This window comes from Pholcus phalangioides, unplaced genomic scaffold, assembly GCF_987345545.1.
Source record: "Pholcus phalangioides strain wild (caught in Gottingen) unplaced genomic scaffold, Ppha-v1.0 ptg000032l_1, whole genome shotgun sequence".
NCBI classification, from domain to species: Eukaryota; Metazoa; Arthropoda; class Arachnida; order Araneae; family Pholcidae; genus Pholcus; species Pholcus phalangioides.
The window spans coordinates 10,528,073-10,672,251 of NW_028301622.1; the positions used below are offsets into that span (position 1 = coordinate 10,528,073).

The 144,179-nt window shown below is 37.6% G+C and overlaps 2 protein-coding genes across 4 annotated transcripts; one reads left to right on the plus strand and one right to left on the minus strand.

Annotated features, from left to right (window-relative positions):
* Window positions 1-2,945: 2,945 nt before the first annotated feature.
* Window positions 2,946-113,101, minus strand: LOC149066944 (uncharacterized). Of its 3 annotated transcripts, XM_089253166.1 has the most exons (14): window positions 113,014-113,099; window positions 111,104-111,184; window positions 75,639-75,671; window positions 56,113-56,286; window positions 45,800-45,842; window positions 45,650-45,673; window positions 40,300-40,332; window positions 35,856-35,888; window positions 32,058-32,090; window positions 29,576-29,608; window positions 28,878-28,904; window positions 26,456-26,488; window positions 24,316-24,466; window positions 2,946-3,096 (listed from the first exon to the last, which is right to left on the minus strand). In XM_089253166.1, the coding sequence occupies exons 5-14, from the start codon at window positions 45,818-45,820 to the stop codon at window positions 3,014-3,016; spliced, it is 471 nt and encodes a 156-aa protein (XP_089109292.1). In that variant the 5' UTR covers window positions 45,821-45,842; window positions 56,113-56,286; window positions 75,639-75,671; window positions 111,104-111,184; window positions 113,014-113,099; the 3' UTR covers window positions 2,946-3,013. The 3 variants fall into 3 exon arrangements, with proteins under 3 accessions (XP_089109292.1, XP_089109293.1, XP_089109294.1); XM_089253167.1 differs by lacking the exon at window positions 32,058-32,090 and having other exon boundaries at window positions 113,014-113,101; XM_089253168.1 differs by lacking the exons at window positions 45,650-45,673; window positions 45,800-45,842; window positions 56,113-56,286; ... (1 more) ...; window positions 111,104-111,184; window positions 113,014-113,099 and adding an exon at window positions 40,765-41,049.
* On the plus strand, window positions 62,941-63,450 carry LOC149066945 (uncharacterized). Its single transcript, XM_089253118.1, has one exon. It carries the CDS (start codon window positions 62,941-62,943, stop codon window positions 63,448-63,450), a length of 510 nt encoding a protein of 169 aa, XP_089109244.1.
* Window positions 113,102-144,179: the final 31,078 nt, after the last annotated feature.

Genomic DNA, 144,179 nt, shown 5'->3' on the forward strand with positions numbered 1-144,179 from the left:
GGCAGCGCCGGGTATAGTATTATGCATGATAAAATTGCAGTGAAATCTCGATATAACGATATTCTGCGGACGGAGAAATATACCATAACAGAGGTATTATCGTTAATCGAGAGACTTTGACATTGAACACTAGCCATCAGGGCCGCAACTAAATGCTTGATCAGCTGAGGTAAGCACATATTTTGACATTCCCCCCTCCCGTAACCTTGAAGAAGAGGCTATAAAAGGTGAATTTTGCGCACTCTTCTGGTCCTGGGCAAGATACCTGCTTGTCCTCCCCCCCCCCCTCAGTTGCGGCCCTGCCGACCAAGGATCACGATCACCATTGGCGTATGCAAAGGGAGTTTAGGGTGCTAACCCCCCCCCCCCCAAGAGCCGAGATTATAGGGAAAATTATTATAAAATTATTGCAAATTATTGCAGGAAAAAAGAACGTAACTCCCCACCCTCGTGAAAATGGCAATACGCCTATGGCAATCACAAGTGTTTCTATGGGAAAACCATATCGCCTAACCAATTCGTTCTCTTAACTGGCCCATAGGGGAGCTCTATTGTATTGCGTAAAATTATATACAAATCACATAATCATATCTCGAAATGTTATAATATTTATCACACACACACACAATTATATTTTATTATTTAGTTTAAATATACAGTGAAACCTCGATATAACAATATTCTAAGGACCAAAAAAAAAAAAATATTGTGGTAGAGGGATTAAAGAGGTAACATTATCCTCACGTGGGATCAAATTTATGTTATTATAATTTTTTCTATATGGGCATTGTTAATATTATCGGAAAATACGCTTTTATGTATTTATTCATTACAAAAAATTGTAATTGATTAATTTATAAAATTCACTTAGATGTGTATTGTCCCTGTACAGAAGCTTACCGCATAGCGCTTTTGTGTGTCGTACACATAGTGCAGCAATACAAATAACGTTAGCTTTCGGTGATCATTTAGTGCAAAATATTGATGTCATCAGACGTCTTCAAAAGAACGAGAACAAGTGGCGAAATTAAAATTAAATTCAAAACAATTTTGAACAAAATATAAAAAATATTGTTATAGTGATTTCAAAATTCTCCGAAAAATATCGGGTTATAGAGGCGTTTATCATAGTAGATGATGTCGATGTACTGAGTTTAACATTAAGCCAGGCAATTCCAAACAAGATTTGAAAAAAATATCATTGTAGATGTATTTATATTATTGATTATCGTTGTAGCGATGTTTTGCTGCATATACAAATGCCGTATCGTAAGCAGGATTTTCTCATGGGGGGGGGGGGGAAAGCATTCAGCATTTTTTCTTCCCGAAAGGGGTTTCTTTTTTTTTTTTTACTGAAAAAATACACCATAATCTTTTCTCAAGGAAGGTGCACAAAATTTTTCAGGGGGGGGGGTAGGGGGCCCGCGAAAAATCCTGGCCTGGGGGCCCGGCACTAGCATGTGGGGGCCATGGGTGGGGGTCTGGAACCGTAACCTACCCCCATAAAGAGAGCCTCTCACAACGGTATCGGCGCTGTCGTGAAAGAGGGACACTTCCTGTAATCTATGAGTGAATATCTGAATTCGTTGGAGGTTATTTTCGCGAGAAAAAAAAAACCTGATTGAATATTCGTCTGGGTGTGTAGGCCTATAACTACATGCAAAACTGAATGAAAAATTGTATCGGAAAAAATTCAACAAAAGGACGATATAATATATATATAGTGCAATAAAAAAAAAAAGCACGATAGTAATATTTCTTGGAAATCGCGCCAAAATGTTCTTGAGCTCGCCATGGATTTTTGATAATGGTAACCAATATTTTTCTAATTTAAAAATTTTAAACGAATATACATTGGTTCAAAACGGTATTTTTTCAGTATCTTTTTCAAAATCATAAAAAAATTTGAAATATTCTATATAAATGATCATCATAAACCTCCAATGTATGGGAACTATATTTTGCGGCGAAGGAATACACTCTCTACCTTTCTCTCCACTGCAAAGTTAACCTGAAACAAACTATAGGTAGTATGTCAGACCCCTGCAGTGTTTTGGTGCTGGCGGTATGGACATCAGACAAAAAACTGCTCTCATAGGGAAGTTTGCAGGAACTGTGATGAAGAGGGGCATAAAGATAGGGGGTGCTCTAACTCGATGTGCTGTAGCAACTGTAAGGAGTTGAATGATAAAAGAGGAACAACGCTGGTTACATCTCATAGATGTCAAGCACAAGAATGTGAAGTTCTAGCAAGAGAGGTTAGGCGATTGAGGACAAGAACAAACTATGGTTTGGAGTACGAGATAGGACTGAGATTCAAAGTTTGGGAGGCGTTGAGCAGGACAGACTTTATTTATCATTTAATAACATTTAGTATGTAAATGTGTTAAACTGTTTGATACTAATCTTTTGATCGGCATGTGATATTGTAAGAAAAATTCCATTCGTTCAAACCCTTAATTACCACTTAGTACTTGGGGAGTACAGTGGATTTAATAGCTTATTTAATTTCACTTAAGATGAAGTAGCATTTTGCTCAGCCTCCCCTGCTGGACAGGATTGCATTAGCGATGGTCCGATCATCAGATTAATACCACATATCCTTAGAAATGGGTCGGAGCATCATCTTAAGCTTATCCTGATGGTCCACTATTTTATTTAAGCTTGAAATCAATTTAAATGAGATAATCCTACAGTCATTATAAACTATTATTAAAGCAGAAGATGAATTAAGTGCAAGCAATTTTTCAGCTAGTTTTTGGTATGTGATACTATAGTTTTTAGTTATATTTTCTTCCTTCTATAAACTATAAATTATTTTTCATTATCTATTTTAGGCATTTTTATTTCCTTTTTGCCTGCCTATTTCAACCATTTTCAATGCCTAAACTTCCGTGGTCTAGAAATAAGAATATTGCAAATAAAAACAGTTGAACAAACGGTATCCAGAAAATAAATTCAGTCTTTAATCCTTTCCAGCTAACTGTCAATCAGTTTTTTCATAAATGAATGTCTACGTCACCATCTTCCTCAACAAGGATTGTCGATTATAAGCATTATATTGCTGCTTATTCACAAGGTTCTCATTCTTCGTAGCTAGAATTGAAAAATAAATATTATCAAGATTACTGAAAAATAAATTCAACTGTACAGCAAAATCAGTTCTTGATTGAAAAGGTATTTTTAAATTTACATACTCTAACAAATATCCCTTGTGAGCATTTTCTTTCATACCACAGAGCCGGTACTGGAGGGGGGAGGGGGTAAGCACTCAATATAAAAGGCATTCATAATTAAAAGACCCTATTTTAAAGTCACCTACAGGCGAAACCAGTCATCAGAAGAGGACTTCATGTGAGATGGGAATTTCTTTTGGGGAAAAATTAGTTGCACATGTCGCCACCAGGAGACATTTCATTAAGAAATGACATTTAGGCAAATGTTTACAATTGTTACTGCAACAAAACATGTTCCACATGGTGACCATCATTTTCAGATTCCATGTAAAATCGCAAGATGGCATGTTCCACATCTAACCAAACTGTGTGCAGGAAAATGTTCAGCCCGTGTAAAATGCTGCCTTTAAGGCCAGTAAAGTTCTTGGATTGTCACGACTAACCAGATGTTTCAAATGCCCCCAAAGCTAAAGAGCGCATGGGTTAAGGTCCAGGGCCTACGACGCACCAGCTACGTCCGCAACGACAATCTATACCACTCCTATAATTAATGTTTGACTTAAACTAGTAATTAATAAACTTAAAACACTAGCAAAAAATAACGTGTTCAGTCATCCCCCGTGAATACATAGCAAAGTTCACTACAGCTTACTAGACCATAGATTAGGGAAGTGCCGGCTGATGACACGTTCTTCTGTAAAATGTGTTTTAAGAACATTCTTAACACACACTGCAATGTGTGGAGGAGCTCCATCTTACCCCCAAAGCAGAATATTTTGCATTGTTCTGCAATGAGCCTTCGACTGACTGGAAATGTTCTGCAGTTTCAATAATACCCAAGCACAAAGCTATAGATCTATATCATAAAATTTCAGTTTCCAATATAGATCTATATCGGACCACGATATCGTTCTGGCTAAAAAAGGCATAGTCAGAGATAAATAGATCTATATCGTGAATGTGATATATTCAAATACTTCAAATTTCGGACAATAGATGGCGCCCTTTCAAAAGAAATAAAAAAGTGTAATTATCTGTAGGTGGGTGGGTTTGAACCCATATACACTGAACTCTTCCCATCTCTAACTCTGTATCTTACCAACCCACCACTACTGCACTGGCTACCTGTTGTTATTATAAAATTAATTTTCAAGTAATGGTTTTTTTACTTGTATTTTCAATCAAATTTATTCATTTTCATGTATGCACAAAAATTACAAAATAGAAATTTTGAGGCAGATAATTGAAAAAATTATATATACAAAAAAACACAAGAAACAAATTAATGCATTTCGTGTAGTATATTAATTATTTATTTAAAATTAATAATTTATGCTAATAAAACAAAAAATATGCAACAAAAAAAAAGTTAAAATTCTCAAAGTATGGTAAAAAATGAAAACATCAAAAGAAAAAAATAATAAATAATTTTAAGAAAAACACACACATATAAGCAAATTTTTGTAAATTAAAAAATATGTGCAATTATAAAAAGGCAATTAAAGTTACGGTGGATAAGTTCTTGCTCCTAAAATACCAACATCTACGATGTAAAACACACAGTAAGGATTTAATTATAACTGATGAAGTGATTTTGATATATCAACATAATTAATCCTATTAAAATCAAAATTTCATATGAAAAATTATTCATTCAAACGTTTTCATAATTTCCATTGAAACAAAAAATTGTACGCTCGACTTTAAATTTTCTCCAAATTTTTATTTGAAGGCAATATTTTTATTTAAAGGCAATATTTTTATTTAAAGGCAATATTTTTATTTAAAGGCAATATTTTTATTTAAAGGCAATATTTTTATTTAAAGGCAATATTTTTATTTAAAGGCAATATTTTTATTTAAAGGCACGTGATATGTTGATATATCAGCATATTGTGTATCTGATATATATCTTTGTCAGGTTCATGATATAGATATAGATGTATGTCATGTTCAGGATACAGAGCTATGTCTTCTTTGATAGATCTATATCAGGTCTATATTGAGAATATGATATAGATCTTTGTCAGGTTCATGATATAGATCTTTGTCAGGTTCATGATATAGAACATGTATGTTTTTCAAACTATATTAAAATAATTTATTGTGCCAAGTTATTGTCCTTCAAAGTAGAGATTATTCACATGGAATCAAATGCATATTCGACTGGAAAATTAAAGACTTGATCAATTGATATCATAAATAATTTGCACCATATAGGACAAGATCATTCTATATCATAGTTATGAAATATATAACAATATGGTCCAAATATTGTATTATATTGTTGTGCTAATGGGATAGTGTTTTCTACATTTTTCTTGAAATTCTTCCCGATTGTTCTGCAATAGCACTGATTGTTCTGCGACGTACATCACAGAATTCGGCATATTCTGCTTCAGGGCGTCTTACATAAAGATTGTGTCTGCAAGCCAGTGATGTGCTTGTAGAGCCCGAACAACTTTGTTCTATAACAGCAATACATATCACTTCCTGATGATCGAAAATGTCACTGGACCTGTAGAATGTAACTCCTCATAGAAGTAGGGACCAAGAATAAATGCAGTAAATTCACACCATACTGTCACTTTTGGTGAATGCAACAAAACCTCTAAGATAGCATGCAGATTTTCTGGTTCCCAAATTCGGCAATTGTGAGTATTGACTGCATCATCCAAGTGAAAATGCACTTCGTCTGTCCAGAGGTTATTTCAAGGCCATTCTGAATCTACCTCAACACTAGCTAGAAACTGCAGTGAGAACCGGAGTCGAGCATCATAATCAACCGCTGCACAAGTGAAATTTTATATGGATAATATCGTATCTGAGGATATTCTTCATGATCTTATGGACAATTGAATGCGGCATGTGTTACACACCTGACACTACGAAGATAATTTGAAGCTCTGTCCTCTTCCGCCTGAAGCGAAACCTCCTGTACTGCATCTATAGAAATGGGTTTTCTTCCTGTTCCAGGACGAACAGCCAACGATCCTTGTGGTTTCAAATTTTGTTATCATACTCTGAAGGTTTTAACATTCATTGACCTTTTTGAATCCTCTTCCAAGTCCAATATTTTTGTAGAGCAGTTACTGCAGTTACGCCTCTGATTGGAATTGTCCTTGGAGAATATAAATAGGGAATCTGATCACCACCATCTGACACTGCTGTAGTGAACATTGCTACGTATTCACGGGGGATGACTGAACACGTTATTTTTTGCTAGTGTTTTAAGTTGATTAATTACTAGTTTAAGTAAAACATTAATTAAAGGAGTGGTATAGATTGTCGTTGGTGCTAGCTGATGAGAAGTACAGAACATTGAGATCTCATCTTTGTAGTGACCCTTTTTCAATTATGTTTACCATTCTTTTTATTATTATTATTCATGTCAGTGTGGAATTGTCTATTGTGTGGCAACATATCTATTTTTATATAGTTAAAGCCAACTATTTTTTCTATTTGTTTACACACACGCTCCTGCTGTTGAGTTTATAATGGTTGTATAAATTATAAATAAAACATGTAAATAATTAAGAGGCAAGGTTTTCAACTTGTGAGCTCGCCTACCAAACGACATTGTGCCTTCAACACGTAACAGTGGTGACCTTTTTTTTTTGAACATGTGAGATGCAAGTGTTGCTGTTTCCCTTTCTCAACCATGTTGTTTGTGCTACGGACTGTGAACTTGCGTTTTCGGCTACCGCGTTTTACGGTTTCCAATGAAAACAGATGCTGTCATCTCACCTTCTGAAGATGTTATCAAGCATACAGTAGGCTCTTTTTGAACTTTTCTTCATTTGTGTCGCAAGCGCCATGATGTCAACGACTCAACCCGAATCGATGGAAATCAACCCAGTCGCGGTAAAAACGCCTCCGTTGTGGCAAAATCACACGGAATTGTGGTTCAAACAGATCAAATCATAATTTTTGCTCTCCAAAATTAGCGCTAACTAGATGAAATTCAACTATGTAGTTACTAGTTTAGATCAGCAGGAGCTCTCGGTCATTTCGAATATCTTAATGAATCCACCGGCTCAAAATAGCTATGCTATTAAAGAGCGGTTGATATCCCAGTATGCAAATCTTCTAGGTTGAAGACTCTTTTGCAAGGCCTAGTTTTGGGTGGCAAGCGCCCGGCACGTTTGCTATTGGATATGTGCGGTTTAGCTGGCAAGCATTTTGATAATAAAATGTTGAAAACTTTGTGGTTGCAACAATTGCCAGTAGCTGTTCAGCAGATATTACCCGTAAGCACTGACGACTTGCCGAAGCTTGTGGAGACGGTATATTGGTCATTACACAGTCCATGGAAGTCAGTTCAACCCAGCCGTGTCCAATCGATACCAGATTAGATGAGATCTGCACTCGCCTGTCTAGATTAGAAGCTAGACCTCATGGACAGGGTTTTCGTTATCGTTCGCTATCTAGGTCTCGCCAATCTCTCTCAGCGGGACAAACATCTCAAATATGCTGGTACCACAGGAAATTCCGGGAAAAAGCTCACAAGTGCAAAGCCCCATGCTCTTACAAGCAATCAAAAAACGAGTAGAGCATACGTTGGGGGCGCACAGCGAAAATGCTAATATTGCAAGTCGCCTATTTGTGTATGATCATAAAAACGGATTGCACTTCCTTGTTGATACTGGAGCATCGGTATCTGTGTTACCCGCTGAAAAATCTGAATTGTCAAACAAAACCAATGCCTTTCAGTTAACTGCTGCTAATGGCACTCAGATTCCTACATTTGGTACTAAGATACTGAACTTGGACTTTGGTCTGCATAAGAATTTCGTTTCAAAATTTGTTGTGGCCTCAGACAATAAGCCAATCCTAGGTGCTGATTTTCTTAATCGATACAGCTGTTTGATTGAACATGAACAAATATCGATTAGTTTTGCAAGATTTAAAGATGTCCATATCTGGATCCATGGCAGAAGTACCCTCCACTGGTGTGACATTTGCTATGCATGATACTATTGATTATCATAAGCTGTTATCCAAATTTCCAGAACGGATTAAGATAAATTTCTCGACCAAGTCCGTTAAACATAACGTTACTCATTTTATCGAGACAACAGGCCCGCCTGTGTTTGCCAAGGCCAGACGTTTGGCACAGGACAAGCTTACTATCGCTAAACACGAATTCGCTTACATGGAAAGTCAAGGTTGGTGTCTGCCCTCCAAAAGCAATTGGGCCAGCTCTTAGCATATGGTTGCGAAAGCAGATGGAGGATGGCATTGTTGTGGGGATTATCGCATGTTAAATGCCAGAACGAAACCCGAACGCTCCCCAATTCCACACTTGCATGACTTAGCTAATTTTCTCGCTGGCAAAACAATATTCAGTACCCTTGACTTGATTAAAGCATACTACCAGATTCTGGTTCAGCCAGCACACATTGAGAAGACAGTAGTCATAACTCCATTTGGACTATACAAGTTTCTTTACATGCCTTTTGGTTTGTGCAATGTCTGTCAAACACTGCAAAGGTTCATGAACTCTGTACTTAGAGAATTTGACTTTTGTTTTCCTTACTTGGATGATGTACTTATCGTTTTGACGTCTCCAGAGGAACATCTTGTTCACTTGAGATGCATTTTTGAGAAATTCTCTGAATTTGAAATTGTCTTGAATATTGATAAGTGCATTTTCGGAAAATCTGAAGTAGCATTTTTAGGACATGCTGTAAGTGAGCACGGTATCAAGCCATCGGAAAAGAAAGTTGAAACTATCAAGAACTATCCAAAACCACAGACCATTTAAGAACTGCGCCGATTTCTCGGGATGCTTAATTTTTACAGACGCTTTATCCCAAACGGCGCGAAAAAGCAAATTTTGCCCAACATGTACCTTAAATATAGCAAAACGCACGATAAACGTCTCATCCAATGGACTGAAGAATCCAAAATTGCCTTTGAACATTGCAAGACTGATTTGGCTAATATAACCCTTTTGTCATATCCACAGCAAAATTCTGTGTTGGCACTGATGGTCTCTCTCGATGGATCCAACTATGCGATTAGAGGTGCTCTACAACAACGACTTGGAAGTGACTGGCAAACCCATCACATTTTTCTCTCATAAATTGTCAAAATCTGAGTAGAACTACAGTGCTTTCGACACAGAACTATTAGCTATATATGCTGCTATAAAGCATTTTCTATACCTATTAGAAGGACAAGACTTTATAATTTTTAGTGACCATAAACCATTGTCCTATGTCTTCAATCACACACACACACACACATATCAATAAGAACAACTCAGCCAGGCAGATAAGGTATCTGGACTTTATATCGCAATACTCCACCGATATTCGTCATATATCTGGTGTTGAAAATGTTGTTGCTGACGCTTTTTCCCGTATCAGTTCAATCAAATTTCCTTCTCCTCTTGATTATGAAGAAATTACCAAAGCTCAAAGAGAAGATGAAGAGTTGAAACAACTTCACACTTCTTCTAGCTTAGAGTTCAAACTCATGCTGATCAACAATGAAATTGAAATTTTTTTGCGCCATTTCAACTGGAAAGGTTAGACCTTACATTCCTGAACCATTCAGACTTCAAGCATTCAGCACTGTACACAACTTGAATCATCCTGGCAAACGAGCTACTGAAACTTTGCTCTGCAGTCGCGTTGTTTGGAAAGATATGAAAAAAGACTGCGTAGAACGGTGCAAGGCTTGTCTTGCATGAAAAAATCTAAAATCATCAAACACACCAAAGCGCCACTTGGAAAATTCTCGTTGTGTGGTAAACGTTTTGAACATGTGCACATAGACATTGTGGGACCACTCCCATCTTCCACTCCCTGGAGGACATGACAGTAGAAACTGTTGCAAGATGTTTCTTTTCAGGTTGGATCAACCGTTTTGGTACCCCTGAGACCATCACCAGTGATTAAGGTCAACAGTTTGATAGTTCCTTGTTTCAAGCCCTTGCTACAATTTTTGGTATTAAAAGAATTTGTACGACACCCTACCATCCGGCAACAAATGGCTGTGTTGAACGTTTTCATCGTGACCTGAAGACTGCATTACGTTGCCTCGAAACTGACCACTGGACCAACATGCTTCCTAGCGTTCTTCTAAGTATACGCTCATGTGTAAAGAAGGACATCAGAGCTTCATCAGCTGAACTCGTCTATCCACTGTATACAAAAGCTTGCAGCAAAGCTGTCTCAGTATCGTAACCCGCCCACGAGAGTGGGGCCTGGACCATTCTTGTCATTTTTTGTCTTTTTTCCACACTATTAGTTCACTATAGAGGGGGTCCGCTGAAGAGCGCAGCCTACAGACCCCTGTTCCAGGATGTTGGGGGGGGGGGGTTCATGCACTTTATCGGCACCCAGAGGCAATTTCACTGTGGAATACGCCGTCTGTTTACTCCAATTTTCATTCTATCGAGACATTATGGCCTTCTACAAACTGAAACAGCAGCGGTCGCGCGGTAGCCCTGTACGTCCCTCCACAAGCTAGACGAGTAGATAAGGATTATTCTAGTGGCCTCCCTTATTCTAGTGGCTATAGCCCTGAGCACACACAAAATGCTGGTGTCCTTGACGTCTCAGCAGCCATGCCCATCACGATGTCTTTTCTTCCTTCCTAGGAGAACGACTGCCATGAGAGCCGGGGGGAGGCCCTTGTACAATGTTCTTTTCTTCGTTTCCGGCTTTTTTTTCTTTTCTTTTTTTCGTTTACTTGTACATGTATATAGTTGAAAAAACTTTCAATGAGATCTAAGGTACATAGTTCAAGATATCCGTCCATACTAGTACAAATTGATATAATTGATATTGAAGAGTCCTGTCTATTTTCCTATGGGATATATCTGAAAGAAAAAAAATCAAAAAGTTCTTTCTACGGGCCCCTCTGACTCCCGGGCCCTGTCAGCCCCCCTCCCCATGTGGGGGCCATGAACTTGATGATGATCCAGAATCGTGTTTTGTTATCAGACTTTGGCCAGGGGGATCACCAGCCACGATACAATTATTCACTCATTACACTTCACTCATAGTTAGAAAAAACTGGTCACAAATGGCAGCACTACACATATATATATATATAACAAGCATTACGCAGAACAAACAAACTGGCTGGTGTAACGTGCCGATGATCCCCCGGCGTAAAAGTCCGTAGTCACCGTCACGTGATCTGTTGTCATAAATGTTACTAGTCTTCAGCTGTGATCGTATGGCGACGATCAAGGCCGATCGTGATGTCCGCCTGCGATCGCATGCAAATGAGGTGACCTTGAAGCCGATTGGCTTGATCAGACACGTGCGGTCGGATGTTTTTCCTTTAAATACCGGCCGTACGTTGTAACAGGTCTGATTCTGCGTTCATCTAATCTTGTTCTATTCAACTGAAGCCCTCTAGTAGGACGGTTCACCGTCTTGCTACCGTATCCATTGGCCTTAAGCTGAATTGTTAAAATGCAATAATTTACATTGTTTGAATCCGCTTTCCGGAATCAAAAATATTAAATAATCTTCACAGTCAAAGTTCTTCATTGCTGATCCGGCCCTCAACCGAGAGGCCCCCTGGAACTGATCAAGGTGTTCCGGCTCTCAACCGAGAAAACTTCTCTGATATTTGCGGGGAAAGGCTAACAACATCGGATGTCCGATCACTATACAAGTTGACTGTTGATGATCATCAATTGGTGAGCCAGTATCTTTACTGTTAACGTCAAATAGAGGGCTTCACGTTATACTAATCTATTGTTAAAATTGACTAACCCTATAATTAATTTGAATAAATAATATTTCATGCGAAAGTTTATTTGCAATCATTTTCCACTTGTCGTTTGCCACTTTATTACTGAATATTTCGAACCGGGCAAGCAACTCCCATAAGGGACGTTGCACTGGACCCATCGCGAATTTTGGGATTTGACAATAACACATAATTTTCTAAGTGTTAATGTATGACAGGATCTTAATGAATGGAATAATGAATCTCTCTTCAGCCAACACTTCGAGATTGCAAAACAAGAAGTAATTCGACAGACAAACAGATTTATTTACAGAACAGCAATTTACATATATTTACAAGCTAATCAGAGAGCGAACAACTTTCTCGCAAAGTTCAATCACAACTGACTTTTCATTGAGTCTCTCTCTTCTCATCCTGTTGTCTAAGAAGGCCCATCATTTAGGGGGGGGCATAGGGGGCAACGACCCCCCCCTACTTTTGAAAATACACCAGAAATGGTATATATCTATATACATACATTGAGTACATGTGCTTCGCCTCCCCCCCCCCCCCCGGAAAAAGTTGAAATGACGGCCCAGCATCCAAGTAACGCTTTTTATAGGCTCAGAGAAATTTCTCGTAATTCCTGGAAAATGGCGCCACTGTCTGGGGGGGGGGGAGGAGGCGGGGAATCTTCTGAAATGTTCTCCGCCAATCGCACTTCCTTGTGATGAATAGAAACCGGTATCAACTGCTGTTGCCAACAGAAGATTGCAATATTTTTTTGAGAGACCATCTAAAAAAACAATCGTGTTATCTATTATCTATAGGTCATGACATTGGGCTGTTGTGGCTTTCAGGGGCAGCTCAAGCATACCTGCCGCCTTTAAACACGATCCTGGTGGGAGGCCGACAGGCCATTGGCCTATTTTACCCTGTGACTAACCTGATTTTTTAGCACAAAGTCACAGATACCATTATTTACCAAAAAAAATGTCCCTGACCACATTGTCTTAAATTGCAATCCAGGATGATTTGACCATTCTTAATTGTCCAGATAACTTGAACCACATTACAGCTCTTATTGGTGAGTCATCATTACCATCTTTCCCCCACATACAACCTCTTAAGCTAGGAATTGTGGTGGTTCCATGTAACACTTTCAGACATCAGTGCCACCAATGTGTAGGTTGATTTTCACATAGTAGAATTTTTTCTTTTGACCTCAAGGACTCAAGTCCTAACTTAAAGGATTGTGTGAGTTGCAGGGGTCAGCACGGATCATGGCCTCAAAAATAGTGAAAATAGTGACCAAATTGTTTAAAAAAGTGAGCAAATAGTGACCAAAATGTTTAAAAAGTGACCCAATAGTGACCAAAATAATTTTAGAAAGAGACCAAATGGACAATGAATTTTGATTATTACCAAATTGAATGAATTGAAATTGAATTTAGTTTTCACTAAACTTTGTATTTCAATGGAGCTCATCGAAATTGCTTTTTTTACATAATAGTGTGAAATAAATCAAACTCGAATGCATTCTGCTAACCAGAAAAGTTTTGAATAACTTATCAAATTTATCAACAACTATGTGTGAGAGAGTAACATTACATCCTTTCTAAGTAACAGTAGCAATGCCTTTCCCCTCCCCATAGGAGCCGTTAAAGTATTACGTCATCATAGATGGGGGGGAGGGGGTTTCCGATTTGCTGACTTTTGATGACAAGGGGGGAGGTTGAATAACGCTTACGTCATCAACCACCCTTTATGAAAATATGAGTTAGGATTCAGGGGGGGGGCAGAGCTGATGACGAAATTTTGCTGACAGGGGGGGGGGGGAGAGGGGTCAGCGTTTTGCTGACGGGAGGGGGGGGGTCAAAAATGGCTAAAAATTTGCTTATGTAATACTTGAATGGCCCCCATATTGCTATCCACAACCCATCTTAAAATCAATTTAAGCCGGAAAAACTTCAAAACGAGAAAACATTTTCACATTCAAAGAAGAAAAAAAAAATGAAATAACACAAAATTTGATGAGAGAATTTGTCCCATCTACATTCTAGTGGATTTTTCATTCATGTTATGCTATGAATGACAGTATACAAAATGTACTTTTTTTAACTAGTACAAATTGATTTACATAATTAGGTTTGTATAATATCTTCCAACAAATTTTAAGAAATTTACTATAATGATTGATTTTAAAAAAAACTAAAATTACATTTTAAACAATATTTTAAATTATTAAATTAAAATATTACTTAAACTACTGAATTAAATAAATTATTTAAATTATTAAATTAACTAAATTATTTTAATTGTTAGGGGCCGTTCAAGTATTACCTCATCATCGATGGGGGGGGGGGTTGGTTTCGACGATAATGCTTACGTCATCAACCACCCTTTATGAAAATATGAGTTAGGATTCAGAGGGGCAGAGCTGATGAAGAAATTTTGCTGCCAAGGGGGGGGGGTCAAAAATGGCTAAAAATTTGCTTACGTAATACTTGAACGGCCCCTTATACGTTGAGGGAGGGCAATCCATCCTCCCCCCAACGTCAATGGCAGAGCCTACTGATGTATACATGATGTATATCAATTGTCATCTGCCGCACCTCTAAGACCTTCAAGTCTATCTGCACCTATGGCTGGACTGGGAAGGGTGGGTGGGTCTACTCTTTTACAGGCAGAGGGGGCTCCAAAATAATACCCTCCCTTGGGCGAGGGAGAAAATAAATCAGTTTTGAAATTGGTTTTTGAGAGAAAAATTTGTAAATACATATTTTTCTTTTTTTTTACACACAACATACACCCCTAGCAAAAAAAACATTTACTACTTTACCCAGAAACAATATAATTTTGCCCCCCCCCCCCCGTAATTTTTAACAGAAAAAGACTCCGCGGTCTTCCCCGGTAAATTTCCCATGAACCTTGTAAGCACCAACGTGGCGACTTTTTTCCGCGCCAACCAATCGCCGTTTTGCGGCGGTCAATTCAAGATGGCTGACAAAGGCCACATAAAATTACAAAAAAATATATAATTTATAACATGAATCAACCAAATATGCGAAAATCGATAGAAATATATCGGGAAATACGGAAAATTAGGATAAAATGAACACAAAATTCGAATCAACGACATACGGGGTTTATAAATGCGGTTGATACAGTTTATGGATGCCGCTGTCAGGGCTACCTATTTTAATGCGAAAAAAAGTCGCCACGTTAGCTCTGACTCCTCCCGTAATTTTCAACGAACAAAAACAGTGAATTCACCCCCACCCGGGGCACCCGATTTACCATGGCCGTAATACGATATTTTTTCTGGAGGGGAAACGTAATTTTACTGCCCCTTGACTGTGAAATTCGATAATTTTGCAAAGGAATTTATTTCCTTTTCTTAAATATACCATTCCATCAAAAATTCCATTCGAGGCATTGCCCCCCCCCCCCCCGTGTTTTGGATTTGATCACGGTATGTAGCAACCCGCACCGCAAGTACGAACGAAAATTTACTATCGCCCGGGGCCGGTATCCATTTTTTTAACGGAAAAAGAGTAAACTCGGCACCCTTCCTCGTTCAACACCCGTGGAACCAGACCCCGCCCTCTCCTATTGCGGTCATAACAGCGACTCGAGACAAAAACGTTGTAATAACTTCCGAGGTCTAAAAAGGCTTTTTTTACACAACACCGAGAATGGAGCGCAATATGTCGATATTAAGTCAACAATCAGCATCGTGAAGATGCTCTAAATTAAGTTACGACCAGAGGCGGATAAAGGTCAGTTGTTGACGGCCCCGGGCATAAAAAAAAATTAATATTACGCCCCTTAAATTAGGAAAAAAGTATAAAGTAGGGGCCAAAGGCGCGGTCGCTGTGCCCACCGTTAAATCCACCTCTATGTACGGCTCGCATGCACATTAACTGAGTTTTCATCAGCCTGATGACCAATTTTCATCTTATTTGGTTAAACTAAACGTTGAATCCGAAGGTTTTAACAACTGGCTGTTGCGAAGATATATTTTGGAAAGAGAAAATTCAACTGCCCCTGCGGGGAATCGAACCCACTAGACTACAGAGGCAACGAATCTCTCAATCTTTCCTTGGAGCTCGTGTACACTGAAAAGGACCGTACATGGACGGCCAGACCAGACTCAGGCCAAGCTCACAACTGCTGACGCTGCCACCAGATGGCGACTTATGGAAGGATGACGTCACTTTCCGCTACCACACGAAGGTTTTTAACAACTGGCTGTTGCGAAGATATATTTTGGAAAGAGAAAATTCGACCGGAAAGTGAAAGGACGTGGGTTCGATTCCCAGCAGGGGCAGTTGAATTTTCTCTTTCCAAAATATATCTTCGCAACAGCCAGTTGTTAAAAACCTTCGTATGGTAGCGGAGAGTGACGTCATCCTTCCATAAACGTTGAATTGCAGGATTCTGTGATCTTTTCATAAATAGTTCTCCTTTCGATCATATCTGGGGCTACGGTTTCTTGCTGAGATTTAAATCCAGTTAGAAAAATAGTACGAATTTTATTTCTAGATAGATCGCGTTTTTCAGTCGGATGATTTTTTTTTTATTGTAAGTAAATTCAAAATACTTGCGAGCTTCTTTAACGTTGGCCAGCTACAAGTGAAATTCAATTCTCCAAAGCGTACTAATAATACGCTTAATACGTATTAATAGTACGCATCTTTAATAGGCGCGCTTTGGTATTCTCCCGCTGCGCGTAAGTTAGTTTCTGCACGGGCTCTCTTTATAAACTCGCTCAATGTAAATGAGCCTTTAAATCGTCATTTCAAATATTAAAAAAAATTAATAAAAGTAACGATAGAACAAACGACAAATGTAACTTGCTCGATGCTCCAAGAAAGGAATTCGGCCCTTAGGACTAAAACTTTTTAAAACAAATAAAATAAAGGATCAATTTTAAAATAAGATGAAAATGAAAGAATGAGTGGGGAAATAAGAAAGAATGGTAGTAGAGGAGGGGAAAAAATTCTTTGTTGTAAATAAGCCTTTTACGCTATTTTTTTCCGACCGGCTTTTCCATAAAATGACGACTCTTTAACTACAAGTATAAGGAGCTTTCTTTCCAAGCGCCTTGAAATCAAGTTATGCTGACGTCACACGGTATGCTCCCGGGAAGATAAAGACGCCTTCATATATATATAGGGGTTCCTTGTACGATCGTAGTTCAATGAAGGGAGGGAGAAAATTAGCGACCTTGAACCGGTAAAGTTCCTCCTTGAAGAAAAGAAAAACACTGACAGCGGAAAAGAGCGCGAGACTTAGGTTTTCTTGCTAAAAAAAGTGGAAAAAGTGACCTGGGCCCGAAAATAGGTAATAAAAGTGACCAGCTTCTAAAAAAGTGACTTTTAGGGAAAAAAGTGACCCGTGCCGAGCCCTGGAGTTGTGAGTTAGAACTATCGTGACTGAATATGAATTTTGGGGGACATTCATCAGACAGCAGCACTTAAACTTGAACTTCCAGGGAGGTTTAAAGATGGCTTCCTGGTTTTCCCTCAAATTCTTCGAACATTTTTGTCGCCAAGTTATGGCTTAAAAGTGCGATATCATGTGAATTTTCAGTACTGGAAATTTTTTTTTTTAAATTTGTGTCTGACTAAAGCCTGAATTGTCTGCCACCAAACTGGTGGCAGGTTGTAAGGGGCGACGCACCGCTTTGCTACGCACCCCTTGCACCCTCGCTTAAGTCACCCCTGGTGGCCTTGGTATTGGCATTTGTATTCTATTTTATTTCAGTTAGAGGTATTTGTTATTTGGGATCTTATTTTATTGTATATGTTTGTTCAAATGATTAACAAAATGCTACTATTGTATACTCTTCCCCAAGTGAAATTCCATAATTCATAGCTGAATATATCCATGTATAAAATACATCTGTGGATTTTTTTATTGACAATATATCTAAGTTTATACATAACAATTGTAAAAATTCTCTTTTAATAATTTTTTCGCAATGCAATTTTCATTTCAAATCATCTTGTATTATTATGCCCAAATAATCATATTCGGACATTCAATTTATTTCTTGACAGTTACACTGGTTAATTATTAGTCAATGGCAGTGATTAAGTATTTTAATGCAGATGTCTATGTGTTCTAGCCTTTATATTTCTGCTTTTTAAACACATGTATTTAGTTTTTTTACATGTTTAATTTTAGTTAATGTTTTATTAGCCATAAATTGATTTTAATTAGGTCCTCTTCTACTTCTTTATGAGACTTTCCATTTCAATATTCCAACATATAGCACAGTATCATCAGCGAAAGTTCCATTCAGCTTCAATTTACAAAAATTATTGATATATATTTAAAACATACAATGGTCAATCCTGAAATAGATTCTTGTGGTATGCCTTTTTTGACTTAATGAAATGTGCTTATTTTTTCAGTAATTTCAACAGCCTGCTGTCTAATATAGTAATAGCTTACAAACCATTTTATCATATTATTTCTTATTCCTGCTACTAATAATTTTCTAATCAGAAAATATCAAAGTCCACAAAAGGCTCTATCGAAGGCTTGTTTCACATTTGGGAAGACTGTTATAGAATATTTATTGTTGTTGAATCCTTTATATAAGAAATCATTCAATTTAATTATGTCCACTTTTAGCCATTCTTAAATTTTTATTATCTATATTTTATTTTCATTTACAATTTTTACTCATGATAGTCATTTTCTTTATTTTATTTATAGTTATAGTTTTTATAATTATATTTTTATAGTTTATAACTCATTTATAATTATAGTTCATTGCTCGTACAGTAGATGAGATAACAACATGAGACTCATTCGTCAGAAATTCCATGGAGGAATATGAACGCAGTGCATGTGTGGTTTAGTCAGGACCGCAACTGGATGCTTGGTCAGCAAAGCTAGACTTAGGCAGGTGCGAACGCACTAGGCTGCAAAATATTAGGGGGCCGTAAAACTGGATTTTATTACATTATGTACAATATTTTGAATAACTGCTTTTATAAATCCAGAATTTGAAATTCCATTGATCTGTTGATAAAAAACATTGATTTATTGACAGACACACATACAGTAATGAATCTGTACCCCACACCCTCGAATTTTACCTCTATCATCTTTTCGCAATTATTAATAGTTTTTACACTTATTTAGTGGCAATGTGCATGGAACATCAATGCACCTTCCTGTGTACATGGATTTTTGTTCAGGTTACATTAAATGGTTAGGTCTCCTGGAGGCAGCAGAGTCCCCCAGGACAATATGCTTACACTTAGAATTATTTAAAACTTAATCAAAATTTTTAAATAATTGTTGTTTTTTAATTTAAAATTCACTTTTAGACCGATCGTCGCCACATTTTGTATATATACCAAACAGGATTGGATTGAACCGTAGGCAACTTTAAAAGTTCGTCAGAGCTGGACAAATGCCTGAAATGGGCGAAAAACTGTCGGGCAACAACGGTTTTGGGGCCTCAACAATTACTTTCGGAACGTTTACTTTGGTTACCGTGGTTTCCAAAAATGTGTTTCAGATGTTTATATATGCCTTTATAACGGTTTGTCACTCTTTTCCAATTCTCCCAGTAATTGAAGAAAACCCGGGAAGAGCGTCGGGTATTTGTGCTAGCCTATATACAGGGTGTCCTGCAAGTGCTAATGCATTCTTTATCTCATCAACCGCCCATCGTAGAGATGTAGTTTGAATTTAAAAAATACTTAAAAGGTGTTTAAATAAAAATGACTAAGCACTGCTATCATTTTCGCATCAGTTGATCAAACTTGGCAATGGAAGAATTCCCGTAGACCGAAGCACTGGACTGATTACGTTCCCAAATGGATTTTGCCAGTTGTCAAATTCAGTTCAAGAACTTGCAGACAAAGTCTTTCGAAACATTCAACAAAATCACCGAAACCATATGTGGCTTTGTGAGAGAATGATTCTGGCACCGAAAAATGACAGTGTGAATAAGATCAACCAAAAAAAATAATTCCAGGAGACTCCACATCTTAAAATCGGTTGACACAGACTCAGCGCAAACAGTTCTGTATCCTGCAGAATTTCTGAACTCTTTTGATATTCCGGGTATGTCACCATACAACTTGACCCTCAAAGTCGAAGCACCTATAATGCTTTTAAGAAATTTGGAGACACAGAGACTCTGCAATGGCAGCAGACTCTGCATGAAGAAATTACAATTACATCATCGAAGCACCGATTCTAACTGGATGTGCCAAAGGAGAAGACGTTTTCATTCCACGTATCCCAATTATCACTGAAGAAATGCCATTCACTTTAAAACGATTACAGTTCCCAATTTGTTTAACTTTTGCCATGACAATCAACAAAGGCCAGTCGTTAGCAGTGGCAGGTATCAACCTACTTGAGCCCTGTATTTCTCACGGACAGCTTTTCGTCGCATGTTGGTAATCCCAAAAATTTGTACATCTACACACCAGATGGAAAAACTAAAAACATTGTGTATCCACAAGTGATTGCCTCAAGTTTTTAATTAAAATATTTAAAAATAAAAGTAATTTTTTCTTACTTGATGCAGAAATGTTTTTGATTAAAAATTAATTAATAAGTTTTTAAATTTTTTACAGGGCGGGCAACGTCGCCGGGTATCAGCTAGCGTATAATATTTATAAACATTGCAAAGAATTCTGATGTATACATTACCAGCTAAAAATGTTTTTTATTAACAGTACCATGTGCAATTATACAAATGAATGAAAACTTTGCAGAATATGAAAAGCATACAAAGAATTATTATTTTTTAAAATGTTCCTACTTCTAAATGAATCCTACTTCTTCCTCCTTCGCTTGATAAAAATTAAGGCTCACAGTTAATCGGTCAAAACAAAATGTGCACAAATAAAAATTCTTCTGGATGTATTCAGTGTTTTTTCCAGCTTTTCAAGTCAAAGTAGGTAGATACTTTCTGTATAAATTTAACTTTTTTGGTCCCTGTGGAAGTATAACGTTTCTCTTTGTGACGTTTTGATAATAATTAGGCAAAATAATGTGATTAATAAGTATCTCGATCAACCAGAAGAAATGAATTCTGAGCTAACTCGGATACCAGAAACCTCATTTAATATAGACGATCCTTGAATATTTGAAGAAAAAATTACCTAAAGCCCTGACTATGACCTCCGCACCCTAGAGCGGGGCCCCAAGGCTGAAGCCTCTGGTGATTCCCAGATCAGACTTTTCACAGGCCGCTTTATTATAGCTTGAAAAAACAAACAATGATAAGAATCGTCCCCAGGGCTAGAGCCCTGTCCTTGGGGGTGGGGCATGACCTTAACGTACAAAAACAAAACAGTTATCAAATAAAGATGTACTACACGTACGCAATGACAGCCCCTTACCCATAAAAGGTCGCACTGAGCTTATGAAAAATGTACGTGTCCGCTCAAACTTTAAATGACCACATGCTACCAGGAAAAAAAATTTAACCTATGCGTCGCAGCTTTTGTCCTCTCAAATGTAGGGTCCATGATAAGGCAGTTTCGGTTTTAGTACAGCACAAGGTGGATGGTTTCCCCTAGTCAGACTTTGCACGCCAGTGCTGGGATCAGCCAAATACGTTTTGTTTACATCAGTGACCCCAGGTGAGCCCTGTGGTCTTTGTTTGTGTGACTTACAGCGTGAGTAAGAATGTGAATGACCAAACTAGTGACCTAAAGAGCGAGGGACCAGTTCAGTGAGTGGCTTAGAGTCAACTGTCTGAAGCGTATACTGGGCCCTCGGATAAAGTAATTTTTCTGAGACCCCCTATCTGGTGAGTCACGTTTACTTTCAAAAATTTAAGCCTGATATAGTTTTCAAGAGGCTCCCCTCTGCATTTGAGGCCCCATCCACAGGGAATGTGTTAAGGCGGCACTACCTAGAGAGCGTGTAAGTAACCAAACAGTGACCAAAACCAGCGTCAAACATGTGAGTGTCCAAAACAGGGTGCAAGCATGTAAATGACTAAAAGAGGTTACTTTAACATAGGTGTACTTGTTGCATGGGGGGGGGGGGTAAGCGGGCTATAACATAGGATGGAGAATTTGTGAAAAGATTAGTCCAGAAAATTAGACTAGAGTGAAAAAGGCGGCAAAAAAAATTCTCGTAACCTACAAGTGGCAAAACCATAAATGTGCTTCTGACTGAACATCAAAATTAGTCTCGATCTTCATGCCTGAATCATTCGGTTTCAAATAAACAACTCATAAAGAATGAAAACTTTAACTTAGGACCACCTTAACATGAGTTTTGAAGAATTGATAATCAGGAAATATAAAATCTTGGAAACACAAATACACAAAATACTGAATGGTAAATCTTGCTTAATTGAATAGGAAGTCAAGACAAAATATGAAAATGTTTTTTAAATAGGAATGTATAACATTGAAAAGTTATTGAAGCAAGTATAGACTGTTTTTGATAACAAGAAATAATTGACACATATTTCAATAAAATATGAGGGGCAATAAGTTGTGTGCATAATTAAGAAAAATTTAACAGCAAAAAAACTTCCCACTGAAATTCTAATTGTTCAATTTAAAATAATAAATTTATTTTTCAATTTTGTGCAGACTATGGCTGTCACAATTCTATTCAAAAACATGTTTTTCCGCCACAGATACAGAAGCTTACTTTCACTAATAATTAATTATGATTATCAAGTGCACAACATTAATTTTCAGAATTTTTTGTCTAAAAAGATTCTTCTTGAGGTTAAATTTAATTCCCGCAGAATATCAGACACCACATAATCAATCAATTTTATGTAGTGGATTCCGCTTATAACGTTCCTCAGGGTGAAACTTGGGGGGGGGGAGGAGGAGGGTTTGGGGTCTCAGGCACTGGACTGGGGAGGGGGTGAATTTCAGCCTTTTACTTATCTGCCCTTTAACATTACAAAGGACACCAAGAACCTTTTCCCGCTCAGTACGATTCATTTTCGTGGTCCCCACTTCAACTAATACTCAGACTAAAGATGTTGTAAGCGGAAAACCGCTTTAAACAGGAAATAATAACATTTCCCGTATAAAGCGTTTTTCCTGCTTACAACAACTTTTATGACTGTTTTTTGGAAAAAAATTATAAGTGGGATCCCACTTATCCTCCCGCTATGTTAAAGGGGGGGGGGGCTTTTCTGAGATTTTTCATGCTTTTAAGCCCCACTATAGTGAAATTTGTAGAGTGAAAAATCAAAAAATGATGAGAATCGTCCTGAGACCTGTTAGCCTCACCCTGTGGGGAGTCCCGTGTTAATGTCATTATCAGTGAATCCGTAAGCGAATGCAGATTCATTCTTTGGGAAAACCCCCAGGGGTGCTACAGAAGTAATAGAATTAATTTTCCTAACCCATTTATTTTAAAACTTTAACATTTTCACTGACCGAAAATAGCTTTTTTTTCACAAAGATATGATCATTTTTTGGTCCACGCCAAGCTTGCATGTTTCAGGACTGAAGTAAAAAAAGAGATAACAAGGGCTAGAAAACGATGATTCATCTCATTCAATGGCTTGTGCTTTATTGTGTGTTACCAAGAAAACTGAAGAGTGTACATTTCCCCTCTCCCTCGCAAAAAATTACACATGTGCCCTTAGGCACTAGAGGTATGTTGCAGCGAAAAGGCAGTGTGATGGCCAAATCGCATGGAATCCCTACAGAACCTTGGAGGGAATACAATTGATCCCCCTCTCTGGCTATGGCTTCTTTATTCTTTCAATCTACAAGTCGAAAATTCTCATTTTGAGATAATCAAGTTTTAAGTTTCAAAACTGGCACTTTTCTTGTACTAATTCAAATTTTAAAACAATGTCTCGAACCAATGAAAATCAAGGCTGGCATAGCACTGCTCTTACATTCAATGTATAGATAATTTCCCAAACCTTTTGTTCCATTGCCCCCCTTCTTCAAAAACTTTTTTTCTCATCGCCCCCAATTGAAGTGTGCCCATTGTATCTTATACTATGCCCATAGCTCCTATCACAGCCCTGGACAATCCCATTGCCCACCACAGGACCATATTGCTCAATTTGGGAAACACTGACATAGATCTACATTTATCGAACTGATTTATATGTAAAAAAACATGATTTGGACTTGTACTGTTGTTCTTCGCACCGATTCAATTATTTTGTTCTAAGGGTACTCATCTACCAGTATTCGAGCTAACTCCTGTCCTACTAAAAAAAAAATTGCAGCAATAGCATAGACCTTGCAATTGACTTGGAGGCTCAACACCACAGCCCTGTCATCACAGTACCCTACCCGTCAATGCAAAATTACATGTAGGTCAATGTAGCACTAAAAGAAATCAGCCTTTACTATCTATATATTTGTTAGACACAGCATTTTGTTTTCTATTTTTTCATATCAACCGAAAAATTTCAAAAAAATTATAAAAGAGCTATATTCACCAGGTTGACTGTATGGGTCCATCTTCTTGGGTACCAAGTACTGCTCATGAAACTGAGGTAAATTCTGAACAGGCTGGGGAACAAATGCGTGTACATTAGCATTATCATGATTCAATTCCTTCTGTGATTGCATAGTGACTTTATTGACTGCCTGAAAGTTGAAAATTGAAAAAAAGTTAATGCACACAAACATTTAAACATTAATATTTAATTAATGCAAACATTTAAACATTAATATTTATCTAATGCAAACATTTGAACATTGATATTTATTTAATGCAAACATTGATATTTAGTTAACACAAACATTGATATTTAGTTAACACAAACATTGATATTTAGTTAACACAAACATTGATATTTAGTTAACACAAACATTGATATTTAGTTAACACAAACATTGATATTTAGTTAACACAAACATTGATATTTAGTTAACACAAACATTGATATTTAGTTAACACAAACATTAATATTTAAAGAAAAAATGAAAATTCCCATGGAAATAAGGATATTAATTCTTTCAAGTCCAAGAGATGGCCCGGATAGGGAGTATGGGCATGCTTTGGATTTGTGAAAAGTGGGAAGAAAATGAAAGATCTTGTCAGAGGCAGGAACCTGAAAAAACAAATCTATCCAGGCGAAGTCGGTGTAGTGTGTTTCAGTCTTTAGGGGCATAGAAGGGTGAGGAGGGAAAAAAAGATTAGTCAAAACTTGGACAAGTCAACTTTGAAGAAAGAAAACCGGCTGTAAAAAATTTAAATTAAGTAATATTGTAAACAGTTAAATAATATCAAAAATTTCTAATGGAAATTTTATAAATTTCAATGTTCTTTGAAATAGAAATTTGTAATCGTTTTCATCATACACTGGGCTTTTTTACACATACAGTAAAAAAGTTGCATTTAATTTTGGTCCATGGTGAATTAAGTATGCACACTCAATAGAGCACTGCTGAATTACTTTTTGATGATTTGTGGTACAGGAAGGGAAAACTTCTTTTTCTTGCGCATAAACAGAAAAGTGTATTGCCGACTGGAATTTGAGAATTAAAGGTTGGTGTAAAAGTTATTGAAGCATTTAGCAAGAAGCTTGGAGTCATGAGGATTGTTGAATAATACAGCATGTGATTATTTAAGGATTTCTTATAAACTATTAACTATGTAACAAACAGAAAAAAGTACAGTAATTAAATAAAAAACAAGTTTGCAGCAAAGAAAGGGACTTTCTAGATATGATCATTTGATCATTTTTGTTGCGCCACGGTCATTTTCTACACACGAGGGCTAATTAGACCAGGACCTACAATTCATTGCCGATTCTGAACGGCAGGCTTGTTTTGTACTCATCGAGAAGTTGGTCCGCTAACCTCTCGATGGGGGAGACTTTAGATATTGGTGCTAAGATGAACTTTGAAAAAAAAAAGTTGTTTGGCTCTACCAGGGATCAAACATGGGTCCTCTTTCAGTCCAGACAAGCATGTTACCCAATACACCAAAGACACAACTTTTCTAACCTTACAAACAAGAATATTAGCGACATTGCAGCCTCCCTTAACTTCAGCGAATATGCTCCAGAGGGTGACAGTAAAGAAACATGTTATTTTTCCGGCCTACAACATATCAAAGAAAGAGGCACTTTATTTTTTATAAATACAGAAAAAAGCCTTTTTTGATCTTCTGTAGGCTGGAAAAATAACATCTTTTTCCAGAAGTTTACGTAGGAGTGTCTTCACATGCTGATTATTTGCCACTGCTAAATATGAAATGATATTTTTTTTCGTAGTGAAATTGGCATCAGTGGATGTCATTAAATTATATACAGGAGAGAAGTTACGGTTACATATTTGCCAAGTTGCACAAAAGCAGCATTTTAATTTGTCTGCATTCTAGTTTGAGAGAGGGAGAAATGGCTAGATGCTGGAATTACAGATGTGAAGGCACATTTTGTCACAAACATTTCTGTTGTGCCTTTTCTATTGTTTAAACAGTAACATGAGCAGGATAGGGCAATTGCCCCAGGTGGAAAAATTTAGGGGGCCGGCAAGTTTTAGGAGGGAACAAAGAACACTGTTACAAGTTGATGTATACTTTTTATGAAGATATCTGAGAGATGTTATGCAATACAATTTGATACTAACCGTATCTATCAAGTTCTTCCACAGTTTCTCTCCCTGAAAAAAACAACATTCATCAGAGCTGATATCCACACCATTAATTCCTTCAAATTAAATTTTTTGACAAGTTGGAGAAACTCAAATAAAACAATATACAAAATAGATGCACAACTTTGCTACTAGTATCAAAAATAATTCTTCCTCACACACCTGTACCTAAGAGAAGAGCAGGTAGGTCTGCAAGGCAATTAGCCAGGGGAAAGATCTACGAGTCCTGTTCTCCTTCCCCAAAATGTAAGAGAGTTATTTACATGGAATAATTAAGTTTACTGTACAATCAATTTCGCCCCAGGCACTAAACCAAAATGGACACTGAATTAATCCTTTGCTTATCTTTTACTTCTGGTTGAACATTAAGTGGAAGAGCAACAAAATTCATGCTTGTCCCATCTCAAATCAAATTCATTCATTTCCAACATACAGAGATTTAGATTAGTTTAAAAAAAAACATATTTATCATCCAGAGGCTGTGATGCCTGTACGGATGATTGAAAATTTACATGATAATTAATGAATAAAATATATAAAGCATACGACATGAACAGAAACATAAAAAAAAGACACATATACAACATAAAAGAGACAAAATTATCACTGTCAAATAAAAAAATACGTTAAGATAAAAAATCTCACTAAGTAATTTTTTTTTTGCATCCAGAGGAAAAGGATCTGACCTGCCGAAAATTGGGTCAGTTATCAAGACCCTTCATAAAATTCTGTGTGTGGGTGCGAGACAGTATTTTAGAACTTTTTGAAAACTTTAAGAAAACTATTTAGATTGATTGTGAGAAGATACCAATATGATAAACCAAAGATAAAAAACATTTTCATAAATGCAGAGACTGTCAAAAAAATCTGAACACGGTAGCGTCTGCCCAACAACAAAACCCCATCATTCCTGAGCTTCATGGTGATGTCGTCGGCTTGAAAAGAAAAACACTGATCAATGGAAGACAAAACTCTATCAAAAAGATTGTAATAATTGTGAACATCATCAAAAACAACCCAGATGAGATTAGAACCCAACCCAGAGACCTGATCTTGGATGCAGGCCAAGACTTATAAAAAGAAATCCAGCGAAAATCAGGAAGGAAAGAAACCACCAAGACAAAAAAGAATCACTGAACCTCACCAGGTATTGGAAAACTTCACCGCATCAGGAGACTAGAGACTGCTAGTAGTTATATATTAAAAATGAAACATTACTGCAGCTTGATAATACAACCAAGAAATATGATGAAAAATGATCAAAAATTCCCTCTGGCTACCTAATGCCAGGAGAAAACATTTTTATATGTTTAGCAACATTGATCAAAAACTAAGCATGTTGAAAACATGCTTTTCAGAAATAATATATATCTCTGAACAGCTTTTAACTCAGTTAAGTGAAAACTGAAACATGTGGTAAAGTGAAAATAATTTTCAAATATATATTTGTCGCAAAAAAAAAAGTAGCCAGGAAAAGGACATTTAATAAAAACACTCATCTTTTTTTCTTGAATAAACCTAGTTTGAAAATTAGTTTACAATTGATTTAAAAGGAGGTTCAAGTGATGACTATATTTATTCTTCTTAACCTTTTCAACACAAAATTTGACTGGCAACTGGTGTTGTAGGACTTGAACTAATGTTTCCCAAATGTCACAACAACAAAAAAGTTGGGAGAAATTTTAATTTAGCTATGAACTATTGATAAAAAACAATTTAAAATTGTAAAAAAAGATAAAATGTGAAGGTATACTGACCCTAAAAATGCATATTATTAAAAGGAAGAATATATTTTTGTTTTAAGATAGAAAGTTGTCATTTTAAAATTTGAAAAATGCGCTGGGGGCAGCCAAGAGAAGGACATTTCTTAGACATATGAAAATTTCAAGACGACACCAATGAATAAGGCAAATACACGAAAATAAAAAATCCTAATGCATTTCAACACCTATGGGTGCCGTCTTAAGAGGAAAATTTAACCACTAGTCAAGCTTGGGTTGAATACCAAATCTTAACGCTCGGTTGCTCAGCGGAAGAAGTACGTCTGAGTGGTTAAATTTTCCTTTGAATACGTCACCCATTGGTGTTAAAATGCATTAGGACTTTTTCTTTTCATGTATTTGCCTTATTCGTTGGTGTCTTCTTAATATTCTTGGGCAAAGTTGATCAACTCTTCTAAATGGAAATTTGTTCAAGCAAATTTAAAAAAAAAATCTATTATTGAAAAAAATTAAAAGCAGAGTGGCGACTTTTTAGAAACTGGAATATAAATAAAGCATGATGAAAAAAAAAGTTCTGTGTCAAATATATTTAATACTTTAATACAAACTGCCAGGGACACAATTTGGGCCAATTTGTGAGAATCCCCCATATAGAAAAAACTAAGCAAACAACTTGCCTTAACATCAGTGATCAATTTCTTTTCCTAAAAGAAAAAATTTAAGAATTAAAAATAATGTTTGACATAAAGAATGTTTATGTTGTATATGAGGAAATTTCATCAATAAATTCAGCATGGATTGGTATAGAGAGATATAGATGGCTTTTTTCTCAGCCCAAAGATATCAAGGAAACATATCTTCTGGATATCATACCAGGGTGAACTCACAAAGAGAAGTCATCTGGCCTCCACCTGAACATAAACCCATGCCCTCTTGCAAACTGGCTAGCATCTACACCACTAAAATTAAAAGAGGCGACTAATGCCTCTACTTTAGTGTATCATGCCACAGTACGTAAAATAAGGAAGGTAGGGTCATGTCTCCAGTGGTGTAGATGGTAAAATACTTGCCTGGTTTGAAAGTGGGCCTGGGTTCGAGTTCCAATGAATGCCAGGTGACTTCATACCATTTCACTTGAAAATTCATAAAACTGACAAAATAAAAAATTTACAAATTTTAACAAATTTAAAATAATCTCTCAGTACATAAAAACAAAATACAGTCTACAATTGTTATAATAACCCAATGTTACAGCGACCATTCCATTACAACAACCATTAAGATAAGTTTGAAACATTTTCATATAGCAACTATCACGATGAGGGTCATTACAATGAGTGTTAACTGTGACATTAAAAAATACCTCTCAACATACTTGATTTTTGAACACCTGGATTAACCTTTCGAACTGTGAAAATAAAAATACGAAAATATTTTATATCTGTAATTTCTTGCAAGAAAAATTAATATATAATATTAACTTGGGACAATGTTAATTATTTTTTCTTTTGTAGTATAACTTTAACAATACTTTAGCACATATATAAGGAACCACACCTGGAAGATATTTTCACTTATAAATCACTATTGAATGACTCAAGCGTTTATCTTCAAAGTAATTATCAATTTACTTATCTTAAAGCCAAAATTTCTGATTTTAAGCACAGTGAAACAACTGTATAATGGCACTTCAGAAACCAGAGAAATCCATCATTACAAAAAGGAGTTATCGTTATATACATGGATGGTATCAACACTATGAAAAGTCATCAGTACCAAAGAGTGATATCAAAATATAGCTGATTATGATTATAGAAAGGTATCATTATATAGAATTTTCACTGCATATCTGTATGAAAAGATATTCTATCTGTTCATTCACTATGGAATGCTATTAACAGGTTTCTGGATGCCTTTTATCTCATATCAACACAATAAATCCTTAGGTGTATGATACAAAAATTAACGATATTATTAGACATCCTTGGAAGAACAAAAATATGACACGTTAAAAAATATATTGAAAGTTATTTCAAGCAAAATCTAAAAAAATATTGTTGTACAGTTTCAAAATCTAAAAAAATATTGTTATAGAGTTGTTTATCGTACTAAAGAATATTGTTATATTCAGAGGAGTTCAACTTTACATTTCAATGCTTCAACAAGTTCAACTTATTCCAAACAGACTTTCAAAGAAAACTAGAGCAATTTATAATTATATTGAGTATCATTGTAGTGAGGTTTTACTGTAATAAGTCTCTGAACAATGAAGAAATATTGGTGTCAGTCTACAATTTGACCCTTTCAGCGGCAATCCAGAGATACTTCATCAAACTTTATCTGCTTTATTTAAGCCACCCCGAAATATTTCATCTTCTAAAAAATCATTGAAGTTGTTTTTACTGTAAAATATCTTTTCCATCTCTCCCCCCACCCAAATCAATCAATCAATTGCCAGAGGGCAGAGTCGGCTCTTGTTCAAGGTGAGATAAGTGAAAGAGAGAGGAAAAGAGAGAAAGAAATATACGCCCAGTATAAATAATACAAAGATTTTTTTTCCAAAAACAAAATTATTTTCTCTTCCTAGAAAGCCACACGCATCATGGAAAATGTTTTTGTATAATAGGGAAGATAATAAAAGCGATGGGCGAGTAAATTTTCTTGTGGGGGAAGAGAAGCAATTATCAGTTCGCAATTAAAAATAATAATAATTCTTCAAAATAGATGGCAATTCGTGAAGGTTTTGCAATTTCCAATGTGGCAGTTATAATGTAGATCAGGAAAATTTGAAAAACCGCTTAAATGGTTAAAGCTTCTCAAGAATTTTTTCTCTATTCTTTAATGAGCAGCAAGACACTTATAAAAATAAATTAGAAGCCTTACCATCACTATATAACCATTTTACATTTGAGCTGTGTCAGTCACTGGGGGCCATTCAAGTATTACGTCATCATCGATGGGGGGATGGGGTTTCCGATTTGATGACGGGGGAGGGGGGTTTGGAGAATGCTTACGCCATCCAACACCCTTTATGTAAATATGAAATATTTTTAATGGCCTCTTACTCGGTGCACCAAAAACGAGAAAAACCTTTCGATAGTTTGTGGGCACTTGAAGTAACACCCCCCCACTATTGATGGCTATAATGTCAAAAATGGCTAAAAATTTGCTTACATAATACTTGAACAGCCCCACCCCTGGTATTAAAAATTCAAATAGCTAAGTATCAAGTATTTAGAGACCTTGTTTAGTTAAGCAATTCTCTTGCTTGTAGTAAAATTTATTTTTACAAATAAAACAAATCAGTGTGTCTTGGACTTATTTGACCAAACAACTCGTTATATTTACAGAAGAAAATTTCCTGTCTTATGCAGCTACATCATCTGGCTTGTGGAATTTAATGCCACATATTACTACCACTAAACCGCACATGCAACTAGTGAACATTCTACTGAGGAATTTCTAACAAATTGCTGCATGCTATAAACGTGTGTGTGCCTCAACATATTTATGATGAATGAGATGCGTGCGCCACATGTTTGAGAAATGTTGCTATTTTTTCTCCAAGTGTCAAACAAGCAGATGGTAGAATTTTCAAGTTTTTAATTGCCGGACTGCCTGCTCTCTGTGAGTAGGCTATTTTAAATGAGAAACCAGCTCACATTTGTGTCTTGAACTTGTAAAAATGTAGAAAACTCTCCAGCTGATCATTACTGTGGGGATTAAACACACATTATTATGGATATTTATCAGAGTTGTTCGGCCATTTCTTGTCCAAGACATGCTGTGATAAGAAAATATTTCAATCAATCATTACTTTAACTTTTTAATAACCAATAAACATTTTTCATACTTACAATTATCTTCAATGGAGTGAAAAATGCATCACTCTGGAAATGAAAAATGAGTTGATTTTTTAATGAAATGCAAGGAAATTTTGCAAAAACCAATTCTAACACAAATGTCTTTGATAATCAATCTATCATTGTCAAGTAATTAGTAGGGTAATTTCCTGCATATAATCCATGACTATGTACAGTCTGCATATGAAAATTTCATCCACTAGATTTTTTTTAAATAATGGAAGGTTGTGGTTACATTTTTTGTGGGAAAAAAAAAATCTTTCTATTCAAATCTGTGTGTGTAAGCCATTCATAAATCACCTTATTTTCAAAAATTATTTGTTTCTATACCAGTCTCCAAAACACCGTAACTGCAATCTTGATAAGCATGCATGCATGCTCAAATTTTTTGTACAAGTATACTAGAGCACCTGTATGAAAATTTGGCACAAGCATTTCGATAGCACAAGCGAGTTGGAGAATGAATAAATTTTGATCACGCACAAGCATGGGCTGGAAACTTCACAGACAACAATTTGGCATGAGCAAGAGATCAAATGAGGCAGTGAAGAAGCAAGACAGTGACCAAGTGAGCAAATGGGTAGGTAAATGAACCGTTTATGAGCAAGAACAAATGAGCAAGTGAATGAGCAATTGAGAGAATTAGTGATTAGCAATTTGGCAACCAAGTGAGCAAATGAGTGAGTGAATGAACAAATGATTGAGAAAGTCATAAACCAAGTGAGCTAGAACAATGGAAAAACAAACTTATCATTGCTAGAGTAAGGGAGCTGAAAGTTTCATAGCGACTGCTTAATTTGTTGGATGCAAAATTTTAAAATAAGACAGTTATCTGTTATTGCAGGATAGTTTTACTATCTCACATACTTGCTTACACTTTCAATAATTGGCTCACTCCCACTTACTAGGTCACAGTGCCATCTTAAAAGCATTATGGGCCCCCGGGCCAAGCTATTTTTCAGAGGTCCTACCTGGCCAATTCTAAAAAATTTCAACAAGTTTGTTTTTGTGAGATCCTGTTTCTCTTGATACCCCCATGCCACACCCGGGTGGGCCCATGCATTAAGACGGCACTGCTAGGTCACCCACTTTTCATTTACTCACTCATTTGCTCATCATCTTGCACATTCATTTGCTCACTTGGTCACTAACTCACTCACTTACTTGTGTCGATTTGTTTGTTGTGAATTTATTGTAAATTGCTTCAGTTTAAAAAATTTCACTTGTACTTGCATAAAAGAAATGTTGTGGCAAAAGGGAAACTGTGCATGCTTGAACAAAAAGATCGAACATTCATGCTTGCCAAGTTTACAGTTACATGATTGTGTAGTTACCTTAAAAAAATTCAAAAACTGCAGATAATACAACGAGGTATATAGTCTGCAGTAAAAAAAATTATATTTTTTACCATATAATCTATGGATTATGCACAGAAAATTATGGTAATTGAAATTTATTAAGTCTTAATGGGTCAAGAGCAGTGATGTGCAAACAGGGGGGGGGGGAGGGTCTCATCAATGAACCAGAGAGATTTGCAAGAGATTCTCGCAAAAACTAAAAAAGGCCTTTATCCACCAGCTAATTACCATGTATCTTACAATGTGATTTTATCAATTTTACTTGTGCAATAATCAATATATCTGCTCATGAGTCACGAATGTGCAATGTCCTTGCCAAAAAAAAAGGCAAGAGGGGAAATCACATGATTTTAAAATTGTACATTTCTTAAAAATTAAAAACACAGAATAGAATGATAAGTAATATGTATCTACATTTTATGAATATATTTTGTTAATGGTCGATTTCAAGTGTAGAATCATTTTGAAATCGGATGATTCTTTCTTAATCACCCTGTATATGAAAATCAAGTACCATACACCTTGATACATTTCCCTCTTGCATAAGAGACACCAAGTAAATCAAAAAACAAAGAAATTAGTTATGGTATTTAAAAAACTGAATATCTTTGGAAATCAATATCGCCTAATTAAAATCAAAATAAGCATTCCATAAAGGGCTTTCGGGACAGCACATTTGTTGGCAAAACAATCAGAATGTCCCGATAAACCGAGACACATGGTCAGCCTATGTAGGGGTCGCCGATAAATTTTTTGGTCAAGGGGGGGGGGGGGTCGCACTTAAAAAAATTCACGCAACACTGATCTAGAGTAGTATTCCACATTTTTACATTTTCTGTTTTTTTCTCAACCAATATTCAATTTTTTTTACGCTGGAGAAAATAATGGAACATTTCCACCGACTAATAGAAATAAGAGAAATTATTTGTGAACCAGCAAAAACTAAATGTTTGAAAATTCCTTACAGCAAAAATAAATAAATAGGAAAAATAATTTGTAGACCATTTGGTAGCAGAAACAGAAATGAGGGCAAATTTAGAATTTTTTTTAAAAATTTTGCATTATGTGGCTGCTACATTGAGCAAAATGTTTTGCAGATGTTTATTACATCCGAGCAGATGTAACCAATGGGCTTATTGGGTCGGCTGAAATTGGTTTTCTGTGGTTAACAACTTTGAGGCGTGAATCTGAGCCGATCTCGCCATACAGAGCAACAGACCTACAAATGGTACAAATGTAATTCATAATTCAATCATTACACTTCACTTCTGAAATATAGATGAAAGCACTGAAGAATCAGACAACACTAGAAGCATACTCAGACTGTTAGGTACACACACTTACTCTTCCATAGTAAATTGCCCATAGATGACGATAGACCTGAGTTGTGCTCGGTATTAAAGAAAGAAAAGAAAGAATAGGCGTATTGGGTTTTCCCCCCAATAAGCATTTTGTAAAAGATTTCTTATCAAACTCATATGGTGTAATCACGGCGTAAAATAACATTTACCAGCAAAACTAAACGAAAAAAATATATATAACACTATATATCGCCACAGTGATGGTCGGCTGCAGCTGGTGTCCTGTGATTCCCAACTTTGAGAACCAAACACGAGCCAATCTCCCAGTTAAAAATTTTTGCCAAAGGAAGCAACAGTACGAATATTCAAACACTACACATCACTCCGTAATTGTAATATAGATGGCACCTGTAAAAATTCACACACAACATTATATACGCACTCAGACTGTTAGGTAAACATACTGCCACTTCTTGCACAACTCAATCAGTAGTAAATTGCCCATGCGATAGATCAGAGTTGTGGTCGGTTTGGAAAAAAAGAAAGAAAACCATACAAAGGCTTCCAATGCCAGGTGAGGATCATGGGAAGATCTACATTAGACATATGTAGATCAACATATAAATATACATACAAGAAGAGAAATAAATAAATAAATCATACTGAGAAGACGCAAAATGAAGGTATGAAAGTAAAAAACATAAATAGAATAAAAGAACATTTAAAAAATAAAAAAACATGCAAAAGAACATTTTGACAGAAATAGGATGGACGCATTGCAAAAAGATGGAACAACAAATGGATTGCGAGTATTTAGAATAAGATGAACCTCCTAAAGAGGGCAGGGATTAATAGCCAGGGCTATCTTAAGAGCATCGTGGGCCCGCCCCCCCCCCCCCTGGCCAAGTGATTTTTCTGAGGCGCTGCCAGACAATTCTCCACAAAATTTCAACTAACTCTTATTTTTGTGAAGCCCTTCTTTTCCTGAGACCCGGGTGTGCCCATGCATTAAGACAACACTGTTAATAGCCTAGGAAAAGAAATCCAACTGAAGAAAATAGGAAAAACTTGGAGACCTATATACAGCATTAGATAGAAAATGGTTGTGGATGACGTATTGTATGATAACTTACAGCTCTATTTGGATCATGTGCAAGTGTAATTGCCTGAAAAGAAAAGAATACCATATTGTGATTTAATAATTTTTGTTTGTGTATCATGGTAATGAAAATTTGTTTTAATTAAGCATAACTCAAAGCAGTCAAAATAAATGTTAACTTTTCTACATTACATGGCTGTAGTGCCTTAAAAGTTCAAGAAAGATTTCTTTTCTATTTTTACATTGTAATTCTATTTTTTTTTTTTCCAAGAACAGGACTTGTTTCATGTTTCCTTATGAATGCAATATAATTTTTTTTTATTTCATCTTCAAATTTTTGTACCATAACTGGCTACGAACATAATAAAACACTTCTGTCAGTGATGTTATGAATGTTTCATTGTTAAGAAATGGCTTTCATACTTGTGACACTGCTCTGGATTACATGCGATTTAATTCAATGGCTCTCAACCTTTGCATAGCTGCCAACTTTGGAGAATAAGAATTCGGGCCGTTTTCATGTGGATCCAAATTCCGTACAAAAATGTAAAAGGGAAATTTGTAGGGATATTTTCCCATTGCGAAAACAGTGACACCGTGCAAACTATCGCTAATCATGGCTAATCAGGTTAAAATCCTTGGGTTAAATTACCTCTCCAAATCAAATCTCTGAGGACCTGAAACCGGACATATGGACAAAACAGATTGTGACAATTTTGAATTTTGAAAGGCTGGATCGAGATTGCTGATTGGCAAATCTTGTGTTTTCTCCCCAAAAGTGCAATATTTTTGTGTTATGGCAACAATTTACACAATGCTTACGAAGCAGCAGCGGTTTTTTTTTTGGGGTAAATTCTTGGGGAATACTTTTTTCCCTTAATGTAAAGATTTTTTACAATCACGGGCAAAATTCTGGAAATAAAAGAATTTTTCTGGAATCCGGGAGATAGAGCAGAAATTCTGGAGCCTCCTGGAAAATCCGGGAGATAGAGCAGAAATTCTGGAGCCTCCTGGAAAATCCGGGAGATAGAGCAGAAATTCTGGAGCCTCCTGGAAAATCTGGGAGAGTTGGCAGCTATGCCTTTGTGAACTTGTAGAACCCTTTTAAGTAATTGATATACATGGCAAAGCCCTGTATAGGTTCCTTTTTTTTAGTTTATCAAATTTAATGATTTATTTTATCTTATTTTAGTGGCTGTAGAGCCCCTGGGAAGTGCACACTGGGGCCCCAAGGGCTCCGTTTAGTACCAGTTAAGAACCACTGATTTAATTCATGCCTCATCTAAAATTTTTACAAAATGACCATATGACCTGTCCAGCTTTCAAACTTATTGAAAATATGATATTCAATGCACACTAAAGTTTTGTGCGTTATGAAAATTTATGTAAGGTGAAACTCATATAAGAGTATTCAGAGAACTGAAGAAATTGTATCCTTATAAAAGATTTATAGTCAAAGATGGAATATATTAACACTGTGAAAGTGGATTGAGATCAGATATTCATTTGTAAGGATTTTCACTCTATATATTTCCATGTTTCTGATGAATGTGAGTTATATATTTTTTTTAACATCTTCAAATTTGTGTAATATAACTGGCTACAAATACGAGAAAACATTTGTGACAGTAGCCTTATGAATGCCAGAAGGAAGAAGTGGCAAGATGCTCGTCTTCCACTATGAAGGTCACAATGAAATGTCCACGGGTTCAAATCGGGGCAAGAACATCAGAAACAAGTTCTTTACACATCAAGCCTGTTAAAAGCCAGTGTAATCGCTTCTGACAAATGAAGCACTTTCATTTCTAGCTCATTTCTGAGCATTGTAAATATTGTTTATGCCTCTTCATGCCTTAAAATTAAAGAAGACAACTGAATGCTATGGAGTACCATCAGAATCAGCAAACCTAGAATAGTCCTATGTATCCAACTGTTTTGTAATGCAAACTGTTGTTTCCCCTACTTGCACTTTAATTTTGAATGATGAATGTTAGTTACTATCCAGGACCATGAAGTAATAAATACAAAATTATTTTTTCCATCCAGACAGAAGTTTTTAATGACTACTATACTTGTTGAACCTTCAAACTAAGCAAATGAAAAATTAATAAACCAAATAGTCCATATACACCCCCCCTCCCCCAAATAACCTTAAAAATTATATGACATGAATGTCGCTCTCCACTTGTTAATACAAGATATACAGAAGACTGGATGTTGTGAAGATATTTATTATTTGAGATGTTAATTTTTTAAGGAAGGAAAAGTGGTTCGTCGTCCATGAGCTATTAGCTGATCGGTTTCACCGTCCATTGCACGGTTCCGTTCAGCATATATACGCTCCAGCGAAGGAAAATCTCTATCTCCTCTGTAGCTCAGTGGTCAGAGCACTCATCCGGCAATCGAGGGACCCGGGTTTGACTCCCGGTAGAGGCAGAGATGAGTTTTTTCCTTCCTTAAAAAATTAACATCTCAAATAATAAATATCTTCACAACATCCAGTCTTCTGTATATCTTTTACTTAAAAATTATACAAGTTCTGCTTTGGCAAAATCATTAATTGCAATCTCCAACATTTGTAATATTTAGCAATACATCAATGATTCCCTGCTCAATGAAAATCAATTACACAAATTTTGTTGATAAGATTTGGTAAAAGAGTAGGAAAAGTAATACAAATGGGAGCCCTGCATCTTCTACTAATTAAACTCATTTATTCTCACCAAAAAATATATTGGCTCAGGTTGTGTAAATCTGGAGTTTTGAAGAGCATTTTCAATCAAAGAACAGCTGGCAAGACGATAAACCCAAAGCATTGTTTTGCACGTTTACATACAGCTTTGATTGAAAAACCGAAGCATTATAAATGCTAGGAAAGGTATACCATTTCATATTCAAACTTAGTTATACTTACTTTTGCACTAAGAATAAGTTACAGGAGTTTCTTAAGCATCATATACAGGCCAGCATTAGCCAAATTAAAGGACATTCTACTCCTACAATTTAGTATTTTTATTGCTAATGTTTATGCATAATAATGGTATTGTTTTGAGTATCAGTGAATATCTGAATGATTTAATAACAGAAATCAGCGTAGCATAATATGCTGATTACACCGTATCTTATATGGGTTAAAATAACTTTTCAAACATTTATCTGTTATAAAAAGAGTGCAGCAGATGTTTATATCTATGCACATATATAAGCAGTTACAGAAATTTTTTAAGGTCAAGAAACATCTTGAACTGAAGAATATCAAATCATTCCCTAGTTTTTCCTTCAGCGTTTATGCTATGTTTTACTCAAATTGTATATTTTACAAGAAAAAAATTATATATATTGTCCAAAATAATTCTGCAGAGAGTAGAAAAATTATTTTACAATCATATTAAGTATTTATTCTTTGTACAATGTATTCATTTTAAACATTACATGGAATTAATGCATGTATTTCCAATGGGAATTTCTTTATTGAAAAACAATATTTGAGGATTTTGAAGTGACAGTTTAAACCATCAAAAACCTGCCAATCCTGTCACTGATAGATGGTGCCTTCATTTCCCACCCAATTCCACTGGTTGGAAATTGCTGTATAGGGATATATGACCAGAGTTGGTGTGCAGTAAAGTAGTAGCCTTATAAACTTTTCATTGCATATGGCTCGTCCTGCTTACAAACTTATTGAAAATATTTTTGATGCACAGAAAAGTTTCTTGCTCTATTAGACATTTATATACAGTTAAGCTCTTGTATAAAGTATTAAGAAAACCGGAGTATCGTTATAAACAATTTATCATAGACAGAATATATTAACGTGGTGAAAGTGCATTGGAACCAGAGATTGTTTGTTAGGATTCTCACTCTGTTATATTGTTCAATGCTCTCACCTGTATCAATAATCATACAAGTTTTATAATGCACTGTAATATTTTCATGTGTGGAAATAAAATTGAAATATATATTTGCACGTTTCTCATTTTATTTATTCTTTGATTCATCCCTCATTCAAAATTTAACAAAATGACCCATCCTGCTTGAAATCTTATTGAAAACATGATTTTTGATGAACACAAAAGTTTTTTTTTTCATTGTCAGGCATTTATGAAACTCAAACTCTCACAAAAAAGTATTCAAAAGACCAGAGAAACATATCACTATAAAGTACTAGTCATCATAAATAGAATATATTAATACAGTGAAAAGTGCTTTCAGACCATTGATAAATATTGCTTGTCAGGATTTTTAGTCCCTACACTTGTCTGTCAGATTTTCATTAAATTTTTTTTCTGTACATTTCCTCTATTGTACTAGCAGTCCTTATATTGCATGAATATTTTACAATGAAGTTCTGAGCAGTGTACAATGTATAGTACTCTAGTTTGTGAATGACAAAAAATTATCGAAAACTTCCTATATTTCATCTATGCAAAATGCAAAAAACTTAATTGAAATTATTTGGTTTCTATATGTTCTCTTACCAAGTGCAGTATCTTGTCCATAACATGCTTCGCCTGAAAAAAAATCCCAATAACATTTTTGTAAAATCAAATAGAGAAGTTAAAAGTGTAATGAAATTCAAATGAACAAACATAAGATAAAATGGTTTCCTCCTATAAACAGTTTCACAATAAATCAACAACGTCACAGGAAATCATAAACTTTCTTGCCAAAAGATCTGACAAAATTAAAGCAGTACAATGATAAAAAAAAACTGGTTACTGTTGTTGATGACATATGATCAGCCTCCTATTATTTCTTATATTTATAACTGCCTGCAAAAGTAGTGATTGAAAGAAATGTGTTTGTTTGCAACAACAATTGATTGGTTAACATTTTCGCTGAAGTTGTTGTAAATCCCAATAACGTTCAATGAAAGTTTCATAAACTATTGAACAGAAAAATGCAAACACAAAAAAATAATTAAAGTTTGGTTTACATCTTACCTGATTTATTAGTGGACTTGAGGTATCTGTAACATGAATGTAAAATCAAAGCAGTTTATTAAAGATAAAAGAAATTCTAATTATCCATAAACCTAAATAATTAAGACTGTTCTGATCTTATAGAACTTTCTATTGCTGATATTACACATCTAAGGATGATTCACTGAATGGCCTACTTTTGTCCTAATGAAATATGGTCAACTATATATGGTATCTTTACATCATGAAATTTAAATCTGATCACGTAAAAATATTTATGTGAGCTTTGAATTAACAATACAGAGTAGGCAAAAATTCCAGGACAAATTTTAAAAATTAAAAAGTCAACTAATTGATACAAAAAAAAAAAAAAATGGTTTCCACTATTACTGTGGCTTAAGAGTTTTTTTTTTGGATAGAGAAAATAAAAAGTAATGGACCCCTCTACCCGATTTATAGCAGCATAAACTACAGCCATCTATTCATGAGCATGTTCTTGAACAATGCTGGACATTTTATCCAGTAAATGTCATGCGATAGAATTGCCGTCTACTGGTCTACTAAAGAGAAATAAAACAATGCTTCATACCGAAATGAATTAACTTTTGGGTAAGTAATACAGCAATATACTAGGGAAAAAACATATGTAGACCCAAAGTTGGAAAAAAGAACCAGAGCTAGACACATTTCAGAACTGTATGAAGTTCCTTCATCAGTAGCAAAGAAACGAATTGGAAGAAAGTGACAATACTCCTTATAGCAGGAGTTACTCACTGTTTCAGACAAAGAGCAGAAATTGAAATGACCGGCAACAAGAGAAAAACAAGGAAAGAAAAGAAAAATGGCAAAGCCAATCACAAACGAGAACATGATAGTAATGCTGATGGCCACAAAATAATCACAGTGAAACTTCAATTAACTGCTACTCGTTTAAACATCAGTTTCTGTTATCTGTCATCGTATAAAAAATACAGAAAAAACAGCCACAGGTTTTAAGATCCAAAAAGATTGGATAGCTGCTATGGTCAGTGCAAATGCCACCGACAATCACAGATTACCCCTGCTTGAAATTGGTAAATACAAAAAAACATGTGTTTTCAAAAATTTAAATACGAATGTGTTGCCTGTGGAACTATTATGCCAAAAAAAGTGATGCCAAACAATTTTTTCAGAATGGTTATACAGCGTTTTCATGCCTCAAGTTAGAGCTCAAATGGCAGAGAAGCAGTTGCCACAAGCACTGCTGTTAATGGAGAATGCCCCGACACAACTCTTTTGTTAACTCAAAAGTGATGATGGCAAAATAACATGGCTCTTTCTCCCAGCCAATACAGCACCACTTATCCAGCCTAAGGACCAGGAAAGAATTGAAAATATAAAGCGGCGTTGCAGAAAAGCTTTTATCAAAGGCTTGCTTTCATCTGACGATGTCAAAGAATTTTGGAAGTAATACAACATAAAGAATGCTATTTTCAATGTTGCCACTGCCTGGGCTGACCTTATATTGATCGTTTTGTGTAAAATTAAATACAATATGTATGTATCATTCACTTTTAAAGAATTTTATTTTTCTTTTTGTCCCAAGCCCGAAATGAAATCACATTACTGTACATGTTTTAAGAGACTTCTGTTATCTGTCTATTCGGTTATCCGTCACAGCCCTGGTTCGGACGGTGACATTTAATCAAATCTGTATAGTAATAAATCAAATAAATCTGTATTGTAGAAACTGTTGCCAGATTTTTGAGAAGGGTGGTGTGCTAGTTAGGTCATTGACCAACTGGTTTGAGTTTTTGTTGATGTGGAATGATTCGAAGAAGTCCAATTCAGACTGTGAGGAGCATTTTTGAATAATTTTGGCAGAAGAAAAGTTGAATTCATGGTCAAAGGACCAGCAGTGTTGGGCTATGGATGAGCGGTTAAAGTCTTGGTTAGTTATGTATCTTCTATGCTCATTTAAACAGTATTTTAGGGCATGTTTAGTTTGATCTATATAATGATAATCTGCATTGGCATGAAATGCTGTAGATGCCCCAGTTGTTGAGTGGGTTAATGGGGTCTTTTAGTTTATAGAAGCCGAGTTTATTGATGGGGTGAAAAAATCACAGAAAAATTATATTTTCGAAGATTTTTGCAATACTTTAGCTGGTTTTTGGGTAGAAAGGGAAAATAATCAAGTTTTTTGTGTTCAGGTTTAGGCTTGGTTGCAGAAGTATTTTTAATGAGTTTGCTGTGTAGATTGTCAATAAGAGAGCTGCGTTATCGACGACTGACTGCTATTGCTTTTAGGATATAGAGTTCAGCTAGAAGTAGCATCGGTGAGGAGCGGATCTTAATGGCTCGCTTCAGGTATGTACAGAATCAGGCATATTTTTGTGCCAGAGGATGCACAGAGAGGTTGTATGTGTGTGTGGATTATACTCGGCAAGAAAATTAGAAGGGAGGGAATAAAGAAGTAGCAAACGGTTTACAAAAAACAGTGGTAGAGAAATTTTGTTCATGACGAGTGACCAATACATCCAGGAATGAAAGTTGGCTATTGTTTTCTTCCTCTATAGTGAATTGGATGCAAGGGTCAATAGAGTTGAGGATGTTTCATACTCCTATCGAGAGATGTTGCAACAACTACATTTTTTGTCAAAACAACAATATTTCTACAGCAGTCTACCAATATTGTAATGACACTTTTGCATCCTAATTTAATTGAAAGTTTACTTTTTAATTTCTTTCACAAACTTTTCTTTTTTTATATAATTCTACAATTGGGCTGTAGACCCCCCCCCCCAGTAAGAAGCCCTAGGGAGTCCAGGCAACCCCATTTGAGAACTACTAAACCATGCCATTCAAAATCTTTACATTATTTTATCACCATCAAGTGTATGGGAGAGCAATAATTTAATAATGCAAATAAAAATAGATCTTGATAGTTATCAAAGATTGAGAACACTTTTTTGCAACAGATGATCACAATGTTCATTTTGTGAAATAAACATTATAGAGCACACTGATTCCTTTTCCAGAAAAGTGGAATATTGCAGCAGCTGGTATCACTTATGAATCTTATGTGGATATTGAGAATTAAAGTTTTGATGATTTTTGATTGACTTGTGGATACTGTATTGATGTGAATTTGTATAACTGAAACATATTTTTAAAGTCTTGTTCGACTATGAATCACCAACTTTGAAGTTCAGCTGTAGCCAAAAAGAAAACCAGAATACAAGAAATACAAATGTTAATGTAAGTGTGATAAATCTGGTTATTACGTATAATTGTCGAGAATTTTAGTAAGTTTGATAAATTTACCTAAATTTAGCACTTTTACTAGCAATTATGCACACTACCCAAGCATCTTTGGTAAATTTGATAAATTTCTCTAAATTAATCATATTTACCGGTGATTATGCATAATAGTAATCAAGCGTACTCAGAAGTAAATTTAATAAGTACTGAAAAAATAATCGCTTTTACCACGATTATACCAAGTGCCACGTCATTGGTGAACATGATAAATCACACTATATGATGCAGGCCTACTATATATTATAATTCATACATGTAGTGTATCATTATATCGGTAAAAGTGATAAATTTATCAAACTTACCAAGGCAATTGGTAAGTATGCATTTAAAGTAAATAAGAAGTTCGGTTAACCTAAGTTTCAGAACCAACTGAGGCGATGTGTTCATTCAATCCTCAGCGTAGAACTATAGCAGTTGTTTACTTCTGATAACTGTATTCATTGAGTAGCCAAAATACATCATGTTTTTTTTTAATTTTATTTATTGTTAGAAACGCTGTGGCAGTAAATCAATGTTTGCAAGCGAAGATCAGGAAGAATTTGTAATCTAATGAAGCCCTGAAGAAATTTTAAGGATCTTCATCAACAGCGCCCAAGATTGAATTAGACTGGATGCTTTGAAACAAAGCACTTCGGGGTGTTCTGACCTCCTGTCATATAATCCTTGATCAATCAAACTTCTGATTGTGCCTTTGGTGATGTGATTTTATACAACTTTCTATAATTATCTATTATAGTTATATATCATCTTTCTATAATTATCTATTGGTGCCCATTGCACACACACTTTCACTTGATTCTTTGATTAACATAATTTTAATTAAGATGCACTACACACAATCTTTGCCATATCAATTATTTCTGGTGTTGCCGGAGTAGCCAGTTCCCCCCCACTGGGAGCTGAAGTGCTTACATTGTTTATTCCGACAGATCCTGGGTGACTTGCAGTTTCTTCAGTTCGCCAGTAATTTTCTTCATTTTCCTTTGATAAAAGTCAAAGTCTCAAATTTATCTGTATACGTAGGCGTTCACCTCTCATTCAAAGATGACTGATTGGGTAGTAACAAAAATTTAATTATAGTTTATATTATAATTTATTTCAAGTACAGTAAAACCCCTCTTGACGGACACGTCTTAGATTAGGTCACTCTTCTTTTATGGCCAAATAATAATTTCCCCTGTATAATAAAAGCATGCATTTCAAACCCCTGATTAAGTCACCACTATTTCATGGACTAACTTTTTTGTCCCGCGGGTGTCTGCAAAAGAGTCAAAAGAGGTCTTACTGTATTAATTTTGAATGAAATCGTTCATTTATATTTTTGTTTGATAATAAATAATAATAAAATCATTATTTTATATAGCTCAATACATTCATAGTGTGTTGCAATGATAAACTAAATGCGTCTGATTGATGATTTTAACTTGGGCTTATATTATAGGAGCATCCTGAAAAATCATGCTGGGGCTTATTTTTGGTAAGACACGGCACATCAGTATAATAACCGATTTATCACATTTACCACAACACATACAATTGATTAAAAATTCTTTTCTGGATTATTAGAAGGAAAAAGTATTTTAAAAATGTAAAAAGAACATACCAAAGTATACACTTCTTTTTTTACCTGAGAATGAAAGGAGAAAATTAAATTACTCTGTGTAGTTCTACACTATAAAAACTGTATCCTTGAAATTTTCCAAACAACATCACCTTTGGAACTATAACATGAAAAAGAGAAGGGAATACTCACCCAATCTGCTATCATTACCATTGTTTTTTATGTAATTTTTGACCTGAGAATGAAATAGTAAATTAATACTTTTGTACAAATATTGTGAAGTTATACTGGGTGAAAAAACAATTAACTCATTGTTTTTAAATTGCTATATACTGAATACTATTTTGTAGAGGATCCTTCATTTTAATTACAGGGAGAGTCTGTGGAACAAAAAAGGTTAAGAATATGATTTAATAAGGGAAAATATATTGCTCTTGGATGGAGGGCCATGGTCAAACAACTTTTTTTTGTAAAAATATACAAATTGAATTCAATTAATTAATTATTGTTTGCACATTATAACATTACAAAAAATACCAAGAAGACCAAAATAGTAAAAAGTTTGATTAAAAAATTTAAATACACACTGCATTTTACTGCATATTCAAGAGGCTTTTGTATGAAAGCTTCCATTTTTCAAAAGCACATAATTTCATTTCTTTGCATTGCATGAATCATTATTGAACACACCCATCAATATCAGATAAGTAGTTTTAAAATTTCCTTGCCAACTAGCACATAGGTGCAACAAAAATCTGCCTATACCTTGATTGAATAAACTTATTTATCCCTAGTTAACATGGCTTTCAATCAACTTTATCAGTAAATACCCAATTAGCTCTTTTCATACATGATTTATCAAACAGTATCTAGAAAAACATCTAAACCGATATAATTTTCAAGGATTTCATCCTCCACCTCCATTACTGAACTTTAAGTGCCACACACAACTCAATTATCCAACCACTTTCCACCTGTAGACATCTCTTGATTAACTTTCCTTTTTAAAATCCTTCATGGCTCTTTACAAATTGACACTTCAAATTTACTAACTCAGCTTCACACTTTTCCGTTATTCCATTTGGGATTTAACTATTCCAAAAAATTGAAACCAATCTTTGCATCCACAGATTGTTTCAAATTTAGTTTCTTTCCTCGAACAATAACCGATGGAAAAAACCTCTGTCAAGGTGGAAAAGTTGTGGGACACTTTTCCCCCTTTTTTGACATGACTAAGGCCCTCCTCACACGGGGAAACTAAAATCGAGCTCGAGTTGCTTCAACTTGAGAGTTGAGTTGACTAGAACGAGTCAAGTTGCCCGTTCTCCCTCACACGGCGCTACTAAAAAAATATTCAAAGCCCGGGAAACTGAGTAAAAACAGCACAATCTATAGTTTTCCTTCTTATCTTCCGGTATTATCTTGTTAACCGGGTTAGGAAAAATCGAAACAAATAAATAAGAAAAATAATTTCTACAGAATTTCAGCTCACAGGTAAATACAAAATTTCATTATTTAAATTGATATCATTTTGAAATGACAATAAAATGGTAAAAATTAGATAATTTTTTAGTATAATTTCATGTTTCATTCGGAAAAAAATTCGCAATAAAATGTCTGTTTTTCCTCTATAAATGTGCCTTTCAGTACCTATATATGTTGGATTTAATATATTTTTATTGTTTATTAGTTAAAATATTGTCACGCAGAATTTTAAGTAGTTTCATGAGATGGAACGACGAAAGCTGGTTCCCAGAGGCAAAAAATAAACTATAGGCAAAACTAGAGACAAACAACACATGAATTGTTGTTTATGTTTCAGGGAATGATTTTCCGTGAATACTCCCACACACAGATGTCTATGTAGGTGACCTAGATTACAGACATTCCAAGCAAGGGGGAAAATCAGGGACCATCCCTATGGAACACGTGCTTGTTTAGGTACATGTAAAAGTAGATAGTATTTTCTGCAGGTTCTTATCCAGGGCCGTCTTAAGAGCAACATGGGGGCTCCCAGCCATGTATTTTTTTTTTCTAAGATCCTACTTGGCAAATTAATTTGGTTATTCCTGAAATTTTTTACCAGATATAATTTTTGTGATGCTCCATCTTCTTTTGAAATCTCCCCCGCGGGGGAGTGCCCGGGTTACCACGGACCTGTCATCTAGGGGATCAGGGGACTATTGCCCCCCGGCTTTCAAAAATACACTATAAATAGTATATATACGTACATACAGTGAGTATATGTTCTTTGCCCCCCCCCCCGCGAAAAAAGTTGAAATGACAGTCCTGGTTTACCATTTCATTCAGTGGCGTCAGAGCCAAGGGTGCAAACTCAAGCACCCACGGTAATTTGTGGCATGGATCCGAGCACCCCAGAATTGATCAAGAAATTAAACTTTCCGATATAAAACTAAAGACGAGCACCCACAGTTTCAAAACAATTCCGACGCCCCTGATTTCATTATAATTTCAAAATAATATCAGTTTAAATAAAGAAATCGTGTATTTACCTGTGAACTGAAATTCTGAAGAAATTTCATTATATCCTTTCAACTGATAATTTATTATATACAGTATATACTCTGGATTGTTTTTCAATATGAGTCCAAACTCGCATAACGAAAATATGAAGGAATGCCAAAGGCAGTTTCTCTAGTTTCTTCAACAAAAGTTGGCGGCGACTAGCATGTCAGTCGCCAAGTGACCGAGTTGCGTTCGATATTTCGTCGCCAAGACGCTAATTTCCTCGTGTGAGGGCGTCTAGAGCGATATACGTACTGGTCTTCGGGAGACGGTTTCTCTTATCAGTTGCCGAACTTTAGTTTCCCCGTGTGAGGAGGGCCTAACTCTTGATGATCACAAAAATTTTTGTCATGTCTTGTACGTGTGATTTTTTTGTCAAATCATAGATATGCGTATTTTGTCTCAAGAAAATTTGTTTATTGCCCTTGTTTGGTGGTAGTATGCAGGTCTAAATCCTGTGATTGTCTAGTTTCTTTTCTCTCTCGTAGAATCCATTCAGAATTTTTTTTGGGAAAAAGTCCTAGCTTGAGTTGTCATTTGGGAAAACGAGTAATTTGCTCACATATTTTTGATACACACTATTTGTTTTTTCAAAATTTTGGATACAATCCCAATATGTACGAGTTTAGCTGATTTCCCTGAATTAATCCTCAATTTTTTCCCCCACTTTATGCCAAGTTTTGAGCCGAATTGAAGCATTTTTGTAGGAGAAATTGATGGTTTAATGAATGTGAATTCATCCGGTTAAATGGAAAGGCAAGAGAGAGCCATTTTTCAGAGGTTTTGTTTCCAATCTTGAAGGTTATGTGGAGAGAGAATTTTTTTTAATTTGTGTATTTTTTTGTTCTTGAAACACACAATGACCACATTTCGTGTCTGAGTTCTTTAATTTTGTCATCAGAATTTAACTAGAGAATGAGTTATTCATACTGAACTAAATTTTGGCCACAATTAAAAGTCATTTGTTAAAAAATTTTAATTTTTGGAAAAAAAGTTTCACACGCGCCTTTGGAAAATGTCAACGGTGAATATTAATTGTAATTTCAATTGAAAAACATGCAGATATTTCAGGAAAGTATTTTCTATGTATCGTTGTGAAATTAAGATTGAGTGTTAATTAATTTAATTTTCTTTGTCATGTAACGAAATTAATTTCCTGTACTTTTATTTATGTAGCAAAGTAGGCGGTGTGACCTATTGTTTTGAAGCTGAATTAATTTCCCACATGATGGTAAAATTTGATTTTGGTATGTTGTGCGAGTGTAATCAAGCATTTTTGTATTTTCATTAATGTGTCAGTGCATAGTCCTCGATGTTTTCAGATGAAGCTCCCATAGTAGTAGTTCTTGTTCAGGGAATGCTCTCGTCCAGGTTTAAGACATGCCCCTTTCGTCTTAATTGGTCACAAGTTGGGTCATAAAAACTGATGCTATGAATCAAAGGGTATACATTCCTAGTCACGCCCACTTTTCATTTTATTAACACTCTGGGAATGTTGGAGGGTCGGTCAATCTCTCAGTTGGTGTGTCACAAAAACCTCAGCTCGTCCGAGTTAAGTTCCCCCCCCCTCTTTTCCCCGTAAATTCGTGAAAGTTGAAGTTTTCCCACGCTATGAATAACCCTCCATTTGCCTAAGTCTCACTACAAGTAGGATGCCCCTGGAAAATTAATCTGGAAAGTTAAACGCTACAATGCCAAAATGGAAAAAATGCGTCGAGACTACGTCTGCCAAACAAGTGAGCCAGCTCAAGATGAGTGCGAGATTCCAGAATTGGAGAACGTCCCATGTCTTGTTTCCAGTTGTCTGCTGCCCAGTACCCAACGGACCTGACTGTTTGAGATGCTAGAGAACTGTACGTGTTCGGAGCGAGGTTGCCGCATCTGCCGAGAGGTTGTTTCCCCTGAGGACATGGAATACAAGCCTTCGGATCTAGATGGCATGCGAGTAAATTTATTTTCCTAGTTCCTCTCATTTTTGGAAGATTATGGCATGTCTGAGTTTGAAAATTTGGTAGTACCCAATACTTTTACTGACTGCTCCATTTGAAAAATTTTTAGTCTCATTCAAGTTTTGAAAAAAAAAAAATCTTTGAAGGAAAAAAATTCTAAAACATTAGTGGGACATGCATTAATTTTGGGATTTTGCAAAGTGTAGTAAAATTCTGTGCGAAGAGACTGTTTTTGTGTTTTTGAAAAATTTATTCTACTTTGGTGAAATAAATTAAGAGAATTTGCATATTTTATCGAATTTCATGAACTGAACTGAATGTAAAACCATTGCTCCTAGACAAAAATGCAAATCTTGTACGTCAAATACATAAGTGTACACGTGTGTTGTAGGCGGAGCCAGTAGAGAAACAGGCTTTATAAGAGCGCGTAAGTTAAGACGCATTTCGTTCGCTAGCATACCTCTGCGAATATCTTGGTGTTATTTTGCAGCAATCGGTTAAATTCAAATTGTAACAGTAAAAATGAGTAACCACCAACGTTTAGATGAAGGAATGAGGTGGCGAATTGTGGGGAGGCTAGAAGCAATCCAATCTCAAGTCCAGATTTGTAGAGAGTTCAATTTAACGCCCAGCGTCGTGTGTAACTTATGGAAACAGTTCCAGGATACCGGATCCATCGAGAGAAAGCTTGGGCAACGTCGTCCAAGAGCCACAACGGCCAGAGAAGATAGCCATTTGTCAATTATAGCGAGGCGTAACAGGAGTGCTACAGCTTCTCAGCTCTCTCGTGACTTGTATGTAGCCACAGGAACCCGTGTATCAAGGGTGACTGTTTCCAAAAGACTTCATGAGAGAGGGTTGTTTGCAAGAAGACCTGCTGTCTGCATCCCGCTCACTTCTATGGACAGGAGAATCTGATTATCATGGTGCAGAGAGCATAGAGATTGGAGTATGGATCAATGGGCGTTGCATTGTGGAAACAAATTTGTTTTGTTCAAGTAAATTTTCTTTATGTGGTGATGGTCAAGCATCACATAGTGATGGCATGGTTTATTTTTCATTCTGTTAAATCCTTTTGAATACCACATTTGGCGTCGTAAGATCTATCTACAACACCTCCCATCAAACATTATTGATTGTACAACAGTTTCCGATTTCTTTTGTAACATTTACTGTCCCCTCAGTCAAACTTCACCACTGCATTCCCATAATAGGCCTGGGCCAAGCAATACCAAATAAATAAATACCTTTTCTCACTTCTATATCTTCATGTTTCTGATGATATATCTGTTTCTGGTTATATTTGAAATGGTATTGCAAAAACGTGAAACTTTGATGCAACTTCACTTTTCCTCAGGATAGAATTCTAAAATTTTTCAAAATCTTTTTTCTATGAAAAGCAGCTGAAGCATCTTTCAGCTACTCTTCTATGCTTCTTGACTTGAAGCAAATGAAAAGCTCATCAATACAATTGACACATGGATGTGAATTCTATTTCGTCTCCAGGTAGAATGAAAATTCTCAAACTCTTCTTATGTTAATTCAATTCAATATTAAAAATCTCTAATATGCTTCTTACCCTCTCTATTTGATCAGTTTCACATATCTATGAGTCACAATCGGGGCCGGACTCAGAAATTTTATGGGCCCGGTGAATGAAAATTTCTTCGATCCGTCCAAAAAAAGTTGCTCCCCAACTTATAAACTTTTCGCGTTACAAACATAAATCTTGAAGGGAAAAAATTGTTCAGAAAGAACTAATTTTATCACACTCATTTTTTCATTATTTTAAGAATGCATTGATAGTTGGGATCGTAATCAATAGAGCCCGGAAGTTTGGGCACTAAAACTGGTCAAAATAGGCAATAAAAAAAGGCTTATATAATTTATAGAAGAAAGGAAAAATAACTAAAAATGGTAAATAAACGGTAGTATTAAAGGTCCAAAAAACTAGCTAAAAAATAGGTAGCAATGAAGAGGTCTACTGTATCAATTAGAGTTTATAATAATTGCATTATTATCTGAATTAAATTGATTTCAAGCCCAAAATAAAGTATTTAAGGCCCTTAGGTCAATTTCAGGGCCACCATTAACAGACACGGAGCCCGAAGAGAAAATGATCTGTGGGGCTCCTTTGAGTTACGAATAATTCTTGTTCATTTGATATATTATTTTCAATAATTACTATCATTTATATAGTTAAAACATAGCTACCTTGTTCTATTATCGTAAAAAAATTTACTTTTTTAAAATATTCCCTCATATGCGGGACCCTTAAGCGCAGGACAGTGTGTTGCATCTGTCTCACAGCCCTGAGGGCGACTCTGGTCAATTTAATCGAATACCAAAAAAATATGTAAGTAAAATGAATAGCCATGGTTGTTTGCAGTGCATTTATGATGCAAAAACACAACATCAAAACAACATGGGGGCCACTCCCAGAGCTCTGTCTACTTCGCCTTGGCTAAGTCATGACATCAACTGATGAGAACTTGGAAGAGTCATGAGTCATCGATCAGCCATAAACATAGAATGCAGTGTAATGTCTGAGAGAGACATGTGAAGCATGCGGAGAAACAAGAATTTCTAATTTTCCTCTGCTTTTCTAGTATGGGCTGTGTTCATCTGAAACTCACATCCTGAAACATCTAACAAGGAGGCCCACCAAAGATCCCAGCTTGGAGGCCCTGCTGCAGGATGAGGGGAGCCATATGCTAATACCATCCAGTCAAAGTTTACTCATTTTTCAACACCAAATTCTCAATCTCACAGATTACTTTCAAGTTTAAGTAGAGCTGGGAGGGACAGAGAGAACTTTCTGATAAAATTAATACTGAGAGGTGTAGATTTAAAAAAAAAAATCATTTCTTTTGTTCTCAATGCTCAAAATATCTAAGTTTTACATATTATGGCCTTTGAAATGTAACAATTAACTTAAAACTGTGTTAAAATAGGAATTTATGGCAGAAAAAGTTCAAAAAAGACTTTTTTACAGAAAAGCTTGAAAACAGGCAAAAAAGGCATTTAAACCTCTGCGCTCTAGTAATCAAACACAATATATTGAGAAGAAATCGCATATTAATTAATTTGAAAAAAATTATAAATGATTAATAATAATTAGTGTGGTCCACCTGCTTACACTTCATCTTCATGGCTCGAATCCCATTGAACAGACATACATTTCTGACTTACATTTAAAGCGTTTTATCATCTTTATCAAATATATGTTGCTATTCGATAACTTTGATCATTTTTGGAATATTTTATTCCTGTTTAGATGTCCAAACACCACTTTTGTAATTTTCAACAATGGAATAACACAATGATAAAAAATCATTTCTATTGACTATTGAAGACACCTTGCAGCTACTCAATACATCTGACTCCAAAGATGAGACTCACAGTTGTAACATAACAACTTAGGTTTAATTAACAACAGAACATTATTAGTATAATGTAATAACACGTAAATATTAGCAAAGCAACGGCAGCGTGCGTACAGGTAAGTGACAAGTTATAAGCAAGCAAGTAGTCGATCACCGCTTGCAACTTATATACAGTGAAGGTTGAATGATGTCACGCTCCTTGGCTACATCTGCATGATGCTGTCATAGCTGTTTTTGTTTAATTAATGCAAATTAATAGAAGTAAAGAAATCAAGTACTGGTATTCACAAAAACAAAGAAAAACATTCTGAAACACGTTAGAAATGTATTTGAAAACGCACATTAATTTTAAATTACTACAGCATAATCCGTTTAACGTTCCCACTTAGAAAGTTTTCTCGTTTAGTACAACTTATTTTTGTAATCCTAACTTTTACTAATAGTTATCGAAATTTCCCATGTTTAAAGTGTTTTCCCGTCTACAACATTTTCATGATGAGTTTATGGAAAACGCTATAAGTGAGATTCACTGTATATGAACTCTTTGACATTATTATTACTTGTTTAAAACCAAGTGTTTCTTGCCACAAATAAAATCCAAGATTGTAGTCTCAATATTTGAATATTCAAATTCGAAATTAAAAAAGACAACCTGCTATAGGTTGTCAAATATTAAAATTACTAGCTGCAATTATCCTAAACCCACAGGTGAAGATACAGGGGAAGGGAGGGGGTAATACCCCCAGCGCCAATGATGGAGCCGACTGATCTAATGTATATGTATATGAATTGGTATCATCATCATGTCCCCAGTCATTCATGTCCATCTCCGAGTATGCCTAAACCTCAGATATAATTTATTGAATGGTAGGCAAAGACATTGTCTTATCAGAAAATGAACTACCAGGACTGCATAAAAAACATAGTTTACATCTTAATTTTCAGACATTTGTGCTCTTAAATGTTTTTATTCATGAACTCTGTATTCATGAAACAAAATATCTTTAATGTTGTACTGTAATAGGTGAATAATTATATGGAGAAAAAAAATTGGAGAGAAATGCCTTACCTTTTTTTTTGTGAAGTTCAGTAGTAAAAATTGTCAAAATTTTGAATTTGTACATTGTATACCCATCTTCCAGAATATATGAGAGAATGTTTCAAATGGTGGTGTTTATGACTGAGAAGTTCTCAAGCCTCCCTAGGGAAACGTGACAGTTCAGAGTTCCCAGGAAGGCATGCAATTAACACTTCGGAGGAAAGTCGAAGTTGCCTTGCTCCGGGGCAGTCATCATCTATAGATTCCTATGTTTTAGGCTACTATAGATCATCAATAGGGGAAGCACCACCGGATGAAAGTACATTGCTCATCCGAGCCAACCAGTCAGTGGCGGCATAGAAGTGGCCCAGCACCTGGACTGGCCACGAAGAAACATGGGCTCACCAGAGCCATCCCGGTTAACTATGCTGAAATTTCGTATTGAAAAAAAACTTGCGAACTCGAACTTTACAAATAGAAGAAACGAACCGTTCCCCAATACGGGAATCTGTTGCGTGGCCGAGTAATGTAAATAGGAATGTAAATATATTACATAGAGAAAAACATACTGAGCCAAAACCTGTAAACCGGATTTCTGAAAATCCAACCCACAAGGAATCATGATAGTTTGAAATGTTTTATGGAGGAATCATTGCCGAGTAAGTTTCAGATTACCAAATGCATGTGAGCGAAGATGCGGGTAACAGCTAGTAAATGCATATGGTAGCAGATAATGTAACTAAAATTATTATTTCTAATTTACATACTATTTACTCATTATCCATAGATTAAAATATATTCTTTATTCTTCAAACATCTTTTGTAGTCATTGCTCAGATTTGGAAAAAAAAAGTTTTTCTTTCTTCCTCAAGATCGTAAATGGTAGATTTTCCAATTTCATGTTTTCTTCCACAATATTCCTACTGGTGCTTAGCATTCTGACTTTTAAAAAGTGCATCTTTCTCATGTATACATAAAGCATCAGGTTTCTGTTTGTAACTTGTACTTGCCACATCATTGGCATTTTGGCACATTCATAAATTCACTCAAAAAGAAATAGAAAATTGGACAAGTTCTAAAACACTAAGGTTAACTGTATAGCACAGGGAAATGAAATGAAGAAGGAAAAGTTTTCTTTTGATCAAAGCTGATTTTCTGACTGATCACATGCATTAAGAAACACAGTTGCCATTACTGTTTCCCAGAAGCAAATTGCAGTGAAACTTGCAGTGGACACCAACAATAAGTGGTACAAAACTGAAATGGCTGATGGATTAGAAAAAGCCAAAACAGAATTTGGGTAAAAAATAAACATCAAAAGTCTCCCGGTAGAAGAAAAAAAATTCAGCTGAAGTGTTCAGATTATCGATCCATCCAGATTATGGGTATCTGGATTTTGGAAGTCCTACAGTATTAGATCAGGAGAAAGGCCTCATACACTGGAGTCCCACAGGTCAACCCCTGGTGTGTTACTTATGCTATAAGACAACTTTTCTTAGTTCCATTACCACAAATTTTGAGACATAGAAAACCAAATGTTCTGTTTCTCTAAGTTTTATACCAGCAGGGTTTGCCTGTATACACAAAGACTGAAAAATAGCTCACCCATTCCAGGAATCCAACATAAGTTTCTGTAATCTGGAAATATAATCATAGAGAAATCTTCAGAATGGCAGTCAAAAACTTTTTCTTTCAGATTTCTAGCTCCAAAAATTGAGAAGATAATTGAAGGCTAATAACACTCACAAGCTGGAAATAAAACTCCATGTATTTTTTCAACTAAAATACAGAAAAAATTGTGTTAAAAACTCTCTTGAAACTTATTTAAAATTCATATGAACATGCTACCATTATAATTAATATCTGTATATGTAAATGTGATAAAATGAAAAATCCAATTTCAAATAGCATGGTTTCTGGAAAAAAATACATCAAATAACTATGGAAAATGGCATTGAATTAATGCCTAAAATGCTCAAGGGGGGAGGGGAATTAGAGAGAGAGAGAAATTATTCGACTGCATTTGCCACAAAGTTGAAAAAAAATTAATCTCATCAGCTTCAAAACAATTAATTTGGTTGTCTCATTCAAACAGTGAATTTTATTTTCTGATGATTCTTAATGCAAGACTTACCTTCGGAGATTTGGTCATTAAATAAAAAATCTGAAAAAGAAAAAGAACTTATGTGAATGATTTGAATAGAACAAATTACCTCTGTAGTATGAATAATTATGAGTAAAATTTTTGTTTTATGCCAAATTCAAATACGGTAGTATCTTGATTATCCAAGCCTTGATTAACAGAGTTCCAGGTTATCGAAAGTACTTTTCATAAGTTGATTTAAAAATTCAATATTGTCATGCCCCACCTTACATCAGCAATTTGTTGCAAGACTAATGACGTGATTTGAAAAAGACACAAGTTGTGGTAAAAAAACACATTACCAAACGTGTAAAAAATTACCAGTAATGGCTTAAATTGCTAATAAATTGCTTTTGACAGTAAATAAAGGGCTACTGCATATAACAAAAATGTTAAAGATAACAAATATTTGACACCATATCTATAGGCGTAAAGTTAATGGAAATATTGGGAGGGATCGGGGGTAAACTATCTCTGCAGTCCTTAGTAACTACTGGTCGGAGGACCGAAGTTAAGGACCGCTGTAACTACTATTAGTTGAGAGGAACCATGAAGAACCGTGAACTACCGGTCCTTAAGATCACGTGACGTGAAATAGTAGTTAGACGGGGAGAAAATTTTTGGTCACGAGAGTAACAGATGTCTAACCAATCGGGATGCCGTTTGAATCCTACAACTACTAGTAATTATTTAATCATAGTTTTTTCGCAGTGGTGATAGCAGCGATTTCATGTTCACAACTGATTGTAAACAAACTTTTTCCCAAGGTATTTTTTTTCTCGCCATAAATTTTTGTCACACATGCTTTGAAACATTTTTTTTCTTATATCACCAGCTAGTTTAGTTATTTTGTAAACGTATGAGGACGTGACATTTTTCATATATTTTTTGGACGTTTTTAAATAAAATAAGATTCAGTACATAATAGCAAAAATATTTTTCTTGTCCGAGCTCATCGACCCCACACTTGAAATCTTGAGAATTACACTGCTCAAAACAATTAGGGGAGCAAGCAAACAAGTGAAGAAAACCGTGCGAGACAGCCAAGTATTGGCATGCAATGGATAGTACACGCGTACAGGGGCGTCGGAAGTGTTTCGAACCTGTGGGTGCCCGTCTTGAGATTTATGTAGGAAATTTCGATTTTTGAATCAATTCTGTGGGTGCTCGGACCCGTTCTATAAACTTCCGTGGGTGCTCGAGCACCCACAGCACCCCCTGCTCCGACGCCACTGCACGCGTATCAATGCGCAATACAGAAAAAAGACGTAAATAAATTTGGAATTAAGCTTTAATTCTTTGAAAATATGGAAAAAACATGAAAAGATGATTTAGGGCAACAATTTGGTTACATGTAAACGATAAAAAAAAGTACTGTTTGACATGATGCATGAGTTTTAATAGGGCGTGTGGTCTCCTCGAACAGCTAAGACTGCTGCACACCTGTTTGCCATGGATGCGATGAGGTTACCGATCAGACTTTGGGGAATACTGTTCCACTCCTCAAGAAGTGCAATCTGCAAGTCTCGGACAGTAACAGGCGGCCTTGGTCGCGCAGCAATGCGTCGTCAGGAGAGCACGCTGGCCATTCCATACGCTGTATTGTTTCAGCTTCAAGCATGTTCTCCACCAGACGAGCTCTATGCGGTCGGGCATTATCATCCTGGAAAACAAAGGAATCTCCAATGGCTCCAGCGTAAGGGATGACATGAGGTCGCAGTATCTCGTCTGCATACCTTCGGGCCGTCAAAGTGCCATTCCGAATGATATGCAGGTCCGTACGTCCGCCTATGCTGATTCCACCCCATACCATCCAACCAGCTCGTCTGTATTGTGACCTTTCACGAACGAATGCGGGGTTATTTCGAGTGCCCCTGTCACTCCATACCAGAACACGTCGGGTGTCACACTCCAGACTGAATCGGGACTCGTCTGTAAACAGCACTTGGCTCCAATCATGTTGCTCCCAATCTCGATGTTCAGCAGCCCATCTTCTTCGGGCCGCACGGTGGCGTGGGGTCAACCGAATGCAGACCATTGGCCTACGTGCATAGAGACCTCCCTCATGAAGCCGATTACGTACTGTTTGGCTGGACAACCTTCGTCCTAACCGTCTTTGCAGCTGCGTAGCATTCTCTGTTCTGTTTCGACGGGCTGTTAACCGTATATACCGGTCATCAGTTGCTGTAGTGGCGCGTGGCCGACCTTGCCCTGGTCGACGTCTAACATTTCCTGTTTCTTGGAATCGATTCCACAGCCTTGCAACAACACTTCTGGCGACTCCAACAGCGTCCGCGACACTACGTTGTGTTTGCCCGGATTCCAGTCTGCCTATAACACGCCATGCCATGGATTCCGGTAAATCACGTTGTTGAGACTTCCTCAAGTCACCGTGTCTCAAAAAAAAATACTGCGCAATCGAATTTCACAGTAAAACAGACGTTTCTGCAACATCCCGATTTCTGCCCTTATCTCCTTTTTCTGATTTTTGACGTCATGAACTTTGATTTGCATATGAAGTTTTCTTCTTCCGTTTCCTGCTAGGCTTTAAATTATGGATGATTCATTTTATGTTACTTATCGGTATACATCTTTGCGTAATTTTGTTAAAACCATGTGCTCCCCTAATTGTTTTGAGCAGTGTATTTTGGGGGAGGGTGCTGGATACAAGTTTACGCCTATGACCATATCTGTATTCAGTCATAATTATCGTAATTTTATTTTTGCGACTAAATTATTTTTATATGAAATGTCAGTAAGAATTAACAATTTAAATAAGCTTTGTTGAGTATACAAAATAATTGGAATGTTTCATAAAATATGGGTGGAGAATTTTGATACTATTTTCTTTTATGTATTCATCTCTTTGATGCTGAGAAACATTTCTTTTCCAAGAATGTGCAGTCAAAACCTTTCGAGCTTTGATCACAGTATGTCCAATTGAAAAAAAATCATTTTTAAAATGAGATGACATAGATGCAGGGTGACGTAAGTCAGGAAATAACATGACTTGCACAACGCTTTGAGTTGTGACCAATTTGCTTATATGTCTACTCTAGTGTTTCAAAAGTGAGTAATATAATTTTTATGGAAAACCACCACTCCAGAGAAGACAAAGTTTATAATTTTATTTCTAAATTAAAAAAATTAATTTGAATCTATTGTTGAACCTGGGGAAAACACACTATATTTCAATGAACATCTATTCATGCAATGAAACTATATAATTAAATCAAAGATATCAAGGTTTGACTGTACAAACATATTTAAAACAGAATTATGCATGACCAAAAAAATTAAATTTCATGCAAGTAGGTAAATCTAATTCATTGTATAAGAATTGTGTCAAATCAATCATTAAGTGTCAAATATATTTTGCAGATGAGAAATATCATTTTCACCTGCATATTCATGGATGGCATTTGTCCATTCATTTGTATTTGCGTGCATGAGATTAAAGTGAGTACAGGAGTATGGATTATAAATAGAGTTACCAGATACCCTTCTTCAAAAAGACACATCCTCCTTTTTGATGTAATTTCAAGCATTGTAATAGTTTTTAAAAAATTTGTCCCTTCCTCCCTCCATTTCAGGTTTCCACCATTAGTTTTATTTTTTTCCAAGGGAAAAAAATTGTAACTCTGAAACATATATCTCTTCATTGGTGATAGTGTTTGTTTTTTCCCCACTCATGTTCTCAACTCAAACACGCTTTGACCAATTTCTATCAAAATTCCCAAAATATGTCTGAAAATTAAAACTCAAGTTCCTCCAAACAGAGCAGATGCCATTCTAACCATGACCCAGCTTGATTCAGGATAATATGAAAAAGATAATCTGAAAAACAGCATTGGAAGAACAAAATTGCTACATTATTTTCAAAAACACCATTGTTTGCTCACAAACAGTTAATGCTGTGTACTGAAGTGGGGAGGGAAGGGGTGTTACTAACACCAACCTATACCTGCTAGCTATAGATGGTATTACCTCTTCCCATGGCCCCCACATAGGGGGGGGGCTGACAGGGCTCTAGCCCTGGGGCCCGGGACGGTTATCATCATTTTTTTGCTTTTTCACGCTATAAATTAACAGCAGAAGGGGCCCGTTAAAAGTCTGACCGAGGGGCCCGCAAAAGATCCCAGCCTAGGGGCCCCGCTACAGGATGTGAGGGCCATGCCTCTTCCATTCAGAAATAAAAGAAATTGAATGCAAAAAACACTTTATGCCAATTCCTATGGTGAAATCGCTTCTGGTAAAGAAGCAATGTTTCCCAAAAGAAAAAAAACCCAACCTTTTAAAGGTAGAGAAAGAAATCTTGCATTGCTTTAGACAAAATAATAAAACTGATCAGACTGTGTGAAAGCAAGGGATGCGGATCATTTTTTTTTTCAGTGTTTCTGTTTTAGTTGGGTAAAATTGTTGTAGGGATGTCATCTGTTTTGAAAATTGAGAAAAGTGATGTTTCCAAGGATGTACCTTGTCTCTGTATTCAGTCTATTCATAATCGATGATCATAAACTGTTTCTATAAATCAGGCTTTGAGCATGGTCAAGAAATTCTGCAGTGATGCTGATTCAACAGCAAAATATTGTAGCAGCTTAGACCAAAATTATTATAATTATAAATTATTAAAATTTTAGAAAAAGATTTGTAATCAATAAAATTTTAATAATTGATAACCATCGACCTTTGAATGTTGATGATTAATTTACAGTTTGTAGCCATTTTACAGATTCAGAATAGATAAATTGGATAAGTGAAACTTTTTTCCAGTAAATTTACAGAATTAACCAAGTTCAACTGTATCATTATGTAGTGAGAGCTACAACAACTATGAATTGAACAGAACCTTGGCCAACGTCGTCTCATCCTGTGTTGTATACATTTGTATTTCCCGGCCATGATGCACTGCTGCTGCTCATCTGACTTCTTTTCCTTCTATTTCATTATAGTGTTTTGTTGCAATAAATGTATGTTATTTTTTACATAATGTCTGCTACTCGAAATCTAGAGTACTGCTCCACCTCTTCAAAACAGGGTTGGCAGGTTTTTGACAGTTTAAACTGCCACGTCCAAAACCCTCTGTCAAAAACCTCAAATATTGCTTTTCAATATAAAAATTTCCATTGGAAATACACATGTCAATTGCATGTAATGTTTTGTGGTGTCATCTCTCGCCCCCTTACGGGCACCTCCTGATGTGTGGGTGGCAGAGGCGAAAAAAGGGGACAAGCGAACTGTTTTCCCTTGCGTGACCTACTTCTTCCTAAGTGTGTTGCTCTCGCGCAAGTGTATAGTTCCTCCTTTTTTATAATGTGAAACTAATATTGTTAACCGATGTAAATAGTTTTCTAAAATTAAATGAACTTAAATATTATCAACCGTTTCATCAATTGGAGTCAGAATACATTTCGTCCACAATGTGTGCCATCTCTAAAGTGGTGACCCGGACGTGATTTGAACACACAACCTTCTGATTTTTTACAATTTTTACAGATCATCGTCCGTTGACCATTGCTATGCAGCAAAAGCATGATAAAAATTCTCCTCGTCAACAGCGACAATTAGACTTCATCAGTCAATTCACTACCGATATCCGTTTCATTTTTGGTGACAAGAACTGTGTGGCTGATGCATTTTCACGCTTAGAGCAAATAGAAATGCCCAGTGACATAGATTATGCAGAACTCGCTGAGGCACAGAAACTTGATGAACAACTTCAGCACTTGCAAAATGATTCTTCATTGACTTTCAAACCAATAATTCTGACCTTTGGAACTCCACCATTGCATTGCGACGTCTTAACTGGACATGTACGCCCGTACGTTCCCAGAGACTTTCGGAAATCAGTGTTCCAGACCATTCACAATCTAGCTCACTCTGGTCCCCGACCAACTACTGCCGCAGTAAAGTAACGCTACATATGGAAGTCTTTGAAAAAGGACTGTTCACAGTGGTGTAAAGAATACATGGAGTGCCAACGATCTAAAATCAGCCGTCACACTAAATCTCCAATGGGATCTTTTCCCTTACCTACTGATAGATGTAGCCATGTGCATCTCGATATCGTTGGACCTCTACCTCCATCACAAGGATATTGCTACCTTCTCACCTGCATTGATCGTTTCACTCGCTGACCAGAGGCTATTCCGCTGAAAGATCAATCAGCGCAAACAGTGGCCGAAAATTTCTTTTCAGGTTGGGTAGCCAGATTTGGTGTACCAAATGTCATCACGACAGATCAAGGTCGAAATTTCGAAAGTGATCTTTTCTCAGCTTTGGCCAAATTCATGGGAACGAAAAAGAATAGAACTACTGCCTACCATCCTTCAGCCAATGGAATGATCAAATGCTTCCATAGACAGCTGAAAGAAGCTCTAAAATGCAGTTTGACTTTTACCGACAGATGGACTGAGAAATTACCAGTGGTCATGCTCGGCATTCGAACTGCACTCAAAGATTTAAATACTTCCCTAGCTGAACTAGTATATGGTACTAATCTCCGCTTGACTGGAGAGTTTTTTCTTTCTTTCTCAGGTCCGAAATCGCAGAAGCAGACCCTACATAACCTGAGGGAGCACTTCCAACAGATTCGACCGAAACCTACTTTGGATCACAGCTCGAAGTCAGTCTTCGTCCATGATGACCTACCCAAAGCTTCGCACGTTTTCGTCTGCCAGGATATGATTCGGCGCCCACTGCAACAGCCATACGCTGGTCCATTGGCAGTTATTGGGAGGAAGCCAAAATTTTTCCAGCTTCAGATGGGATCAAGCAAAAAGTGGATCAATCTCCATTGATCGATTGAAACCGGCCCATATGCTTCAAGAATCGCCTGCGACTCCAGAGAAGTCTGAACCAGTGAAGGCACTCCGATCTGCCATTAAATCGTCCACAACTACAAGATCCGGTAGACGCGTATGTTTTCGCTTTCCACTACCATGAAGTTGTGGACTGGTGTGGGAGTCCTGTGGCGTCATCTCTCGCCCCCTTACGCGCACCTCCTGATGTGTGGGTGGCAGAGGCGAAAAAAGGGGACAAGCGAACTGTTTTCCCTTGCGTGACCTACTTCTTCCTAAGTGTGTTGCTCTCGCGCAAGTGTATAGTTTCTTCTTTTTTATAATGTGAAACTAATATTGTTAACCGATGTAAATAGTTTTCTAAAATTAAATGAACTTAAATATTATCAACCGTTTCATCAATTGGAGTCAGAATACATTTCGTCCACAATGCGTGCCATCTCTAAAGTTTAAAGTGACTATGAATAAAGTGACTGACAAAGAATAAATATTTAATGTGATTGTAAAATAGTTTTTTGCTCTCTACAGAATTATTTTGGACAATATATATAGTTTTTTTTCTTGTAAAATATACAATTTTAATAAAACATAGCATAAACACTGAAGGGAAAACTATTCTCTGATTCAAGATGATTTTTGACCTTCCAAAATTTCTTCAAATGCTTATATATTTGCATTTATATAAACCATCTGCTGTACTCTTTTTATAAAAGATGTGTTTAAAAAAATTGATTACATCATGCATGTAATGTTGATTTATGTCATTATTAAATTATCTAGATAATCACTGATACTTAGAATGATACTCTTATTTCGCATAACATTGAAATATATCTAGCGATCAAAATACTAAATTGTAGGACTAAAACGTCATTTAATTTGGCAATGCTACCTTGTATATGATGCTTAAGAAGCTCCTGTAACTTATCCTCAGTCAAACTTGGTTATTCTTACTTTTGCACTATGATATGGTATATTTTCTAGCATTTATAATTCAATGGTTTTCCAATTGAAGCTGTATTTAAACATGTAAAACAAATGCTTTGGGAATCAAGTCCTGCCAGCTCTGCTTAGTTTGGAAATAATCTTTAAAACACTGTGAATTTATACACCCTGAGCTAAGAAATTTTTAGGTGAGAATAAATGAGTTTAATTAATGTATTAATAGATGCTGCATGAGAATTTTCATATGGAAAAAAATTGGGCAGATCAGAAAATTTAAAATACCAAAATAGATATTTTTCCTCAGTAATTATAATTCCGAATATAAAACCCTTTAATCTGCATAAAAATAAGTGTTTTGTTATTTAACATATCTATCAGGTTAACAAAAACTATTTGACATAATTGACAGTAAGTTTTAGATAGTTTTAATATTGAGTTGGTTTCTAAGGTCAAAAACCCAACCCTGATCCCCTGCGTACACATATTTTGAATAAACAGCTTTATTTTGCTCAGAAAATTGAGCACAGGTAATGAGTAGTTTAGATAAATACAGTCGAATCCCATTATAACAAACTCCAAGAGACTGGAGAAATCACTTTGTTATAACGAAATTTCGTTATAAAGGAATTTCAGATTGTTTGCATTGTTCCTTTATTAGGTTATTTGAGAGATTAGAAAAGTGTTCATTAAAACAAGATTTTCGCTATAACGGTATTAGTTAAAACGGGATTCGACTGTACACCATAAAATTATATTTTACATGTTCCAGACTCTTTTTATGTCGAAAAATTCAAAATTTTCAATTACAATGAATACTTTGTTTTAATTATTGTAATAAATTAAAAAATATAAAAAAACATTAATAAATGTAAAAAAAGTAAGTTTTCCACCATGCTATACCTATTGTGATCAAAACATTATGAAAAACATGCATTTAGGTTTTCGATAGTTTTTGATGGTTTAAACCAGTCTTTGATGCTTGTCATGATGTCAAGAACCCACTCCTGTTTCAAAATACAACAGATATGGCAACGAGTAAAGTTTGACTGTCTGTACCTTTTTTCGAACAATTGGAAAAACCAATCCTAGTGCCACAGATATTCGTCAGGTTCTCTTTCAACAGCAGCAATGAATGGAAAATATGTTGGCAGCTGAGCAGCAAAACCAACAGGCACTGCTAGGGGAAATTCTGAGACAATGAGCCAGATTTCGAAAGGTAAGCGTTTCGTCATTTCGATATGATCCACAATCGGTGGAGCACTCATTTGTGCTGCTTGAACTAACATTTCAAAGCTCATGCCGTCACCAAAGATTCATAAGTCACTCCTCAAAGCTTCATTGACTGATACGCAAAAAGCCTACAGTGGCATAGGAAAAGCAGCTTTATCCATTATTTATGGTGTGAGAAATTTCATCCCTATAGTATGGTGTAAAATTCAAACTCCTCACTGATCACCAACCTCTGGTATCCATATTTCATTACAGCAAGCACCTTCCCGTTGTGGCACTGCTTATTTATGCTGAACCTATATTATATTTTGACATAAATGTATTTTTTGGTGGCATCAGTATTTTCAATTTGCATAAATACTTGTGATGTGATCTCACAAGTGCTTTTGCTTTTTTTTTGCCATACCTGCAATATCTGTTATCTAGTCAGTCACGCTACTGGCAACACTGTCACATCAGTAATGTTAATTTTAGTTTTTAATTTAATTTAAAAATAATTTCAATCATTATATGATTTTAACCCAGCAATACATGTTAAGTTTCATGAATTTTAAATAGGACTTCAATTTTTTAAACGGTCCAGTTCATATTTTATCGAGTACCAGTTATGCAAAAAATATACCTTCAGATTTACAAAAATACTTGGGAACAATATACTGGTTGCAGTTTCCAAATAAGTGGTGACAGCTGGATGTTTCCTGGTGATCATCATCATGTGGTTCTTGATCGAACCAGGTGAGTACATTTTACACAGATGTTTTGAGCTTATTTCAAATTTTTCATTTTCAGTCTGTTGCATTTATTACTCTGTACTGCCATGCCATTCAGAAGATGGCCTTTCTAATGCATCTTCTGCGGTTAATACACAAAATTAACTTTGTAGAATAGCTCTCTGTGCTCCAGAAATTTTGAAATTCGACATGGATTTATAATTTATTCGTCTAGTATGGACCTTTATTGTGACAGTTCTACAGGTGTCATACGACCACATGTTCTACCAAACTATTGCTTCTAGATTTTCAAGCTGATACATCCTGGTGTCAGAGCAATGGTTGACTTGGTACGTTGACGATACTTGTGGCCCTCCTTGCCGAAAGAAGTGACTAAATGGGCTCAAGCTTGTGTGGAGTGTCAATGATCCAAGGTGCATCGTCATGTTTGATCTCGAGTTGGAACATATCCTCTACCAAAGTGTTGATTTGCTCATTTTAATATCGGCTTTGTTGGTGCTATGCCACTGTCTCATGAATATACCTACTGCTTGACAGGTATCCAGATGGGTAGAAGTTTTTCCTATGAAAAATTAGGCGGCATGAAACAGTCATCAAAACCTTCTATTCTAGCTGAGTAGCCAGGTATGGTGTTCCTCAACTGGTCACTACAGAAGGGAAGGCAGTTTGACAGCAATATTTTCCACAAGTTCACTTGCATACTTGGCATTCAAAAGACTCGTACTACTGTGTACTATCCAGCATCAGATGGTATGGTGGAGCGATTCTAGACAGCTCAAACAAGTCATCCATTGACATTCCAGGGAGCGCTAGACTGAAGTCTTGACTTGTTTTTATGGCAAGATTGCATGTGTAAACCACTACAGCAGCCTCATCTAGGACCATTTAAAGCACTTCAATGAACGGATGAGGTTTACTTGTAGAACATTAAGGATAAAGTAATCGTTGCTGTTGATCATCTCAAACCAGCGTTCATCATAGGCTGTCTAAAAACTTCACTCAAATCAGAACCACTTTATGTTACAAGATCTGGTCCCGTCATGAAATTTCATCTTTAAAATGTTTTTTTTTTTTTTGCATACATACTTTTTTTTGCGATGCAAGTGTTTTGCTGTTGAATTTTTTGTATCGATGCATTTGCTACTGTATAAGAGGTTATTCAAGTATTACGCCAGCATCAATGGGGGGATCTGATTTGCTGACAAGGGGGGAAGGGGGTTTGGATGATGCTCACATCATCAACCACCCTTTGTGAAAATATGAAATATTCTTGATGGCATCTTACTTGGTGAGCCAAATATGAGAAATATGACTTTCGCTAGTTTGTGGGCACCTGAACTAGCATTTTCCCTAATGCTAAATCCCTTACAAAGCCACTTTAGCTATCTCTAAATATTTAACGGATCCTTCAAGTACTCTGGAAATGTTTCTGGGCCGCTTAAGTGCTCTGTAACTATGCAATGCGTCATTAAAGTGATCCGTAATTATGCCGGGGATCACTTAAGTAGTAATCCGGGAATGTTAAGCGGGTAACTTGAGTGATGTAGAACCACACCAGGGGGCCACTTAAGTGCTCTAAAATTGTGCCACGTCACTCAAGGGATCTCTAAATGTGCCACGGATCGTTTAAGTGTTCTGAAATTGTCACAGGTTAATTAAGTGGTCTTTGAATGTCTCACGGGCTTACTTCAGTGATCTGAAAATGTGCCACGGGCCACTTAAATGCTCTGGAATTGTGATACAGGTCATTTAAGCACTCTGGAATTGTGATACGGCTCATTTAAGCACTCTGGAATTGTGATACGGCTCATTTAAGCACTCTGGAATTGTGATACGGCTCATTTAAGCACTCTGGAATTGTGATACGGCTCATTTAAGCACTCTGGAATTGTGATACGGCTCATTTAAGCACTCTGTAAATGTGCTACTTAGTTCATTTTTACAAAATTGGGTATGAAAGGGGCAAGCCACATCACATAACCTTCCGGGCCACATTTGGTTCGCGGGGTCAAAGGTTTACCATATATGGCTTAAAGAGTGGGTCGCAATGTATTTCTTAAAGAGAAATTTTGATTTCCTATCTTTCAAATATCATTGAAATTAACAGAAATCAATTATAATAACATATAAAGGTATTTTCTTTCGAAATTTTAATTATTATTTTTTTTAATTTTACATTGAAAATATTTTTTTATCTGGGAGGAAGCTACCCCATGTCCCTTCCTGTGGGTTATATAACCAATATGTGTTAGGAGGTAGGGGGCAGTGCTGACGAAATTTTGCTGACAAGGGGGGGGGGGGTCAAAAATGGCTAAGCATTTGCTTACGTAATACTTGAACGACCCCTAACTAGTTTTTTCTTTGCATTTGTTTTATTAATAAATTTTTATTAACCATGCTAAGAATGTAACTTTGTTTTTAGTCTTATAATCGTCTTTCAGACTGGAAGAGCAGTGATGTGGAGATGCTTATTTACTTCGAACCAATACATTATATTTTTGCAAAAATTTATTTTTGGTAGCAACAATATTTTCAATTTGTACAAATACTCGTGCTGTGATCCCATAATTGCTTTTTCTTTTCTTTGCCATACCTGCAATATTTGTTAGTATGGGTCTACATATTAATTGTTCTCAAACAAGTATTTGAGCCGACCATTCTAAATATAATGGAGTTTTGTCCTTAGCAGTTGTTTCTTGCATTGCTTTGTAGTCAACTAGATGATGAGAAATGTATTCTTATACACCAATATTGGGGCATACATTTTCTGATTTGTCTAATTCTACCAATTGGGAATAATATACCGGTTGGAGTCTCCCAAACTGCAATGACTGCTCAGAGATTACAACGTTGGGTGATGAATTCTCATGAGATACATGTATGATATCAAATACAGACAAACAATGCCCCATGAGAATGTTGATGCTATATCAAGACTTCCAGTTGGTAGAATTAGACAAATCGTAGAATGCATGCCCCAGTACTGATGTATAAGTGAATGAATAAATTTTTCATTATTCGGTTGACTACAAAGAAATACAAAAAGCAACTGCTAAGAACAAAACTTTAAAAAATGTTCTCTATTATATTCAAATTGGTTAGCTCAAATACTTGTTTGAAAACAATGAAAATGTAGAACCATACTATCTGAGAATAAATTCTCTCTCTGTCAACCAAGGTATCTTTTTTACTTCAAACTGAAGGTCTTCGTGTAATCATTCCAAAGACTTCAGTTCAAAGAGCAAAGTTCAGTTTGCAAGACTCTTCACATTGGTCATTGGGAAATGGTTCGAATGAAGCAGATGGCTTGAATATAATTGCTGGTTCCAACAGATCAAGCAGTAGATTTCAAATGCTGCAAATCAATGCTAATCATGCCAACATGAGAAAGCTGGTTAGAAAGCTAAATTCTAAGAATGGCGAAAACCAGATGATTCTAGGAGCAGAGAATTCATATAGACTTAGCAGGTTCTTTCCAGAATTCAATGTGGCTTATTATTGTTGATGCATATTCCAAATTTCCTTATGAAATCAACATGAGATCCACTACTTCAGAAGAGACTATTGAAGCTCTCAAGAAGGTATTAATCATTGAATGATTGTTTATCACACTTGTGTGAGACAATGGCGTACAACTTGGCCGCTGTGGTGGTCGAGTTTTTATAGTGACGGACTCGCGATGCGAGGATCCGGATTCGAACCCCACAGTGGTGGTTGGCTGAAGTTGGTTTTCTGTGGTTCCCAACTTCAAGGAGCAAACGCGAGCCGATCTCCCCGTTAAAAAGTCTCGCCACAGAGAGCGATAGTCCTACAATGATAAATCATTCAATCATAACACTTCACTCATAGTTAGAAAAACTGGTGGCAGATGGCAGCACTACACATAACAAGCATTACAGAGAAACAAAAAACTTCACGTGAGGTTTCACTACACATACACGCACATTCCCGCATGTACCGATTCATTGGGGGTTCCACGGGGTGCATGTGTGGTGTAGCAGTAGTAGGTAGGGCCTCCAAAAAAAATGGCTTGGGGATCCATGATGTTCTTAAGTCAGCCACCTCATTGGGCAATTTGCCTGTTGTGGCGTTGTATTTGTATTTGTATTAAACTCACTATTAATGTTTTTGAAGACTTTTTCAAATTGAATGGCATTACTTACTACTGCTCAATTTCATCCTGCTTTTAATGATGAAGAAGAATGTTTTGTTAGAACATTCAAAGAAGCTATGAAAAAAGCTGTGTGGTGAGAAGACTACAAGTCGGAAGCATTCCTAAAGCTTCTGATAACACCCAAACCTGGTTGTGATAAGTTTTCTGCAGAACTATTGCATGGCAGGCAGCCTAGAAATCTTCCCTCCCTCTTATTCCCTCCAAAGGATAAGAACTGTACACTTCCACAAATCAGTACTACTCACAAGTTCAGTATCAACAGCAAAGTGTTTTGTAAGAACCATTCAAATGGTCCTAAGTGGGTTAATACCAAGGTCCTCAAACATCTTGGTAAAATGATGTATTTGGTTCAGACATGAAGTGTGGAAAAATCATCAGACCCAAATGAGAAAAGGCCACGCTCCATAGAAACATCCAACACTAATCTTCTGAGTGCTGTGTGGATTTCCAGTATCTTGCTGCGTCCTTCTGCTAAGAATTCAAGGTGTTCAGAGACTGCCTGAACCTGCTGATGGTAGTTCTGCTGTTCTGTTGGGCATCCTGAATGCTCTGCCCCGGTTTTGAGTCAGCCTTACTCTATTATTTGCATATCCACTAATAAGGGAACACCGGTACACAGATTTGTCCCACTGTGAGGGTAGGGATGTTGTGAAAACTACAACTACTACAAATTATGTGGTCAATGCCATCTTGTCCTGTGTTGTTTACATTCGTACTTCCTGGCGAATGTTCCTCCCTTCACAATGTTTTGGCGCTCTTCTTCTGACCTCTTTTCCTTCTATTTTATTATAGTGTTTTGTTGCAATAAATGTATGTTATTTTCTACATAATGTCTTCTTGTCTTGCCTAAATCCAGTATACTGCTCCAACTCTTCTTCAAAATACAAAATTACATCATACTAATCAGGGGCGGTCTTAGGGCAGTGCAATTGGTGTAATTGCACCGGGTGCCAAATGAGAAGGGGCGTCGAAACACGTTAAATATACATTACTAGAAAAATATAAGATTTTAAGATACATATTTATAAAAAAATAACTATCAAATATCCATGAAAAATGACAGAGATGAGATTTTTTTTCAAAAACACCAAAAAGGTTTGAATGTATATAGTATTACGGTTATTTTTCGAAAAGAAAATAATCGATGGGCAGCGCACTTATATACTTTTAGCTCATAGCGATTTTAGTCAAATAAAAACACACACTCTCTCTCTCTCGAGCTCTTTTCGTTTACCCCTGCAGGAGATTTTGGGGGGGGAGAAGCAATTTCTTTCTCTGTTGTTGTGCAGTAAAAAATAAAAATGATAGAGGAATCGCCTTCGGTCACCCACTAACAAATCCCACTAATCCTTTTTTACTAACGAGAGCGAAAGTGTTTTCCTGTGTTGTAGGGAGTATTACAAGGATTGAAGGTGTCTTCTGATGTGGGAAAGATTTTGAGCCAGAGGGGGCCTTTCATGCCTCTTTTTTTTCCAGACTTGGATTACTTTTATTAAAAACGCAGAATCGAATCGCCAATACAGTACAGTATTTCGGGGGAAAAAAGCGAATGAATTAAAACCTATGATTAGCTGACCATTTTAAATAGGGATCTGCACTTGGGCCTCGTCCCTACCTGTCACACGAGGAAAAACAGAAATGTGCTCACACGAGAAAACCCAAGCACTTTAGCACCCCCGATCACTGGCCAGCCTTCCGACTCGCCAAACTTTCCTATTAGTTCAATTGGGGCAGCTCGATGGCACTGAGTGTGCTCTAGAAGGGCGTCAAATCCAAAGTGAACGGGCGAAAAAAAATTTAAAAAATTATTTGTGCTCGCTGTGTGTGTGTGTAGGAGGGGCGGCAAGTCTGAGGTAGAAAGAGCAAAAAAAAGTTTGGGGAAATGATTTCTGCCCCCTCTAGTAGGAGCGCCCAGTCCGGTGTAAAAGAGTTGAAAAAAAATTATTTCTGCTCGCTTTCGATGGGTCGTTATATCCAAAGTGGAAACGCAAAAAAGGAAAAAAAAATTGTGAAAACTTATTTGTACCCTCTCTAGGGCACGCGTTAATTTTGAGGGCGAAAAAATAGGAAAATTATTTCTGTCCACTCTAGGAGGAGCACCAAATCCAAGGTAAAAGGCCAAAAGAAATTTGACATGATATGTTATGACATAAAATATCGCTGTTCCTTTGAACGCATCAAAACGAAGCGATTGAAACAAAAGTTTTTTTTTAATTGGAGAGGTCAGGAAGCCCAAAAATAGGTCCCACTCGGGTAAAGATTTTGTCTCGAGTCACCCCAGAGTGCAACATATGTGTGTATGGAAAATTTTAACAAACCGTACATATACCCAACCCAACATCTTTTCGGAGTTCCATGGATCTTGGTCCAGATACCCGGTGAGTAACGGTAAAGCCTCCTATGAGGCTCCTAGACAGTATCTCGGTCAAGGAGGCCTTGGTAAAGTGTGGCCACAATGGGACTCTAAAAAGAGACATAATTTCCTTTCAAGAAACTAATGAGGAACGTATGTTGGAAATTCAATTTGATTCTTTTTCCAACCGACTTTCAAGAAGGGCCGTAAACCTCAATATAAATTTGATCCAAATGAAAATCTGGTGATTCTAGTGAAATATTCGATTTTAATTTTTGCTGCATTAGTTTTCTATAAGATTTGTAAGAATTTTAATCATCTTAAAGAAAGTCATTTTGAAGGAAAGTCATTTCCTCGACGTTGATCTTGAATCACAGTTAAACAAAACCTATCAAATTTTGCTGCTCATAATCCGCAGATGCAAACTTCGCAAGTGTGAGTAAAAAAAGACACCATGTATAGAATTTCTTTTGTTGGTCTCAGGAGATACACAATGTGTGAGTGAGAAGTTTTCGAAACTTAACTGTCTTGTTCAGGACATAACAGTGGATTTTATAGTCCACAGCGGTATATAACCCCCATGAGAAAATTTCATTTATCAATATAAAATCGCTCTCAAGGAGGAGGTGGGGGGGGGGGAGGGGTTGTGCAACACGGTTTTGTAGAGAAAATGTCAATTTTTGTACTGGCATCTACCCAATCTATAAATATTTAAAAAATATGTTTTTGTTAATAAATTTGTAACGTAATTTATAACTAATGAAACCTCTCTCAGAAAAAAAATAAAGCCGTAGATAAGACGCAGTGTTTTAAACATATAATCTACGGACTATACGCAACAGAATAGGTAGGTTAATTGAGACTTCCATGGAAATATGGAAATAAAGTAGTGTACCTTACATATCCAAAACAAGGAAGGGGGCAGCGGCAAATCCATTTTGTATAAGAGAAATTTCGGATAGGTATCTTCGTACATTTGAAATGAGATTTTTAAAAGCTGATGAAATATGGAATTTTTTGTATGTTACGGTAAATGTGTTGAATCGGTAAATCATATAGGGTAATGCATAATCCCCAATCGTTTCGGTAAATTTGATAAATTTCGCGACATTTATCACCTTTACCGGTGATTATGTATAGACCCTGTATGCACAAATGTGCGAGTTGCTTCTTTTCACTTTACATATTCTTTTTTTAACCTCAGGGATGTTCAGCCCAAAGTTCAAGAATTGTGCATCATCGTTGAAATTTAAGCCGAAGTCCCTGAGGTTAAAAAAAAAAAATCTACAGAGAGTGAAAAACAACCCCTTCCCAGTGCCGTCTAATGAATGGGCCAACCTGGGAGGGGCCCGGAAGCCTCAAGATTAGAGGAGCCTCACGAAAATGAGATTTAGTTAAAATTTTCTAGAATTTACTTAGGCACAGCCTCAGAAAAACCACTTGGCCGAGGGGGGGGGGGCGGCATGATGCTCTTAAGACGGCCTTGCCCCTTCCCCAGGGCCGTAGCATGCTTTCTCTGGGGCAGTCTTTTCTTGGAGTCTCTTTGAAATGGTTATGCTCAGAAATAGGAGGAGTTACAGGCCCCCCCCCCTTATTCAACTTGTTGCACCGCTCAAGTTGCCTCAGAACAGTTATGGCCTGCCCAAGTGGCAGGGCCCGGTGCTTTAGCTGGTGTTTGCCTGCCCCTTCCGTTTCTTTGTATTGAGTCTGAAAGGCATAATTTCAAATGAAGTTCATGAGTTTTATAAATATGATAGAAATCATACAGAAATATCACTTTAATTTAACCACTTTTATTATCATCTTAGCTCGTACGTTACGCGTGCACTCATTGGCGTACACAAAGGTGGGGGGGGGGGAAGAGTTCTAACCACTCCCCTTGAGCCAAGATTATAGTGTTATTTTATAGGAAGAAGGAAAAAAATCTTAACCCCCCCCCCACTCGAGAAAATTCTGCACGCCTATGCGTGCACTACACGAATTTTACTATAAAACTCAATTTAAATGACTATGAAGAAGATAGATCCTTTTTGATGAGTATCCTGCATAAATGTGTGACGTTTTGCTTTTCTAATGTTTTTAAATCTCTTAAATAAATCAAAATGTTGGTTTTTTTTGCTGGTTTACAAGTTAAATAGCAGTAATCCCATTCTAGAGAGAGAAGAAGTTTTTCCGACTCCTCCGTCCCTTAATATCCAACCAAGAGGTGTGAGGGGAGGGGGGATGTGGACGATCATCACACCAAGAGTTTGATAATATGGTAGAATGACTAGCAAAAAATGCCTCCTCTGACACATCACTCTGGATTCGCGCCTGGGGGAGGGAGGCGCTGACTACTGTTTCTGCACCGGGCGCCACTAGGTCTAAGACCGGCCCTGATACTAATTAAAGTAAAAGAAATAAAAATCAGTACTACTAAAAGAAAAAAAAAAGTTCTTTCTGTGTTATCTCCATTTTGATGAAAGCATAATATTCTGGTACACTGGGTAACCTACTGCTAAATAGTGCTGATTTTAAATCAAGGCAAGTTATAATAATAATTACTTTATGACATAAAAGTAAAACCATTTCAACACAAACCATGAACAAAATAACAATATTTCTAAGTGTCATTCACAAATAATGTAAATAAATAAATTTCACAAGAAATAACCAGGAAAAGTAATTAATATATATGATTTATCAAGCTATTATCATCACTCATAGGTGGTCATTAATTTCAAAACTTTAACAAAAAAAATTAACTGAAACTTACAAAAGGCTTCAGCTCTTCCATAACGACTGCGTACTGGAAAAAAAATCGAAAAAAGCTCACTCAGAAAAATGCATGATTAAAAAAAATTGCCATAAAATAAAAATGATTTCATAAGTAAAAAATTGAAAAAAATTATTCAAGGCTGTGGTGCTGCTATCACAACCAGGTTGTGCATAGACAAAAGAAGAAAAAGGCTGGCATATTTTTAAATAGTTATTAGTGATCTTGTATTTTTGGCAACATTAGCCATGCATCATCTCAATTCATTTTACTACAGAAGTTGAAGATGCAAAAGTGAAGACTAAAATCGATACACCAACCAAAACATGTTACATCACAGTGGTACCTGGAAAGTGTTCCTATACTGGGAAAATATAATATGAATGTGTTCAAAATGAAATCAGTGTATTCTATAAACACTGTAGTTTCAGATCTGACAGAAACTGGGACAAATCCTCAAGGAATATCCAGACATTTTTGATCAGTCACACTTGCGAACAGTCAATAGCTTTGAAGTCAACATCAAGCTTCGTGAGAATGCAGTGCCTAAAATTGTGGAAGAACGACCAGTTCCTTATGCTTTGCATGTTGCTGCAGACAAAGAAATTGACAGACTGGCACAAAACCAAGCACTAGGGGTTACTCGAGTATTACGTCAGCATTGGTGGGGGGTTCCCGATTTGCTGACTTTTGATGACAGGGAGGGGAGGGTTTGGATAATGCTTATTTCATCAACCCCCCTTTATGAACATATGAAATATTTTTAATGGCATCTTGCTCTATGTGCCAGAAACGAGGAAAACCTTTCGATAGTTTGAAGGCACCTAAACTAACATTCTTTCTATTGGTAAGTCCCTTACAGAGACACTTTAGTTATCTACAAATGTTTTGTGTATCAAGTGATCTGGATATGTGTCCAGGCCGCTTCAGTTAACTGGAACTATGTCATGTGTGTCACTCAAGCAATCCGTAATTATGCCGCGGATCACTTAAGTAATCTAGAAATGGGCGATGGGTAACTTGATGAAGAACTGCACTAGGGGCCACTTAATTTCTCTAAAACTGTGCCACATGTCACTCAAGGTATCTCTAAATGTGCCACAGACTGCTTAAGTGTTCTGGAACTGTGCCACTGGTCACTTAAGTGATCTGTAAATGTGTCGCTTAGTTCATTCTTACAAAATTAAGTTTGAGGGGGCAGGCCACATTGGATAATCTCCTGAGCCACATTTGGCCTGCAGGCCAAAAATTTATCATATATGGCTTAGAGGGTCGATGGCAATGAATTTCTTAGAAATTTTGAGTTCTTCAACTAGCATTGAAATTAACAGAAATTGATTATAATAACATATAAAGGCATTTTTCCCCCAATATTTTAATTTTCTTAATATTGTTTGTATTAAAAAATAAATTTTTGATTGTCCTGGAGGAGGCATGCCCATCTCCCCAAGTAGGTCTCTGATCCCATCAATATGCGTTAGGAGGTGCGGGCAGAGCTGATGACAAAATTTTGATGCCGGGGGAGCCAGAGTTTTGCTGACTTTGGCTGACAAGGGGAGGGAGAGTCAAAAATGACTAAAAATTTGCTGATGCAATATTTGAACAGCCTCCTAGAACAAGTAGATGTAAACAATGAAATTGTTGAATGGGCTTCCTGTAGTTTATGTCACAAACAAAAATGGACAAATTCATCTACGTGGGATTTCAAATCCACAATAAAACCTTACCGGAAAACTGAGTCATATCCATATAAAACATTGAGGATGTTGTTAAAAAGTTGAATGGCTGTATAGAGTTTAGTGTCATCGATCTGAAGGATGTATTTCACACATCAAGTCAAAGTGAACAAATGTTCACTGAAGTGTCTGGTAATTTCGACACATAGGGGTTATTACCAATACACCAGTATGCCATTCGGAATATCATGTACTCCAATTACTTTCCAGAAACTAATGGACCAGTTCCTTGTCAGAATGGAGAGAGTAACCTGGTTCCAGGATGATACTGCAGTTGGTGGATGCAAGAGAACAGACCACTTACCAAGACTTCGCAAAGTGTTCACTATTTTTTGAAAGATAGGCTTAAAGACACAACAGTCAAAATTGCAGCTGTTCAAAGCAAAGATAAAATTCTTGGGACAGAATCAACAAAAACAGTATTCCGCCTAATAGCCACAGAATAAGAGCTCTCAGTGGATTGCCTGCACTAACAAATATTTCAGAAATAATATATATTTTTTTTGGTTCAATGAGCTATTACAGTAGATTTGTCAAGAACTCGCAAATGCTTTTTGCACCCCTACATGAACTTCTGCAAAAGAACAAGAGTTGGAAATGGAGCAAGGTTCATCAATAGGTCTTTGAAAACATTTGAGATCAATTATCATCTGATATATTCAGTACTGTCTTAAGGCATGGTCCGGGGGCCTCAAGAGAAAAAAGGGCCTTACAAAAATGAGATCTGGTTGAAATTTTCAAGAATATGCCTGGTGGGGAGTCAGAAAAATCACTCAGCATGGAGGCCCATGACGCTCTTAAGACAACAATGGATATACTGCTAGTACATTTTGATAGAGCAAAACAAATCATAATGCCTTGTGATACTTCAACCAGAGGTTCGGGAGCTGTGATCCAACATGGTGTTGATGGTAAACTGGAAAAGATTGCAGCTGCATCCAGAACTTTCGACTAGGCAGAAAAGAACTATTCCAGCATTGATCGAGAGAGACCTTAACTATTATGTTTGGACTGCAAAAGTTTTATAAGTACCCTATAAGCAATCAATTCACCATATGAAGTGGCAACAAACCATTCAAACACATTCTTGGTAATGATAAGGATCTACCTCATTTGGCTGCTTCAAGATTAACAAGATGGGCTATCACTCTGAGTGCTTCTGATTATTAAATTCAACATCAGCTTGGCAAAGAAATGTGTGTTCCTGATGCATTGTCAATTATCTTTGCCTAAACAAAAATCATTAGTGCTTTAGAGAGCAGTGCAGCTGTCTATAAAATTGTGAACCATATGATAAACGAGCTCTCTCTAACATGAAGAATGCTCAAATCTCAAACAGAAAAAGATTCTGTGTTCCAAACAAAGTTATACTGTACACAGAATGTGGACAGCCACAGAAGAACAAATTGGATGTGATCCTGTATCCATTTTATGAGAAACATCATGAACTGTCTGATGAACAAGAAATTTTTATGTTGAAAAATTACATAGTAATACCAAACAAGTTGAAGAACTGTGTGATGGAGAAAATTCATGAAGGTCATGCTGGCATTGTTTCAATAAAATCAGTATCACAAATGTTGGTATGGTGGCCATGAATTGACTGTGACACAGAACATGTGGCCAAAACATGCTTGGACTATAACATAAGCCATCAAGCAATTTGTGAATCACCTCTATTGTTATGGAATAACACGGGCAAAACTTGTGGTCAAGGACACATTGACTTAGCAATGTTGAATTGAGATACTTCGCTTTCATCATTGACTCTTATTCTCAATGGCTAGAAGTATTCAAGCTAAAACAAGTTACATCAGCTCATGTGATTAAATGTTTCTGAAAGCTGTTTGCTTCATATGGAATTTGTCACATAACTTTTTCTGACAATAGACCACAACTTGCATCATCTGAATTCAAGGAGTTTGTAACAGAAATGGAGTCTAACATGTCAGAATGACTCCATACCATTCCAGAAGTAATGGTTTGGCAGAGTGAGTAATTTACACCACACACACACACCACACACTTTCACACGACAAGGTTTAGAAAAACAATGAATCAGTCTGAAGACCAAGAATACCAACTACAAGTCTTCTTATTCAATTATCGTGTAACTGTAATGTAACTGTACACCATGCCACAAATGCTACTCTGGCTAAACTGTTTCTCAACAGAGAACTATGTACTTTATTCGACAAGCTGAAATCAAATCATATAAATGATGTGCCAAGCTTAAAGTTTAAACTGCACCATGATAAAAGATCACAGTACAGGCAACTAAACACAGATGACAAAGTATGGTTAAGCTGAGGAACAAGTCCTCCATTAAAGTCCAGAGTCATACAACATTGAAAAAGTCCTTTGTCTTACACAACTGCAGATGATCAACATGCTCATGCAGATCATTTGAGAAAGAAAGAGGAAAAAGAACCAACTATTGATAAACATAAACTTTGTGATCAATCACCTGAAGAAATGTGTCAGCTTGAACATTGACCATGCTTCAGTGAGAATCATAAACAACCTACAGCGTCTATCCCACATCTTGATGATGACAAAGAGCAACAAGCACCTACACCTTCACCTGGTGGATCTTTGAGGAAATCACCCGTGATTTCATAAGGAATTCAACTATTGAAATGGGGGAGGGGTAAATGTAGTGTATATTTTTGGCAATACCAGAGAAGAACAGTATTACTGGGCAGATGATGGCATCACCCACATAAAATATAGATCATCAACAATAAGAACAGCCACATGGACTCAGCCTCCAAGAACATCACTATTTTATGTTTTAGTATTGAATTATGTAACTTAGTTTATTAAAACAAATATTGTACAGTATTTTTCTTTTTAGCATTCATTATCATCTTCACCGCGGTTGGAAACGAACATGCTTTTATCACACTCTGCTTGCTGACCAATAGCAGCAGTTTTATCCAGAACCGTTGCCTGAGGATTACCGAAGGATTATCTGTCGGAGCGCCATTTTGTATCTTTCTTAGTGTTATTCTTTATCCTCATGAGTTTTACTTACCATGTTTTTTATCTTTAGTTCATATTCTGCAGTGTTTTCTTTATTCTTCTAGATTGAGTAAAAATGAATTACCTTTTGGGTTTGATAATACAATTGAGTAATCGACATTGGATATACCCAAAATTCCAAAATGAACGCCTATAGCAGTGTTTTGGAATTTTGGGTATATCCAATGTCGATTACTCAATTGTATTATTCTAGATTGTGTGTTTAATTTACTCTACAATTTGATTTTGTCACCAAATTTTTTAGACTGCACATTGTTGGATATGTGAGATAAGTGTTTTTTTTTATTGCTCTGAATTTTTTAAAATTTTCATTGTGTATTTTCAAACGACTTAATTTTTTTTTTCTCACTCTCATTTCACTTTTCATTGTACTTTCACCGGGTTTGTGTTTTCCCTGCTTCTTTGATATCAATTCGTGGGTTTTGGGCATTAGTGTTGGCAAACAGTGTATATTTTTTCCCGGGTACTCTGTAATTTTTGTTTTTTCTATTTGGCCCTATTGTTTTAGTGTTAGTGAACAGAGATAGTTAGCTAATTCTAATACGTATAAATTGTAATTTGTAGCTCAATACTTTTTTTGGGTGTGTTGTATTCTTTATATACATATAAGTATGTTTTCTTCGTGATTTAGTGTTGAGCATTTTATTTTACGTAATTTTTTCGCACAATCTTTTACGTATATTTCACATTGTAATGTATTTTACGTTATTTTAATTTCTTGTTAGCGTTTCTCATTTTCTTATTTTTTAAGTATTATTATCTAGTTCTAGCAATAGTGTTAGCATGCCTCGACCTCAACTAGTGTTGTGTAGAGCTTGCAACAGGAGATTTCCCTGATCTAAGGATACAGTAGCTGATAGTTTCAATTGAAAGGGGTGTTTGGATAGGGCAAGGTTGGAACTGGAGGTTGAAGCATTATGGGGAAAAGTTAGGGTTCTAGAGGGCCCTGTTATAATGGAGCCACATGCCAATGAAACAATGAAAAAGCAATCTCTACAAACAATGACAGTTTAGAGGAGGAATGGGTGGTCGTGGATGAGGTAGAGGGGGATAGTGATAGGGGTTTAATCATCGGCAATTCTATGGTTAGGAGATTAGGGAACAGTGTGTAGGGACTTTTGGGGTTTAAGCACTGTTGTCTTCCTGGGGGGAAGATTAGAATCGTTCGAGATGTTTTTCATCGCAGAAAGTTGCCCTTGCAGATGATTCTGTAGGTAGGAGCGAATATTAGTGAGTCTCTGTCAGAGTACCAGGATTTACTATTATCCACTAGGGAGGGGGGTTCAGATGTGGAAGTGATTCCAGTGCTGCCAAGGGGTAGTAGGGGGTATAGGAGTAGGATCCACCAATTCAATATAGGCCTGAAGGGCATTTTCTTCTCACTTGGGTTCAAGTTCTTGGAGTTTCCAGAATTTACCGATAGGTGGCTTCGTTGGGATGGGATCCATCTAAATAGAAGGAAGGTCTGGGAGGTTTACAATAGGCTTAGGTCAGGTTTTTTACTCCCAGATCACAGTCGGAAATGCGGGTTAATTAATGATAATCACAATAGTACTGACAGGGAATTACCCATCTCTGATTTGGATGGCTTCTCGATTGACACTAAATCACCAGGCATTCTGTACAAAAAACAATACCATTTGCCCATGCGCACTACAGTAAATCCACGTAGACCAAATTGTATTTTTTCTATTCCACATGCACACAAAGATATTTTGCAAAAACACTTCATTTTCATAGCGCCAATGTTCTTCAATTCAATACCTTATGAAATGCAAACAATTACAAATCTGCCTCATTTCAAAAGAAAACTTAAAGAATATCTTCACTCAATAAATGATATTGAAATTTATTTTCACATAGCTCCATAACTGCAAATCTTATTAATCCCTTTTTATGTGTAATTAAAGTAGCACTCCGAAAGCCAGCCACAATATGTACATGTATATACACACACACAATTCTTCCCTCCCCCTTTTTCTTTTTTACTTCAATGTAATGAACACATTATAAATATTTACTAATTAATTTCAAAATACTTGTACTACTAATTAACTTGATTTTGTATTTATGATTATTTTTGTGTTTGAATTTATGTATATATATATATTTTTTCCCCTGAAACGTTGTATCAGTTTTAAATTTTTTTTTCATGATCATAACCCCAGTATTGGCAGCCATTTGCCTCTTGGGTAGTGTTATTTTTGCGAATGTAACTGTTATTTAATAAAATAAATTGAAATTGAAATTGAAAAATTGAAATTCAAATGTGTGCTAATAAATGCCAGGAGCTTGGGTAATTCGAAAGATTTTTTAAAAACTATGATAGTTGTGGAGGGCCTCGATCTTATAGCCATTACAGAATCTTGGGCAAAAGGTGGGGATGAATCTTTCTTACACATCTCAGCATATGGCTGAATTCCCTGCAGAGGCAGTTGAATTTTATTTTATTAAATTAATCTTCTCATAAAAACAGTTGTCAAAACTTATAAAAAGCATTGCTTAGTGGAATATGGGCAACTACTACTAAACTAGACATGCACCTCATCCATATTCCTCTGCGGAACTTTTAAAGAATTGGTCAATGTTGGAATGTGCGCGTCTCATATCTGTGTTGTAAACCTAACATAAAGTTTGTTTCTATATAATGCTTGTTATGTGTAGCGCTACCATCTGCCATCAATTTTTCTAACCACGAGTGAAGTGTAATGATTGAAGATTTTACCATTGCAGGCCTGTTGCTCTCTGCGGCAAGACTTTTTAAAGAGAAGATCAGCTCCCAATATAGGCTGTCAACCAAAACCTTTTGGCACCGATGCACTACAGGCTGGACACAAAGCTCACAGGTTGCCAGTTTGTACCTCTGGCTCTGCACACACTCCAACACTCATTTAATTACTGAAATTGTATATCCTTTGAAACTTACCGCTTCCAATGGCCGATTACGCAAGGGCAACAGCTGAAAATAATTTCATAGTTATTAGCAATCTTATATTTGGCAACAACAGCCACGAATCTTCTTTACTGTCTACAGAAATTGACAGCAAAATTGATAGTTTATTACATATAATGTAGTTTTCATATTTCAACTGAATTATTGACATAAACTGATAGTAAACCAAAACCGTAAAGTTGATGGAGATATCAAACATCTGGTTTTTGAATTTTCTGCATTAACCACTTGACTGGTAGAACATATTCAGCGTACATCATCTCATTCAGATATTTAGATACCAGGACATATGCCATGTATGTTGTTCCTTTAATAGTAATGTACAACTGTTTAAACCTGATTAGTCAGTGATATGCAACTCAAAAGACACTGCCCTGGTCCAGAGGTAAGTAATGAACTTAATTCTACCACAATAACACAGCTAGAGGACAAAATGAGGGAGCGTCAATGAATTTGCATAATCGATTCAGAGCACAATTATAGATTTGATGGCTATTTGTATTCAGGTTTTTTATTTTTGCTCAAATTATTAATTTGTTGGATGGTGACAGTAGTGATGATGAAGATTATTATACCAGGAAGTGAAAATGATTTAAGGAACAGTGACTCATTCGTCCTTGTCAGAAACTTTCCTGACACAGTGGTGCAAAAGAAACTGTAACATGACCACAGAAAAAGATTGCTACTGCAGGGGGTCCCACACCCTTAAGGGGTTAGCACACCAACCTCTCAGTGAGTATAAAAAAACTGCTGTTTGGAATTGCCAATAAATCATAGTTCCCGATCTAATTAGCCCTCACGTGCAGAAAATGACCCTGGTGCGACAAAAATTATCAATAAATGAACAGTGACTCAGATTTTAAAGATATTTCATATAAGGATCTGGAAGCACAAACAGTTGGCAATACGTATAAGTATTATACATTTATGTGTAAGTACAATATTTAAATAATGCAAACATATCACAATGTCGTAAGTCACTTTTTACACTTTTTTTTTTTAATTAGGCACAAAAATTTTCACCACCCCCAAAGCCTGGTATACAGACACACGCCTGCAAAATAAAGCCTGGGAGTCAAGGAGTTATTGAATATAAAAAAACATCTTCAACTCATAAAAACCCTGCTGAAAAGTTTTTGGAACTTTGCGATTTCTGCATAACTTTTGAAAATTACTCTCAGGAAGAAAAATTTCTGCAATTTTTTTTTTCAGTGAACAACACAGCATTCCATATTATATGGATACCCTTAGAATTAGAAGAAAAGCCATTTCATTCCTGAAAATGCAATCACTTTAGCTAACAGCCAAGGAGTATTGAACATTGAGATAGGAATATCTCAACCTTACATGGTTGGGATTTTACATTGATATGTAGTGCGTTTTTTATATCAGTTTGAAAAAACAATCTGAAATGTAGTGCTTCAAATAATGAGGCAACTCCGATAAAAATGAAGTGTGCAAGAATGGAAAAGGAGTAGCTAGTAATTCTTTCTGTAAAGGTTGGCTATATGACTAGAATGTCATTTAGCTCAAAGCTTATCCTTCTCCACTCCTCATCACTATGACCAGTTTTGTTGCACTACTATCACTTTCTGCCCACAAGGGCTAATTTGATTAAAACCTACGGTTTATTACTGATTCTCCATGACAATGTTCAAAATTTTTTACTCGTACATCTTGATAATAGGTTGGTACTCTAACCCCTCTGCAAGGGACTTGCTGTTGCTGCAATATGTTCTGTGATCATGTTATATCTATTTCTGTTCCACTGCTGTGTCAGGAAATATCCCGAGCTAATCAGTTATTGAGCTCGTATGACCTCTGAACATTCTTTGTTATACAGGGTAACCTGTAACTGCTAATGTGGCCTCTATCTCATGAGCTATTCGTCCTAGAGGTATGGTTTTAATTTTCAAAAATGCTCAAAATTTGTTCAAAAATTACTCTGTACCAGTTTTGAGAGTAAAAATGCAGTGTGTAACAAAAGAAAAAAAATCTCAATTTTTAAATGGTCACAATGTCTTCCGACTTCCATTAGAAAGTTGTTGCCCTGTCTTTTCTGAGTCCAACAAAAGAGATTCTATGGTTTTAACTGCAATATTAGCAAAGATAATCAAATTAAAAAATGTAGACAAAAGTTGGGGAAGGACAGCATATATGAGGGAAAGGAGCATTGTGTCCATCAGTTTTTGCTGTTATTTCCCAATTTTTCTCTGATTTTTGAATTTAAATACCTTAGTGAATAATGCAGTTAAAAACATGGGATATTTTTTTTTTGGGCTCAGAAAAGACAGGCATGCAACTTTCTAATTGGAAGTTAAAGGACAAGGGGACTGCATAAACTTTAGATTTTTTATTTTGTGAAACACTGTATTCCCACTCAAAAACTGGTACAGGGTAATTTTTTAATGCCTTTTCAGCAATTTTAAATTGAAATCATACTACCAGGGCCAGATTAACCTATATGGATGACCTAAGCACACAAGTGATTTTGGCGCCCCCCCCCCCGCCCGCATTACTTTTAACCTTAATGCATGTCCCAGGACCTCATGACAATTAGATCTGTTCACAATTTTCAAGAATAAGTATAAAAATTGGTAAGCAAGTAGTGTTAAATAAATGGTGGGGGTGGGGGGGGGGGGTTTCAGAAAAATCTTTTTACTCAAGGCATACGATTCCACGGCTCTGGAGCCTCAAATGCCAGGAGGCCTCATGACAATTTGATCTGGTTGAAGTTTTGGTGAGAGTAAATATGCAAATTGGTAGACATGTATCTGTAGCTTGGGGGGAGTGGGGCTCAAAAAAATTTGCTTTACCCAGGGAGGCCTATGATGTGGTTGCGATGGTTCTGGGCTTTATGGAAATAGATCAAAATTTGAATCCAAAACCTGGGCATTGACATGAGTTCTTGTTTGCAATTAACTTAGTTTCTCAGTTATTGTGTCGACCTCAGGACCACAACTGGTAACTAAAATTTACCCTGTTACTTGGGGGATCTATATCTATTTTGGCGCCCCCCTTACCACAATTTTTATTGAAAAAAGAGTGAACTCAGCACCCTTCCCAGTCCAGACCCCCTCCCCACCCTCCCTTAGTTGAAGCCTTGGTCAACCTTTCGATACAGATCAACTGTACACAATCAAGTGCTTTTACAATTTCAGGATTTTCTACTGGATAGTTGGTGCATTATCTACTGGATAGTATATCCTTGTATACAAGGATATACAAGGGAAAAAAGTTTTCATATAAAAAATAAAGTACTATTTGATCATTTTTTGTGGTGCCCCTTTTCTTTTGATACCCGAAGCACATGCTTGTTTTGCTTAATGGTTAATCTGGCCCTGACTAGGACAGATGGTTGATAAGATAAAGGCTCTGCTAGTACTTGCAAGACACCCGTATAAAGTGTGTGTTATGAATGGTGAATATTACTACTGTTTCTATTGTAGCAACATGGAGGGAAATATTCTAATGAAAAGGACTAATCAAGCATTGACTTTGTGGGACACCTGAACATCCTTTGGTATAATAGGCGAGTACCTTATTTACCGTCTCTACTCTTTAAATGATACACTCTAATCATGTATTGACATTCTTTAGAACTGATGATTCATTTTACTAAATTTGTCATTAAAAAAAGGGAGGAGAATGATATTTCTAGCACAAAGTATATACCAATAATCACCATTACTTACACGTTCCTCGGTTGAGGAAATATATTTTTGGATCTAAAAAGGAACATAACGAAAGCATTTAAAAGGAATTTTAAGCAGAATCATGGTATGCAATCACAAGATCAACTTCTTTGACATGAATATACAGCGACTAATTAAAATATACATGTGGGTGATGCACATAATAGAAGTTCCTCTGTTCTAAACCGTTCACAGCTTTAACCCTTCGACTACCTATAGTGTCCATTGGACCCACCTCAAGTATTCAATCTCAATTTGTGAGTTATGTATTTCTGAGTGCCAAGCTTTACTGACTTTTTCTTTTTGCCTTTTTTTGATGGCATTCATCATTTTTTCAATTTTATATATAAATAAATAAATATATATATATATAAGTTAGGCTTATATATATATATAAGCCTAACTTATTTAAACTTGTAGCTTTCAATACCAATGGAGGTCCATTGGACCTTTATGGGGATTTTATGAAAAAAACAAGAAACAGTCATATTTTTCATCACAGATAACACAATTTCCATCTCCTTGTCTTTCAGAGAGACGAAAAACTTAAATATTCAGAATTATGGTGCACACAAAATGTGCACCATAATTCAGAATGATGAATGTTAGTTAATCTCCAAAACCATGAAGTAGTAAATACAAAATTATTTTTTTGATCTCCATGCAGAAGTTTTTAATGACTCTTCTCAAGCCCCTCGGCTTTAGAAAATACACTCGAAATGGTGTGTATATATATAAAAATTTACAGAATGAATATAGGGAGGATCGACATAATTAAGGAGATTGTGCATCTATTTAGGCTATGAATGCCAGGATTATTCTCTCAGAAATGTTCTGTGTTAAGCCAATGTAAGGGTGTCCCCCCCCCCCACCCCATGAGAGTCCTAGACATTGGCTATAACAACTTTTTTCATTTTTGAATTCTTCTATAGTTCTTTTCTTGCTTTCAAGTTCACATAATTAATTTGTTTTTTGTTTTCTGTTTTCATATAAAAATATTTTAACTATATATATATATATAAAATACACACATACAGAAAAAAGTTGAAATGATGGCCCTGACTCTTCTACTTATTGAAACCTCGAACTAAGCAAAAGAAAAATTAATAACCCAAAGAGTCCACATACATCCCCCCCACCCCCCCCCCCCACTAAATAACCTGAAAAATATACAGTTTCTGCTTTGCCAGAATCATTACTTGCAATATACTATATTTATATTATGTTTCAATATATTAATGATTCTCTCCTCAATTAAAATCAATTACATGAATTTTGATAGGATTTTGTGGAAAAGTAGTACAAAATCTAGAATGTATGACATTTTACCAAAAAGTAGGACAAATGGGAGCCCTGCTTTTCTTGCTATTCTCTTTGTCTTTTCAAAACAAATATGCATAAATAAAATACTAGCTATCAAAGCATTCTGTATTGTTTTTAAAATTACTTACTGACATCTGTAATTTGTCCACCCCTTCAGTGGGCTAAAAATATATATATACTTGAGCATATTTCATTCAGACCAAACAAAGTGGGAAATTTAAATGTTTAATAATTATATAAAAATGCTTTTGAATAATTATAATACAGTCAAATCTCCCAACAACGGCCACTAACAGCAAGAAAATGTGACAATTGTTGGGAGTTGTTTTGCTTCTGGAAAAAACTACTAAAATTTGTAATCCACTTACATATGATGTGAAATAACAATCCCTTCTGGTACTGATTACAATAGTTATATAATTGTATTAAAATATATTAAATTTTGATAATATTATAATAATTGCTTAATCAATCTACAGCACTATTATGACATCCTGAAATTCAGGATTGCAGTGCTCGGGTAGAAGAGAGCAAGCGATAAAAACTGATATCAACCAAGACAGTGTGCCAGCAACCCCAAATAGTTCTTTATTCATACTTGACCTTCAACTAGACGTTCTTTTCATGGCATTCCTAAGTCTAATCCAATAGCTGAAAACATAGGTACTAATATACATTTGTGTTTAAAAAAAAATGACACATCCCTTTTAAAAAATCCCTTGGAGTAGTGAGTGCTGAATAAACAAGGAGTTTCCAGTAATCAGCAAACTTGCATATACCTCTAGAGATTAGAGTGCTGACAGCAGGGCTCTGTGTTTCTCTTCAAGTTTTTCTTTCCTCCACTGCCTTCGATATGCCCATCTAGCATTTTTACCCAAGAAAAAAGCATACATAAGCCCCTTTTCTCCAAAAAGTTCAGAAGGTGGAAAAATTCCCTTAAAAATCAGCTTGAAAACTATTTTATTTTTTTTCATTCTGATGTGCATATTTTTTCTCCAAATCCATATGCAAAGTAGCAGTTATGTGGACATAATTGTTTGGAGGTATCTTGTAATGTTAAGTTTATGGGACGCATTAGGTCCCACCAAAATGTGGCTGTTCTTCGGAGATTACCACTGTTGGGAGATGGCCGTTAGAGAAGGTCTTATTGTACATCATCAAAAAAATATTAACTCCAGCTAAATCTGGACTTTTAATGCGCCACGTAACATTTCAAAACATTGTTACCAATGAAGTTATTATCAAATTTTATCATTACACAATTATGATGGCCAGCGCCAGGCATGAGGCCTTGAGGCAGCCACCTAGTGTAGCTAGTTTACAGGAGCAGCATTTTTTGACAGATTAATTATGATGGTGTTTTCATTCTCGCAAATTTTTACGTATCAAAATAATTTTGGGAGGTAAATTTTAAAAAAAGCGCACGTAAATACAATACTTATGAAATGCTCTATTAAACACTTTGCTATTCAATGCTCAATGTATCTCAATACACTTCTAAAAGGTGGATATGGTCCCTACAGATGTTAGCCTGTTCGGGTTTGAGGCCGTTCTCGTAAGTACGTAAGCTGGAAATGAACATTCAAACAATCTAATATTCTCTTCATGTCAACTCATGTTCTTTCTATTACATACGTTAATAACGCATGTTGTACACTCCCACCAAAATGTGAACAAATATCATGATACTTCAATTGAAATACACTATGCAATAAATGAACCAATAAAACAAATAAATGCACCAAACCTATAAGAGAGAAATGAACCATAATATATAACACAGTAAGACATATAAACACACATATTTCAACCTATGCTACTTCTTAGTATATTATTCACTGTTTGCTATCAGAGAGATGTAGCTTATACAGTATATCGTATATATAGGCACTTGAACAACACCTGATGTGTTATTCGGAAATTCTTGTTGAATTTTCTACTCGCAAAAGTATTTATCTTCTTCTGATTCTTAATCTGAAAATCGTCCTGAACGAAGCACTAGAATGTCACTATCTCGGCGTTATGTGTCTCTTAGCGTCACACAGTCACACGTGAAATGGTTCGTTATTTTCTTTCATGATGAAAATGTACCAATTTGACAACACTGCAATTAGAGAACCACTGTCAGCAGGCATGGTTCCTGCTGAAAACTCAAATGAAAATTGAGATGCTGCTTTTCCCAGTGCACCACTGTTATTGGAACTACGCGTTACAGTTTGTCTTTTCTCCGAGGTGAATTTTGAACACACCTGTTGGCTTCATCCACTACAATCCACGATAATCGCAGATTTCTAAGGTATATGAAGATTCACTGCTCACTGGATTCGATTATAAAAGTTCGAAAGACATTTTAGGCTGGGCGCTCCCCAATAATCTCCCAGCTGATAGTCTGGTCGCATTCATCGAATACAGTTCATATTGGCCGCGTAAAACGTAGGACTCCATGCGAATTCGTGATGGAATTACTCCCATCTGATGCTTGTCCCTGCTATTAGGTTTTACCTAGCAGTGACACTAGGCACCGTGTACACAGGTTATCCACTGCATACCTTCTAAACCCATGCATCGTGATCATTTAGACGTTAGGCATCAACACCGAATGAACCACCGCTGACCAATGAAAGGCTTGGATGATCTGGAATCTTTGCGCTTCCCATCATGACGAGTAGCTGCCCATCTGCTGATGAAGTTGCAATGATAATGAGAGTTTATTCATCGAACTACGCTCTTATTTTCGGCTACTGTTCATTGTCACGTGTGATGCACACCCAAATGTGGCACCAGGTGAATATAGGTGGAGATGCTTCGGTCTCTTCCGGTCCCTCATGAAATAGCATCAGTGCTCTGGTCGACACTGTTAACACCTTTCGGCACTGTTACACTGTTTACAGTACTGCATATAACTTATAGACAAAGTGATTAACATGATATATCTCTCTCCCAATTGTTAATATGTCACTTATACTAGGTACACAATTACACATTAGTTTATACAATTGCTCTTTTTTTTTTTTTTTAATCTATATACAAGTGATATATCTCATATTTTCCATATTTACATCTTTCTTCGAAATCTCGCCTTGAGTGTTTAAATTTATACTTAGCTAATCACATTAACTAATTTCTCAGCTAACCTATCTGCTAATCGATCAAATAACGTTTTCTCAGATTCAGGTATGTTTACTGGTTTAATCATCCACGAATATATTCTGTCAGCTAAATTCTGCTCTGTTCTATCGTCAGTGGTCTCTGCATGACTACTTTCTGGTAAATTTTGCCGCACCGGAACACTTGAATTTTCGGCGGTCCCATCTACAGTATTTAATTTCTGTACTTGCCCTCGTTTATTTCGGGTTCTTAAATTATATCGAGCTTGGGGTAAATTTTGACCTTCCCTATTTTCACTTTCGGATTCATCCTTATCAGTAGCAATGTCATTAGGTTCTGACTGAGCATTATCCTGGGGCAACGATGTATTTACGACATCGGTATCTTCTGTACTTGTCTCTTGGCTATTGCTATTATTCTGCTGGACAAAGGGACATAGAAGGTAGGGTGGCAACACAAAACTTTCTTCTTCTTCCTCCTCCTCCTCTACTCCGAAACTGTGGGTGACGTCTTCTTCTCCCACACTTTTAAGATTTCTTTGTGCACCCTCCGGGGTTTCTTTTTCCCTCGAATTTTCACCTCCTCCCCTTTGTGGTGGGAAAGGCTCGTACGGTCTTTCAAGAGAAACTTTTGCTAACCTATCTGAATGAACTAACTGTGAATCCTTTGGATTCGCTACATTCTTCTTCTTCTTCCTCCTCCTCCTCTACTCCGAAACTGTGGGTGACGTCTTCTTCTCCCACACTTTTAAGATTTCTTTGTGCACCCTCCGGGGTTTCTTTTTCCCTCGAATTTTCACCTCCTCCCCTTTGTGGTGGGAAAGGCTCGTACGGTCTTTCAAGAGAAACTTTTGCTAACCTATCTGAATGAACTAACTGTGAATCCTTTGGATTCGCTACATTCCGTATGCGAAACAAAACCGGAGATTTTCTTTCAATTACCCTGTAAGGACCTGTGGAAGGCCTATTCAACTTCGCACTCTGACCTCTCTTTTGCCTTCCGGGGTTATATAGGTATACCAAATGGCCTAGCAATATGTTCTTATCCGTAGCTGTTTTCTCCCTATATTTCTCTTGTTTCTCCGCTGCCTCTACCATACTATGTCTCACATACTCATGGGCTTTCTCCAACGTGGGTAACAACGATTCAACGTAATTCTCATGGGTATAGTAATTAAATACGAGGGGTTCTTTTAAGAGATCACCCGCTGTTGACATGTCTCTACCGAATAAAATGAAATGAGGAGTTTCTTTCAAGACCGCATGAATGGCACTTCGGTACGACATCAAGACATGCGGTAGCATTTCATCCCACTCATCTGAGTCAGTGACCATACACGATAAGGTGTGCGTAATAGTCGCATGGCTACGCTCGTTCATGCTGTTGGTTTGAGGATGAAGTGCTGATGTCGCCAGGGCTTTTATCTTTAATTTGTCCAACATAGCCCTAAATACTGATTTATGCAAGTTTGACCCTCTATCCGATAAACAAAATTCGGGAAGTCCATATCTCGCTATAATTTCTCTAAAGAATGTCTTTGCTAGTGTTTCGGATTTTACGTCTGGTAATGCAACTGCCTCTATAAATTTTGAAAAGTTGTCCATTAATACGAATATATACCTGTTTCCATTTACAGTGATATTTAAGGGTCCCATAATGTCCACACTAATTAACTGAAACGGTCTAACGGGAATAAAATTTCGTTGCAATGGGGCCTTGCACTTCGGGTTATGACTTCTGCGTTCGAGACACACCTTGCATGATTGGACATGAATTTGGCAATCCCGATAATATCCAGGCCAGAAATATTTGGTGCGCAACCTCTCGAATGTTTTATCAAAGCCCATATGACTACTGAGGGTGTCGTGGACTAATTCCAAAATTTTCCCTCTCAATACTGATGGTACTACCCCTTGTTCAATGTAATCATCTCTAGAGGGGCGGATATCCTTAGAAGCGTAGTGGCATAATAACTCATTTTTCATAAAATACGCATCTGCTACCTTCCTAGTTGGTTCTGGTTGATCTAGAGTTAGTAGATCAATTATCAGCTTTAACTGAGGATCTTTCCTTTGAAATTCTCTCATGGATTCTTCAAGATCATTGGTCTCTATATCTATTGAGCTTATCTGTCGGCTAAGACAATCCGCGACCACATTATCCTTTCCTGGTTTATGAACCACTTCGAAATCGTATTCAGATAGATTCAGAAGCCACCGAGTTAATCTCGGATTCTGAGTTTTTAATGAAATTAGATATTTTAGAGGCTTATGATCGCTCTCAACAGTAAATCGCCGTCCTACAAGATATGGTCGAAAATAACTTATACCCTCCATGATAGCCAGTAGCTCTTGCTCAATGGCTGGGTACCGTTGCTCTGTTGGCTTAAATTTACGGGACATGTATCCTATAGGTTGATTTCCATCGTCGTTTTTCTGATACAAACAACAGCCCAGTCCGACCTTACTCGCATCTGCGGACATAATAAAATCCCTATCAAACCTTGGATAAATCAACACAGAGGGGTTAATTAGAGCATTTTTAAGATATTGAAATGCTTGTTCTTGCTCTGGACCCCAATTGAATATAACATCTTTTCTAGTCAGGTCTGTTATGGGTTTTGCGTAGTCTGAATAGAAATGTATAAATCGCTTGAAGAAATTACACATCCCCAAGAATCGGCGGCAATCCTTTAAGGATTTCGGCTGGGGAAAAGTTTGTATAGCTCTAACATTGTCCGGATGCGGACGTACTCCCTTTTCCCCAATTATGTGTCCTAGGTATTTTATTTCTTTCCTCAAAAAGTCACATTTCTTGGGTGCCAATTTTAAATCGTACTTTTCTAACAAAATGAAAACCTTTTCCAATTTACGCAAGTGCGTGTCTATGTCAGGGCTAGCAATGAGTATGTCATCAATAAAACAATGTATTTTGTCATCATGTAATTCCGATAATAAGGTATCTGCCAACCGTTGGAACGCTGCCGGAGCAGTCTTCAACCCCATCGGTACTACATTGTAAGAGAAACACCCTTCTTCATTCACAAAGGATAATTTAGAGCGGTCCTCTTCTGCCACTTCTAACTGATAGTAGGCACTACATAAATCTAAACTACTAAAATATTTCGCACCATCCAATTGTGCTAGAATATCTTGGATCAAAGGCAGTGCATACGAATCAGATTGAATGGTGTCATTAGTCTTTCTAAGATCAACACACATCCTATACCCTCCATTTTTCTTACGGACCATCAATGTAGGTGCCGGATTACTGCTCATACTAGGAGATATGATTCCACTCTCTACCATGTCTGCCACCTGCTTCTTTAACTCAGTTCTTAAATGGTAAGGGGTGCGATATCTGGGCGACCTTTGTATTTCCTTCCCATTCCAAGGTATTTTATGTTTTGCTACGTTCGTCCGACCAATTTCAGATATGTCTCGAGCAAAAACATGAGCATATCGCATCAAGAGAGATAATAATCTCCTTTTCAAATGTGCAGGCATACCTTGAAGATCAAAATCATCTGCTTGCAACGGCTCCAAATTTTTCTTTTCAAGGGGTATCGGTTCCTCTCTCAATTCTGAGTCATCTGAAACTGTGACTTTACCCAATTTCGTACCCTCTGCTAAATATCTATTAGACTCAGACATATTAGCTATTAAAACTTTAACTTTTCCTTGTTCGTCGATCTTCCCCACTGAATGAGCCAACCATACAACACTATTTCGATTCCCTTCTTTAGGAGTAATTAGAACCTCACTTCCACGTTCAATATATGGTACTTCTACTGTCAATAACTTTTGCGTTCTAGGAGGAATTCTCAATTTACCTGGTAACACCAAATTCACCATACACTGCTGATCATTCCCACGGTTGTCTTCCCGCCTGACTAATGGCACTGACATATCCTTATTCCTTAGACAACCACTCTCAGCATCCAATGCAAAATTACCAGCCTTAATAAAATCATAGCCCAATATAATATCATACTCAGGACTAAGCTGCTGTTCCGCAACATATACCTTTTGCAACTCCTCTCTAAAACCCAAATGTATTGGCACGAAGTACACAGCGGAGTGGCTCAAAATTTTCCCGGTCACCCCTCGAATTTGGATGTTGTCATCATCGGCTCTAGTACAAGAAATTTGTTTCATGATGTCTTGCATTGAAACTGAATCAATCACACTAATGCAAGCACCTGAGTCTATAAGAGCACGAAACTGTAAATTAGCTACCTTAATCTTTACAATCGGTAGGAGAAATCCATTGGCTTCCCTCTGTTGCAATATACATATGTTCTTTTTCTTATTTACAAGATTTCCCCCACCTTTTGATTGTCAATTTCCTGTCTGTTGGGTTGGGACCCCTGGAGCTGTTGTCACCTCCATAGTTTGCCTTTCGTTTCCCTCTTGCCTGAATCCATTCACTGATCTTTTCTGTGGGCACCACCGCCGAATATGGCCTTTTCCCCCACACCCATAGCAAACAAAAGCATTCTTGTGGTTTTGAGACGGTGTTCTCCACTGTGGGAAAGTGCTTTGTTGGGACTGAGAAGCACCCTGTAATTGTTGCTGCGGACAGGCATTATACCCCGTGAACTTTACTTGCCTATTGTTATTATTATTATTACCTGCCGGATTAGCGGAGCTAAGTTTCAAACCTTGTACCTCCCGAGCTAGTTCTTCGAATGAAGCCCGTTGTTGTCTGGCTTCTGTCATTAGTTGAGTAACCAAAGTCTCTAATATTTTAATTTCTGTGTTTCTAGATTCATTTCTTTCATCTGTGACCAATGCTGCATTAACTGATGAAAACTTTGTTACATTTTCATTACTCTCAATCAAAGAGGCTATTTTAATAGCAGTAGCCAAGTCTTGCGGGTTCTGATTTAGGACATGTTTTTGAATGTTGGGCTTTAACCCTGCCAAAAATTGGGACAAACGCGTCCTATCGGCCAAATTTTCCACATCGGGGCTCTCAAAATTTGCACCTTGGAGGAATCCGAAAGCAACATTTTTTTAATCTACTCGCAAATTCTTTTACGGACTCATTCAACTTTTGTTTACAGTTTGTAAACTGTTGGAGGTGATACGTCAATGGATACTCATTTCTGAAATAATTTACGAATTCTTCTTTAAATTCTTTGTAATTAGCTTGGCTCCTCAACTCCAGACTGTTGGCCAAGAATTCTGCAGCTTTACCCTTCAATTTCGATTTTAGAACAATCAATTTCTCCGCATCATTCCAATCTGCTAATTTTGAAATTTCTTCCAATTGAGATAAAAAAAACTCTGCCGGATACGATGGCTCAGAACCCGAAAATGAATTCAGCAACCCTAAATACCCTGCTATTGTATTTAACCTTACAGGATGGCCTTCTCCTACCATGTTTACTTGATGATCCATTTTGATACAGAATATTTTTACACCAAAAAAAAATTCCCAATTTTGAAGTTAATATCTAAAGATTCGTAATTTGTATCGAATCCTGGTCTTAAAGGCACCAAATGTTAGCCCGTTCGGGTTTGAGGCCGTTCTCGTAAGTACGTAAGCGAATGCCGTTCAATGATTTCAAATTGCGTTGTGTATATATAAAGTATAATAACCCAGGCAAAGTTTACACAAAGTAGTCATACACGAGATGCTGGAAGTTAATTAGTTTATTTACACTCTAGTTAATTGAATTAATGCAACTTGTATTTTTCATGCCATATCATCATCCTTATTAAAAATTATTAATACATATTCCATTCAAGGATACTTAACAAAATCTTCGGTTGGCCCCCAAAACAATTAAGCTCTTGGCCCTGAACATTATATGACCCGTGATTTTCCATTACATCTCAGTTCGCCCCCAAAACAATTAATTACTAGTACCTACACTATATGTCACATATGGGAGAGAGAATATAATCCATGCATCACTCACCAGGTGAGACCCTTCTCCAGTCTTTAGCTTTAGCCCCTTAGACACTCATCGCAGCCAAGAAACGATTCCTCTGATTACAACTCTCGTCTTCACAAGTTATTTCTTTTCAGTCTAATTTCGTTACTCCATTTCTAACTCTCCCATTCTCAATTCCCCCGTATCCAGATTTTCTCATCCCTTTAAGATTTCATTTCGGACGTCCCCCGTCCCTTGGAAAACTCCACCCATTTAATTTGATTTGATATTTTACCCATCATCTCTAAGTTTCTATTCGTTTCTTGAAGGTTTATTCATAAGATTGGCCACTGCCGATCCATCCCTAATTTCTTTGTCCAAGCGACTCTCCCTTCAGGACCCCGAGAACCCCAACGGCCATGGCCTAACCTTTAACCTACATCGAAGCTTCCCATGACTAACACTCGGCATTTTAGATCCTCTTGTTACACTTTAATTGCACCCCCTAAATAAAGGGATTCTACTTCTACTTAAATGGCCGTCATCTATTCTCAATCTTGAAATTTGTCTATTCATTCGTTGGTCCCTTTTATTTTCTACGATTCCCCGCTTTCTCTCCAAGAAAACACTCCTCGGACGATCCCTTTTGCCTAGGGCACCCCTGAAGTACAACCGACCAGATGCTTTGTGACGGTAACTAAAAGATTCCCTAATGAATGGCGATTGCCCCATCTACTTACATCGGTCTGTGATTGTATTTCTTTTTTAATTGGGACTATGTTCCCACCGCTTGGACAAAGCTTCTTCCATCGACATGACGCCGCTTACTTTAAACCCTCAAGAAACATGTTTACCATCCATAAACAACCATTCTTATTTACATTCCTATTGTTCAATTATTTGTTTGCTGTACTATAGTATATCGGTTACTGTCACCTGCTATCGGCGCCTGACCTACAGTTCTAAATAGTTAAATCCAAAAATCAAATTTAAAATACTCCAAACTATCAATTTAAATATATCTGAAAATAATAATTTTAAATATTCCCTCTATTCTCTATTTCTATTTTAACTAGCACAAGCTAGTTAACACAGATAGGTCAGACTATATCTTTTGTAGTTGCACCTATCCTTCAGGAGCGTTTGAAATCACATAAGTGATGCATCTGGTTGTCCAGGTTCAGACATCTGCAGAAAATGGATTCTGGAAATTACGTTCCTTCTTTTCTTTATAAAGGATCTTTTTGCTCTTTATCAACATTTCTCGAGTTCACTTTCTGTTTGGCCAAATGCCTCAGCAAGATTGGATTTCTTGTTCATCTTCTGACAAGTGCAGAAATGCAGGGTGGCTCGAGCTTACCCGCCACCCAGCTACAAAGCCTTATATGCCACCCCCATAGTGGGAGGGGGATTGTGACAGGGGACCTCAAGATAAACCTGATTTTTTTTCTTCACAAGAAATTCTCACACCATTGTTTGAAGTGCAAAATGTTTGTGACCATATGTCTCACTTTTAAAACAGATTTTTATACTTTTTGATCCAGAATTATTTTACCATTCTTAATTTTTTGCCTGATGAATTAATCTTCAAAAGAGCACTTATTTTGGTGAGCCATCATCACTTATCCTGTAAAGATGATGTATGATGAGGTTACAGTTATTAAGAAATTTATCTCAAAGTTGTTTCTGGTACTACAGGGACTAGACAAGTGAGAAACCAAATTTTTCCCTTGCTGTCATTTGATCATTCTGGAAAAAAATATTAGGTGAGGGAACAAAAATACACACTTGCCTTTTTGATGAAGTACAGGTGTGGCTCTCAGGCCATGCAACCAATTACAGCCATGCAGGGCACAGCTATATCTGAGGTGAATGGGTGAAAAAAGTTTCATTGGCAAAAAAATCAAAGAAAATGATCCGCTATAGAGGGGGGTGCCAAATCCGAGATAACAGGATGAAAAAAAAGTATTTTATCACAAATTTGTGTGATAATTTGTGATAGTTGTGGGGCATGGTCCCCAAAAGGGAAGAGCTGAGAAGGCTCCAGCCCAGGGGCCGGGGACTCTATCTTCTCTTTATCATTTTTCTTATTCACAAAAATTAACTGAAACTTTAACAAATTTAGGAATTTTAATTAAAGTCTAGGCTACCGCCCCTCAATTTCTACTGCCAGGTGAAACAGCATCCTTTGCACCCTTGCTTAAGGCGCCCCTGGACAAATGTCCCTTTCAGCAAACACAATACTAGAGATAGTGTGGCTCTATTTTGGCTCTGAAATTGTTTTACTGCTCCTTTTGTATACTTAAATTGTTGCATAGTGATTCTCAGTGCCGTCTTAAGGCATGGGCCCACCCGGGCGCGGCCCGGGGGCCTCAAGAGAAAAGGGGCCTCACAAAAATTAGATCTGCTTGAAATTTCCGAGAATTTGCCTGGTAGGGCCTCAGAAAGATCACTTGGCCCGGGGGCCCATGATGCTCTTAAGACGGCCCTGGTGATTCTTAGTGTGTTGCTTAGTGGTTCTAAATTGTGCATAGTGGCTCCTAGGGGCGTCACAGTGAGCTTGCAATATCCATGTACCTGTTCTTTGTTTCAAAGTGGTTATTTGTTAGGCTGCTCTGGGGAGCCGTGGATGAACGTTGACTAGTTGGGGATGGGGTCAAAAATGGTGCTTGGTTCCTTTTATATAAAAGCCGTCCAGTTGTCGTTCGTTTAATCTGTTATTGGAATAGTGTAACACAGACTCCTCTTCTCGCAAACAAGGTGCTGTAAAAAGTTGTTACCATTATGCCTTCATTCCGAAGCAGTCTTCCCGATGCTTCAAAAATAGTATTATATTTTGCTTATTTTGATCCAATTTATTTCGCTATTTTAATTTGACAGCCCAAAATATCACTAGATTAGTGTAAAGCTTGTCTATGACGAAGACCACCTTAAATTTTTGGGCTATTTATTGTCTGTGTCTTCTCTATTGGATTAGACCAGTGTTTCTCAAAGTGTGTGCGGCGGCTCCTAGGGACATTGAGGCAAGCTGTTCACATTTATCACTGCCTTATTAAATGAATTTGAAGTGTTCTTTTTTTTAGACTATTCTGGGGAGCAGCGAAAAAATGTTGTCACAGCAAGAGAGCCACGGGTGGCAAAAGTTTGAGAACCACTGTCCCAATCATCAGGGTAATCCCCCCCCCCTTCCAGGAGAGCACAATCCACACTTTGAGAATCACTATATTAGAGTAATAGATGGGAAGAAAGAATACTCTTTTCAGATAGTCATATCCAAGGGGACAGTAAAAAATTATTTGCTGCTGGCAGCAAAATTTCTAGGATCGGCTCTCATTGAATTTTGCGATAATTTAATTTCATGAGCAACTCACCATACGATTGGCTCCCACACTGTACCTATTCACTAGAGTAGAAAAATAAATACAAATTGTTAATTACAACATAAATTTTAAAAAAATAAATCAGATAAGTGTTTTGCTATAGCATGGACAGTTATTGCAATCATTCAATGAGGGGAGGGGGAAAAGTGTCCAATTACAATAATAATAAAAAAGAGGGAAGTTTGATCTTGCTTTTGCTGTTTACAAGTACACAACCTGCCAAATACATTGTATTTCCTACATCCTTACTTTATAACCACTTACAGGGCCCTTTGAAAACATTTTGTAATAACTAACACACACACACACTCTCACTCACTCACTCACACTCTCTCTCTCTCTCTCCCCCCCCCCCATTTCTTAGTCTAATATTAATTAATACTCATAACAACAAGTCAGGGGTGGGTTTTTGACATGACAAGCGTCAAAAATAGGTTTAAACTGTCAAAAAACTGGTTTGAACCGCCAAAAACCTAAATGAATGCTTTTTGATGATGTTTTGAGTACAATAGGTATATAACATGATGAAAAACTTACTTTTTTGTATATAACAATGTTTTATTTTTAAATACTAATTTATTACAATAATTAAAACAAAATATTAATTATAATTTGCAATTTTGAATTTTTCAACATAAGAGTCTCAAACATATAAAATATAGTTTTGTAGTTCATTTTATCTAAGCTACTGATTACCTGTATTCAATTTGCTAAGTGGAATAGAGCTGCTTATTCAAAATATGTATGATAGGGGCTTCACAGAGTTAGGTTTTAGATTTCAGAAACTATAAGTTAGTAGTAAAACAGTAAAAAACTTATTGTCAATGTTGTCAAATAGTTTAACCTGATAGATATGCTAAATAAAAAAAAACTCACTTTTATGTAGATTAAAGGGTTTTATATTTGGAATTATAATTACTGAGGAAAAATATCTATTTTGATATTTTAAATTTTCTGATCTGCCCAAAATTTTATTCCATGTAAAAATTCTCATATGGAATGTGTTAATACACTATCTGTTGTAAAGACAGTACAGCGGATGGTTTATATCAAAGCACATATATAAGCAGTTGAAGAAATTTTGGAAGGCCAAGAATCATCTTGAATCAGAGAATGTCAAATCATTAAATAGTTTTCCCTTCAGTGTTTGTGCTATGCTTTATTCAAATTTTATATTTTATAAGAAAAAAGAACATATATATATATTTTTTGTTCAAAATAATTCTGTAGAGAGTAGAAAATTATTTTAGAGTCATATTAAATATTTATTCTTTGTATAACATAGACACAGACGTCAGTAAGTAATTTTAAAAACAATACAGAATGCTTTGATAGCTAGTAGTTTTATTTATGCATATTTGTTTTGAAAAGACAGAAAGAGAATAGCAAGAAAAGCAGGGCTCCCATTTGTCCTACTTTTTGGTAAAATGTCATACATTCTAGATTTTGTCCTACTTTTCCACAAAATCCTATCAAAATTCATGTAATTGATTTTAATTGAGGAGAGAATCATTAATATATTGTATATTGAAACATAATATAAATATAGTATATTGCAAGTAATGATTCTGGCAAAGCAGAAACTGTATTTTTTTCAGGTTATTTAGTGGGGGGGGGGGGGGAGAATGGATTGGATTGGATTTTGGGTTTATTGGCGCAAGGACCAATTTGGTCAAACTGCGCCAAAACAAATATAAAAATAAGAAAAATGTCCTTTTGTGATGTCAAAAACAAAAACTGTGCATGATAAAAAAGCAACGTGAAACATAAAACAATGACATGAATTGTAAAAACTATAATTTGTCATAAAAACCAATGGCTTTGATGAATTTAAAAATGCGAGATGCATCGCAATGGTCAGATAAAATGTCACAAAGTGAAAGATGATTCTGACCAAAAGCGGTCGTAAAATGATGACGATGATGTGAACAAGTAAAAGCATGAGCAATGGTCAATGGACTTTGACAATGAGGGCACTGCGGTTGACTCTCTCGTAGTAAAAGATACGATTGTGTGATGCGACTGTGTCCTATGCGTAACCGGGCAAAGCAGAACTTCCTCCTTTCGGTTAGTTCTGCAGCTCGAACGCCAGTGGCCAAGTGTGGGCTTGATGGCATGAAGTTTATTATTAGTTTGATTGTTCCAATGATCCTGCCAGCGGCGATGCATCACTTCCCGGAGGATTGAGAAGTGGTCACTGGCAGGTACCAAAAGGCTATTATCAATGTTAGTTGTTGTTCGAGCTGCGTTGTCTGCTTTTTCGTTGCCCGGTATTCCTACATGACTTGGTACCCAGTAAAATTTTACTGTGGTACCGTGATGAATGAGGTGATGCAGTTCATGAAAAATGGCATGAATGAATGGATGAGTGTGAAAAGTGAAGGAACACAGTGCTTGCAATGCGCTGAGAGAGTCGCTATAAATGATGCATCGTCGGTGGCGTTTGCATCGTATATGGCGTAGGGCCTGAAGGATTGCGTACAGTTCTGCCGAATAAATAGAGAATGTGTCGTGAAGTTTGAAAGATGTCTCCTCACAGCAGATGTAGGCACAACCGACATGCCCAGGGCTCTTGGAGCCATTGGTATATATGGGGAAGTACCTATTGTACCTACCCCTGTGCCTGAAGAATATCTGTCGATATATAACATCTGCTGTGGTGGCTCTGGGGTATAACGATAATGAAACAGAGACATCTGGCAGAGACTGCTCCCATGGTGCCAGTTGCCAAGCAACTGGGGCCACACGACTGATGTCTATTTGTATTTCTTCTACAAGTGCTCTCATACAAAGACTGTAAGATGGAACACATGAAGGTCGAGCAGCAAAAAGTCTATGAAATGACGGATTGAAAATGACACGATGAAGTGGATGACCTGGTAAAGACTTCATTTTGATATAATATTTCAAAGAAAGTTGTTGGCGTCTTGATGTCAGTGATGGCTCGTTGCATTCGACATAGAGGCTTTCCATGGGAGAAGTTCGGAAAGCTCCAGAGCAAATGCGGAGAGCGAGATGATGAATTGGGTCGAGCACACTCAGATAGCTCCGAGGGGCTGACCCGTATACAATGGAACCGTAGTCGAGCTTTGATCGTATTAGAGCTTTATATAAGTGGAGGAGCGACTTACGGTCTGCTCCCCATGATGTAGAAGAGATGACCTTCAAGAGGTTCATCGTCTTCATGCAACGAGCTCTCAACTGTGAAATATGAGGTTTAAATGTAAGTTTCTTGTCAAATGTAATGCCGAGGAATTTTGTATTCTCTACAATAGGTATTTGACTATTATTTAAAAATAATTGTGGGTCATCATGAAGCTCACGACGCCGGCAAAAATGCACAGCGACGGTTTTGTCAGCGGAGAAAGAGAAACCGTTATCATGAGCGGGGGGAGAATGTATGTGGACTCTTTGGGTTATTAATTTTTCTTTTGCTTAGTTCGAGATTTCAACACGTAGAAGAGTCGGGCCATCATTTCAACTTTTTCCTGTATGTGTGTAACATCACATGCAATTAACGTGTGCATTTCCAATGGGAATTTTTATATTGAAAAACAGTATTTGAGGTTTTTGACGTGATAGTTTAAACTGTGGTTTAAACCGTCAAAAACCTGCCAACCCTGTAACAAGTAATACTCATGACCCAATAGAAGGATCCTTTTTCAAAACTGAACAACCTATAGGAAAAGGAGGGGGGGGGTGTTGTTGTCCCTTAAGACTTCACTTTACTCAAGGGTCAGATTGAGTGTGGCATCACTTGACCAAAAAATGATGTAGTGAAAAGTATTTTATGCTGTGTCTTGTAAGCATTGCATTTTTCTATCAGACATTGGGGTCATCTGTGACAAATTAAGATGAAGGGAAAAGGTAAAAAAGAAATTCTTACCATATTTTAATTTAACTTATGGAGGTTATGGCAAACAGATACAAATTTAGGGGTGGGGCGAATGTTTAGGGCGATTTGTTTTTTATTAAATATGGATGAAATTTAACGAAAAATTTCTTTTTACGAGTCATTATTTGTTATTCCGTCATTTGGTATTTAAATGTGTATTGGATGTCAATGAACCTGGATTGAATCTTGACTATTGTATGCATATACTCTTCCAAGAGTCTGATACAACAGTTTGACAAATTAAACAAAAAAAATCTCGAAGCATAATATAAATATATGTGATAATTAAGCTAACTTTTGCAGCAAAAATTTGGCATGCAGTCATGTCTCAAACATACATATATTTGCCAACATTGTATAATAGTATGCAATTAAATGAACAAACTTGCCACCAGATGGCGTGAAACATGCTTCTGTTGTTGCTTTTTAGAAGCCTCTAGGAGGCTACTTGTCACTTGTTCACTTGATTTTTTTTTTTTAACATAAAAGTGAAATTTTGTGAAGGAAAGCAAATCCATTACAAAAAAATGTGGAACACTTTCTTTTTCCCCCTCAAAATTGGTTTATTAGTATCATTGGCATACGCAAAAGGGGGTTTTGAAGTTCTAACCCCCCTCGAGCCAAGATTATAGTGTTATTGTGCAGGAAAAAACAACCCCCCCCCTCCAGAAATAAAAAAATCAGAACCCCCCCCACCAAGAAAATTCTGCTTAGAATGACTGATTGTATAATGCAGTTACAGGAAGCAGATGGGTTGTGGTAGTAGGGGGATGTCACTAGAGATTCAGCCATGTAAGAAAATGAAGTTGGGCAGGGTGCCGGTTAGAATGCTTTGTGTTGGACAAAGACAGTTTATTACCTTTCCCTACTCCCAGTGATGCCGCTGGAATCATAGAATGTCCCATTTAGTATGATGAGCGATTCACAGAGTTTGAGGAAAAAGAAAACTGGGTTAAAGTGGAGTGGGAAAGAGTATATGTTCCTACACTATTCTCACAAACTAGGGGTTAAACAACCTAGAAAGCTTCACTTCTATTGCTCAAGATTCTCATGCAGATTTTTTTTCTCACAAATTATCGTAACAGTAAATTAACATTTTAATCTGGTGATCATATGAAGATGAGATTTTACATCGATGATTCAGATTCAAAACTTAATTTCACAAAAATTATACATTATACTCAATCATATTTATACATTATACACTCATATTTATACATTATACTCAATCATATTTATACATTATACTCAATCATATTTATACATTATACTCAATCATATTTATACATTATACTCAATCATATTTATACATTATACTCAATCATATTTATACATTATACTCAATCATATTTATACATTATACTCAATCATATTTATACATTATACTCAATCATATTTATACATTATACTCAATCTATTATTGAGCAAATATTGAGAACTTAGAATGATAATTTTATCGTTCTGTTTCCTTATCAAAAGTGGCCATGTTACCTTTATAATTTATCAGAGTTTCCAGGTACACCCATCCTTCGGGAATGCTTTGGTATCTCTCTCTCTCTCTTGGAAGACTACTACTACTTAATTGCACACATTCCTCTATAGAATTTTTAATGAATCGGTACATGCTGGAATGTGTGTTCTAAGTGTATTAGGGGCCCTGATGTATTAATGTTGTCGAGTTGCGCTTATTTTGCATTCATGCTGCCGTCTATCTTCCATTTTCTGAAGTAAAGATGGGAATTCATGGTAAATACTGACATGACATATTTCATATGCCATGTCAGTATCGTGTTGTAGGTATGCCTGCTCTCTGCAGAGAGACTTCTTCTACTGGGGGACCAGGTTGCATTTGCATCTCAAAGCTGGAAAACTGCAGGAAACAAACTTCAGCTGACCACTACTGTGCTGTCAATGGGGTTTAAACCTGGATCCTCAGGACGAGAGTCCAGCACGATGCCCACATGACCGCACAGCGGCTATATTGAAAGACTGGGCACCGGTAATTCTGGATATTAGAAATTGCTTTAAAATTTAGAATTACTTCTGCAAACTTGGAACAAGTGGTAAGCAATTTGTTTGTGTCATTGCCACTTACATTTTTTGGAAAATTGCTTGCAGCTACTTCACATTTGTCCTTGATTGATTGTACTTTGCATGGCAAAAAATCATCATGAACACTCACAAAATGTTCAAATGATGCTGAAAAGTTTATCTTGCATTTTGAATTCATCTGAAGTATCATAGTCATCAAAGTAAAGTTCACATTCTTCTGTTGCTTCTCCATCGAGAAAACCTGCCTTGCAGAAGCGATTAGCAATGACTACAAATATACATTAATTATTGAACATTAATAATACTTATCGACTAAAACTTATCGATATTGTCAAACTCATACGCGTGATGTAAGTCAGGAAATTTTGCATCATAATTTTTTTGTCTGTGAATTTACTAGGTATATACCAGCAGCCAGACAGTTTATTTATTCATGTTTTTGAATGCACCTAAAATTCCTCCTGAAATTCTTACCACATTTCTCAGAGGAAAGGAAAAAAAGTAAAATTTTTTAAGTAATTTGGGCTTTATTGGCTGACTCCTGAGTGGCTACTATAAAATGTAGAGCTTCTAGTGTGTCTGTGTCAGTTTTTGTAAGTTGATTGTCAGTTTCAAGGTTGAGCAATAAGCGAGATACAAGGAGTTCTCGGAATCTCTGCTTGAAAACTTTTATGATGCCCTGATCCAGATATTTGTTCAGTAGTTTTTGTCAGCAAATATATAGTAAGATCTAGTGTGATACATATTGGTACATTAATGTTAACTTCATGTAAAATTTACCAATCAAATAACTCATGAAAAAAAATGATACCAAAAGAAAAAAAGTGTTATGAATAATTAAACTAGCAACATGAAATAATTTAGCACAAAAAATCCACCAGAAATAACATTGTACCAGAATCTTTGAAACCCAACTAAAAGCTTGAGGTAACACTACAATTAAAATATTTATTATACTAAATTCATGTTTAACTCAATTTCTGGGCTGTTTTAAGCCAATTCAATTTGCAATATACATATTCAGGGCTCCAACTCAAAACATTAGGAAAAACTAGGACTAAAAAGTAGGATGGTTAGGGTACCCCCTAGACAATATAATCATAGCATAACAAAAGGCAATCCCTTTGAGGCAAAACAATTTTTAGCCAAAACTGTGAGATAGCAACCACAAATAATTCTTTCCTGTCTCTCCAGACAATATAAATTACTCCTTACAATATAATCTACAACATCCTCCTATTTCCTTACAATATAAATTACATTCTTCTTTGGAGTCTCCCACAGTCCAGTCAGCAAGCTCTTTTCAATAATGCACAGCAAATTATGAAGACATACATTTTTTAAGAATGATGCTCCTTCAAGACCACTTTCAGGGCATATTGCATAAGTGACCAACACATTCATAGCATTATCAGGGAAAATTATTCTAATAAGAGAGGATCTTTAATGTTGCTTCAATGGAAAAAAAATTCCTCCTAGAAAGTTTTATTCCAACAAAAAAGAGGAATTTGTTCATCTGTCACCAGATTGAATAGGGTCGGATCTTATATGTATTTAAACAAGTTCACTGCTAATTACAGATGACAAATGTTATGCATCATGCTAATGTTGAACAAATGACCATCTGTATTATGAAAAAAAAAAATTCACAGTGAGTCATTAATGCTAGTTATTTCTGCATCACTTGGCACCAAGACATATCACGTTTTATGTATATACTGGAGCCAATGAGAATAAATCATAATCACTTTATTTATAGATGCCAAAACGAGCGTGTTCGACTTGCTCTCTCGTTCAACAGTCCACAACCTTTTTCCTCCTGACTCTGGCCTTGCATCCAGATTTGATTATACATTCATCTCACTTCAGACACAATTTCAACACGATGGACCAGATTCTTATTTTTGAAATGGATGAGATTTGTGAAAATATTTATCGAAAACCAGAATTTGAAAATTTCAATTAAAAACTTGTTTTCATTATACTGATCTGGATATATGGGTTTCTTATAATAATCATGAAGACATGCCAACATTGGCTTAAAGCTGGTCAGTAGGATGAATATTCCCCTCCCTCCATAGCAAAGCCCCCCCCCCCCCGGGACAACATAATCGTAGTACGATAAAAAATAATCGCTCAAAAATTATATATTTTTTTAATTTTAATTGAAAGTTGATTAAATACAGCACCTTATTGGCACTGGAACCTAGAAGGCTCAGCCCACATGCCCCCCCCCCACCTGAAGCAACTTTTCGAGGTCACAGAGTCCCTTAATAATTCATGAATATTCAATACAATTTCAGCCTGCATACTTCTTGTAATTTGTGTGTATACGGATGTCTAGCAACCCTAGACCCCCCTTCCCCATCCCCATTTTCTTCGTATCAGAGCTCTTACAGCACTTACGACAAAACATCCCTTCAGACACAATGTCTGCCAGCTCGACCATGCACTATGCAAATGAGGCCGGGTCCTGACTCGCCATGCTGAACCACTTAAAAACCTGCTTTGAGATCACAGCGTGGGGCGGTTTCGATGGAAAACAGGGTTTTGGCCCAACAGCATGTTTGGGCCTCGATTGGAATGGCAGGTTTTAGACACAGCTTTACAGATTGCCTTCCATGCACAGACAAAATAGATCGGCTCCGAGTTTGTCTTCTACTTCACAATACGTATATGAATGCATCATTATGCTAAAGATTGGTGAGATTTTTTAAAACAATAATAAAACATTGAAAGACCCAATCTTTTTTGAACCAATTTCCATAGTATGGAGAGTGTGTCCGTAGCTCTGTTGCTTATTGTGCGGCCTGTAGAAACCATGGACAATCCATAGCAGTTGGCACATGATGTATCATGATTTTGGTGTCAAGTACACTGCTGGCCACCGTAAATGCAACACCCTGAAGGAAGCATGCAAATAATATGAAATTTACAACATGCATTAGCGAAGGTGAGATATGCAAATGATTAGAATTTCAGCACAGACGCACATCACACGTGCCTGTGGCGCCACTTCAAAGTGCTATTTAAGGCTTGGAGATTTCGACGATTTGAAGTACGGCAATTGTGTTTTTCTTGTGGTTTTTTTCAAAAAAACGATCAATTATGCCTCGTAGAAAACAGCGATCATCTTTTGATCAAGTATCCGAGTTCGACAGAGGAAGGATAGTGGCCTACCGAGATTGTGGATTATCTTTCAGGGAAAACGGTAGTCGTGTTGGACGAAACCAAACAACTGTAATGCGGATATGTGATCGTTGGATGCAGGAGGGTACGACGGACCGACGTGCTCGATCGCATCCACCTCAGTGCACCACTTCACGTGATGACAGGCATATTGTGCGTATGGCAGTGATGGATCGCTCAGCCACATCACAAACCATAGCACAGCACATTCAGTCTGTACCGCATCATCCAGTGTCTGCGCGTACCATTCGACGCCGTTTACAGCAGAGTGGTCTGTCCGCAAGACGTCCATTGCTTCGTCTACCCTTGACACAGAACTACAGACGTCTCCGCCGCCAATGGTGCGATGAAAGAAGGATGTGGACGGCACAATGGAATGAAATTGTCTTTACTGACGAGTCACGCTTCTGTCTGCAACACCACGATGGTCGGATTCGAGTCTGGAGACACCGTGGAGAGAGGATGCTGAACAGCTGCGTTATGCACCGCCACACTGGTCCTGCACGGGTATTATGGTATGGGGCGGTATTGGATATCACTCTCGCACTCCTCTAGTACGCATTGCCGGTACTTTAAAAAGCCAGCGCTACATCTCCGAGGTGTTGGAGACAGTTGTCCTTCCTTACCTTCAGGGCTTGCCCACAGCCATATTTCAACAGGATAATGTGCGACCACACGTGGCACGCATTGTCCAAAGGTTCTTCGTCAATCGCCAGATTGAATTGCTTCCCTGGCCAGCTCGCTCTCCGGATCTTTCGCCGATAGAAAACATGTGGTCCATGGTTGCTCAACGATTGACCCAGATTACATTCCCAGCTGCCACACCAGATCAACTTTGGCAACGCGTGGAAGCTGCTTGGTCTGCTGTACCCCAAGAACACATCCAAAGTCTCTTTGAATCAATGCTGAGGCGTGTGGCAGCGGTGATCTCCAACAATGGCGGCTACTCTGGCTACTGATTTTGGCAGGAACCACACTTCACAGAAGTCTATAAATTTAATCATTTGATGCTTGGTCAACATGTTATCTACAAAATAAATATTGTTGCGATATCTCTTGTCTTTCTTGGTGTTGCAATTTGGGTGGCCAGCAGTGTAATTTACACCAGAATATGCAATGTTGTATAAAACCTCAAAAATTCTAATCAAAAACTTTATTTTTCAAATAAAGATGTGAATCTATATATGTTAAAATTAACCACTTACCATTGCCCATCCGATGTTCAGCATCATTTAGTTGATCCTTCACAGCTGTTGATGATTCACGTTCATCTTCAGGTTTTAATTCTATGAATAATTATTTAAAAAAAAATTAGTTTATATTAAAAGTGATTTGTACAATAACAGGTCCGCCATTTGGGAGAGGGGTGTCGGGGTGTGCAATTGCCACCCCCGCCCCAGCATTGGAAAATACCCTACAAATATGTATATACCTACATTGAGTATATGTTCTTTGCCGCCTCCCCCCCCCCCCGGAAAAAGTTGAAATGACAGTCCTGACAATAAATATAACTACCATGAACTATACATGCACCCCATAAACATTCCTCTAGGAGATTTCTAACAAATTGATGCATGTATATATGAGGTATTAATATATTCATGATGTCAAAGATATATATATAGATATATTTTGTGTTTGAAAAGTACTACCAATCTATATACCATATTCAGTAAAAATGGCAGAGCCTGAAAATTTGTGTTTTTGTAAGTAACAAGTTGATTATCTGCTTGAATGAATGTAACTGCCTTAAGATGCAAGAAAAATATCAACACAATGTGTGAGGAAAATACAGAATGCACACAATTAAAATTTTCTTGTTCGTTCTGGGCCATCTGCTGCATAATTATTTGTCAGAAAATTATGAAATTTTGGGAAAGTTTTAGTGAAAAGATAAGGTAAGTTTTTTAGACCACCTTCAAAGACTAAAATCGTTGCAAAGCTTTTATGCATAATCATTATGTTTGTAAAAGAAACACACCGGACAAGCAGGAATACCAAAGCAGCAGCAGCAGGTTAAAGTCTTATGAAGAGGTCATTTCATCTCCTTGTTAGCAGTTACTGGCACGATGATGTCCATCATAGTGATAAAACATGTGCTGATAAAAAATCTCGATCACTGTATAACAGCCCAAGAAGTATATGCAGACATGCCAACATTGGCATGAAGCATCTCAGTAATGATGAATGTTGAGTTTTGCTGGGACAATATAATCATAGATGCAAGAATTCCAATGAAAACAATTACCTACAAATGTAATTTTTAATTGTTTTTAATTCAATTGAATCTTCATTTTAATACAGCACCTCATATGCCCTGGAATCTAGGGGCTCAGGCCACAATAGCTCCCCCCCCCCCCACCCACTAGCAATTTTGTGAGGTTGCAGAGTTTCTTAGCAATTCACGAAGATTCAATGCAATCCCACCCCGCACACACCCTTGGGGGTCATATATATGCAACCCCAGAGCGCTTCTGTTTTCTTTGTTTCAGGGCACCTACGACAAAACATTCTCTCTGTAACAAGTTTTGCAGGTTTAAGCATGTGCTATCGATGCTGAGCAATATTTCACTCCAGAAAGCATGTTGACAGTTACACAGCGTGGATACCATATTCAAAATTGTGCAACACTTGAACTAAATTTACCTCAGTTTACTGCATTTTTTTCAAAAGAAATATTTTTTTCAGCATCATGCAGATATAATATTGTTTCCCCACCCCCTTTAACTCTGAGAACAGGGGTGTCAGTAGTGTGTTAAACCTGTGGGTGCTGATCTTGAGCTTTATATAGAAAGTTTTAAATTATGAATCAATGCTAGGGATGCTCAGTCTGAGGACAAAAATTATTGTGTGGTGCAGTTTGGTTAAAAGTAAATTCAAAACTGTCTTGTTCTCCTTCTCTCATCAAGATGTAAACAAAAGCTAACACCGCCCACTGGAAGTTGATCTGACAGGTTTGGGAGGGGGGTTAAGAGGAATGAAATGTTTCTCACATGAGAAGTTGTTTTTCGAAAATAAGAAATCCCCTTCTCCATTTTTAATTGAATTTAATAGATAATGTTGGTAAAAACCATCTTGTAAATAAAGTGTGCATTCAAGTAACTTAAAAACTTACGTTTCAACGCACTATTTTCACTGAACAGTCCATCAATCTAAAACATGTAAACACAAGAACATATAATTTATTTTAGTCGGAGTAAATTTCAAACTTTATTTATTTAGGTAAAGTTTTTATTTAGCCCTTTAAACATATATGCTGTGCTTTTAACTTGATGAAACTGTCACAATGAAAATATAGCTTACCGAACTTATCACAAGATTCGTAAGAAATTTAAACTAAAAAGAAATAAAAAATTTAAGTTCATAGATGAGCATAGACAGAATGCAAGTTTTCAGAAATCTATAAATTTCCAATTTACATCAAATGGCACTCAAAATCTGGAAGTTTGAGAACGAAAATGGTGGGAAAAGCAGTGTCAATCATATTTTTGCATCATACAATTCAAATACAGTGATACCTCAGGCCAGGGTGGCTCAAACTTACCTGATGCCCAGGTGCGAAGCCTCCAATTCTGCCCCTAAAGACAAGTCTGGTGGTAGGCTGACAGGGCTTCAGTCAAGGGGACGTGCTGATAAACCCAATTTTTTTTAGAAGCCAGACACACACAATTGTTTATCGTGCCCATATGCCCCACTTTTGAAGAAGGTCTTTCTACTTCTTTAGTCCAGAATTATTTTACTGTTCTTAATAATGACGCTCATCATATGCTTCGCCATCTACGCATGACACGAACCAGCATGCAAAAAATTCTCCTTATACTACAGCTATGACATCAATTCAAGATACACCGAAGTCTTCCAAGGCGAAAGGCCTTCTGGCCCAGATCTTCATGAAATATCCTCAGACGCACTCGCCAAAACATACTAAAGATGCTCACACGCATTCGACAGTTACCGCCTCATCACCAATACTCTCCGCCTCGTCGATGCCTCATGGTCTCTCTGTACCTAAATCCAAGACCAAGCGCCTCCACAAGCATAAATTCAAGGAACATACTGTCAACACGACGCAAGAAAAGGCTAAAACCAATAAAGCTAAGAAGAAAACCATCAAACAGACTATAGATCGTCCAACAGCTGATTCTGCAACGGACTATTCATTACCGACCTACTATGAAGATAGTTTAAATGAATCTCCGGGCCTAAAATATGCCATTGATTGCTCCAACGAATCGTCTGCAGTCACCAACGTAGTCGCTCCTCTCACCCAGCTAGCTACACCGACACCACAGGTTTATATCAACAAAAGAAGTTCCCTCTCTGGAAAAAGAATTACAAGATCGGCTTCAAAACTTCTACAGAAATGCTCTCATCATGTTCCAGCTTTATCGCCCGTCACTAATTTGCCAACCTTGTCTCCTACGAAAGCCCTCCCTTCCTCCCTACTTAGCCCTGAAATCTATTCCTCGGATAATGACAATAGTGAACAGATCTTCACCTTCCATATTTTCGAACGCAACCGAAAATACTTGAACATCATGCACATGGCTACAGACATAAAAGAAATTCTTAACTCTTTTACTGGTGTTAGAGGAACCCCATCGTTCGAATACAACATACCTCTTAAACCCAGGAAAAGAGCCAACAAACTTCTAGACATAATCCTTAATTGGATTGAAGGACTCGGAGAACGGACAGATTCACATACGCAAACCAGCGGCATAGAACAATATGTGGGTAAACCTCAATGGGAAAATCGCACACGATCGACATCTTCTTCTTCTGCTGAACCGTCATCTATCCTTCCCGCTACTACTACTGCCAATAATTCTACATCTTCAGCGGCTTTGTCTCTCAGCTCTTCTACAACATCTTTTGCTACGCAAACAACAGACTCACTTATAGAAGAGACAAAGCCGCTACTTCAAGATTGTCCTTCATCCCATAAATCAACGGAGGAAGGCCATGGTTCTTCCTCGCTTGACAGCCCTCCGTCCGACATGTCTGCCTACGAAACAGTTGATGAGGTGATGCTGGACTCTGACTCTGACTTCTTCACAGTCACCAGGCGAAAAGCCAAAAAGAAGAAGGAAATATCTTCCCGCAGAAATATTTTCCCAGAAAATATCTTCACGGAAATATCTTCCTCGCTTGACAGTCCTCCGTCCGACATGTCTGCCTACGAAACAGTTGATGAGGCGACGCTGGACTCTGACTCCGACTTCATCACAGTTACCAAGCGAAAAGCCAAAAAGAAGAAGGAAATATCTTCCCGCAGAGTTCGATTCGTTCTATCTCCTATACATGCCCTTCCTACGGGTCCAAAGCAAGCTCTTGATCATCCCAACCGCAATCTCCAATCTTCATCTCGACATACACATCGACATACTCTACAGGAGGACCCGGACGGGAGGAACACCACCAGTGGAGCCCTGCCCCATCGATGGGACCCTGGAAGTACGAAGAGAATCACTTGGAGCCCACGGGTTGGAACGAGGATTCTTGAGCGCACAGCCAACGAGAAAGTACCCAACATCAACGAAAGACTCAGGGTAATTGCTGGCATCTCCGATGTCACACAACACGGAAGAACATACGCCGCGGTCATATCCAACGGGGAGAAGATAAATACAATACTGGTATACCCAAAGTACCCGGAAGATCTTGGTCTTTTGGCACCCGTCATCACTCGGCACCTGAGGAGCAAGGGAATAGGTGAATCACAGGCCAGGATCCGGTCAATACAGAAGGGAATTGCAGTGGACTTCAGAAGCATAAAAAACGCACAATCATTCAAGGTGGAATTGTCCACAGACAGAAACCTCCGCGAAGTCATGACGGCACGGCCTCCCAGGACCAAGAGGACTGCAATTCTTCTGAGAGACATTCGAGCCGCTACACGCAAGGAAAATATAGTGACGGCTCTCAAAAAAGCGCTAGACTTGGCAGGAAAGGACATTGTGATCAAGTCGCAGCTCAAAGCGAGAATTGCGGGGGGAGTGCATCAAATTGTGGAAGTGACAAAGAACAGGACACTAGAGGCAGCGCTGAAAAAAGGGGTGGTCACTACTAATAAGTGGCACTCGAAAATTCGGAGCTTCATCCCGTCGCCACGCTGTTTGAGGTGTCAAGCCATGGGCCACCGGGCCACGCAATTCACAAGTCCGGCGAGATGCGTCGATAGCCACGGAGCGAAGGACTGCCCAGGCGGAAGAGAATTACAATTGTCCAGATCAATCACAACAGTGGAAGATGTCAGGGACAGTACTGGAACCTACCCATCGATTAGAACTGTCACGTTCAGAAGAAAGGTGAGGCCCCAGTGAGGAGCACCTGACAAAAATTAGGCGCCCAAGACACCCTAAAGTTAGTACACAGATATGGAAACGGATGGCAGCACAACGGTGCCTACAGCAGATAGGTGCCAGGAAACCTCACGTCCAGTTGACATCCAGACACCAGTAGCCCAGCCTCAAGGACTCAAGTTTCTGCAATTCAATGCAGATAGGGCCAGACGAACCACATACCTACTAGAGCAACAAGTAGCGGCTAATCAAGTAGATGTCCTCCTCATCCAGGAGCCGTGGACGGCGAGGGGTGCACTACAAGGCATGCCGCAGGCGTGGAGAAAGTGGAAATCCCAGAACAACAAAGCAGCCGTAATTCTCTGCAATAAGAATATAGAAGCGGCCACGCTGAAGCTGGGTCAGCACACAGCAGCGATCAAAGCAAGGGTCAATGGCAAGGAGGTAGTCATTATGAGCGGCTACTCCTCACCGACAGCCGAAATTCAGGAAACCCTTGCCAAGATCAGAGAGGTAGTTCTCAGCCAGTGAGGAGAACCAACGATAATCGGTACCGATTTGAACGGCCACCACTCAGACTGGAATTACAGGGAGGATGACGAGAGAGGTAGGTCGATCCGTAATCTGACGATGGAGCTCCAACTCCAAGTGGCCAGCAGGGGCAATGTAGTACCGACCTACGAGCACAATGAGAAGAGGGGGTGGCCGGACCAGACGTTCTGGAAGGACACCGGAGAACTGGAAAGATGGCATGTCGGAGATGAAGTCACCCATGGTTCTCACAAATACATCCACTTCCAGTGGCGTACGGAAGGTCTTGTACCCCCAAAACCCAGGTATAGCTCGTCCATCAGGAGACTGGAAAAATTTGTCAAGAGGGTGGCGGCCCAGATCCCTAAGCTCCTGCGAAGGATCATGAGAGCGGACAACGGAGAAACTCTCGACGAAGCCACTGAAAAGGTCCTAGACTGCCTCAAAGAAATGGCGGACAAGACTCTGGCAAGGAAAGAACCACCAATCAAGAAAGTGGCACCTTGGTGGACGCAGCAACTCGAAACAGAGAGGAAGCACCTGCGAGCCAGACACAGGCGATGGAAGAGGGCGAAAGAAGAAGAACTCAAGACAACCAGGTGCATCGAATTCAAGAAACACCAGGCACAGTACACAAAGATGCTCAGGAAAGCGAAGACTGAAGGATGGCGTCAGTACTGTGAAAAGGCCACTGATGCTTTCGGCAACGTCTACAGAGTGACGGCCAAGAGAAGAGAAAACACGGCCCAGATCATCATGAGAGAAGACCAGACGATGGAAGAGGCCATAGCCAGGCAACTCAGAACCCTGTACCCGACTGACGAGGCGGAGCTGGGAAGAGAAGCAGACGAGGAGGAAGAAAGGGGCCAGAACCACCAAAAGCCCCCCATTGGCCCGATGGAACCGAACATCACCCAGAAGGAAGTACAGCGGTCGCTGAGCAGGACAGGTAACAAGAAGGCTCCGGGTCCGGACGGGCTTACCGTGCCCATATTGAAGGCGATTAATGGCAAGCACCCGGAGCTCCTGACCGCTCTTTACAACAAGTGTCTGGAGCTGCGGAGATTTCCCAAGGTCTTCAAGAGGGGAAAGGTTATTCTGATCCTAAAGCAAGGAAAGCCAGTGGACGACATAAAGTTGTATCGTCCAATCACCCTGCTCCCACACGCCGGAAAGATTCTGGAAAGGATCCTAGTCCAGAGGGTGATGTACCATTTGGAGAGACACCAATACTTGCACCAGAATCAATATGGTTTTAGAATGGGAAGATCGGCGGACGAAGCATTCTGTGACGTTGTCGACAACATCAAGGAAGCCAGGACACAAGGAAAGCACGTGGCGCTGGTGTCCATCGACATCAAGGGCGCATTCAATGCACTTCGGTACACCAACTTGAGAAAGATCTTTGCCCAGATTCCCGCACCACAAGATCTAACACAGACCTTGATGCATCTCCTGAAAGACAGGAAAGTGGGCATGGAGCTGGGAGGTGAGCTCGTGGAACATGACCAAACGAGAGGTAGTCCGCAGGGCTCGTGCTCGGGCCCCCTTATGTGGAACGTCACGGTGGACGGCCTACTTAAACAGTCCTGGGAAGAGGGAGTACGAGTCCAGGCCTTTGCGGACGACATACTCATAGTCATGGCCACAGAGAAATGGAAAGAGATGGAAGGAAAGGCCACCAGGACTCTGGATCAGATGGCCAATTGGCTACACAACAACGATCTGGAGCCGGCAATCGAAAAAAGTTCTTACCTGTGGTACAGTTCAAGAATCAAGAGACCCAAGATAAGGATGAAGGGAACCAGGATCCCATGGAAGAAGACGATGAAATATCTTGGGGTCACTCTGGACAAAGACCTGGACTGGATATCACACGTAAAAACCCAGGGAGCCAAGGCGAACGCTAACCTTCAAACATTGGCGAGCATGGCAGGCCCAAGATGGGGACTAACGCAGAAGCTCAGAAGGATATTGTACGACCAGGTGGCTATCAAGATAATAACATACGGAGCTGCTGCGTGGTACCAGGACCCATCAGAGAAGCTCAAGAGGCAGCTGGACAGCCTGCAGGGAGGTTTCCTGCACCTTCTCACAAGAGCCTACCACAAGACGTCAAAAGCAGCCATGCAGGCCATCGCAGGAGTTCCCCCACTGAGTTTTCAGACGGAGTATGTCGCCAAAGCAGCCATGGTGACAAGACTCAAGAGGAACATTAGTCTGGGGGAGGCCCAATACCAGTGGAGTGAGCTAGAGCAGAGAAGGATAGGCTGGGATATGCACCCCGCCACCGACATCCAGGAGAGCCAGATCATCACCCTGGAAGAAACGGGCCCTATCTCATACGAAGGAACCACCATATTCACAGACGGTTCTAAAACCCAGGATGGAACGGGTGCTGCCTTCGTGAGATACGAGGATGACGTAGTAACCCAGAAGTGGAAGCAGAGGATATTGACAGGGTGCACGATTTTCCAGGCGGAGCTCTTCGCTCTAAGAGAAGCGGTAAGCAGCTTGGAAAACACAACGACCCAGTCCAAAGTATACACAGACAGCCGATCCAGCCTGGAAGCCATAAGAGACCCCCTCACGAGACACGAGGACGCCAGGACCGTCCGCAGGGCTCTATTAAAAAATCCAAACATCCAATTGAACTGGGTTCGTGGCCATGTCGGAGAAAAAGGGAACGAGGAGGCGGACCGATTGGCCAAGGCAGCAACCTTGAGCCGTACGATCCTCCTGGAAAAGAAGATTCCAGCAGCGACTGCAAAAAGGATAATAAAGATTCACATCCTTGGAGAGTGGCAGAAATTCTGGGACCACCCCGCCACACATGGGAAGTTAATCCATAGGGTCCTGCCCAAAATACAGTGGAGAGAGAGATCTTGGAGCAGAGAGAAGACAATATTCTTCTCGGGCCACGGGCCGTTCCCCACCCACTTCCTCCGCTTCGGGATCTCAAACAATGACAAGTGCCTGTGTGGAGGAGTCGGAAGCCCATTGCATTACGCAACAGAGTGCGAAAAGACCTCAGATTTCCACCTGGTTAAGCCGCTCCCTCAGTTGGAGCATGAATGGTTCAAAAGGATGGAGAGAGATGGAAAAGCAATGGAAACCATCAAGGACCTGGTTAAATTCCTAGAGGCCAACCAGGAACATCTCCACACCAAGAGGGATGAGACCATCCAGACTCCACATGAAACGCAACAACTGAGGAAGAGCGAAAGACTGAGAGCAAGGGCAGAAGCCAAAGACAGCGTCGATAGGGTACTCTCCCAGGAAATAGAAGAATTAGAAGACGAAGAATACGACACAGAGGGAGAGCAATCTGAGAGAGAAGAAGCGGTCGAAATATGGGAAGACTCTGACTTCAAACAGGATGATCCAGTGAAAGAGTAATCAAGAAACAAAGTCCCAATGATCAGTGTTTAAACTGTGAAGCACCCAACCAAAAGCTGAGGAGCTTTTGAATAATCGAACAACCCCCTCCCCTCATGCTGAAGGACCTGGCACCTGGTTGGACCAATGTGACACGAAGGGCTCACACTAGCCAACAAGCCAACGAGGGAAGACATGGGTCCAGGACCTGGCGCTTGGCCACAGAGAGGAACAGGGGGCTCGGGCTCAATAAAGCTGGAAAGGACATCAGAACAGCTCATCGGAATAAATTGTATAATAGAAATATTTAAATCTGTATATACATTTTTTTTTTTTTTTTAATAATGTGTTTTTATATTCAATGTTCATGTATTTTATATTTTATATGCATAATAAAGCACCCGACATCGCCCAGCCCCTCATCCGGGCAATGGCTAAAATTGACAATGGTCGATAGAGCCTGGGCGGTGCACGGAATGAAATGAAAATGAAATGTTCTTAATAATGCCAGATAGCTTGATCCTCAAAACAGCACTTATTTTGGTAAGCCATCAGCATTTATCCCATACAGATTATTTATAATGAAGTTATCCCTTTATTAAGAAATTTATTTCAAAGGTGTTTCTGGTACTCCAGGAATCGGGCAAGTGAGAAGCAGAATTTTTTTTTTGTGCTTCCGGAACCAATCTGGAAAAAATATTAGGAGATGGAACCAAAATGCACACTTGCCCCTTTTGGTAGAGTACAGGGCCTGTACTCTACCAAATCCTGCTCTTGGACTATGTAACCCATTGTGGTCGAATGGGGAGCCACTCAAGAGAGGTGCTAAATCTGAGGTGAATGGGTGTAAAAAGTTTCATTGACCAAAGAAAATAATTTTTCCATTCTGGAGAAGCACCAAATCCAAGATGAAATGGCAATTTTATTTATTAGGAATTATTGGGATAAGTTGTGAGGGAGGAGCATGACCCACAAGGGTAGGGCTGGCAGGGTTCCAGCCGGAGGGCCCGGGACTCTATTCATATTTTTTTCCCACACTATAAGTTAACTGTAGAAGGGGGCCCCACCCCCCATAAAAATTCTGGCTTGGAGCCAGTGGAAGATTCCAGCATAGGGGGCCCTGATGCAGGTTTTAGGGAGGGACATAGACGGGAGGTGCTAAAATTCTTAGAGATCCCAAACATAGATTTTGTCTTGAGCCGTCCCTGATAGCTTACATTCTTGTTTCTGGTATTATGGTCGCAGCCCCTGTTTATTCCCTCAAATTTTTTCATCTCCATAGTCGAGGTATAACTCAAAAGCGTGATGTCACGTGAATTTTTACTGCTTGAAATTTTAAAAAATTTTGGGGTCTTTGAATATTGCCAACGGGTGCACCGCACCCCTTGCTTAAGCCGCCCCGACCTCGGGTAACAAATGCCTCGGCTTATGAATTTTCCACTCAACAAACATTTTTTTCTCTCTCAGCTAACATTTTTGTTGATATTTATGCATGTGTAAACTTAACACAGAAGAATTACTATTATTCGAGCACAATTAGTTTATGTCCACCTCAAGAATCTTTTTCCTGATGTACTCCCACTCAGTGGTGGATCTAGGCAGTGGCAATAGTCTCCCCCCCCCCCCACACCCAAGATCCTGCAAGCAAACATAATTCGGTTTATCACTTTTTTTTCTTTATTCTAATCCTTAATTTTTTCTTTTTTCTTCTCAAATTTATTTTCGCTGAAATTTGTGCACCCTAAGAAGTGTGCCTTTGAGCTTTCCTATGGTGGTAAGGTCATAAGAGATGCCATAACCGGAGGAGGGTCAGTTGCATTCTCACCAAAGATAGGTTCTGTAGGGATGCGATTCGGCCATCACACTGCCTTTCCAGTGGAACTCACCCATACACACCCGTAACGCCTAAGGACACATGCAATTTTTTATTTATTTATTTATGCAATATTGTTATTGCATAAATTATCCTCTTGCATAATAAATTATTGCATAATAAATTATCCTCTTGTATAGGCCAAAGGCCTATACAAGAGGATGCGGTAGATTTAAACACATATGTTTTGAAACATTTGTTAAGAAATCTGAGATCATGGGGGAGTTAACAATAGTAGAGGGGAGCTTGTCCCATTCAACTATGGTATTGGGAAAGAAACTGAATTTAAACAATCTGTAGAGGCAAAAATAGGTTCTAATTTTTTGGGCTGGTGAAGTCTATTGGAAACATAGGAAGGTTTGGTCAGAATACCGGACGTATTGAAATTTAAATGATCATGAATAATCTTGTAAAGCATGGCTAAGCAGGAGATAAGTCTGTGAGTAGAGAGTGGGTGGAGATTAAGTTCGAGTTTGAGATCGGAAACTGAACTAAAAGATGACCAGCAGTTGTGAATAAAGCGGGCAGATTTTTTTTGGATAGATTCAAGTGTATCGATGTTACTAGAGGTGTGGGGGTTCCAGACCTCAGCTGCATAAGAAAGAATGGGAGAAATATAAGTTTGGTAGCAAAGAATTCGGATGTCAAGAGTAGAATGTTTGAGGTCGTGGCGAAGGAAAAAAGTTTGTTGAGACATTTCTGATAGACATAATCGATATGATTATTCCAATGAAGATCAGCTGAGATTATGACTCTCAGATATTTAAATTGAGGAACTTGGGATATGCAAGTTGAGTTTTGCAAGTAGCTCTCTTGAAAACTGTTTGATATAGGTTGATAGGCATATGCCAAAATGAGCACCAATCTGAGATGGAAACAAGATTACGTTGGTGAATTTCTTGATCAGATTTGTGATTAATTGTGTGGTAGATTACACAGTCATCAGCAAAAAATCCAGTGGTGCAGTTGAGGGTTTCAGGGAGATCGTTTATATATATTAAAAACAATAAAGGTGAGAGAACAGCTCCTTCAGGAATACCTGAATTTATAGTGGCAAAAGGTGAATGATCTTTAAAATGAACGAATTATTTACAATTTTTTAGAAAAGTTTCTAACCATTTGAGCAATTGTACATTAGAACCAAGATTTGAAAGTTTAAGAAGGAGTCTATTGTGCGGAACTTTCTCATAGGCTTTAGAAAAATTCCAAGATGATGATATTGGTTTGTAACACGTTATCAAGACTTTGGAAAGTCATAGATGAAAAGGAACAGTTGGGATGTAGTAGAAAGTGATCATCACTGTGTTGGTTGGGAAAGAAAGAGTTAATGGAGTCTAAATTTATTTACAATAACCCCAGAAGGCATGAAATGCACTTATACTGGAAGAAAAAAATAATAATAATAGTCAGTACGGGAAGCACTTCGCATACGGAGCCAGGTCGAAATCCCCAATAGTGGAAGCAAATCTTGCGTAGGAGGCACATACAAATTCTGATGGAAGACTGTTCCATGTTCTTGCCACACGGCATCTATATCCGTGGAAAAAGCAATCCCTTCTAGCCGTTGGTATTCTTATATGGAAGCGATGCGTACGTAGGTTAACTCGCCTGTCTATGATCTCAAAGAAAGGCTCTCTCGATGGTAGATAAACAATTTGGTGGACTAGTTTGTAGCACATCTTCAGATCTGCAGCGATTCTACGCCATTCCAGTGAGTGTAAACCCAGAAATTGAAGTCTCTGGCAATAAGATAGACCGCTCATGCCAGGTATTCGTTTAGTAAACGACCTCTGTGGCTTTTCGAGGAGCTGTATGCCCTTGATTTTGTAAGGACTCCATACTTGCGAACAGAACTCCAGAGTCGGGCGAACGTACACACAGAAAGCATATGACAACGTATGCGCATCACACTTACGGTATGCCGTACGTAACATATATGAAATTCTATTAGCTTTGCAGACTATGCCATGATAATGATCAGTGAAATCCAGAATGCGGCTCATTGCAATACCTAAATCCACGCATGTATCCAATTGCTGTAACGTTCCATTACCTAGTTGGTAATATTCAGGATCGGTGCATCTACCTAAATGCATTGATCCACTTTTTGATGATGAAATAGGTAGCTTATACTGACAACTCCACTGGAAAAGTTGTTGACATGCAATTCTTAAGCCCCTAGTGTTTTCCACTGGAGAGAATAACTTCACATCATCAGCGAATTGCAATAGAGAGAGATGGGTGACACAGCCTGAGTAATATCGTAAGTGTACAAAGTAAATAAGATCGGGCCTAACACTGATCCCTGGACAACTCCGCTTGGCACCTGACATTCTCTAGACATCACGCTGGCTACGCGAACCTGATGAACTCTGTCTGACAGCAGTTCTTGAATTATCCTCACAACTTTATCCGGAACCCCCATGCAAGCTAGCTTCCTCAGTAGTAGCAATCTGTCTACTTTATCAAATGCCTTTTGGAAATCGACGTAAATTACATCAATCTCTTGTCCAGAGTCTATAGCACTCTCCCATATATCATGACAAATCAACTGCTGCACTGGTAAGGAGCGGCCAGGAATGAAGCCAAACTGAACTGAGGGGATTAAGCCCATATTGTCGGCAAATGGAAGTAACTGATTGACGATGCATCTCTCGAAAATTTTGCAGGATATATCGGTTAACGATATCGGGCGATAATTATTCGGATCTGCCCTGGAGCCTTTATTCTTATAAATTGGACTAATAACTGCAGATTTCCAAGAGCATGGGATAGACCCGTAGTCATAGAAGGATGTGAAGATGGAGCTAAGCAGAGAAGATATCGGGTCTGAAAGACGTTTGTAGAAACAACTGGGTATTCCGCCAGGACCCGGAGATGATCGACCAGGAAGAGAAGCAATAATGGCTTTTATCGTCTGAGTGCTGAACATGTCACGGAAGAAGGGATGATCATTCATAAGGCCTTGATAACGATAGTCGTAACCGGAACAACTGAAATTATATGAACCAGAAAATATGTCCGCAAAAACGTTTGCTTTCTCATAATCTTCCGTTATCGTGGTGCCATTCATAGTTAGCGTTGGTATGTCCCGGGATACACGAAGTCTACTGCGGACATCTTGGTGGAAAAAGTTCCGATCACGATTTTTACAGAGGTTGAGGAGATGTAAACTCTCTTTCTCTTGGACGTAATTTGCATAGTTCCTAGCCATGACCTTGTATTGTTCTTTAGTGGTTTGACTAGGTATTGATCTATATTGACGCCAAGCATGCAATTTCCTATTGTTTAGCATTCGTAAAACTTATCTTTTTTTCTAAATCTCATTTGACGGGGAACATGTTCACGAGACTGCAGAAATAGAGCTGGCAAAGCATCCGCAGCTGAGATAGTTCCAGCCAGTACTTGGTTCTGCAGATCTTTTACAATAGCTGATAATCGTGGATAATCTGCATTGTGATAGTTTAGTGTTGATCGGCAATCTAATCCTGTTGTAATATGCAATGAGAAGTGTATCGGCAAGTGCGGTGGGTTATCGCTGTTGCAGAAGGGTGGAAGTGCATATACGTTGTAGACCACCGAAGGATCGGTAGCAAACAGAAGATCTAAGAAGTTTTCCCCTTTCGTGGGAAAATCGACCAACTGAACAAGGCCTAGTTCTGCTGATATTGACATGAACTGTGACTCCAATTCAGATGAGAATCTCCCGTTTATCCAATCGATTCCCCGCATGTTGAAGTCCCCGACCAAAATCACCGGAAAGCGCGCAGAGCAGTAATGCCTTAGTTCTCTCCAAAACTCACACCAATGATCTAAATTACACGCTTTATTTGGTGGAACGTACGCCGTAATAAGCCTGCACTTCCTATTTCCACTTTTTATATCCACCAATATTATCTCAACATCTTGATTTCCATTATGCACGTTCACCAGCTTAGGTTTCAGGCTGCTTCGAATAATAATGCATACACCTCCTCCCGCAGTAGTTTCTCTGTCGTATCGGAAAATATCGTATCCTGGTAGACATATCAAGGAAGATGAAACTGACTGATGTAACCAAGTCTCTGCTATACACAGAATGTCGACCTCGTATGACTGAATGCAGCAACGCAAATCATCAATTTTATTCACAATACTTCTGGGGTTCATGAATATACCTGTAACTCTTGATTCAGAATCGGATGAGTGTTCATTTGTTGAAGTAATTGACAATGACTCTTGTCCGTACAGTCATTGTTGATTAGAGGTGTCCCTCTGACCGGGCAATGCTTCCGTTATAGTACAATCTCCAGCCGGATCCTCCAGAAGATATCTGGGAATACCAAAAAACTCTCTGATGTGTATACCAGATGGCCAGTGGAATAGATCACTCAATGAATCCCAATTACTATCGACAGTGGTTAGTACAAAAGATGCATAGTTGTTTGAGTTCCTTGTATTCAGCTTAACGCAGTCGTACTCGAGTTGCGTGTCTTGCAGTATGCGACGTACGTCCGAGATAGATGTCTCTGGAGCAAAGCTGTTCACCAGCAACCGACGTCTGCGAACCGTCGGCACTACACGCACCTGCGACGTCGTAGACATTCCCACTCTGAATTCATTACGCCGATCAGTCCCAGTTGCGACGTTGGATCGCTGTAAACGGTCAGGTGGTACTTGATTAATATCATCCACTTTCAAGCGAGGGTGGACTGCCCGAAACGTGTTGTTATTTGACAAATTTTCCTTTCCCCTCAAAGTATCAGTCAATATTTGGGCATACGAAGCGGTAGCAACAAGCTCTGGCAATGATTCACAATTGTTTGCTCCAGATGAGTTCATGTTTGAGCGCATAGCATTTGACAAGTTAGCTATCTCTGACTGCATTCCGGGAATGATCTGGGCAATGCTCTCTAGTCTACTAAAACGTTCCTCAAACTTCTGAAAGTTTATCTCAATAATCTCTGAAATATTAGCAGTTTCATGGATACTAGGCGGCGGCTCAGTGATAGCAACCTCCGACAAAGAACGTTCATTTCCTACGGCATGGACTTCATCATACAGCTTTATCATTTCATTCCTCAGCACGAGAAACCGGTCTCTCTCGGCTGCCTCTGCCATTTTCCCATCACAGACTCTTGTGAACAGGAGGGTCATTTCATCCAAATGCTTGTAGAACTCACCATTGAAGACCTTGCTTCCAATAGGCCACAAAGGGCACTCGTCTGTCATCTCGATCTTAATCCTAACTATTCCAGTACTTGTATATTAAACACTACTTTACACTGCAATTGCAAGCTAGGCTTAAATAAAAACAGAACACAAGATATACAGAAGACTGGATGTTGTGAAGATATTTATTATTTGAGATGTTAATTTTTTAATGAAGGAAAAAACTCATCTCTGCCTCTACCGGGAGTCGAACCCGGGTCCCTCGATTGCCGGACGAGTGCTCTGACCATATACGCTCTGGCATATATACGCTCTAGCGAAGGAAAATCTCTATCTCCTCTGTAGCTTAGTGGTCAGAGCACTCGTCCGGCAATCGAGGGACCCGGGTTCGACTCCCGGTAGAGGCAGAGATGAGTTTTTTCCTTCCTTAAAAAAAAAAAAAAAAAAAAAAATTAACATCTCAAATAATAAATATCTTCACAACATCCAGTCTTCTGTATATCTTGTATTAACAAGTGGAGAGCGACATTCATGTCATAAAAACAGAACAATTTGCTCCCAGTATCATATGTTTGTGCAATAAAAAAGACTGTATTAGTTCAAAGTATATCACAATTTACTTCCAAACTCAAAAAAAAACGAACGTGAAACCACAAAAACAACAGCAAAAAGTATATAAATTAATTAAAATTATAGCGCTCAAGAACAAAAATGTCAACACATGAGTTGACTTGACTTGACTCCCATGAGCAAGGATTTCCTTTGCTATAACATTCGGAAATCTTACAACAGGATGAAGTAATAGATATTGGTCTGAAGTTAAGGGGGCAGGGCTCCCACTCAAGAAATGAGAAAAAGTAGGAAAACGCAGGACTAAAAAGTAGGATGGGGGGAGGGTAACCCCCTTAGACAACATAATTATAGCATAATGGAAAAAAATCCCTAAAAAAATTTTTTTTTGCACAAAAAAAAATTTAATTTTGAATTAACTTTTTTTTTCATAGCACTATTTCAGTGTCCTATAAGATTGACTTAAGCCAAAGCAAAATGATAAATGACTTGGTTACAAAACCAATTTTTGCCCAAAACAGTATACTCACAACCACAGATAATTCTTTCCTGTCTCTCCTCATATTAATTACATTCTTTTTTTGGAGTCTCCCAAAGTGCAGAGCTTGTCAACTCTCTTCGACAAGGCACAGCAAATTTTGAAGACATACGTTTTTTAAGAATGACGCTCCTTCGAGACCACTTTCAAAAGCACAGTGCAAAATGAGTAGATTACAAGATCCGATGTAAATAAGGCAAGGTGAACCTGCTTTACTGCGTTGTACATAATTTTTTAAAGGGATTTGTTCACATTTTACTGTTCAAAATGCTAGTGTAATCACTTTTGACAAATGAAGCCCTTCCATTTCTAGCTCTTTGCTGAGCATTGTTAATATGGTTTATGCCTCTTCATGCCTTAAAACTACAGAAGACAACTGAATGCTATTGGGTAGCATCAGAATCACCAAACCTAGAATAGGCCTATGTATCCAACTGCTTTGAAATGAAAACTGTTGCTTCACCTATTTGTACCGTAATTTTGAATGATGAATGTTAGTTACTGTCCAAGCCCATGAAGTAATAAATACGAAATTATTTTTCCACCCAGACAGAAGTTTTTTATGACTACTATACTTGTGGAACCCTCAAACTAAGCAAATGAAAAATTAATCAACCAAACGGTCCACATACACCCCCCCCCCAAAAATGATAAAACTTTCTGCTTTGGCAGAATCATTAATTGCATTCCTCAACATTTGTAATATTTGGCAATATATCAATGATTTCCTGCTCAATTAAAATCAATTACACAAATTTTGTCGATAGAATTTGGTAAAAAAGTAGGAAAAGTAGGACAAAACCAATAAAGTAGGACAAAACTAGGACATTTTACCAAACAGTAGGAAAAGTAAGACGCGTGGGAGCCCTGAGGGGGTCAGGGAAGGGGCTGGTTTTATGAATGGGAATAATTTTATTGAGTTTTCGATCGGTGGGGAGGATGGTGGTATTTAGTGAGACGTTAAATAAGATTTAGAAGACACCAACGAATAAGGCAAATACACAAAAAATAATAAAAGTCCTAATGCATTTCAACACCAATGGGTGCCATCTTCAGAGGAAAAATTTAACCACTAGTTTCGCTGACCGAGTTTCCCATTTGGGTTGAATACCAAATCTTCACGCTCGGTTGCTCAGAAGAAGTACGTCTGTTCACTTCAAACGTCGTGGTCAGAATGAAGCTGTGAGCCTGCGTGAGATACTAATGCAGCGTCCTGATTGGACCTTTGCGGAATAGTGCTATCCGATTGGTCCATTCGAATTTTCTTGTAATTCCTGCTCAAAATGAATTTAAGCCATGGTGTTGCGATCGGGGGTGTAGATTTATTATCGTTCACTAGTACATTTTTGAAGGCCCGAATATATGTGCCTTCGTAGAAATCTAGATCAACTGTGGACTTGACTTTGTGTCAAGAAGCGAGAGTTTTTCACAAAGTCCACAGTTGATCTAGATTTCTACGAAGGCACATATATTCGGGCCTTCAAAAATATACTAGTGAACGATAATAATAAAGGACTGGATTTGAGTTATGGACAAAATCGACGAATGAGTATTGTAGTGAAGTGGTATCAACTGAGAGAGAGAAAAAAACTGAGCAGAAAGCCAAATTGAATTCAGTAGCAATAAGGCTAATATCTAAAGGAGACGAGATGTTTTCATTTGAGATTTTGAGAGAAGTGGGTCCAACAGATTTAAGTCTGAGGAAGTTCCAAAATATGGTAAGATTTGTTTTTAAGTAATTTGGTAAAGAGTAGAATATATACTTGGACATTTGGGTAGAGATGAGGTTCTTGAGACTTCGGGTGGAGATAGAAATTGAGGATTTTGGAGTGCATTGGATTAATATTTGAAGGCGGCACGCGGTTTCCTCTTACGATGAATGATGTCTCTGTTGATCCAAGGGTTGTGGGGGGGAAACATAGCTGAAACTATTTTTGTCGGGACTGTAGCTACGCATTTGTCTATAATAAGTTTGAAAGTTGACTAAAGGATACATCATTGGAAGGGGATATTGATAGAAAATCATTGAAATGGCAGCAAAGAAACGATTGTATTAAAGGAAAATTGGCTTTGTTAAAATTACGTTTGGGAGCGAGTTTGCAAGAGGAGATAGTTATGAAGAGAGAAATCAATAAATAGGATATTGTAGTCTGAACAACCTTAGAAGGTGTAAGTATATAGAATTTAAATTCAGTTAGAGGTGGCAATAAGAATGGGGGTGGAACTGGAGTGAACAGTAGTTCTTGTTGGTACTAAAATGTTTTAAACAAGATTAAGCTTATAGAAGACGTCTAAGACTTTATTGTTGATTCGATGATTGCCACACAGTGATTTCAAATTTTTCTAGTCAATGCCCGGGGAAGGAGGGGGGGGGGTTCTAGTCTCCAGAGATAAGAGGAGAATGTGTATTATGTGTATTAAGTAAACTTTCAAGGATTGATTCGAGTTGGACAAACAAGTGAAAATCGGAAGCCGGCAGTAAATAGAAAATAAGGCTAGTGGGAAACAGTTATGTTGGCGCCATGTGGGCCCCAACGATTTCTAGGTCAGAATCTAAAAGGATTTCAGTAAGTGGAATGGAATTATTGAAAATTAGTGCAACACCCCCGCCCTGAGAGTTCCTCTTTTTGGAAAGCATTGAAACCAGGCAGTAAAATTTCAGAATTAAAAATTGTATTGTCTAACCATGATTCTGTAACTGCAAGGAAGAGGGGATTATGACTAAGCAAGATTGATTCCATAAAATAAACTTTATTTCTAGTGATTTATTCTAGGGGGCAAAAATAAAAAAAATTACACCCTTCAATTTTCTTGGTAACGCACAATGAAGCACAAGACATCGAATAAGATGAATCATCCATTTCTAGCCATTCTTTTTTCTTTTTTTTTTTGGATTTATTCCTTAAACATGCAAGCTTGAGGTGTACCAAAAACTGGTAGGATCTTTGAGAAAAGGTTATATATTTGGTAAGTGAAAATTCAGTTTTAAAATAGGTGGGTGAAGAAAATAAATTCTACAACTGTGGTGGTGGTCGAGTGGTTATAGTGCCGGACTCGTGATGCGAGGATCCGGGTTCGAACCCCACAGTGGTGGTCGGCTGAAGTTGGTTTTCTGTGGTTCCCAACTTCAAGGCGCAAATGCGAGCCGATCTCCCCGTTAAAAAGTCTCGCCACAGAGAGCAACAGTCCTACAACGGTAAATCATTCAATCATAACACTTCACTCATAGTTAGTAAAACTGGGGGCAGATGACAGCACTACACATAACAAGCATTACACAGAAACAAACTTTACGTCAGGTTGCACTACACGTACACGCACATTCCCGCACGTACCGATTCGTTGGGGGGTTCCGTGGGGGGGGTTGCATGTGTGGTGTAGTAGGTAGGGGCTCTGGGATCAGCCACCTCGTTGGGCAATTTGCCTGTTGTGGCGTTGTATTTGTATTTGTATTTGTATAACTCTTGTAGCACATCCGGAGTTTTCCCAGGGAACTAAGCTAAATTCTCTTGTGGATTCACTAATAACAACATTAACAGGGGCCCCGGAGGTGCATTTATGATTTTGCTACTTGCAGGCTACACCAATTTGAATTTTGTCATCTTTCCTTGTTCTAGTCTAATTTTCTTGACTAGTCTTTCTTCGAATTCGCCACCCTGTGCGATATAACCTGCTTGGCCTCCTTCCACTCCTGCAAGTACACCTGTGATTCTAAAGCACTCTTTTGGTCACTCCCATGCTCACACACTCTTCAAGTAACTCATTTGGTCACTCACATGCTTACACACGGTTATGATCACTCACATGCTTACACACGGTTATGATCACTCACATGCTTACACACTTTTCTGATCACTCACATGCTTACACACTCTTCAAGTAACTCATTTGGTCACTCACATGCTTACACACTGTTCTGATCACTCACATTGCTTGCATATTGTTTTGTTTTGGTCACTCACATGCTTGCACATGCTCTAGGTCGGTTTTTTCATTTCTCACTGACATGGATCCTTGCTGGGTTACTCTTTTGATCATTTACACATGCTCTAGGTTATACTTATCATCATTCACAAGCTTACGCATGCTCTATATCAGTGTTTCTCAACTGCCAGGCTGCGGCCCAGTACCGGGCCCTGACATCATTCATACCGAGCTGCGAGTGTTCACCCGTTTTATTTTTTCTCATTCATTTTTCGTTGGTTTTGTGTTTGACCTGGCCTTCCACTCACAAAAATTCATGAAACCGGGCCACGGGCTTGCCAAGGTTGAGAACCACTGCTGTAGATCACTCTTTTGAACATTGACATGCTTTCACAGTCTTTAGGTCACTCTTTTAGCGATTAAAAAGCTTTCCCTTCCACTAAGTCACTGTTTTGGTCATTCTAAAGCTTGCACATGGTCTAGGTAACTCCCTGACCTGGTCCCTCGCTGTGTAGGCCATTCTTTTGGTCTTGCACATGCTTGCACAAACTCTAGGTCACTATTTTGGTCATTCACACGTTTGCACATGCTCTAGATCACTATTTTGGTCATTCACACGTTTGCACATGCTCTAGATCACTCTTTTGGTCATTGACATGCTTCCACATTTTCTACGTTATGCTTTTGGACATTCACATGCTTGCGCGCCACACTAGGTAACTCTTTCGCTCCCTCACAAACTTGCAAATTCTCTGAATCACCTTTTGGTCACTCACTGACCTAGCCTCTAGCTATCTAGACAGAGGTGAATTTATTGAGGTTATACAAATTTTGCACTCTTTTCCCAATTTTCTTGGCCAATCATTCTTCAAAGTTGATGCCTTTCTGAACTTCCTGCACTGGGCTATGACCCGCTAAGCCCCATATAAAAACACCACTGCAGGGGTCCTCACAGGGATTCTCATCATTTTTTTTATTTTCAAGTCTACAAATTCACTATAGTGGGGTCTATAGAGAATTTATAGAAAAATCTGAGCAAAATTCCCCACCCAAAAAAATTCCTCCTGCTCTTGAGCTCTGCTTCAGATGAGCTTTTGAACATAACATCTCTATAATATATGAAAATATAGGCCTCTGCCCCATCCAATAATTGGGAATTATATAAGGAATGCTGTTTGCCAAACATATAGTCTGTAGAATCGAAATAGGATCATTAGTCATAAAAAATATTTCTGCAGCTTTTGTCAGCAAATTAACCAAGATCTAGAGTGATACATATTGGTACACTAATGCAACTTCATATAAAATTTATGAATGAAATAACTCATGAAAAAAAGGTTACCAAAAAAAAAAAGTTGATTAATTAAACTTGCAACATGAAATAACAAGCACAAAAAATCCATGAGAAATATAACATTGTACAAGAACACAGTCAAAAACTTGAAGTACCACTACAATTATTATACTAAATTACAAATCTTTATTATACTAAATTCATGTTTTACCCAAATTGAGGTCTGTTTCAAGCCAATTCAATTCATAATATACTTACTGTTTCAATCATAGGTGTCAAAACATTGCCCAACTTAAAAGAAATTCAACAACAAAAAGATCAACTTTAATAAAACATTAATAAAATAAGCAACAAAAATTTATTAATAAATATTTTGTGAATGCCATAAAAAACCAACTATTGTTCTAGATTCATTCTGACAATTATACTCAAAAATGTGTAGCATATTTTGTAAACTGTTACCAAAAAACGCAATGGAATCGCTTAAGAAAGATAGGAATAAACACATTTTTTGGACTGTTTGGTCAACTAGTTCAATGGTTTACCAGTATCAGAGGTATACTCTGGTGTATACATGTTCATGAGACTTTTGATCATCTCAAAAAAAATAATAAAGTTCATACGTTTTTGACTTCTTTGAAGCAGATGTTTTGTCACTTTTGCAGTGGACATCTTCAGGGACTTAGCCAGAAATTTCGTTCGGGGGGGGCAGACCCCCAAGTCCCCCCCCCCCCCCCTCTCGCTACGCCCTTGGACATCTTGAATGCAGTTTTTGACAAATGAGGAGACGAAACAACCTCGTTGGATGACTGTTTCTCACTGATAGTTATGCTGAAGAAAAAGAAGGACTAACTTCATTGTTGTCACGGAGCGAGTGACATGTTGCTGTTGATAGGATGTGGGGACTTCTGATCCTTCCACATATTTATTTATTTATACAATAATGTTGGCTGAGGCCTAAACATGAGAATGCGGTTGATGGTGACAGAAAATTTTTTTTACATTTTTTGAAAATATAAATGGCGTGAGTGAATCAACGATAGTGGAGGGGAGTGAGTTTGAGTTAGAAATGGTATGCCGAAAGAAGCTAAATTTTTAAAGCAGTTAGTGGAAGAGGAGATATGGTTTACCTTAAATGGATGATCAAGTCTGCAAGAGATATATGTTGGCTTGGAGATAATACTGGTGGTATCTAAATTTAAATGTCCATGAAGAATTTTGAAAAGCATGGTTAATCGAGAAAAAAGACGGTGAGTACTTAGAGGGAGAAGATTAAGTTCACGTTTAAGTTCAGAGACAGACACATAGGAGGACCAACTGTTGTAGATAAAACGGGCGGATTTATTTTGTTTGATTCCAGCTTCTCGATATTGCTAGCAGTGTAGGGGTCCCAAATTTTGAAGGCATAGGAGAGGACTGGAAAAATATAGGTTTGATAACAGAGGAATCTAACATCACGAGTAGTGTTTAAGGTTGCGGTGTGAAAGAAAAAGAGTTTATGAGACATTTTTGATTGATATAACTGATGTGTTTATTCCAGCGTAGGTCTGTTGAAATGATAACACTGAGGTATTTATATTGAGAAACCTGGGATATGGGAGTGTTATTGATAGAGTATGAAAATTCGAAAGGTGAAAGTTTATGTGAAATTCTCATGAGAACCATTTTAGAGATGTTGGGAGGCATTTGCCATGTGGAGCACCATTGGGAGATGGAATTGAGATTGCATTGGAGAAGTTCTTGGTCTGACTGATGATTTATGGTACAGTAGATTACGCAATCATTAGCAAAAGTTCTAGTGGTACAGTTGAGAGTTTCAGGGAGATCGTTAATAAATATTAAGAATAAAAGTGGGGAAATTACTGATCCCTGCGGGGTCCCAGAATTTACAGTGGCCGATGGAGAGTTGTGGTCTTTGAAGTGGGCATATGGTTTGTGATATTTCAAGGCGGCTTCCAACCAATTAAGCAATAGAACGTTTAAAGCAAAGTGTAGAAAGTTTAAGTAGTAATTTATTGTTAAGAACTTCGTCATAGTCTTTTGAGAAATCTAAGAAAATGACATCAGTTTATAAGTTTTTATAGACGGCTCCTGAGAGGTCATGGATGGCAAGGGCCAATTGAGAAGAGGTGGAGAGAGAGAGAACATCTAAAGCCACGCTGATTAGGGAAGAAAAATTTTATGGAGTCAAGGTGGGCACAGATTTCCTTTGTTATGTGTTCAAGAATCTTATAGCAAGATGAAGTGATTGCAATAGGTCTGAAATTGAGGGGATCAGTAAGAAGATCAGATTTGTGAATTGGAATGATTTTGTTTATTTTCCAATCAGAGGGTAGAATGGAGGAATGTAGAGAAACATTGAAAGTAATCAAAAGATAGCGATTTTTTCAGCACAGAATTTGAGAATGTAGTTAGGGATTCCAGCCAGGCCCAAAGATCGAGATTTGAGTTTTTTCAATAATTTACAGTGAAATTTAAAGATTGGTTAGAATTGTTATTGTTATTATAAAATTTGAAATTAGCGTGCATGCGTGGGTATGTGTGAATGACTAACATTGGTAGAGCAGTTTTTTTAATCTGGGGGCTAGGTGTTCATTCAGGTATACAGGCATTTCATTAAAGCGAGAATTTAAGTCTGATGCGCAAATAGGTGTTTCTGCTTCGCTGCTACGATCACACTCTATTTTTGATAAGAACTGAACTATTATGGATTTGTGGCGATCCTTTTTGTTTGTAGGTACCTGGTGCGCAACAAGAATGTTATCCAGTTGTGGCACCTCCAGATTAATAAGCAAAAATTTCACCACATCCATCACACTCTCGTTTTCCACTTCTGGCACACCGCTTATTTCCAAGTTCGTACATCGGGAGTATTGTTGTATTTCAGTCATGTCAACTTTTAGCTCAGTAACCTGTCTTCAGTCGTTAGTTTTCAAATTGTATAATCGAGCGATCTTGCTTCATAGTACTTATCTCACTTTTTAGTAGGGCAATCGATGCTGTCAGATCATTGATTACTTCATTATGATATTCCAGGTTTTTGAGTATTCCGTAAACTGACTGGTAATAAACGATTTGAGTTCAGAGTTTTCTGCTTGTAGCTTCTGAAGAAGGTCACTAATACTTTCAGCCTGATTAGTTTTATCTAAATTTTGAGCGGTAGATTCCATGGCACTCTTCATAATTGCCTCAGTGTTTCCCTCCTTGGTATTACTCTCGGGTGATTTCACTGTCGAAGCTTCTCGATGTATACCCCGAGGAGTATTCTGAGGCTGGGAAATACATCTTGTACATCTCCAGCGATTTTTCCTTTCCTCTGTCATCTGGGACGTTCTGTCCGAAAGACCACCACAGAAAAAATGAAGGACACCTTTCCTTGCATGCATCGAAGATCACCATTCTAGACTGAATAATCCTTTAATTCTGACGCAGAATTTTATTTAAAGCATTATACACAGAGCTATCTGTATATTTTGTTTATTTTTATTTGCACTTTTTTTAGTGATTTAATAAATTAGATCAGAGAGAGCACTTACACACAACCTTTGCCTCCGCTCCAAAAAAGCGGTGGCAGCGGAGGCGATAATATTATATTTTATCGCCTTTTATATTTATAAATATTTTTTTAAAAAAACATCCTTATTTTTCCTCAAAAGATTTTTTTTTATTACGTGTATCTCACATTCACACACATTGTTGAAGAGTGCAGTAAGAATATTTATATTTCATCAACTTATGTAGCTAACATAGCTATTCCACATATACTCTGTTATATTATGAAGTTATGTGTGGTTTTTCTGAAGTAAAAAAAAAAATGAATAAGAATTTTAAAGCTTCAACTCTGTATTTCTCTCATTCAAGTAGCGAGGGTCTTTAGGAATAATATTGTGTCAAGAACTATGATCATACATTTGCTCAGCAAAGGCTTACAGGGCTCTGTTGTGATTGGTGAACAGGACTTGAGGTCTTTGACTGGCTGATGCTTGTCTCATCACGTTTCAGTCGAATTCTTTGAAATAACAGGCTAACTCATCCACCATTTTAGAGCAAAAGTTTGGCGTCAGTATTATTATTATGGCCAATCTCTGTTTTTTTATATTTCAGAGGATTTCAAAGTCCTCGCTTGGAGAAGAAAACGTATTGTTTTCGAAGATGGGGGGGGGGGAGGAAGAGTCCCTTCTTCTTTATAGGGGGAGGGGGATGGCCTTAGGTTCCTGGTCAAATCAGGGTGTGATGTCTATTTTTCTCAGTACTGATATCGAGGTACTACTGAATTATTGTTGAAATAATTCTGTTGCTGCTGCATTTCAATTACTTCTGAAAATAACGAAAGGGTAATAGGTGTTTTTCAGACAAAACTTGCTTCAAATATAGCTTTGACATTCTCTATCAGTACATGCTCTGCTGTGACTGATTTGTCTATCTTGATAGATCTACCCAAGTGTATTATTTTATTTTAATGTGCTTATGTGTGTTTCTACTCAGAAGTAGAAAATGTGATAAACTGCAGCTGAGTATTTATATAAGAATGTTTTGCAGGTGTTTGGCTGATCTTAGGCATTGACTCATTTCCCTGTCTAATTGGTCATTAGGCAAATTTTGCCCGAGTGACGTGGAGATAAGATGCTTGTCTATAACTGTAAAGGTTGCTGTCTGGTCCCTAGGTTTGATCCAAGGAAAAAATATAGATAATAAGATATTTTACTTAACAAGTTTGAGGCAATAATCAATAGATGGCACCTTCATTTCCAACCCATTTGATAACAGCAGTAAATTATGTATGGCCGGAGTTAGTGTGTGGTGAAATAATGGGTAAATTTCCTTCATTTGAAATTTCTTTGAATGCTGTTAGTGCTTTTTGACTTATATAAAAAAAAAGAAAATTCTAGTGTTTTGAAAATACCATTATAATGAACATTGAGGTTGGACCAGTTTTTATAGACCAGTGCTTTTCAACCCCACTGGTTCTCGAATCTTCTCATTGAATTAATGTAGCTGTTACTGTAAAAGAGATATGTTAAATGCAAAAATGGTTTTATATATGATACCGGAAAAGTATGAAATCCAGGCATTCTATACAATGCCTAGGCATTGTATAGAATGCCTGGTCGTTTCAGGCAAAGTATGAAATATCGGTTTTATTCTATACTTTGCCTAGGCATTCTATAGAATGCCTAAATACAATCCAGGCAAAGTATGAAATATCTTCTTCCAACAAATCTCTTTAGGGGCGGTATAAAATATTACATAAAATTAAAATTTTGCCGGTAACATATACATAATCACCAACCCTTTTGGTGAGTTTGATAAATTCTGCTCAAATAATTATCTGAAATAGCAAATTTATCAAATCTACGTAATTACGTATAATCACTAGCTTACACTGGTGAATACAATAAATTATAAATGAGTTACATAAATGAGGTCATAATACAAAAAATTAGTATAGCATGTTGAACTTCTTTGATCTAGAATGTCGGTTTTGTTACACATATTGATAAATGTTTAAAATCCAGCAAAAACAGAACTGATAGAAAATTTAATGTTTCTATCAGGGTTGGGTTTTTGACATCACAAGCATCAGAAACTAGTTTAACACTCTCACTGCAAGTGATGCCACGTTGAGTGGGGGGGTGGGGGGGTGGGTGTCATCATTGTCTTGTTCAAGCCTGTGGTTGGCATCAATGTGTGGGACTATAGAATGATACTGGTCAGGGTGGGGGCATTGAATTTGCACTGTGGCCACTGTTAACATTCATTTATTCAAGTTTTCCATACTGTCAGCTAGCTTTTCCAAGTTTTTTGTCTACTCTACGAGCTGTGTTTTCTAAAACAACTTTTTAGGTAAGTTTTACATTTTTATTTATTTTTTTTAGTATATCTACATCCAAATAACTGTTTTTTTTATTACAAATAAACAATTTGTTTCTTTTTAACACAAAAACATGATTCTAAAGTGTTTTTTTAAGCTTACTAATCAGCTAGTTTTAAATAATTTTGTTTTTCTGTTTTAAATTTTATTTGTGAGGTTGCAATTTTCGAAATCCAATTAATAACAATTTTGTTAGTCTTAAACTTTATTTCTTTGGATGTAACTTCTGAATCCAATTGATAGTATTTTTTTTTCTTGGCAGATTCACGTAGAGGTAATCTTACAACAATTTTTTTAGATCCATGTCATTAGCGGTCCTCACAGCCTCAAGAGAGTTCCAGTCTAGATTGATTTTGTATAGCCATTCACGGTCAAAAATCGTGTCTAAATTTTCCCTCATCAAGTATAAGTTCAAGAGCAACTTTTGCTTTCCGTACTCCACTTTCACAGTGACATATCCCGCTGGACAATTTTTTCTCTATTGTATGTCCGGAATACTAAATTCGTAGGTTGAACTTTTTTCTTCGAGATTTTTCTGAATCTCTGTAAGCTCATTACTGATAATGTTCCACCTGTATCAACTTCCATACTCACTGGTTTATTGTCTATGTTGACAGTTACCATCATCTGAGGCTTTTTCGGATCTTCACTCAATACCCTCTCTAACCCAAACATGGAAACGTCATTTTCGTTTTCCTCAACTGAAATCTGTTTCTGTTTGTTAGGTATCGATTGAGTCTTCTTTGCCGCGTAGCAGGCTTTTTCTATATGCCCGATTTTTTTACAGAAGCGACATTTGCTAGCAATAAATCTGCAGGAGTCTTTATCGTGATGATTTGTCCCTGTTTTGTTTGGGCAGTTTCGTTTTCCTCTTTCCTGCTTTCACTACTTTCAGTTCTGCCGGCGTCCCGATAATCTCATTCGCCCCCTGAACAGCTTTCTCCATCGCCAGCGCGATCTTTATTGTTTTGTCCAGCTCGATGTCGTCTTCCTCAAATAACGATCAAGGATCACTCTATCTTGGAGCCCACTAACGAAAACATCCCGAAGCATGGTGTTCAACATCTCTTGTTTATAAACAGAAAGCAGAATGAAGGTGGAAGCATCAATTCGTATATAGCCAAATTGCGACATCTCACGATCGAGTCTCGTCGCCACTTGATGTGTTTCTTTAACACTTTTGTGAGCCGAGTGGATAACACATGGGTATTTATTTTGATGGGTATTTATTATTACGTTAGACTTAGATTACATATATATAGATAGGAAGAAGAATCAGTTATAGACCCCACAAATACCTGCAAGCCTGAATTTCAATGTGCACATGCAACATGAACATGTTTCACACCAACATCGTTGCATGATTGTTTGTAAAACAGAATATACACTATCTACCAATAAGTATTTGGACACCTATGCAAATGACGATATCTGCGGTCCTGAGATACGTCACGCCCTCCGCCGGTATATATCGTGTAGGAAACAACATCGGCATTAGTCGCATGCAAGATGCCGCGCAGTTCGGAGCTCTCTGATTTCGAGAAAGGTATAATTATCGGTTATCACAAAAATAACCGATCCTTAAGGGACATATCTAGCGAGCTGAAGTACCCAAAATCGACAGTGGCCTATGTGATTAAGAAGTGGAAGGCGAGCTGTGATTGTCGGAATTTGCCCCGAGTCGGCAGACCAACGAAACTGGGAGATAGAGACCGACGGGTGCTGTCCTGAGAAATTCGAAAGAACCGCACCCAACCGATGGCCCTCATCCACTAGGAGTTTCAACAGGCATCCGGGAGTATTGTTTCAATGAATACCATCCGTAAGGAAGCACATCTGATTGGTTTCCATGATCGTGCTGCTGCCCATAAGCCTTTGATCACAAAGTCCAACCGCGTTGCACGGTTATTGTGGTGCAAAGCACATCGAAATTGGACCGTAGATCAGTGGAAACAGGTTCTTTGGAGTGACGAATCAAGGTTCACCCTCTACCGTTCGGATGGCAGGGTCTGGGTCTGGCGTCTGCCTGGAGAACGTCTCCTGCCAGAATGCATTGTGCCAACAGTCAAGTTCGGCGGAGGTGGAATTATGGTCTGGTGGTGTTTCTCCTGGTATGGACTGGGACCCTTGGTCCCCATTCATGGTAAGCTCAACGCCGATGCCTACTGCACTATTTTGGATGACAATGTGCTTCCTATGTTGTGGCAGTTTTACGGGGTGGACCCCTGTTACTTCCAGGACGACAATGCCCGCTGTCATACTGCGAGGTTAACCAAGGCTTGGTATGGTGCCAATGGGGTTCATCGAATGGACTGGCCTGCCCAGAGCCCAGACCTGAACCCTATCGAGAACCTCTGGGATGAGTTGGATCGCCGAATTAAGGGGTGCCCTACCCGTCAAAAATCGATGAAGGAACTGACATGTCTTCTCCAAGCCGAGTGGAAGAAAATACCACTAGCCGTCACACAAGGACTTGTGGAAAGTATGCCCCGGAGGGTTCACGCTGTAATTGCCTCTCGTGGAGGCTCTACCAACTATTGATTTTGAATAAAGTTAGTTTTTCTTTTCTATCACAGGTGTCCAAATACTTATTGGTAGATAGTGTATTTCAACACAAAAACCAAATATTTATGATAATAAATTAAAGTAGCAAAAGGATATTCATAACTTACCATTGGAATTTTTTTAATGAGATCACCTGCCTGGAAATGTTCGGGTCACATTAGTTATCCAACTTCAAACATCATAATGGAAAAAATTAATTCTTTAAAAATTTTAAAAATTGCTTCAAAAGCATGATAGACATAGTTTTAACAGTGAGAGTATTATGAATTATTTTAAATTTGCTATATTTACTAGCACATACAACCACTTTAAATTGGGTGGCTGTATTTTAGAAATGAAAGGTATCCATATGTGTTATGGACATCATTTTTCAGCCACCTCATTGGGCATTTTGCATGTTGTGGACTTGTATTTGCATGGGTTGAGTTCTTTTTTTTTCAATTTTCAGTGCTTTAAAAACAGTTTCGAGAAATTTTGGCAATGTTTTTTAGCTTTCAGCGTTTCTTCCTCGATACATTTTGCCCCAGCCATTTCCTGACTGCCCTGTCCATGTGAGTGATCAAGTACATGACACTGTATGATGACCTTGTAAGTGACCATATGAGTGATCAAGTGAGTGACTGTGTTATCGATCTGGGTGCATTCACAAAAAAGTTCGATGAAATTTGTATACGATCTATGAAAGCATCTATGTATGGAGAATGCAAAGTTTCACTGTGCAGGCCTGGGTTCGAATCCCGGTTCGGGCATGGATGTTTACTAACACTAACAAATTCCCTGGACGGATCATACTGATCCCTTGGGAATACGTGTGGATCACGTTATTAAAAATTTAAAAAAAAATTAAAAAAAAGTATTCAGAATACATCAGTGTTTTTGATGTCTGAGGGTAGATCTCATTAAGGTGAATCGAATGATACCACTATTATTTTAATAGCTTTTTTGGTCTGGACACTGCCCACTTTTGTAACTAAATTGTTTTACACTATATCTTGAGAGGTTTGCAATGCAAATAGAGGCCAATGGTGTCGTCCAATGGGCATTTTTGAGACAAATCTAATGATGCTACTTTAGTTTCAGGGTCATAACTAGGCTGGCGCATCGCCCCTGGGCTACAAGCCGAATGGGGGCCTCATAAAAGTTTACATTTGCTTTGCATAATAATCACCTTTTCAAGAAGCCCCTAGGAAAAGTCTGCCCCGGGGCCCTTAAGAAGGCACACTATGGCCTGCCAGTTTTTATATCATTTTCGGACTGGGCAAAAGGCTCGTATCCCACTTTCATAACAAAATTTCTTTATGCTTGTTATATCTCTGGACGTTCACAATGAAAATAAAAGGGAATGTTACATACCCTCTGTTTGATATTCCAAAGATAAATCCTATGATATCCTACAGATTTTATTACGTTTTCCGATATGGGGCCCCGGGCATTCAGCCTGAATGTGTAACAAAATTGTTTTGCTTTATATCTCGAGAAGTTCATAATGCAAATAGACAACATTGGTATCGTCTGTTAGCTATTTCTAAAGACAAATCTGAGATGATACTAATTTAATTATGACAGTGTTTATTATGCAAATGTAGGCACAGAGAACCCTAGTCACGTCAAAACATGCAGCCATGTCTATGACAGTCTACCACAATTTTTGCTTTTTTGAAACTGTCAGTTAATTTGGGGACACACTATGCGAAAAAAATTTGGTTTTTTTCCTAGGTTAAATGACAGTATTGAATTGTTATGCAACAACAGTAATAAATCATATTGTATACAGCTTACCCCAACCATAATCGACTTTGCAATTCCAAGAAACTAAAATAAGAAAATTGTAAAAAATTTAAATGGTCAATACTTTCAACAAGTCTGTCAACACTCTTTAGCGAGAAATTATTACAATTTCAATGGCATGCATTGATTAATAGAAACAGGAAACAAAATATGCAGTCATACCAAGGCCCACACCAGTAATTTGTTCCAAGACAAACATCATAAGTGAAGGTAAATTTTTCCATTGATATATTGTTGAAATGATGAAACAACAAAATTTATATCTATTTTATAGGCCAATATCATTAATTTTTGTCAAAAAATTTTATGAAACTGGAGAAAATATGACAGACTATGGCTAATACTGTCTCACAAAAGGGGGGGGGAAACTCTAATTCAGTGTTTCTCAAAGTGTGCATGAGAAATTGCCAATCTTCACCGTGGACATCGTGACATGATAGTCATTTTGCTGTTTTCTCATTCTGTTCTTTAAAAAACAATTGTGAAACAGTT

Excerpts from the sequence above, each read along its gene's own strand:
- LOC149066944 (XM_089253166.1), bottom strand. The coding sequence starts at position 45,820 with ATGGTAATGATAGCAGATTGG. Across the intron at positions 40,333-45,649 it reads AAAAAGAAGTGTATACTTTG|GCGAAGCATGTTATGGACAA; the intron begins GTATGTTCTTTT and ends ATTTTTTTTCAG. Across the intron at positions 32,091-35,855 it reads CACATGATCCAAATAGAGCT|AGTGATGCATTTTTCACTCC; the intron begins GTAAGTTATCAT and ends TTTCATTTCCAG.
- LOC149066945 (XM_089253118.1), top strand. The coding sequence starts at position 62,941 with ATGGGAACGAAAAAGAATAGAACTACTGCCTACCATCCTTCAGCCAAT.